The sequence below is a fragment of the Lissotriton helveticus genome, chromosome 8 (assembly GCF_964261635.1).
Source record: "Lissotriton helveticus chromosome 8, aLisHel1.1, whole genome shotgun sequence".
Classification (NCBI taxonomy): domain Eukaryota; kingdom Metazoa; phylum Chordata; class Amphibia; order Caudata; family Salamandridae; genus Lissotriton; species Lissotriton helveticus.
The window spans coordinates 1338526023-1338670201 of record NC_136069.1 but is presented as its reverse complement, the minus strand read 5'-3'; the positions used below and the strand labels follow the sequence as shown (position 1 = coordinate 1338670201).

At 45.1% G+C, this 144179-nt stretch overlaps 1 protein-coding gene, 1 long non-coding RNA gene and 1 pseudogene across 3 annotated transcripts; 2 read left to right on the top strand and 1 right to left on the bottom strand.

The window, feature by feature from the left end:
* Positions 1–27052: 27052 nt before the first annotated feature.
* SLC19A2 (solute carrier family 19 member 2) lies at positions 27053–102035 on the bottom strand. 2 transcript variants are annotated; one of them, XR_013599960.1, is made up of 7 exons: positions 101637–102035; positions 77388–77993; positions 71657–71888; positions 68641–68833; positions 56916–57057; positions 27964–29075; positions 27053–27757 (listed from the first exon to the last, which is right to left on the bottom strand). XR_013599960.1 is itself a non-coding variant. In XM_078658318.1 (6 exons), the coding sequence occupies exons 1-6, from the start codon at positions 101808–101810 to the stop codon at positions 28953–28955; spliced, it is 1470 nt and encodes a 489-aa protein (XP_078514444.1). In that variant the 5' UTR covers positions 101811–102035; the 3' UTR covers positions 27922–28952. The 2 variants fall into 2 exon arrangements, 1 of the variants encoding a protein (XP_078514444.1); XM_078658318.1 differs by lacking the exon at positions 27053–27757 and having other exon boundaries at positions 27922–29075.
* On the top strand, positions 100268–112695 carry LOC144773353 (uncharacterized). The gene is made up of 3 exons (XR_013599961.1): positions 100268–100442; positions 110356–110474; positions 112582–112695. It is a non-coding gene; the product is annotated as an uncharacterized LOC144773353 (long non-coding RNA).
* An 18075-nt stretch (positions 112696–130770) lies between these two features.
* Positions 130771–133896, top strand: LOC144773893 (purine nucleoside phosphorylase LACC1 pseudogene; annotated as a pseudogene).
* Positions 133897–144179: the final 10283 nt, after the last annotated feature.

The following is a 144179-nucleotide window of genomic DNA, read 5'->3' as shown; positions in this document are numbered from 1 at the left end:
CGCAGATGACTTCTGTGGCTTCTGAGTTGAATGGGGGAAGTCGGACTCTTTGAGTTCTCCCGGCGAGGAACGAGATGATCCATTCCAAGGCTTTTCCTTGTATGCCGATGTTTCTGAGACGCTGTATAAGGGTGCTGTGGCAGACTGTGTCGAAAGCGGCGGAGAGGTCGAGTAAAATGAGGGCTGCAGTTTCTCCGTTGTCCAGTAGTGTTCGGATGTCGTCTGTTGCTGCAATGAGGGCGGTTTTGGTGCTGTGTTTGGCTCGAAATCCGGATTGAGATGGATCGAGGGAGTTGTTGGATTCAAGGAAGGCGGCGAGTTGGCTGTTGACGGCTTTCTCAATGACTTTGGCGGGGAAAGGGAGGAGGGATATGGGCCGGTAGTTTTTAAGTTCAGAGGGGTCTGCTGTGGGTTTCTTCAGGAGGGCGCTGAGTTCGGCGTGTTTCCAGCTTTATGGAAAGGTGGCAGAGTTGAACGAGCAGTTGATGACATCACGAAGATGGGGTGCGATGATGGAGTCCGCTTTGTTGAAGATGTGGTGGGGGCAGGGGTCGGCTGGCGAGCCAGAATGGATTGAGTTCATTAGGCGGATGGTGTCTTCAGTGGTGATAGTGTTCCAGGCGCTAAGGTAGTTAGTAGGCGGAGTGGGATCTGAGGGGTGTGGAGAGGGATGATCGTTGGGAGTGTTCTCGAAGCTGTTGTGGATGTCGGCGATTTTGTTGTAGAAGAAGGAGGATAACGCGTCACAGAGGTCTTGGGAGGGGGTGATGTCGTTAGATGCTGCTGTGGGATTGGTGAATTCTTTGAAGATGTTGAAAAGTTCCTTGCTGTTGTGGGAGTTGTTGTCGAGACGATCCTTGAATGCTGATTTCTTGGCGGATCGAATCAGTTGGTGGTGGTTGCGATGGCTGCCTTGAGGGTGGCCCTGTTGTCGGTGGTTGGATTTTTTCTCCATGAATTCTCCAGGGTGCGGCATAGCTTCTTGGATTTTTTAAGGTCATCATTGAACCAGGAAGCCTTTTTGCTGGCTGATTTGATCTGGTGCTTTTTCAGGGGTGCTAATTCGTCAGCACTGTGGGTGATCCATTGCTTGAGATTGGTGGCTGCTTGGTTTGGGTTCAGTGAGGGGGTGGGAGGATTTTGGTTGAGTGATGCAATGAGTTGGTCGGAGGTGATTTTGTTCCAGTTTCTCCGAGGAATAGGTTGTGGGCGGTTGTTGTTCAGGGTGGTTTTGTAGCTGAAGTGAACACAGCTGTGGTCCGTCCAGTGGAGAGCTGTGGTGCGATCGAAGGAAATGTGCTTGCTGGAGGTGAAGATAGGGTCGAGCGTGTGTCCGGCTATATGGGTGGGGGTGTCAACAAGTTGTATGAGTCCGAGATTGGCCAGGTTGTCCAGGAGGGTGGAGGTGTTGCTGTCGTGTTTGTTTTCAAGGTGGTAGTTGAGGTCTCCTAAGAGAATGTAGTTCTCGGAGGCGAGGGCATGTGGGCTGACGAAGTCGGTGATGTCATCGCTGAATTGAGTGCGTGTTCCTGGAGACCTGTAAATGAGGGTGCCTCTAATTGTGGTCCTGGGGTCGGTGTGGATCTGAAAGTGGAGATGTTCGGCGGATGCAAGATTGTCGTCGGAGCTGGTTGTTATTTTGATGGTGTTCCTATGGATGATGGCGATGCCTCCTCCTGTTTGGTTGGAGCGGTCTTTGCGGATAATCTTGTAGACGTCCGGTATGGCTATGGCGATGTCGGGAGCTGATGATGTGTTCATCCATGTTTCTGTAAGGAAGGCGATGTCCGGTGATTCAGTGTCGAGTAGGTCCCAGAGTTCGATAGCGTGTTTGTGGACCGAGCGGGTGTTAAGCAGGAAGCACTTCAGGCGGTTAGAGTCGGAGCTGAGTATGGAGGGAGTGGATTTGGTGAGGGTTCTGACGCAGTTGAACTTGCAGGAGAGGCAGGTGAAAGGGCCGAGGGTACGTCCTGGGGAGGCTTCGCAGCATTGAGGTGTGCGTCCGGGGTTGAGGGCGAGGAGAGTTGCGGCGTCATAGGTAAGTCTGGGGTGTTGGGTGTTGCGGGTGCCAGGGGGTCTGGCGCTGGGCGCGGTCCAGGCGCGGACGGGCGTAGACGGGCTTACCTTTGGCGCACCTTCGGCGCGCATGGGGCGCGACCGCTGCGCGTGAACGCTGCGCGCAGCTGCATGTGACATAAGTGGATAGCGGAGGGGGAGGGGCGAGGGAGGGTCAGCTGGGAGGCGGGAGCGGGGCGGAGACCCGGGCCGGGGGTCACACAATAACAACAACAAAAAATAAAATGGCGGGCAGCCAGAAACGAGCTAGTATCCAGTGCGGAGTATATGGCAGTGGCACCTTTGAATTTACGGGCAGTCAAAATAACTTATAATAGCAGCGGGCTTACACAATTTAGCCACACGATGTCTGAGTACAAACAATTAATTAAGCAGTCAAGGTGGTCAAGAGCTGCAATGTGACCGTGTCTGAGATGAGAGGCAGGCAATTAAGGTATTCTAGCGCTACGATATTGTTATGAAATACAAACAGGCAATTAAGGCAGTCTAGCAAATACAAAGGAATTCTCGCGCTTTGATATCGTTATGAAAGACCCAACAGGCAATTAAGGCAGTCTAGCAAAGATGAAGGTATTCTCGCGCTATGATATCGCTATGAGAGACAGACAGGCAATTAAGGCAGTCTAGCAAATTTGAAGAGCAAATTGATTCCTCAAGCGCCGCAGCGATGTGCTACGATACCAGGCTGCAGGGCAGGCAGGGTGGGGAGCAGCGTGGGGGAGCGACCGCGTCTGTAGGATACAGGACGGTCACAGCGCTAATGCACGATATCTGCCACATGTAGCTACTCACCGACCCATGCAGCCACTTATATACAAAGTGAAACACTAATCCATATATTTAAATATTTAAACATTACTCACTAATATATGTATTCACTAAGATACACTTAATAAGCCAGTTAACCAATCATTTTTTTATAAAAAAAACATCCATTTAGACACTTATTTAAACATTTATTCTTCCATCAACTTTTACATATACATATATAACACACATTTATTTTTCAGAAAGACACACATTCACTGGATGGTGTCATCAATGATGTCATGAGTGATGTCACTGACCATGTCATGAGTGATGTAATATGTGACGTCATCAGCAGTGCATTGCACGCGCAAGTTATAGTGAGTCCAACTAACTATAACGTGGGAATTTCATTGGTTTTATGCGAGTAAAATTTCCAGCTAACTATAACTGGTGTCAAACCTATGGTTTTTTCAGTGAATATATATATATATATATATACACGCGCTAATGTTGCAAAGTGAACCAACTCCTACCCACTTCCCGGTCTGCCATCCTGACACCAAGTGTCCATCCTAATACTTGTAGACTATTGTCTCTATGCGTCCTTTCTTAATGTTGCAAAGTGAACCAACTCCTCCCCCCTCCCTCCACACACTTTCCGGTCTGCCATCCTGATACAAACTGTCCATCCTAATATATGTAGACTATTGTCTCTATGCACTCCTTGTATTCATTGCGCAGCAACCAAATCGATAGGGCCTTTTGGCCTTTCGATTAAAGACATGAGCGTATTTGAATCCAACGTTGTGTATATATAAACACGCGCTAATGTTGCAAAGTGAACCAACTCCTCCACCCACTTCCCGATCTGCCATCCTGACACCAACTGTCCATCCTAATATATGTAAACTATTGACTCTATGCGTCCTTTCTTAATGTTGCAAAGTGAACCAACTCCTCCCCACTCCCTCCACCCACTTCCCGGTCTGCCATCCTGACACCAACTGTCCATCCTTATATATGTAGAGTATTGTCTCTATGCGTCCATTGTAGTTGTTGCGCAGCAACCCAATCGATAGGGTCTGTTTGGCCTTTCAATTAAAATCCCGCGCGTATTGTACACGCACGTATTCAAACAAAACTTTGTGTCAAAATTTCAAAGCAATCGGTGAAGAAGTTTCAGAAATTTAAGATATTGAACAAACAAACATTGACATTTCTATGTGTCTGTTCGGGCTTTCGATTAAAAACACGAGCGTATTCGAATCCAACGTTGTGTATATAAAAACACACGCGTATTCGAATAAAACATTGTGTCAAAATTTCAAAGCAATCGGTGAAGAACTTTCAGAGATTTAAGATTTTGAACAAACGAACATTGACTTTATATGTGTCTGTTCGGGCTTTCAATTAAAAACACACGCATATTCGACATGCCATATTCGAATCCAATGTTGTGTATATAAAAACACACGTGTATTCGAATCCAACGTTGTGTCAAAATTTTAAAGCATGTTTGTTTGTTCAAAATAGTAAATCTCCGAAAGTGCTTCACCGCACTTTCGGAGATTTACTATTTTGAACAAACAAACATTTACATTTTTATTTATATAGCAGATGTAGCTGTCCCAAAGTGCTTGAAAATCATGAATTTTGGAGAAAGCCCTGGAAGAGGGGGGGGGGAAATCGGATTCACCATCACCCCTGTAGAATTGTATCTAGTGTTAAGCAAAACTGTCTAATTTTAACCAAATATTCTTTGGGGTACAAAAATAAATTTAAAAATGCTGGGAAAGATAGGTGTTCCTTAACATCCCACAATTATGTAGCGTTTATCCCCCTCAAAAAAACTCTGGAGACAAATAAAGCCCTAGCCCTAACACTTTGTTGTTGGGCTCCATGTCGAATCCCCCTCCCCTCCCCAATACAAAAAAATCAAATAAATTTTGGTTATGGACCTAGAAGTAGACAGTGTGTTCACGCTTTTCCCTTAAATACAGTGAGGTGGGAAGACACAGAAATACGTCTAAATATTCCAAGACAGGTAATTTCATACTCTATCTTGACTCTCTCAATATCTGCAGAAAGTTTTTTTAGGTGCTGTTTCTGTAATCTACGCAAGCAGATAGTAAAACACAGATCGGTCAGTGTGCAGGTATTGCTATGCCTCAGCCTGCTCAATAGAGTTGGTAGAAAGCTGAAAGACAGGAGGCTTCAATATATGCAACACTGGCTTTCACCCTCGGGTCTAAAGGTTACAACAGATGCACAGCAATTTCCAGGTAGGTTGGTAAAAGAAAGTACGTTTTGTGTATCCCCTTTCAAACCAAATACTCATCATCACCTGGATTGGATTGCATCTTTGTAAGTGCTTTGTGTTCCAACACCAACATCTTAAGCATTCTGGCAAAATGAAATATCCGAGTTTAATAGTACAAATCACTTATTTACAGAAATTGTTAGAGTGCATTATAAAAACATGGCTTACTCTTTCCTGAACTTACATGGATAGAAATGTGTGATACAGATAACATTTCAAAGCCTGCAGACAAAAACAACGTACTAAACGTTGTTAACGCTATTTCTAGTGGATACTTCAACAGCAGATTCCTCACCTTCTGAATAACCCCAGGTGCTAGAGTAGATCTGGAAACCTTTCCAGCAATTGCTCCCAAGACCTCACCCCACCTCTAGAAGTGTTAGTATTGATCATATGTAGGCGCCACCCCTGCACAATGTCAGTTTAAAACCAAGCATTCTGCACCCTCACACAGAGCATCAGTGATAGATTTTGCACACTGTCACCGTTCTCAATCCAAGTTGGGACCCGAGTAATACCTAGAAGGCCACTCAACAGAACAGGGAGGAAGGAGAATTGATGTTGTATCTGCTGTTGGATAGAGTATCTACCAGAAGGAGCGTGACCAAAGGTAAGTAGTTTGTTCTTGTGAACACTTCTAACTGCATATTCCACATCTTGTGAATAGACACCAAAGCATCATCTCCCAAAAGGGGTACTGTCTTGGGAGTGGACTTTACACCACTTTATATCAAAACGTGCTGCAGGACTGAGCAGCCAAAACGGCCATTACTGCGCACACGTGAGACAAGGCTGTAATCCATGAGGACATAGTGGACAGCCACCAGTTTAACCCGCATGGCAGATGTGCAGCACAGAATGCTCCGGTCAAGGCCTTAGTGGTAGCTTTAGCTCTAGTAGTATAAGCTTGAAAGCTCCCTTTTCAACAAGGCATATCAGATCTTTATGCTAATAATGATCCATCTGGGTAAGGTCGCTTTCTAACTGTACAAAATCAGGGACCCTCTGTCTGAATAACGGTTCCAAGGTCTGGTTCTGGGCTGCCTTTACCAGAGAACTCCACAAAAAGTTAGTCAAACACTAATTTCTCCTTAGTTCAACCAATTGTAAAAAAATAAGGGGTCTCTTGGGGTTCCAACCAGTGAAGTCTCTCCTTTTCCTTAGAACGAAGCGGTGTAGAGAAGAAAGCAGGGAGTATGATGGGCTGCCTGGCACAGAAAGGGCACATAGCTTTTGGAAGAAGGGATCCATAGCACCATCATGTCTGGAAAGAAGGTGGTATATGGTGGTTACGCTGACAGCCCCTGCAGTTCATGGCACAATGCATGAAAGCATTCGCAAACAGGAATTCAGCTTTAAGTGTCAATAACCTCAAAGAACAGCTTTGCATAGTCTTGAAAGCTGAGCATATACAGAAGGCAAGAATCAAATGAAGGTTCTACTGTGGCTTAACAAAGCAAGTGAGGGGGACATACATGCAGTCCATTTTAAAAGAAGCGTCACAACTGGTGACTTAAACAAAGAGGGCTAACCCGGCAAATGTAGAAAAGCACAACAGGGCATCAAATAACCTTTTAAAGTGCCCACAGCAAACCACTGGATTCCACATCACACTGTTTGTTGAAGTACCACATTGCGGATGTTTTGTCTCACAGGACTTAGACAGGACTGTCCTTGATGGATAGCTCCAAAAAGATTTAAGTGGTGAATCTACTCCAACAGACTATAGGTCTCTGATCTGCACTTCGTCCAGGTGCCTAGAGTTGGTGCATCCATTACCAGTGTCAACTCCAGATGGGGTAGGGAGAATGATTGCCACAAGTCAGATTGGACGCCTTAGTCTACCTCGGTAGGCTCAGTTCTTGTATGAGAAGCACCTCCAGGGTAGAAGACGAAGGCTCCAATGCAGAACCTTAGAATACACAAGGCCAGACGACTAGGAAGCCTCCGGACCCTACAAGCCAGCACTGAGTCTGAAACTCAGGATCATATCTGGAATGTCCACAATTTGCTGCGGGTGCTGAAAGGCCTTCCTGTGTCCAGTGTATCCAGAATGGCCCCTATAAAATAATAAAGGGAATCCTCTGCACTGGCCAAAGACGGGGTTTTGGATTGTTGATGGAAAACCACAGTGAAGGGAGGACTAAGATGGTCTTGCAGAGGTGGTCCACAATTAACTGTGACAAACGAATCTTCAACATCCAGTCGTTGAGGTCTGGGAATACTTGTATCAAAGCCTGCAACCTCCGCCATCACCTTTATAAATACCCTGGGGGCTGAGATGAGGGCGAAGGACAGGAGAGTGAACTGAGAGGATGTCTTCCTTACCACAAACCAGAGGAAATGCCTGTGTGACTGCAGGATAGGGAAAACAATGTACAAATACTAAAGGTCCAAGGACACCATCCAAATCCCAGGATCTAAAGTGTAGCGGACCCAGGTCAAAGTCAGTATCTTGAATGTGTCCCTCTGAAGGAAAGTGTTCAAGGAGTGAAGATCAGAAATCGGTCTGAAATCGGTCTGAGTCCACCATCCTTTTCAGGACACACGTGCCACCTGCTGACTCGCTCCTTCACTCTCCATTGCCCCATTGCCCAGCTTTGACTGCCCTCACTGGCAAGGATGAAGGCATATTCTGCTTAATTGGCAGTGATGGAAAGGGGATGTGACTGTATGATAGAGAGGACTTCCCTCCCCGCCCCCAACCCTACAGGCTTTAAACCATGCCACACCTGCTGTAATGTTCAGACCCACATGGCCTCTGTCTGTGGTGCCTGGGATCCAAACATGTTTTGAAGTCCTATGACAAATACTCCCTGATTTAGCTGAAGGCCTCAACAGTGGTTTGAAAACACAAGTTGCAGGCTGGTTCCCATTCTAAGTCCTGGCCGAGGTCCCTGTTCTTGGGTAAGTCTAAGACAATGCAAACAACAAATCTCAACATAGACGCAAGTAGTGCACATGGGAGTCCTCTCCTCATCGCTCCCACTCCAGGGAAATATCTTGCAGTTGTGGCTCTAAAGACCCAACTCTGCACCAGTCGTCCAGCCCAGACTCCATTCTGCAGCTGGAACTGAAGAAAAAAATGCTATGGTTCTCTCCCTCAACTTTATGCTTTAGTGGTGGCATGTATCTACAATGTTATGATACTTTAATGTGCCATGTATGTATTGTGCATTATCTCCACTGCTTTCTTGGGTTTTTGAGCTACTTTTTACAACGATGTAACATGTGCTTTTACTGCTACTAATCTTTTTTTCTATCCAGGCTACCTCTCTCCTCTATGGGGAGACTAACCAAAAGTCCTTACAAGACTACTTCTTCGCCTCAAAATTTTCTAGTTCATACTAGTTCACGATACCAGTGTTTATCAATGGAGGAGATGCCGGATACCCCATCTAAAGGTTCATCGACGTCCTCTATTGCACTGGCTCCCTCCACTACCAAAGGGTCCATTAAGAGGTTGAAGAAAGATCCTCCTTCTCCTCCTAAACAGTCTACTTCAGTTACTATGGACATCTGGTTAGAAGAAATCAGGGCTCTACACCGTTCTATTGAGGACACTAAATCAACACTTCAGTTGCTTTCGGATAAATGGTCAAATGTGGAAGAACGAGTCGCCATTCTGGAACAAAATGTTACTTCTCTTAACTCCTCCGCTTCCAAAGTAGACGCTTTGTGCACGCAGGTATCAGTTTTACACAAACAAGTTGAACATTTTGAAAATAGAAATAGGAGAAATAATCTCCGCATTTATGGTCTCCCTGAAGGAATGGAAGATCAGACCCAATTCCATTTTTTAAATCCTTCCTACCAAAGCTTCTTCAGTTACCGGAAGGTTCCACCTTGAACATCCAGAGAGCTCATCGCCTGGGTCCATTGTGTAACGTGATATAATCTTCCTCCACAAAAAAGCCAAGAGGAGTGATCCTATACTTCCTTGAATATATTTGTTGACAGTTCCATCTGCAGCTAGAGCCATGAACCGCATCACCTGGTTAGGAAACTCCATCTACTTTTCTCAAGACTACGCTAAATCAACTGCAGATCGTCGTAGGGAGTTTCTAACACTTCGGCCACAGTTACGTTCTTTGGGAGCACGATATGGTCCTTTCCATCCTTGCATTTTTAAAGTGACTTTCAACAACAAAACCACTACTTATGATGATCCCTTGAAATTGAAGAGCTTCTTGTACTCCCACAATGTCGACACAATGGATACTGCATCCTCATCGAGATCTAAATAGTTTCTTTTGGCTCTTCTCACGAGTCTGTTCATAGTTTTTCTTCTGTTTTATGACTTACTTGTAGTTTATTAAGAAGTATATTCTGTTAATTTGTTGTCTTCCTGGTTCTACCATACATTGTACTCTTTTTTTCTCTTCACAGGTTTTCTCCCACATGTTATAACCCTCCTCCTGTTTTGAATCTCGTTGATGCCGTTCTCCTGTTCCGTCTTCCTTCCCGAGTTCTGGACACGTCATTGTTCTGTGTGGCCTTCTACCCCTCCACCCCTCGTATGTCTTGGATGTTATGTAAGTCTACTACTGCATCTCTTTTTTTCCTCTTTTCTGTTCTCTTTTTTCTCCTCCTCTTTCTTCTCTTTTCCTTCCCTTTCTCTTCCTGTTCCCTATCTCATCACTTTCTCATCCTAATGCTTCTTTATCCTCTATTCTTTTTTCATGCTAAGACGATATCATGTCCTTCTCTCTTTCTTCTTTTCTCCTTTTCTTTCCATCTTCAGTCGTTTCAAATTACATACTGTTGGTTTGATGTTAAGCATGGTTTTTCTATTTCACGTATTTGTCTTAATTGGTCTTCAGCACTTACAGTTGTATGTAATGCCTTTAAAAATTGTATCATGGAATGTCAGAGGTTTGCACTCACCTATTAAGAGGCAACGAGTCCCAACGCACCTGGCTAAACTTGGTACTGATATTGCTTGTATACAGGAGTCGCATTTGTCAGCTGAGGAATCTGCAAAATTGAAGAGAGGTTGGGTGGGAGAGGTTTTCTTTTCCCTGGGCGATGGCAAGCGCAATGGAGTCCTTATTCTTTTTCGTAAGTCCATTTCGGCTAAAATAATAACGCAATGCATGGACCAAATGGGCAGATGGGTCTTTGTCAAGTTTGTAATAGACAATGTTCCACTTTCTCTTTTGAATATCTACGCACCTATAAAACAGGGTTGTTTCCTTCTGGACTTCCTTAGCTCAGCACATTACATAGTATTACGATGATAATTTTAGCCTTGCAGGGGATTGTATTGACCGCCCGGACTCGCTCCTGACCGGTTGCTCCCTCCTTGCTCCTCTCCCAGTACTGCTGCTGCTGTCTTCTTGGGGATCTCCGCACTGCTGATTTACATCACGGTATCGCCTGCATTCTGTAATCTAGAGGCATCGCCTGCATTTGACCAATTTGCGCTGTATTTCAAATCTCATAACTCACAGTGATTGTAGCGCCGCCCGCCCTGCTTTGCATGTGTTTGTAGCGTCGCCCGCCCTGCACTGCATTTAACTATATTTGCCCACCTGGCAGCAACGTGCATTATTGTATTGTATTAATTTGCGCTGTCCCAGACGACCTACTGCCCCTGCCTCGCCTCCCCTCTGACCTCCATCTTGTTTGCTGTTGTTGTTTTCCCTGCCCCTCCTCCCCGCTACCGCCTCCCAGCTGCTGACCCTCCCACCCACGTTCACAGAGCCTACCTCGTCCTCTCAGCCCCTGTGACCACCCGGACTCGCTCCTGACCGGTTGCTCCCTCCTTGCTCCTCTCCCAGTACTGCTGCTGCTGTCTTCTTGGGGATCTCCGCACTGCTGATTTACATCACGGTATCGCCTGCATTCTGTAATCTAGAGGTATCGCCTGCATTTGACCAATTTGCGCTGTATTTCAAATCTCATAACTCACAGTGATTGTAGCGCCGCCCGCCCTGCTTTGCATGTGTTTGTAGCGTCGCCCGCCCTGCACTGCATTTAACTATATTTGCCCACCTGGCAGCAACGTGCATTATTGTATTGTATTAATTTGCGCTGTCCCAGACGACCTACTGCCCCTGCCTCGCCTCCCCTCTGACCTCCATCTTGTTTGCTGTTGTTGTTTTCCCTGCCCCTCCTCCCCGCTACCGCCTCCCAGCTGCTGACCCTCCCACCCTCCGCCCCCTCCACCATCCATTTATGGCCAATGCCTCCACGCGCAGCGTCCACGCGCTACGGACACGCCGAAGGTGCGCCAAAGGTAAGCCCGTCTACGCCCGTCCGCGCCTGGACTGCGCCCAGCGCCAGACCCCCTGCCCCTCACGCCGCCCAGCCCCCCCGCATTACCTACGATGCCGCATCCCTCCTAGCCCTTAACTCCGGTCGCGCCCCGAACTGCGTCCAAGCCGCCCCTGGACACACCCATGGACCCTTCTCCTGCTACTCCTGCAAATTCTGCGGCACAGACAACATCACCACTACGACCACACCACAGACTCCCAACCCCAACCACCTACAATGCATCCTTCTCAACACCCGATCAGTCCACAGGCACGCCATTGACCTATGGAACCTACTAGACACCATCTCTCCAGACGTCGCCTTCCTTACGGAAACATGGATGAACGCTTCCTCCGCACCAGACATCACCATTGCCATCCCTGAAGACTATAAGATCACTCGAAAAGACCGTACCAGCCACACAGGAGGAGGAATCGCTATCGTCCATAAGAAATCAATCCGCATATCAACCAACTCTGACGCCAACCTCGCCAACTCCGAACACCTTCACTTCCAGATCCACATCGACCCCAAAACCACACTCCGAGGCACTCTCCTCTACAGGCCACCAGGACCTCGCGCAAAATTCAGTGAAGACATCACGGACTTCATCACCCCACACGCGCTCCCCTCCAAAGACTACATCCTTCTGGGAGACCTCAACTTTCACCTTGAAAAGAACAACGACCGCAACACCGCCACCCTTTTGGACAACCTCGCCAACCTCGGACTTAAACAACTTGTCACCACCTCCACCCACATCGCAGGTCACACACTTGACCCCATCTTCACTTACAGCAACCATGTGTCCTTCAGCCACACCACAGACCTCCTCTGGACTGACCACAGCTGCGTTCACTTCTCCTACAACAAACCAAAACCCAGCATCCACCTCCAACCCACCCTGCAAAGAAACTGGAACAAAATCACCACGGACCAAATCTCCGCTTCGCTCCTTCAAAACACCCCAGCCCTCTCCTCCAACACTAACGAAGCCGCCGCCAACCTCACCAGTTGGCTATCCAAAACCGCTGACACCCTAGCACCACTGAAAAAACGTCAAAACAAACCTGGCAGCAAGAAGGCCTCATGGTTCAACGATGATCTTAAGAAGTCCAAGAAACTCTGCCGCACCCTTGAAAAGACATGGAAAAAAGTCCCAGCCACCAGCACCAAGGACGCCTTCAAAAACGCCACCCGCATTCACCACCAACTAATCCGAAAAGCCAAGAAAACAGCATTCAAGGATCGACTTGACAACAACGCTCACAACAGCAAGGAACTTTTCAACATCGTCAAGGAATTTTCCAATCCCTCGGCCAACTCCAACGACATCACCCCCTCTCAAACCCTCTGCGACTCCCTAGCCTCATTTTTCCACAACAAGATTGCAGACATCCATAACAGCTTTGACAACCAACCCGGAAACCAACCCACCCTACCAATTGCTGATCACCCTCCCCCCGCGAACACCCTTAACGACTGGAACCCAATCTCCACTGAGGACACCATCCGCCTGATGAATTCCATCCACTCAGGATCCCCCACAGACCCATGTCCTCACCACATCTTCAACAAAGCAGACTCCGTCATAGCACCGCACCTCCGAGACGTCATCAACTGCTCCTTCAACTCCGCCACCTTCCCGGAAGACTGGAAACACGCTGAACTCACCGCCCTTCTGAAAAAACCCACAGCGGACCCCACCGAACTCAAAAATTACCGCCCCATCTCACTTCTTCCATTCCCGGCCAAAGTCATCGAGAAAGCTGTCAACAACCAGCTCGCCGCCTTCCTCGAAGCCAACAAATCCCTCGACCCCTCACAATCCGGATTCCGAGCAAAACACAGCACTGAGACCGCCCTCATCGCAGCTACAGACGACATTCGAACTCTACTGGATAATGGTGACACTGTCGCCCTCATCCTCCTTGACCTCTCTGCAGCATTCGACACAGTCTGCCACAAAACACTTTTACATCGCCTCAATAACATCGGAATCCAAGGAAAAGCACTTGAATGGATCACCTCGTTCCTCACCGGAAGAACCCAGAGAGTCCGTCTTCCACCATTCACGTCAGAGGCCTCTGAAGTCATCTGCGGCGTACCACAAGGATCCTCACTCAGCCCCACCCTCTTCAACGTATACATGAGCCCCCTTGCGGCCATCGCACGCCAACACAACCTCAACATCATCTCCTACGCGGATGACACGCAACTGATCCTTTCTCTCACCAATGACCCCAGCACCGCCAAAACTAACCTACACGAAGGAATGAAAGAAGTTGCCGAATGGATGAAACTAAGCCGCCTGAAACTGAATTCAGACAAAACAGAAGTCCTCATCCTAGGTACATCCCCATCTGCATGGGACGACTCCTGGTGGCCGGAAGCCCTCGGAAAAGCACCCATCCCGACAGACCATGCACGGAACCTAGGCGTCATTCTGGACTCTTCACTTTCAATGAACAGACAAGTCAGCGCCGTATCCTCTTCTTGCTTCAACATTCTTCGCATGCTCAAAAAAACATTTCGCTGGATCCCCTCCGACACAAGGAAAACAGTCACCCACGCTCTGGTCACGAGCCGACTGGACTATGGAAACACCCTCTACGCAGGTACTACCGCAAAACTCCAGACGAAACTCCAACGAATCCAAAACGCCTCAGCCAGAATCATATTAGACATCCCACGCAACGAACACATCTCTGGTCACCTTAAAGACCTCCACTGGCTACCCGTCAATAAGAGGATCACTTTCAGACTGCTTACCCACGCACACAAATCACTCTACGACATCGGTCCAGAATGCCTCAACTCACGACTATCCTTCTACACCCCCTCCCGCCAACTACGTTCTTCCAGCCAAGCCCTCGCCACTGTACCCCGCATCAACAAGACCACCATGGGAGGCAGATCCTTTTCATACCTGGCTGCTAGAACATGGAACTCACTCCCCGCTTACCTTCGCCTTACCCAGAACCACCTAGCATTCAGAAAGCAACTTAAAACTTGGATATTTGACAAGTAATCCTCCCCCCTTCCTAAGCGCCTTGAAACCCTCTGGGTATGTAGTGCGCTATACAAATTCTCTGACTTGACTTGACTATTGAGTTTTTTTATCCTTTTTTAGATAGGAACTCATCAAGTCCATTTATCCCCCACAAGTCTCAAACTTTTCACTCAAACAATTAAGCAATACAAACTCATTGATGCATGGAGACTTTGGATTCCTACCTTGAGGGAGTACTCATTCTATTCACCAACACATCATACTCAGTCACAGCTGGATTACTTTTTTATTTCCCATCACATCTCCCAGTCACTTATGACAGCGGATATTGGTTCCATCTTAGTGTCCGATCATGCTCCTGTCACTATACATTTAGATGTTTTACACAAACCCAAATTATCTAGGAAATGGCGTTTTAACAATAATTTGCTTTTGGACTCAGTTATTACATCATCCTTTACTTCCTTCTTTCACGAATATTTCACTCCTTAATCACTCAGACACCTTCCTTTTCCCTGTAGTTTGGGACGCATTTAAAGCATCAGCCAGAGATTTTATATTAACCTACGTCTCCCGTAAATGGAAAAAGGCACAACAAATTACTAATGACCTATTACCCAAAATTAAACAATTGGAACACTCATATTACTCTTCTAAGTCGAAAGAATGTTTGTCTGCTCTTATTAAGGCTAAATTTCAATTTAATAAAGACACCACCAACAATGCTTCAAATTACTTGTTAAAATCTAGTGCTAAATTTTACAGGGGTCAGAAAAAAGCGGGGAAATGACTAGCTAACTATTTAAAGGTTAAATAGAATAAACTTAACATAGATTCTGTTTTTGGCCAAGACCATTCATTGAGACTTAAAGATGAAGAAATTTTAAATTAATTCCTTCGATTTTATCAATCTCTCTACTCTTCTGAGTCTCTTTCCTCTGATCAATCCATTTCCCAATTTCTCTCCACGATTCGAAGCACCCCTACTGACTATCAAGATCTTTCATCGTTGGAGACTGATCTTACACAAAAAGAACTCCTTGCTGCCTTAAAGACCCTCAAAAATGACAAAGCCCCAGGCCCTGATGGTTTCACAGAAAAATTATTTACTCATTTTGCACATCTACTTATTCCTAAGTTACACACCCTTCTACTTGCCTTCCTACAATCAGGTGCATCTTCTGGTTCCTTTTCAGACACTCTAATATGTCTCATCCCAAAGGATGGTAAAGATCCGCAACACTGCAAAAATTATCGTCCCATATCTTTGGTCAATATTGATTACAAGATATTTTCAAAGGCTCTTGCCTTACGTTTGGAATTTCTGTTGCCTGATTTACTGGGGATGGAACTATCTGGTTTTGTAAAGAGTAGGCTGCTTACGGACAATACTCGGTTATTTTTTAATGTTCTTTCTAAGGCTTCTCTCACTCTTCTCATCCTTTGGCTGCTATAGCTCTGGATGCAGAGAAAGCTTTCGACAGAGTTGAATGGCCTTATCTTTTTCAAACATTGAAATGGTTTGGCTTTGCCCCAAAAATTTCCACCTTAATTTCTATTTTGTATTCCAATCCAAGAGCGGCTGTAGCGGCGAATGGTGGCATCTCATCATACGTCCCACTTGGTAGAGGTGTTCGACAGGGTTGTCCACTTTCTCCCTTCCTTTTTAACCTTGCTTTAGAACCCTTTTTGTTAAAGATTCGTCAGGATGATAACATTCATGGCTTTGATTTTAAACAAACCAGCGTCAAGATGGCGGCTTACGCTGATGATGTTCTGTTATTTTTGTCACAACCCCAATCATCTCTCCCCGCTTTCCTGTAGGAGGTAGATTCTTTTGCGTCCGTTTCTGGTTATAAGCTCAATAAGGATAAATGTGAAATTCTACCCCTGACGAATTATACTTTCAAGGCTGACTTTGCGATCTCAGGATTCACATGGAACCCCAATCATATTAAATACTTGGGTCTTCATTTTCACTCATCTATTTCGAGTACATTCGCTCGGTGTATGGAAGATTGCATACAGAGAATCTCTACCCTAACTGCGAAATGGCATCCTTTGTACTTGTCCTGGTGGGGCCGGTTAGATACCATCAAAATGATGCTTTCTCCTATAGTCCTCTATACGATCTCCAATATTCCCCTGTCCATTCCTTTGAAGTATTTTAAAAAGTTTAATTCCATTTTATCTGCCTTTTTGTGGGGGTCATAAGAAATCGGGCATTTCGAAATTGATTCGTCCAAAGACAGATGGTGGGGTGAATTTTCCTCTTTATCATAAATCGTTCCTATTAAATCAATCATCACGTTGGCTTTCTGAATCCTCCACGAGCTACCCTCTTTGGACTACGCTTGAGCAGTCATTTGTTTCTCCATTTTCCTTTCAGGAATATCTTTCATTCTCACGCAAACCACAGTCTATCTCTACACCCATACTCAAATACACTTCTAAAATCCTTCCACCTTCTTCTTTGACTTCTTTTCTTGATCATCCCATCTGGCATAATGTTTCTATTTTATTAAATAATAAACCTATCTTCTGGAAATCCTGGAGACAACGGGGTTTAATTTGGGTGCATCAATTGTATGATCATGACGTCTTCATTTCGTTTTCGCAGGCGGCCGCTTCCTTTGATTTTCGACCCAATTTTCACTCCAAATACTCAATTTTAGCGGATGCAATTCAATCTGCATACTTGCAGTACACAAATTCCCGACATAATACTTGCCCTGGGCCGGACCATTCAGTTGCACTTTGTTCCTTATTGCTTCATGGTACCAAGGCCTCTGCGATCTATAAACTTCTAAGTAGTCCTTCTGTCCCGAGAACCAAAACTAAAACAGAAGCATTGACTGAGGAAGATTTGTCAGTCTCATGGCCTGTGAATCTTTGCGATAGGATATGGCTTAAGGTGCGAAAATCGTCCAGAGCTGCAAATACCACTCAAACACTTTTCTTTATATACAACAGGCTCTTACTTTCTCCACTTGCTCTTAGTACACGGCATTTGGGCCTTTCAGATACATGTTGGACTTGCTCTTACCCACGTGCAGATTTATTTAACCTGCTTTTTGATTGTACCCATGTCCGCAAATTTTGGGATGAAGTGTGGGCCCAAATTAATTCTATTTTTTCTTCTAGTTTTCCTTTCTCCACTTCACATTTTTTTAGGTAGCTTATCTCCTATTTGGGAAGATTGTGACTCTAACAAAGATAATAGATGTACTATTAGCAGTGGCTTTCCAACAAATAACTAAAAATTAGAAGGACTTTACTAAACGCACAAGTTACTACTTGTGTAACGATATATCTGTAAGACATTAGTTAGTGATAGATTCCTTACCTTAGTATATCCCCAGGCGTCAGACTGGATCCGGAAATTTTTGCATAGCAGTACCCTTGCGCGTCGGTAGGCGTCGTCCGCGGCTCCGCGTCCGTCGTCGTGGGGGCCGTGATGACGTCGTCGGAGTACTTAGACGCCTCCTACGCGTGCTGACGTCAGTTGTTAGACACAGCTTTTCCGCGCCAGAAGCGCCGAGCCATGTTAAAAACCAACACTGGTGCCATTGAAACTAGGGCCCTGAAAGGGGATGACCTTAACCCTAGATATCGGTTCGCAGAACGGGGAGGATGGGTGGGTCGGTAAGGAATCTATCATTAACTAATGTCTCTTACAGATATATCGTTACACAAGTAGTAACTTGTGCATCTGAAAGAGACACGTTAGTGATAGATTCCTTACCTTAGAATAGATACTCCAGCAATACCAACCCCGGTGGTGGGTCTGCGAACCAATAATCACACCTGAAAGTCCTGGAGGACGGAACGGCCAAAGAAGCCATCCCTCCGAACTTGACTGTCCAGGCAGTAGTGTCTTGCAAACGTGTGCAGCGAGGCCCACGTAGCCGCCTGGCAAATGTCCTGCAAGGGCACTCCCCGGCCCAGGGCAGTTGTAGTCGCCATGGCCCGGGTGGAATGAGCCCGCAATCCAACAGGGGGCTCCTTTTTAGCCAAGGAGTAACATGCCTGGATACACAAGATGATCCACCGAGAGATGGTCCGCTTGTGCACCGCTTTTCCCTTCTTAGCGCCCACGTAACCAACAAAGAGTTGGTCATCCACCCGGAACTGGCGTGTGTGATCCAAGTAGAATGAAAGCGCACATTTTGGGTCCAGACGGTGGAGCCGCTCTTCCTCTTTAGAGGGATGTGGTGGCAGAAAGAAGGTGGGCAAGGTAATAAGACTGCCCGATATGGAAGGCCGTGACAACCTTGGGCAGGAAAGATGGCTTAGTACGTAACGCAACCTTGTCCGGATGGACAGAAAGGAAAGGGGGGTGTACATGAAAGAGCCTGGAGCTCACTCACTCTCCTGGCAGAGGTGATGGCAACCAGGAAAGCAGTCTTCAAAGTAAGAAGACGGAGAGGACAGTTGTGAAGTGGCTCAAAGAGGGCGCACATCAGAAACGTAGGTTCAAGTCCCACTGAGGCATCACAAACGGAACAGGAGGGAACATGTGTGTGATGCCCTTTAGAAAACGAGTTACAATAGGGGACTTGAACAAAGAAGGTTAATCAGGCAGCCTTAGGAAGGCGAAAGGGCAGAAAGGTAGCCCTTGATAGTGCCCAGAGCAGAGCCCTGCTGGGCAAGAGAAAGAAGGAAGAGAAGAACCTCAGAAAGAGGGGCAGCAAGAGGATCCACAGCCTTTGCTGTGCACCATGCCACAAATTTGTTCCACCTGTAGGCCTATATCGACTTTGTGGCGGGACGCCTGGCTGCCATAATGACATTACAGACTTCAGGAGGCAAGTCAAATGAACTGTCGCAGCTCAATCTCCAAGCATGGAGGTGGAGACTGGACAGGTTCGGGTGGAGGACCGTCCCCTGCTGCTGCGATAGAAGGTCCTCCTGAAGAGGCAGACGAACCGGGGGATCGACTGACATACTGAGTAGCTCTGGATACCAGTACCTTCGTGCCCAGTCCGGAGCCACAAGGATGACTTGGGCCCGGTCGCGCTTGATCTTCTTCAGCACTCTGGGCAGAAGTGGTATAGGCAGAAAGGCGTACAACAGACCGCAGCTCCACTTGCGACCAAAAGCGTCTCCGAGCGAGTGCCGCCTTGGAAATTCCAACGCGCAGAACTGATGACATTGCGCGTTCTCTTCGGTGGCGAATAGATCTAACCAAGGCTCTCCCCACTGCTGAAAGAGGCCTTGCGCCACGTCCAAGTTCAGACGCCATTCGTGATCCATCATGCACCGACGGCTGAGTTCGTCCGCCCTGGCGTTCAGAGAACCTGCCAGGTGTTGAACCACCAGGGTCACGCCCTGATGTTCCAGCCACTGCCAGAGGCGCAGAGCCTCCTGGCAAAGGGTCCGCGACCCCACCCCGCCCTGTTTGTTGCAGTACCACATGGCGGTGGTGTTGTCCGTGAACACCTGCACTACACTCCCCCGAACAGAGGGGAGGAATGCCTTCAGTGCTAGACAAATCGCCCGCAGCTCCAAAAGGTTGATATGGAGCCGGGACTCCGCCGGAGACCAGAGGCCTCTGATCTCCGCCTCTCCCATGTGGCCTCCCCAGCCCTGGAGGGACGCGTCCGTCACAACTACGTGCTATGTGGTTGGGGAAGGGGGAGGGATCTGACCCAATCGCGGTCCGTGAGCCACCACTGCAGCTGTCTCGCAGTGCCCTCCGAGATCAGGACATGGTCGGATAGGTTGCCCTGATCCTGGGCCCACTGAAACGTCAGGTCCCACTGCAGAGCCCGCATCCGCCACTGGGCGTGATGCACCAGAAGGATGCAGGAGGCCATCAGCCCCAGCGTCAACCTGACCGAGACTCGGGACAAAGGCTGAAAGAGTGGAATCAGAACCTGAATGTCCCGAACCCGCTGTTCGGGAGGATAAACCCGAAACTGCGCCGAGTCGAGAACCGCTCCGATGAAGAGGAGCTTCTGAGAAGGGCACAGGTGTGACTTCGGCACATTGATGGAAAACCCCAGCAGGTGCAGGAGGTTTGCCGTCTTCTGGAGGTGGCTGACGACTATTTGGGGCGAGCCCGCTTTCAACAACCAGTCGTCGAGGTAGGGGAAGACTGAAACCCCTAACCTGCGCAGATGAGCTGCGACCACCGCCGTCACCTTTGTGAACACCCGTGGGGCGCTGGTAAGGCCGAAGGGGAGCACGGTAAACTGAAAGTGCTCGTGGCCTACCGTGAACCGCAGGTAACGCCCGTGGGCCTGCAGGACGGGGATGTGGAAATAAGCGTCCTGCAAGTCCAACGCTACCATCCAGTCTCCGGGGTCCAGGGCAGCTAAGACCTGAGCCAGTGTCAGCATTTTGAACTTCTCCTTCCGGAGGAAGCAGTTGACGTTCCGTAGGTCCATGAGAGGGCGTAGGCCACCTTTGCCCTTCTTGGGTACCAGAAGGTAGTGGTAGTAGCAACCACACCCTACTTCTGGCCCAGGAACGCGCTTGATGGCCCCCTTGGCCAAGAGGGCCGTAACTTCCTCCTGCAGAAGTCGCAAATGATCCCCCGATACACGGTGGTTCTGCGGTGGCATGGCTGGAGGGGTCGCCTCGAAGGGGAGGAGTAGCCCCTTCGGACGATTTGCAGCACCCATCTGTCCGACGTGACAGTGCGCCAGTGGAGGAGGTGATGGCAAACCCTGCCCCCCACTGGCGACACCTGGGCCTGAAAGCACGGACTAGGAGGGTTTTGAGGCGGATGCTGCGGGGGAAGGTGTGGACTGTCCTCGCCGTTGTCCCCGACCGCCGCCACGGCGCTTTCCACGGCCGCCACCGCGTTGGGTATTACCCTGCGGCGCGTGGCTGGCAGCACGTGTGGGTACACCCCTTCCTTGGCCACGAAAGGGGCGAAAAGCAGCCGTTTGCTGGCGCGGGGCTGAGAGCCCCAAGGACTTGGCCATAGCCCTGGAGTCCTTAAAACGCTCAAGCGCATGGTCTGCCTTGTCGCCAAAAAGGCGACGGCCATCAAAAGGCATGTCCATGAGTGTATTCTGGACATCAGCCGAGAAGTTGGCGGATCTCAACCAGGCGTGGCGATGAATTGCCACCGTCGTTGCCATCGCTCTACCTAGTGAGTCGGTGGTATCCAGTCCACACCGGATAGAATAACGTGCCGCATCTCGGCCTTCCACAAGGGCTTGGCCGAGTTTAGCCCGTACCTCCAACGGGCATTCTGGCAGCACGTCCGCGACCGTATCCCACAGGGAGTGGGTGTAGCAGCCCAAGAGGCATGCGGTGTTGGAAGACCGCAGTCCCAGACTTAGGGAGGAGAATACCTTCTTGCCCTATTGCTCAAACCTCTTGGATTCCCGGTCAGGCGGAGCAGACGGGAATGCGGTCTGGGAATTGGAGGCCTGGATCACCAGGCTCTCAGGGGTGGGGTGGGTGGACAGGAAACAAGGGTCGCTCGGGGCAGGGCGGTGGCGTCTGGCCATGTTCCTATCTACAGGCGAACCTGTAGCGGTCTTGGACCAAGTGCCCACAAGAACGTCAGTCAAGGCCTCATTAAACGGCAGCAGAGGCTCAGCCGAGCTTGCGGTTTAAGGACCTCAGTGAGGAGGTTAGTCCTCACGGCCGTGACGGGAGTTCAAGGCCCAAGGCCTTGGCCGCCTGCGTCAGCACCACACTGTAGGTAGCCCCCTCCTCCGTAGCCACGGTAGATGGGGAGACAAAACCAGTGACTGGCGAAGTGTCCAGATCACTGGCATCCAAGTCCACCTGTCCCGTCCTCCTGGGACTGATACTCCCGTGTCAGAGGGTCCTCAGACCCCTCCCAATACTCCTCATCACCCATCTCCTGGTACTCAGGGGGATCAAATGATGGGGCCGGTTCATGGAAGACAAATTCCCCGAACGGCGCCGAAACCGGATTGAGGGAGGTATCGGGGAAGGCGCCGCCCGAAGACGGCGCTGTGGGTGACACCTGAGGGACCGGCGCCGGGGAGGTCGTTAAGTCCACCGGCGAACACCCGGATCCCGAACCGGATCCAGTGGGGGCCTGCGGCGCCGGGGCCGAAGCACCCAACGGCGTCGGGGTCGAAGCCCCCGACCCGCTAGGGCCCCCAGACGGGTCCGCTGGGCCCGAAGGCGCCGCGGAGCCCGTCAGGGGAGTGAGGGACCTCATGGCCATGAGGAACCGCTCGATCTCCTCCGGCGTCGCGCGCAGCCCAGGGACCGGAGGGTATGGGGCCGGATGCGACGCCTGCGACTCAGACGGAGCCGCGTGGGTGGTGCCACCTGAACCCCCGGCCGCGTCGTGGGGGAGTCGGAAGAGCGATGACGTCTCTTCGACTTCTTGTGCTTACCTGACGACTTCGACCCTGAGGAGTGACATTGACTCCCGGTGCTCCGATGGCTCCGCTCCCACGACCGGTCCCTCGACCTCCGTCCGGACCGGGACCTTTCCTGGCGCGGGGCCGACTGCCAGAATTCGAGTCGCTTGCGGGACCACTCCCGCCTAGCTTTCGAAGTCAGGGCCCGGCAGTCGGAACAGGTCTTGTCATCGTGGTCGACGCCGAGACAGTGAAATGAAATGAAAGAAGGTACTTATATAGCACATGACTGTGACCCTACGGGTATCCTGGCGCTTAGATTGCAGAAACCGTTGTAGCAGTGGAAGCTGTCAGAGATACAATCTAAGTTTCGCTCCTAGGGAATAGCCAAGATTTCAGATTCTTCCTAAAGCAGGTCAGTGATTCACTTTGTCTGAGATTCTGCGGCAGCTCATTCCATAATCGTGTAGCTACCACACTAAAGGCTCTGCCCCCATCCTAGATTTCTTGAATCTAGTAGCCGTGATCAAGTTAGCACTAGAGGATCGGAGTTTCCTCCTGGGATTGTACCAGGTGAACCTCTCTTGTAGAGGGGCGGGTCCCAGACAGTGTACCGCTTTGTAAACAATACAGAGAGATTTAAAGCAAATTCTCTCCTTAATGGGCAGCCAATGAAGCTCGCTCAAAGCCATGGCTGTAGAGGACCTGCGCTGTATATTAAGCACCAACTTTGCTGCCATGGACTGGACTCTTTGCAGCCCTTGCATAATATATTGCTGTGCACCTAGATATAGAGAGTTACAATAGTCCAGTCTGCTTAGAATTATACTCCTGACTACCAAGGAGCGACTTTCATTTGGGAGAAGCGGGAGAATCTTCCTTAGCATACGTAGCAGGGAGAGGCAGACTGATCGTTTTGTTGGCCTGTGATTCCATTTGGAGGTTTCCATCCACCCAAACACCCAGGTTGCGCACCGTTTTTGCAGGAAGCAGTGGTTCCTCCTCAGGGGTAAGCCTGAATTCTGTTGGTAGCGGACGTGACACTCTTGTGGCCGGACAGAACACCACCTCTGTTTTACCCCCATTGAATTGAAGAGTGTTTTTCCTAAGCCAACCAGCTGTCTGGTGCATGCACTCCTGAAAGGTGTCCATGGACACAGCTTGTTTCCCTTCCAGGGAGAACACCAGTTGAGTGTCATCTGCATAGTTGACTAGGTCAATTCCATAGGATTTAATAATGGGGAACAGGGGGCGCAGGTAGATATTAAAGAGGATGGGGCTGATCGCCGAGCCCTGTGGTACTCCGTGATGTACTATGGTTTTGTCAGAGGAAAAGGGCCTCATAGACACCGCCTGTTGTCGTCCTGACAAGTAGGATTGGAGCCACTGTAGGGCCCTACCTTTAACCCCAATACTCTTCAATCTTTCCACTAGCACTGTATGACTCACCGTATCAAATGCGGCTGACATGTCTAGTAATACCAGTATCGAGGAGTTCCCATTGTCAGCTCGCATTCGAAGATTGTCAATCACTAATGTCAAGGCGGTCTCAGTGCCGTGTCCTGGGCAGAAGCCAAATTGGTCCTTGTCCAATATCAGATTATCCTCCAAATAACGCGATAGGATCTTACTGACTGACTTTTCCAGTATTTTGATAGGATAGGGCAAGAGGGATATGGGTCTAAAATTCGATGGAGTTGTAGGGTCCAGAGAGGGTTTTTTTTTAGCAGAGGAGTCACCACTGCCTGCTTCCATACATCTGGCACCTCTCCTTCCTCCAGAGACTGACAACGGATCTGTCGCAGCCAGGGAAAGGTTTCCTGGCTAAATGACTTCCAGATTTTATGTGGAAGGGGGTCTAGGGGAGATCCCGAAGACACGCTTTGGGCAAGATGGTTAAAAGAGTCCTCCGTAGGAACGTCGAAGCATTCCAAGGAAGTATCTACATGGACCTCTTCATGCATCCTCCTGGCCGACTCATCCTGACTGCTATGATCTGTGGGCCGAAGTTCCCCCACAATTTTTAAAATGTTCTCTTCAAAATGAGAGGCAATCTCATCACAGAGTAGCTGCGATGCGACCACCTTGTTACTCATACAGGCTGGGCTAGAGAGATCCCTGAAGATATCAAAGAGTGCCTTTGTGCTGTTGGGTGCCAGCAAAATGGATTCGGCATAATAATTTGCTTTGGCTCTAGCAATAGACTCTTTGTATCGAGACTGTAAAAAAATCAGGTCTATTTTGTCTGTCTCAGAGTAGGCCCTCCTCCATTTCCTCTCTGCCTTTCTGCACGTTATGCATAGTAGTTTCAGCTCCTCATTATACCAGGGGGCCGACTTCCTTTTCCTATTCTTGAGGGGCTAACAGATCCAGAGTGTCTGTCACATAGGTGCAGAAGGTCTGATAGTTTTCTCCTACGGAGATGGTGGGATCGAAAAGGCTCTGTTTCGGAAGCAGCATAGAAGTGCCGCTTTTCACCAGTTTAGACCATTCTCTCCCCCTTAGGATAGTTTCCCTATGGATCTTACAATCTTCTGTTCCAGGGAGCATAATACCAAAATGGATAAGGGAGTGGTCCGTCCAGTTTTGAGGCAGTACCTCCACCACCCTCGTCTCATTTGGATTTGCAAACAGAAGCTCTAGAGCATGCCCTCTCAAATGGGTCGGCTGATGGACCAATTGATGTAGGTTAGAGTTCTCGCACGTGTGCTGTAAGTCCCTCAGATGGCTGTCAGGCTTATCACTATCCCACAGGTTAAAGTCCCCTAATACAACCATTCTAGAGTGGGTTAGACTCAAGTTGGTGATGGTGTCAAATAAGGCTTGATAGTGGGTGTCTGAGCCTGGGGGTCTATAGCAGACCACTCCTGTGAGTAGTCTACCTTTCACCTCTTGAAGTGGAAAGCCCAGCATTTCAACTCCTATAGCCGCATCTACATGTAGAGGTGCAAAATTCCACTTTTCCTTAAAGATTAGCCCAACCCCTCCTCCTCTACCAACAGCCCTTGGTTTGTGGAGTATTTTATATCCCTCAGGGCAGGCAAAACCCATTTCGACCGAGGAGTCTAAACTAGTCCAAGTTTCTGTTAGAAAGAGGACATCTAACTCCTTGATCTCTAGCAGATTAAACACCTCCTGATGATGCTTTATCAGGGATCTGCTATTGATCAACCCACAGTTCAGAGTCTCTCTGTCTATCCCTTTGGCATTAGAGGATATGCGATTGTCCTTCTCATCCCTCTCACCGATAGAGAATAGCTCTTTCCTGGAGTATATTATCCGGTTCTGGTGTGGATGACCTCAGGCAGCGTAACTGGCGCTAGGCGCGGCAGGAACGCAGACGAGCATTGCCTCTGGCGCGCCAGTGGAGACACTGACGGTGAGGGTCGGTGACCGACATTAGTCGGTCGCAGTCCTCACAGGGTTTAAAACCTGGCATCCCTATCGGCACCGTCCTGAGTCGAAGACTCGAAAAAGAAACGATCAAAAAGGATCAAAAAAGTTTAGTCAAAAAAGGACTACGGTACCACTTTTTCCGGATCTGCGCTGCTGGCGCGGAAAACTGATGCCAGCACGCGGAGTCCAAGTACTGCGACAACGTCATCACGGCACCCACGACGGACGCGGAGCCGCAGACGACGCCTACCGACGCGCAAGGGTACTGCTACGCAAAGATTTCCGGATCCAGTCTGACGCCTGGGGATATTCTAAGGTAAGGAATCTATCAATAACGTGTCTCTTTCAGATTGTCATATCAAGCATGGTGGTATGCTGTCTGCTACAATCACAGATTAGACACTACATTTGTTTATCCATTACATTTGGCATCAAAACGGTCGGACCTCTGGTCACCTGTTACGTTATTCATTGACATAAGTGCCAGGCGCTCTTTATCTCAGACTCCCCTGCAACAAGAAGTGGCTAAACCTCCGTGACTTCCTTCATGTTGATACTTTCTAGTTTTCATCTTACTTTGTTTTTTTTGTTGTTTTTTTAAATTATTTTTGACATCCTATACAATAAGCTATTCCCTTGTTATTACTGGTTTTTATAGCTTACAGTTTTATTCTCTTTGACTTCTAAGGTTAATTGCTTTGTTTCATGTTTTTCTATAATTATCAATTCCTAATTGTTTTACTGTATGTATCTTTACATTTTCATTACTGTTATATCTTATATATTATTTTGTTACTATGTATCACTAAACTTCTTTTGAACTGTAAAAGAGAATATGTGAAATTTTAGTGGTAAAATATTCAATCTATGCCAAAATTGACATTTAAAACATGAACATGTAAATTTCTGTTAAAAGACTTTACACAACCGTTAAAAATAAATAATTCAATATTTATTTTGATTAGCACAGTTACAATGCAAGTTTCAGACTAATTCATGAATACTTTCACAAATCAAGAATGTGTGTACAAAATCTCTCTGCAACAGAACAAAAATCTGTTAAATAGGTAATAAGGCTGGGTCTGCAGCACTTCAATGGAAAACAAAATGCAAATAAATATACAGCATTGGGAAAATAAAGCACACAGTGAAATACTCGTCATAACATTTCATTGAAAAAATTGTGTTGAGAAACGCTTAAGTCCATCAAGTTTTTTTCCTCTTAAGTATGCAAAACACCAAGAACATACATACCAACCACTGCTTGCAAGGCCACATGTTTTGAACTACTTTTGATTGAAACGTCATTTTGACTAGTAGCAGGTCAGCAGGTTCATAATAAACCGTATACACTTTGGGGCCAAAGCATTAATACTCCATCTACATCTAGAATAAACGCCTTTGGTGTGGCCAGCACACTGAAGGCTTATCCCAGATGCAGACAGTATGCAAAAAAACAACAAGAGCTCGGCGCTAACATATGAAAAGTGGCGACGGCAAAGTCAACCTGCCCAACTCCTGCTAATAGTGAAATGAACAACAGTAACAGTTTTAAAAAGTCATTGCAGTTCCTTCTAAAAGTCTTAGCAGAATATTCACAAATACAAAAACACGTTGTGCCATTACAGGGCCGGACTGGCTACCGGGCAGTTTGGAATGCTGCTGAGCTGGGGGCTGGTTTCGTTAATGGGGACCTGCGTGAGCTAAACGAAATTCGTTTTACTTTCAGTATTTTGAAGCACACGCAGGACTCCATGGACGAAATCAGTCCCCAGTGCAGTAAAATCTGGCAACAGCTCAGCAGCATTCCAAACTGCCCGGTAGCCAGTCCGGCCCTTGGCAGAAACCAAGCTTGCATGGCCTTCGATTCCATTCAGGACTCCATCTTTAGCCAAAGACTAGGCCATTCGGTTAAGATGGTTCCTGCTGTGTGCGTCTGTCAGCTCCGGCATTTCTGGTTGTAAAGCAGCTTTATTTTGTAGTTTCAATTAGTTTTAAATGGTGTCCGCCTCTCCCCGTTTGCTCCAGCTTCCATTCATCATCACCAATCGTCTGCTCCCTCTTTGCAGTCTGCTCATAACCTCGAGAACTCCATTCTAGTTATTCAGTTTGTGCCCTAAACATAGAAAATTCTGGTACATAGAAAAATCAGGCTTTAAATAGCACTTCTTGAGATAAAAGCAGGCTAGAATAAGGCGCTGGCCACGCGAGAAAAGGCAAAACATTCAATAGTTCAAGTAAAATATTGCTTTAAGCTAATGTTTCGGTACCTAGCTTAGAGATGCCGATGGCCATTTGCAAGTCTAGACCGTGCTCAAAGGCCTGCTGAAGGCCCCTTCAGAGAAGCATCATATACACATTAACTGTTGTATTACGAGAGAAGGGACTTCTTTCTCTGCCCTTAGTTGTTCACTAGTTGCAAACGTATACCAGTCACTTATTCCAGTTCAGCAGGAGATACATGAACTTACACAGGTGCCTTAATAACGCAACCACTTCTGAGGCACAGAACTAAAGGCGTGTTTCACAATCAGGAACCCTGTATTTAGCTCATTGCAGCCGGAGAAATAAATAGAACATATCCTTCATTAATCTGGGGTCTGCGTCCAGTCACTGGGCTCGAAACATTTACACATGCTCACAAAAGTTTGCTATACAGCAGCTTCGGGTGTTTTTCCTTAACACGTAGTGCTAGGGCGATGTTCTGAGCTGAACAAAAACACATTTTCATGTAATTTGGTACCAGTGCAGTGAAACATGTTTCTTAACTAAAACATGTATTTTCCGGAGACAGTTGCTGTGTATTATTTAGGCCACAAGGAGGCGTTGGTTAGGAGTCCTCAGCACTTCCTGCTGGTGGTGGCTTGCTCCTGTAGGTTTTCACAGCCCTGTAGGCTCCACTCACTAAAAATATCAGCGATATGGCTGCGAAGTATCCAGCGTAGATCTTGAACTGTAAGAAACAAAGAAAGTTGTGATTAAAATATGGTCTAATTTACCCTTCACCACTGATGTCACAAAATCTAAACCCTTTAAGCAGATTTCTTTACCTAAAGAAATGCTGAATTGCAGCCCACAGACACATGGCGAGTTGTGAACAAACTAAACGGGCAATAGCAGCCTCGGTTCACTTGACGTCACGCGGAAGAGCATTACAAACGAACTGATTTAAATCGGAAGGGCCCATCATATATGTTCAGATCCCCATCAGACATGTAGCGTGGGCCGGGAAGCGCAGCTGACCCGTGGAGGCCCACGGGGAAGCCCTCGCGGCAGTGAGTGAGAACCAGATCACGAGGCAAAGCCAGCAGAAACAAATGCCGCGCTGGGATTAGGCATGAATGTTGCCCAATGGATATCGGCGACTGCCAGGGATGGAGGCTAAAAGGGTGGACATGGGTCCCCTCCAAACCATTCTTTGTTTTGCACTGACCTCGCCGTCGATTTTGCAAATGAGTGCCATTCAGGTTCATTGTATGTAAAGTAGCATACAGGGCTGGACTGGCTACCGGGAAGTTTGGAATGCTGCTGAGCTGCTGCCTGATTTTACTGCACTGGGGACTGATTTCGTCCATGGAGTCCTGCGTGTGCTTCGAAATACTGAAAGCAAAACGAATTTCGTTTAGCTCACGCAGGTCCCCATTAACGAAACCAGCCTCCAGCTCAGCAGCATTCCAAACTGCCCGGTAGCCAGTCCGGCCCTGGTAGCATAATGTGGATAAAATATACACCGAAGAGAATGGGGGGGTCTAAGGTAAAGATTTTCTAAGACCGGCGCGGATATATTCCCCCCCAAATACAATTATAACAAATACAACAAAACTATCTGCGGATCTGGTAAAGTTCTAAAGACATGTATTACACTCAGACCTTCAAATGTTTTAAGGGGAGTCCTTAAAAAGGACGGAGTCCCATCACCCACCGAAGTGGCATGCTTCATAATCTGGGATTTCCTCTTGGTTGCAAAATCTAGTGCAGCCAAGGGCTACAACCCCCTCACTGTGATGGAGGAGCTCAGGGATGTTTTATGATGTTATTCAGTAATAGGATTTCCTAAAATCCATCATATGTGAAGAGTTTCAATTTTAAGAGTGATGGGCGCAGTGCACTAGTTTAGAAAGTGATGTCTGATCTAAAATTGACTATCAGGAGAAAAAATAAACTTTTATTGTTTATCTCCTGATTGCAAAATTAAAAACAGTGCAGATGCAGTTATGAAATATTGACTGCATTTGTGCTGGTCCTTTTTGACCCTTTTGGGCAATACAAGGGGCTGAAACATGTAGACCTTTCACATGGACTACAAGGTGCTATAGTTCAGTAACAATCTTGCCACCTCTCCTACTGAATAAAGTGTGTTTGGGAAGGAGAGCTAAGCAATTTTAACTCACTTCACTTTTGTTCACATTATTTCCGATCACTACTGCTAAAACGAGTTGGTCAACCTCCAGGTGGAGGAAAGTATACTATCAAAAGAGACCAATGATGATGCTTTCACATTCTAAGAGAAGCGGAGAAACAAGATATACCGCTCCACCACTCCTGTACGTGAATGAGGGTTTTTAAGTTGGTTACCACACCTGACCCTGGTATTACAGGTACAAGTGATCCATTCTCCCTTTGATTGTTTACCTTGGACAGGAAGCTCAATGGATCATTGTTTCTTTCTCCCTCTGGTGATTATATATACATTTCCTTCTGGCCAAAAAAAGATAAATTACGCTTTCGGATCTTTCTCTCTCTCTATCTCTTGATCTCGCTCTCTTTCTCGATCTCTCTCAAGACATGCCAGATATTCCGTGATCACTTACAGCCTTTACTTCGATGTCTGGCCTGTCCCGGTGTTTGCTTCTCAAACTTTGGTCACCCTAAGTTGGCATGAACATTGTGCTATGGCGGCGTGCTTGGGTGAGATCCACAGGCTTCTCTGGTGTCTTGTAAGCCTCTTTAGTGGATATGCCGTTCAGTTATTCCTTTTTGGCGAGAAGGCTGACTCAGTGTTCAAATGCTTTAAAGAAAAACAGACCACAGCAATAGGTAGAAAAGACAATTGGGTTGACTTTTCTGGCTAAAGCCTGTTACACATGAACCTCTGGTGCTGAGGCATGAAGGCTGGGTCGCCCAGAGCAAACCGAAGGTGCCTTCTGTATGGGTGAGTTACCAGCATTACAAGCAAGGCTTCAACCATGCTGCATTCAAAGAGCCTGTTAAGGCTTCACTGACTGAAGTTGAAGGCCCAAGTGGCAGAGCCCTTGCTATCAAAGTTAGAAGATTAGCCTGATTTTCTACCATTGCCCAAATCGAGAACCCAGCTCAGTCTCTAGAGTAGTATCAAGATCACTAGCATTTTGGAGGTCTAAATACAATGCATCATCAGTGTGGTGAGATGACAAAGAGCCTGCCTGCTCCTCTTAACCTCATCACGTGGGACATTCTTTAACTCTTGTATGTGATCCACGTTCATGCCAAAAAATGTCTTGAGGAATCAAAGATACTGCTTAAGTAGAAGTACTCCTGGAGAGTCCTCAACGACAACTGGCTGTGACTGACTATTCAGCATTGGGGTCAGATACAGAGCCAGCACCTCTGGATCCGTGGCCATCCACTGTTGGCATGCTCCAAACGGGCGTGGCCTCCAGCAAAGGAGTGGAGACACGGCCCAGTGTGGGTGAGGGACCAGGTGGAATTCCAATGGGTCAGTCATTGCTGGGGCAAGACCTGGAATCAGAAGTGCAACTAGGGGTCTCAGTAAATTCGTGGAGCCCAAAAGCACTACAGAAAAGCTGCAGCACTTCCTCCTGGACGGCCACCACCTGTTATGTTGTAGAGGATTGCCTGCGAAATTCAGGGCACGCGGTTCAAGCTGTGGAACCGGGTCAGAAATGAACGACTGGTGCAGAGTTGGGCCCTTATAGTGAAAACCGCAATCTCCCGGGAGTGGGCTCGATGAGAGAGCACTCCTATCTGGACTTCTTGTGTTTTTGTTGAGATGTGTGGTTTAACTTGGTCTTAGACTTATCCAAGGACGGGGAACTCAACCAGGACCTGGATTTGAACCTGGAATGAGAACCGCCCAGTGACTTCAGGGAGCATTTGTTGCAGGACTTTAAAATATGCTTTGATCTCAGACACCACAGACAGATGTCATAAGTGGGGAGACCTATCTTACACACTGCTGTGGAAAAAAGTTTCAGAAGTTGGCAAAGAACTGACAAAATCAAGTTGCAGAGTTCCAGATCTGTTTTGAAGGCCGTGGAAAGAAAGCAACTGCATCAGTGCACAGGGATGGTGCCTATCAGGTCTACAAGTCGTCACATCTGGAGGCGGGGCAAGGTTCCCGCTGTGTCCAATGGCAACACCTATCAGAGCATGGGAGCAATTAATGGAAGGTTTTGGGATCCTCCATAGCCCCAGCGGTTACTCAAAAGAGGAGGAATCTGCAGCTGTGTGTATCTATTAGAATCACGTACAATTCCAACTTGTCAACAAAATAAAACACCAACAGTAGGATACTTCACAACAGCTTTCGCAAAAAGTTAATACGCTATTTCTATAGCTTAAAACCCAAACTAGCATATTCATTATGGGAGTGCACTCTAAATGGCTTTGTACTGAAGTATTTCTATGTATTTCGAAAATAAATGAATTAATGAACATTATTAGCATAATAGGGAACATACAGAAATATAACCACTTGATGGTATCAAGAGAAAAAATGTGACAACGTTTCAGTGGTAAATATTCAGTCTACTTCAATAATTGGCATTTAAAACATGAAGATGTACATTTCTGTCAAAAAATGTAAAGGAAACGTTAAAAATATTTATGGCATTATTTATTTTTTTCCGCACAGTTACACTGCGGGATTCAGACATTCATAAACACTCTCACAAATCAAGAATGTGTGTACAGATTCTCTCTGCAATAGAATAAAAATCGGTCAAAGAAGTAATGATAAGGCTGAGTTTGCAGCAGCTGAAGCGAAAATGATTGAAAATACAAAGAAATCATGGGGGTTAAATAATGCACATCAAAACATTGTCTTGCAACTTCTTTTAAAAAGAAATTTAAAAATGTTAATAAATGTAAAATTATGTGTTACATCATAAGCACCATAGATATACACAACTGGCTGTAAAGCAAATTTTTTTTACCTATTCAGGGCTGAAACATCATATTGGCTCTAGCAGGTTAGCAGCAGTTACACAAGAAATTGTGTCCAGCACGTCCTTTAGGTCTCTCCCACTGCAAAACAGCTCCCTCAAAAATGTCGCCCCTTTCATGGATACTGCAGAGAATTGGCTTACCGGCAATGCCAAGTCCCACCATCCACACAGTAGGCACCCCAGTCCTTTCAATGTATGAGATCAAGCAGACAACACCCAGACCATCAGGGGCAGCATACTTCCTAGTCCCAACCCCCCCTCCCCCCATCCCCACCAGCACTCATCAAGCTGCTTTAGTTTGCCCTTAGTGGTATATGACCACCCTGTGGGAGGCAGGTTCATAGCTTTGCTCCATGGGTGGGAAAGGTTGATAACAGGCAGGTCGATCCTGCAGATCGTTTAACTGGACTCTGTGCTGCCACTCCTTATAGACCCACTGCACCACTCACCACCATCAGAGCATCTTTTTAGGGAGCACCTCTTCATCTTGCTCCAATAAGTTCCGTCTCTTTTAGTTAAAGGTGCCATAGAGTGTGTCCCGGCCCCAGATATCGGGTCTTGGTATTATTCCTGTTATTTCCTTACGCTGTAGAAGGACCGAGTCCTTAGTTCTATTTTAGATCTCCTCCCTCTGAAAGCCATTAGAAAGACAAATTCAAGTTGCTCCCGCTGGCCCAGATTCTGCTTGCCCTGGAACTAGGTGACTGGACGGTAGCTATGGCTCACCGTTGGATGTTGGTTCCAGTTTTCTCCGACCTCAATCACTGGCTGTTGAAGGCAGACTCGCCACTGCCAGTCACAGACCAGCTCCAGACGACAGCAAACATTGTTAAGATTCACTATCAACATGCCAAAGTCAGACCCGTGTCCTTTTCAGAAGCTCACTTTCATTGGAGTTATCCTCAATTCGATGCAGTTTTGCCCTTCCCTCCACCACAACAAGTCCAGGACATTTGATCTAGGATTCCGATGTTTAATTCTTGGTCATGGGTCTTGATGAGAGTGGCTCTGAGGGTTCTGGGCCTTTTGTCATCCTGCTTGACGACTAAGCAGGTGACATATGCTGGGCGTGCAGTGGAACCTGAAGTCTCAGTGGGCCCAACATCAGAGAAACCTGTCAGACTCCACCCATCTGTACTTCAACTTGTTGAAGTTGTGGGCCATTCTCCTGGTGTAGAACGTCCTCATACTGACATGTGGTACTGCATCAAGCATGACTATGTGGTGTCGTGGGTTCTATGCCAGGAAGTACTTTGCCTCTAGAGCTGGCTGGAGTGACAGAGCATCTCCCTGGCCATGAACCACCTGGTGGGATCTTTGAATGACAGGGCACATAAACTCCGCTGTTGTCACCTTGCGAATAATGAATGACGGTTACATTACGAGATGCCACAGGGTAGTTTCCTGCAATAGGAAGAACCCTGGCTAGATCTTTACACCACTACTGAGCACATGCAATATCAACACTTTTGCGTGCTGGAGTTTACAAGAAGTTTCTCTCTCAGAGATGCTTTCTGGGATAGATTGGAGCACAGGACTCCTGTACACTTTTCCGCCATGGTCTCTCCTGTCAGAGTTCTGAAGAAGATCAGGAACAACTTGACTCAAGTCATCCTAGTGGCTCCAGACGGGGTAAGGAGAGTGTGGTATCCGGAACGTCTGGGTAGGAGCATCTTCCCTCTGCTCAGGGTGCCTCTTCGGGAGGATTGCCTGACGCAGCAACAAGACAGGGTCCTGCACCCAAATGTTCTCAATATGCACGTCCAGAAGTGGAGATTTAGCAGCAGCACTAGACTACATTTGATCTTCCTCCGAAATTGTGGATGTCATCTTGTCTGCCAGGTGTCCCTCTAGTTAATCGGTCTGCACTGAGCATTGGGACAAATTTGTAGCCTGGTGTGGCACCGAAAACACTGATCCACTGTTGCAGGGTTTCTGTACTCACACAGAACTGTGCACAGAGGAGTGGAACCTCGGCAAATTAGGGTGTCCCAAAACTTACCTTAGCAACCAACTCACCCCTTACCGAGCTAGCTACAGTGTCTCATTGGACATATCAAACACCCAATGTTTAGACAAACCAGAACATGAACTTACAGTACCTCAGGGTACGTGGGACTCATGAACACTCTTTCGTTATATTATCATTACAAACCAGAACATGGAGTAAAGAAGACACATGTGCATTTGAAATGTTTATTTACTAATGCCGTCTTCTCAGGCGCAGTATCTTTGATAATACAAGTATACTTATTATCAGTAGCAAAATTATCAGCATAGTTACTAAGACATAAAAAGCGAATGGTGACAGCATGTTAACATGCTGTAATGAATAAGAGTTAACAACACTTATATCTCACCCTCCCTAACACATATATTATATTATTATCTAAGAAGGTCTCTTTGGGTTGTTTTAGGGCGGGCCCATACCTTAGTGTCCTAGCATGAAGGAATCACATCAGCATACACCAGCTCTCTCTGCATGTGCACCGCATCAAGTGTGTTAACAATTCTCGTGCAAAGCAATATCAATCCCGCCTCAAGCCCAAGTTGGCAAAGGCTGCACTTGTGTTATGACTATGAAGGCGTGGAGATCAGACCTCATAACAATTCCATATCGTGTTGCTCCTGAAACTTCAGCACTCTCCGTGCAGACATGTTTTATTAAACAAAGCAGATATCAGAGCAATAACATATTATTCTCACATTCACCACGGCAAACCACTAGGTTGAAAGCTAAGTCAACAATTAAGGGTCGTGTGCAGAAGGTGCAAGAAAGGAAAAATGGCGTTTAAATCTAAAATGTACCTATGCTAACTTAACACGAAATATGGATATATAGGAGCTATACAACACCCCCCCATGATCCGAGAACGGACTAAATAAGGTAACAGAAGTGCCATCACATGAGAGCAGAAATCATTTATAAACGAGCATGAATAAAAATTCAAAAAATAAAAACTAATGCTAAAAAATAGTCCACAAATATAATGTGGCTCAAGCCAATAGGCAAGCAAAAATAAAATGTCTTGACCAAAAGTCAATAAAATCAAGGAAATGCTATCAATCAGCATGCCAATTTGAGGCAGTGTCTATGATAAGACCGTATATGAAAAGTAAGCTGCAACAGCCTCCAGGAGGAAGTCACCGTCCTCATCCGAAAACAGTTCAGCCATCCAATTTAAAAGATGAAAGGAACATACGTGATCTGCCAGCACCGGATCCTCTATAACCATCAGAGGACAGCTCGGTGGGTTCTCAAGAAAACTTAGTTCCAAGAAATTTCGCGCTGCCGACAACACATCCCAGGGACCCATTAGTCCATGTGCCACCGCCAAGGCCATAATCCTTTCGTCAGAACAAACCAACTCGTGAGCAATGATAGGACTCATCAGTTGATCAAAATCGACGTCAGCAGATATCGGTCCGCAGAGACACAAATCAATGGCCCAAAGGAAATCACAGGTCAGGCAGCGAAATACAGGCTGGACACAGGTGAAATAGGAGAACCGAAAAGATAATCCAAAAGCCGTGCTTAGAGTCGCTAACGGCAGTGTGCCATAGTAATCAAGCATGCGGTTGCGAAACCGCGTCAGTAGTAGCCGTGCGTGGTCTTGCACAGGAAGGGCATCCATATTTAAAAAGGCAGAAAACCACCAATGCGCCAGCCGCTAATGCAAGCAAAAACGGAAACCCTCCAAACAAGGATGAAAAAATAGAATGGAAGAAAGCAGGGATGACTCCAAAAATCTTCTCAAAGGAAGTCACGAGACCACCGCTAATAACTTTAAAAAAATGTGCTAGGCCCGTCGTGGAGGACGCGTTAAAGATAGAACGGACCATGGCTCCGAAATGCAAGGGCAAATCAGTGTTTAAAAGAGCCTGAACCTCCGTGCGGGTGTTAGCAATGTGAAGCACGAAAGTTTCACGGGCCGAGCTCAAGGCCACCTCTTTCTGGGACAATAGAGCTCTTATTCTAGCCATGCCGCTGAATTCTGCTCCCAAGGTCGGTATCTGTGGCCAAATGGAAGACTCCCTATGTTCACGTGTGGGAGGATAAAGAACATTTCTGCAGCAAATAACTCGCTCACTAACTGTTACTATGAAAGCTATACCTTTAATTAAACCACAACAGTTTTCATTATTGAGCATTAAATAACTACCATTCTCTAACAATTTAAACGTGGGGATGATAGCAGGAACTGGCGTGCCCTGTAAAACGCAAGCCATATTCGGGCGGTCCTTGTTACATGAACCGTGCAACTGTATGTGTCTGCACATTAAAGAATGATCTGGAGTCTCAGTACACTCATCCCCTGTCAGATAAACCTCTTGATCATCCTTGAAACATCTGTATGTGTATGGGAGTGACCAGACCTCATGAAGAAAACCGCTACCTAAGGGTTCAAAACGACCTATTGGCACATATTTCATACAATTTGAAAACTTATATAAAGCAAAAGGCAGTGTTATCAAACCGTGGATAAGCCACGTAGCAGCAGTGGTCTCTGCCACAGAGAAAGGTAAAGATTCCAACCTTTCAATATGGAGCATTGAAAAGGAAGCATCACGCATTGAAAGCAAGCGTTGTTTGTCTGTCAAATTAAATGGAGCAAATAAAGAGGAAACGTTCATGTATCCCCAGGGAACTTTACCCATTTTTAGAGTCTGTAGTGTCCATGCAAACTGCATGATTGAACGTAATTGATTTTGACCATGGTATAATACAGACACTTCATCATGCACAATATCAACAACAGACGACACAATATTATCTAATGTGTAAATTCTAGAGGAAAGCACGTTAATGCTATTGTCAACCACTGCAAGCACTTTCTCAAGATTTGCCTGATCAATAGCCCTAAGGCGTGAAGCAGCCTCAATCTGTGAGAGTTTCCAAATTTCATTGTAAACACCATATAACCACCTTTTCGACCTGCCACTAGCTGGGCCCTTAATGAAATCATTCAAATCCACGTCTGCATTCAGTTTGGAAAGGTGATACTTAACCGCAGGTAAAGTTGAATGTTTCAGCCAAGCTTGACACAACTTGCCAACAGAGTAAGAGGTGACAGTATGACTCAAATCAAAACGGGGATCAGATCTAACAGTCTTAAACCCTTCAGTTATATTTAAAAATCTTTTTTGGCAAGAATCAGCACTACGGTGCCAAAGCAGCCAACCCTTGGGAGTCATACTGGAAATGTTAAAGGAGGAATTCAGAAGCAGAGCCTGTATATCTCTAATGGACAATTTAGTAAAATTACTCCAATTCTCATATTCCTCCAACTCCGGGAAAGACGGGGTGTTTAACCTTTTAGATGTAGCCAATCCAAAGCACGTGGTCTGGGAAATGGTTTCATTTAAAAACCACATATGATTTGGGATGAGACATGCACGGTGCAAAGCCTCAGTGCCTTGTACCTGCCAGGCCCTTGAGCCCCAAACTGATTTAAGGTCTATGGTATCCTTCCATAACTCATACCCTCCAGTAACTAATTGATCCAGGAAGGCCTTTGAATATAACAATTTTGTATTTGTAAGTCGAACCTTGGACAGTGGCTGTTTGTGAAATTTAAAATAAAAGGACTCCGGATTGGACTGATTAAAGTCAGTGAAATAAGTATACTTTTTAAGAAACGTTTCTGAACTCCCTTGTGTTGGTGCTGGGCAATGTTCCCACTGAGTAAAATTAACCGCATCCCTTCGGGAAGATGTCTTGTGTAAGAAGTGATTGCCATAATGTTGGTAACAGAACAATTCACCATAATTAGCAGATTCTAAATATAAATCCTCAGCATCAAAAGCAGCATAATATTTCAAATCAGAAAACAAACTTTCCACAGCATTAACATCCCAATCATCAGAACGAATGTTTTGTTTCACCACATCCCCCATATTAACTCTTAGTACATTAGGGACATTAACGACTTCCGTTGGACCATGAATCTGAAAACGAACTGCATCCCACGCGATTCCATCCAGAACAGGCCACGCTGTGATGTTAACCAAAGTCAAGTCTCTTTTTAATCTGTGTGTAGAATGTGAAGAGGAAAGTGGGGCCAAAGTTCCATTCAAATGAGTAATGCAAGTTCTCTCCTCGACATAGTGTCCATTCATAATCCGAAAAAAATAAAACACAAAACCAATTGACATAAAAAGGTAAACTGAAAAAAGGACCAGCCAAATGTATATCCAAGGAGGTATCAAAAAATGTTTTTTAAACAGGCAAGCATATAATGCAATTTTAGAGGGTTTTTTCGAGGCAAGGGAAGCAGAGTCAAATGAAAATCTGGATTCCGTGGCTAAACGAGCTTGCAGGTCAGGCATGGACAAATCAGTGGGGTATGTATAGTCTGTCTCATCAAGGTTAGTTCCTGGTAAATTATTCAATAATGGAGTGGAAACAGCAGGTAATTCGATGGCCACCTCAGGTTCATTATTATAAGCAGTGGGCATAATTGAATTTCTCACAATGGAAGGACAGGAAACAGCCGGTGTCATGCTAAGAAGAATCGGCCACTCTGTGTATCTTGACATTGTCAATAGAAATAAACCTGTTTTCCTTACGACCTGGAAGTGGTGGTAAAATGACTGTTCTTGTGCCCTTCACTCCAAGCACTGGGACCGGAGCTCGATAGGAGGGACCAAACTCTTTCTTGTTGTCGATCTTCTCTCGAACCAGTTCTCCAACTTGGGGTAGCCAGCCAACTACCGGGATCTGCAACGCATCATCCGATGTGGAGGGCAAATGTTCCTTTGCAAGAGTGTCCCTCGTCTTTTGTAGATTCTGTAAAACATTGCAATGTTCATCTGCGTCAAAGGAAGTGGCGCGAACCACCGAGTCTAGACCGTCAAGGTCAGGGACGAACATCTTGATGCCAAAGAGCATTTCGTATGGGGTCCGCCCACCCAGAGACCTTCTAGGGAGATTATTAAGAGCACGCTGCACGCCATAGAGGTGAGCCAGCCAATTTCTGCCAGTGCCTATAACTCGGGCTGTCAAAGATTGCTTTAAATCACGGTTCATTCGTTCAACTACACTATTACCCTCGGGTCTGTAGGGTGACGAAAACTTGACTTGGACCCCCATCGAAGTCATGGCATCCTTATACGCCTTAGAGGCGAAAGCCGGACCCTGATCCGAATGGAAGGTACCACAGGCAAAAATCCCTATAAAGATACGCAAATCTCTGATGACAGTCCGGGAATCAGCGCTGCGATGTGGCCATAACCACACAAAGCGTGTGCATGAGTCAACTGCTACTAAGATGTATTTATACGCAGTATCAGATGAAAATGGACCGCAGTGATCTAAATAAACACAGCCTAGTGGTTTATTAGAAATGTACAACTGAGTCTGAGGCGGACGCGTAGCAGTTGAAGGTTTAATCTGCTGGCATATGTCACAAAGAAGGACATAATCACGCGTCTGTTTGTACAGTCCCCGCCACCAGAAACGTTGTTGTAGTTGCATTACAGTGGCTGAGACGCCCGCATGCGCAGACGCCACACCTTCATGAGCCGCTGTAATCAAGTCTGTTCTGCGATCAGAGTTGGGAATCAGCCGTTCCCCAACATCAGGAATTGTCACAAAAGGAACCTTTTCGGGACTTAAGTGGTATTTATACTTCGAAGGGAATCCCGAAGGATGTTTACTTCCCTTCTCAGAGGCAGCAATCGCTGCCAAGATGTCGCTATCAATCTTGGTTGTCGACCTAGTAACTGCTGCAACTAAGTATGTAGATACTGCTGATTTCGCTGCTTCATCAGCAAGCGAGTTGCCAACAGCGTGAACTCCCACGCGCTGATGACCGAGAGTATGAATCACATAAACGAGTGGCAACATAGCCTTAAGCTCTGCCACTCGAACCCAGATCATTTTATGTTTTATTGTGCTACCCTTGGAATCATGAAAATCATTTTGAATCCAAAAGAACAAGTTTTCATTGTAAGACTGGACACAGTAGTAAGAATCACTTACAATTAGAGTAGTAACACTTGGATCTGCGTACTCCAAAGCTAGTAAGAGAGCACGAAGCTCTGCCAATTGTGCGGTGCAATCGCCCAGGGGCAACGTGTGTACCTCCCTGGAAATGAACTCATCATTCAACATAGCACCGACCACAATGGCGCATGCGGAAACGTAGGCATGTTTAGAGCCATGCGCAACCTGCGCCGACCCATCAGTGTAAATGATGCAATGGAAGTCCTCCAAAGGTCGCATCGCCAGAGGAGCAGGATGAACGAATTCATACTGCAAGTACTCCTGCGACCGTAAGGAAGCGTCAAAAATAAACATGACATCCGAGGATGACAATGACGCAGCCCACTGAATCCACCGAGGGTGCAAAGCTTTTGAATTTGGTACACTCGCTTTCGTGACTGCCTCCAAATGAGGACAGGGTGTTACCACTAGCATGCGTTTCCCCTGTGACAGAGCCCGTTCCTTTAGAATAGCCATCTGTACAGCAGTTAAAACCTTTTCTATGGTGGGAAACCGCATCTCAGCCGAGGTGTACAAGTGTGACTTGTAAGCAATAGGTACTGTGTCACCTTCATTAAAAGTGAGGTAAGTGAAACCCACCGTCCCAGGAATTATTCTTATGACCAGGTTGGTGTGGTTATCACGAGTCAGTAAATATTCAGAAGCGAGCAGATCAGCCTGCAAGGATTGCAAAATGGCTGAATGCTCAGGCAGCCAGCATGATTTTGAGAAAGTTGGTTGTATCAAAGCATACAAAGGCTTGATACGCTGGGCATATTCCGGAATGTAAGTTCTGCCGAAATTCAAAAAGCCCAGTAAGGATTGTAATTTTTTCAGAGTCGTTGGTGCGCGCAATTGTGCGCACTTCTCCAAGAAGTGAGGAGCCAAACCTCTACCTTCATTGTTGAGCTCATAGCCCAAAAACAACACTGTGTGTTCAGCAATGTGCGATTTTGCAAAGTTAAATTTGTAACCCATGTCTGCGAAGTTGCAAACAAGAGAATTTACTCGACACAGATGCTCCCAAATATCGTCGTCTGTGAGATATATGTCATCCACATACGAAAAAGCATCAGGGTCGAGTGCCTCCAGAATAGAGACAATTCGAGCGGTAAATACACCAGGACTATTCTTGTAGCCCATTGGAAGACGCCGGAATTGCTTTTGGACTCCAGCGCTTGTAAAACTGGTCCATTGGGAGCTAAAGCTGTCCAATCTGTGGGCATAAAAACCATTGGATATGTCAAGCGTTGTCTTGAAACGCTTACGCACGAGACTATCCACTAGGGCAGAGCCGTGGGTATTCTGAACTGCACAGTTACGGCAAAGCGAGTTTAAATGCCGGTAATCCAAAACTAAACGATATGATCCGTCAGGTTTATTCACAGTAAAAAGGGGATTATTCATCGGTGACACACACGTTTCAATAACTCCCTGATATTCCAATTGTTCAAGGATTTCCGCGACGGAAGATTTTGCTTCACGCCGAATGGGATATTGAGGTTGAGGCTGCGGCTGAGACCGCAATGGAATTTCGTGGCAAGGCGACAATTTATCCCAACCACATTGGTTACGGTACAGAGCCGGCGCGAGAGCCCGAGCCCATTCTTCTGCAAAATGCTGCGCATGCTCTTTCGAGACAGTGTTCGCGAAACTGGGTAGGATTACCTCCTCCCCTCGCGGCGCCGTGAGCACAAAAGGTGGGGGCCAGTCAGCCTCTGAAAGTAAAATATCATATGTAGAAGACAGATTCTCCCAAAATACACCTTTAACGGTACGCTGTATGTCACCTTCAATTAACAGGACAATTTCATATAGTCTTTCAGGGGGAGCAAGTCTCGTATCCGCTGTTTCTATCACAACGTAGACATCAGTCGCTGTCACCCTCAGTAGTGGACGCAGCGCCTCTCTGACTATGGTTATCTCCGCCGCGCTGTCCAGCAAGGTCAGAGCCCACGTCAGATTCCGAAGCCGCGTTCTCACTATCTGTGGCATATCGATGCGCTGTTAAGGCTGCGACTTTCTTTTTCGCAAACTGCGGACGCCTAGGCGTAGAATCCTCCTGCTTCACTGCGCCGTCCGTCTGGCGGGACTGGCCACGTCCTTGTTGGCCACCACGTCCACGTCCACCCCCTCCTCCTCCACCGGTCTTCGGGGCCGATGTGTCCTGAAAGGAACGAGGAGAGCGTTGATCAGAACCCTGAAAACGATCAGGCGATTTAATCATCGCGCGGTCGCGCAAATCATAAACTTTTTCGGGTGGCGCAGGAGCTTGTATTGCAGGAAAAGTACCCTGAGTCTGCGTTGTCTGCTTCCCCTGTGTCTGTTTTTTAGGCCAATTTTGTTTCTTGGACTTGGGCTGGGCATCTGTCACTGCAGATTGTCCCTGTGGTTGTTTTTTCTCCTTCACTGGAAAATATTTCAGACCCCTACTTGTGCGGCCAATCGTTTTATAAGCGGCCACCACAATTTTTGCTAACTGGCGGGGTTTGTCGGCATCGGGCAGAGCAGCCAAAGCATTCGACACCTGAAAGTTAACTGCATCTCCTTTAACATTGGAGAGAATGAGATCACTTACAATCTCAAAAGAACCACACAGGCGCATACCCAATTCAACCGCTGCCTCTGGACCGTGATCATTCTGAACACGTCTAACGATTTCAGGCAGGGCAGTCATAGACGGGGTGCCGAAGCACCTTGTATAAACTGCCGCAAATGTTTTTCCCCAGCTGTCACAGTCAGCAAGTTCAGGAGTAATATCCTTCGGTAGAGTAATCGTCAACATTCTATGTTTATCAGCAGGAGTAGAATTCGGAAAAACCGCCTCTAGTTGATCAAACTTCTCTGCTAGCCAGAATGGGAAGTCATCGTTGTCAACCGGACGCGCACCAAAAACCGAATTTACCATCACTGGATTGAGACGCATTCCGCCTCGTTCCAGGGGAGCGGCCGCACCCCCCTGGGGACCACCAGGAAGATGTCGACCGATGTATTGCACTAAAGCACGAATCACGGAAATGGAAACTACATGCAGCCCGCGAATTTCTGCCAGGGTGCAAGCCCCGTGATTCGGGTGCGGGGTAAAGCCACCCAACGCAGGCCAATTAGTACCTGGAATTGAGAGTGGGCCTAACCTCGCAGGGGACATAGAGTGGGGGAGGGCGCCATCAAACCAAACACGATGCTGCCAATGATCAATAGGTATTTCCAATGCCCTGTACGGCGTATATTCAGCCGGGACATCCGAGGCGGTGTAGGAGTGGAACAAACCAGAATTAGCGTCCACAGCCGGAAACGTAACCCAAGAGTAAAACAACTCGTAAGGAAACGCCGGATCTGCACATACCACGAAAATCACAGCCATCCCATCTACTGGGACTTGGTACGTCTGAAGATGGTTGCGTACCGCTACGCGACTATGCTGCGCAATAGCCACCGCTGCCGCCATTACAGAATTGGAAATAAGAAAACACAAAGAATACTTTGTAGCACAACTGGGTAGTAATTCAAAGAAACCGTTTAAGAAAGAATCAAGCTTGAATAAAGACCTATTTCAAAAAATAGGTAGGTTTCACCGACACCCCGTTTTCCGGAAACGGACGTGAAGGGGTTAAGGCATGAACGATAAACTACTCGAGTGTCATGATATAAGACCACCGAAACCGTTGGGCGCCATGTTGCAGGGTTTCTGTACTCACACAGAACTGTGCACAGAGGAGTGGAACCTCGGCAAATTAGGGTGTCCCAAAACTTACCTTAGCAACCAACTCACCCCTTACCGAGCTAGCTACAGTGTCTCATTGGACATATCAAACACCCAATGTTTAGACAAACCAGAACATGAACTTACAGTACCTCAGGGTACGTGGGACTCATGAACACTCTTTCGTTATATTATCATTACAAACCAGAACATGGAGTAAAGAAGACACATGTGCATTTGAAATGTTTATTTACTAATGCCGTCTTCTCAGGCGCAGTATCTTTGATAATACAAGTATACTTATTATCAGTAGCAAAATTATCAGCATAGTTACTAAGACATAAAAAGCGAATGGTGACAGCATGTTAACATGCTGTAATGAATAAGAGTTAACAACACTTATATCTCACCCTCCCTAACACATATATTATATTATTATCTAAGAAGGTCTCTTTGGGTTGTTTTAGGGCGGGCCCATACCTTAGTGTCCTAGCATGAAGGAATCACATCAGCATACACCAGCTCTCTCTGCATGTGCACCGCATCAAGTGTGTTAACAATTCTCGTGCAAAGCAATATCAATCCCGCCTCAAGCCCAAGTTGGCAAAGGCTGCACTTGTGTTATGACTATGAAGGCGTGGAGATCAGACCTCATAACAATTCCATATCGTGTTGCTCCTGAAACTTCAGCACTCTCCGTGCAGACATGTTTTATTAAACAAAGCAGATATCAGAGCAATAACATATTATTCTCACATTCACCACGGCAAACCACTAGGTTGAAAGCTAAGTCAACAATTAAGGGTCGTGTGCAGAAGGTGCAAGAAAGGAAAAATGGCGTTTAAATCTAAAATGTACCTATGCTAACTTAACACGAAATATGGATATATAGGAGCTATACAACACCACTACAAACCAAATTGTCAGATCTCTTATTTGCTTGGACTTCGACCAGGCAAGGACTTGGAACGGGCACCATTAAAGGTTGCTTATCGGCCTTCTTACATTTACCAGCCATCATTGTTCAAATCACCTGTTGTGTTGAGATTTTTAAAAGGTTTCGCTCATTTGTTTCCCCCAATCCCTTTCTGATGCCACCGAGCAGACCCCCCAGGATATCACAAGGTGTAAAACAAATTGCAAAATAATCACATTTGTAAAAATCCAGTGATGTTTACAAAGTGCCTGCAAAATTTGTGTTAAAAAAAAATGACCAAGGAGTTCACTATCTCTTTACTCTCTGCTGCCGCGGAGCCAGTGAAGGGAGGGTGAGCAACAGTTAGTAAGCAGCAGAAGTGCTAATTTCTTCTGTTGCCTGCCTTTGACATGTACAGAGCCCCCTTGTGTGCAATTAACCTGCAGAATGCTCTCACACATTTCGGTGTGCCCCCTGCAGACTCTGCAAGATGGATAGTCATCTGCATAAAGATCTGCTATGCTGTAGCCAAGAAACATCCTCAAGATGGATTGAAGGCCAAACTGTGTCGATCTTGGTGTGCGAGACTCGCGTCGCACCAAGGCTCCCTGCACTCGATTCCCTACCGGCGCAGCCGATTGAGGCGCTGACGCCGGGAGTCAGAGGGCTAGCCGCCATCTTAGTGGAAGGCATGGTAGCGGTCCAGCTCTTGGACGCCTCTCACCCTCCTCTTTTATGTATAAAAACAGATTGACTTCCCGTCTGCGCCCGTCCGCGCCTGGCCCGCGACCAGCGCCAGCCCCCATGTCGGTTGCTCCGACGTTAGACAGATTCGCTGGTCTAGAACTCAGCTCTTAGAGCTGAGACTAGGCACGTGTTTGCCAGCTACTCGTGGTTGCCCTCTCAGCCTTGAGGGACACTCTTTTAAATGCCCACACTGTGACCATATTCTAACTCCATGGTTGAAACGGTCCTTTCATCATCCGAATCAGGCCAAACGTCCTAGTCACCCTGTGACGCTGAAGGCGGGTCTGATTAATTGCCGCTCTCTTCCTCGCCACGCTAGCGAGATCTGGATGTCACTCTCTACCCATGCTTGGGATATCCTGTTTCTTACAGAGACTTGGATAAAAGAAACATCTAAACCGGGCATCCACCTAGCAACACCCTCAGGCTATCGACTGGTGGGAATAAATCGAGAAGGCGCTAAAACTGGTGGAGGTCTTGCTGTCATCCTAAGATCACATTTTAATATGACTATCAGGAAACTTACGAAACTTGGGCTTATTGAAGCCATGTATCTTACCATCTTAGATTCGGCTTCAGTAATTCTGGCTGGTATCTTAGTGTACAACCCCCCCAATGCTTTAGCCTCCGCATTAGCACTATTATTACACATGATAGCGGATCTTTCACTTAGACACACGCACTTCATAGTGCTAGGTGATTTTAACCTTCATGTTGAAAACTCCTTATGCACTCAGGCTACCCATTTATTAGAGACCTTGCAGGGCTTGACCTTGACTCAATTAGTTCAGGGCCCGACCCATATAGCGGGCCATACTCTTGATTTGATATTCACAAATCACCCTGGGATTACAATGCATCCCTCACTTCCCCTCACATGGTCAGATCATTACCTTCTCCCTTTTGATCTAACTTTTCCTTTATTACCCAGTCCTTTAGCACTTGGCAGGGAGCTTGGGAGAAAATGGCATAAAGTAACATGTGCCGCCTTGGATCCTCTCTTGGCCTATCAACTAGATCCTCTATCGAACGACCTTAATGAAAGTGTGGCTAAATTTAACTCCTCCCTTCTACTTGCCATTGATGCCATTGCCCCATTACAACCTATCACCTCCGCCAGATCCCGGCCATCTGCACCCTGGTTCTCCCCTGCTTTGCGTGAGGAAAAGAGCCGTTGTAAAAAGTTGGAACGCAAATGGCGGCAGACTTATGATTCTGAGTCTAAAACTATTTATAAGACAGCTCAAAAGAATTTCCAAAAATTAAAACGATCCACTATGAGAGATTTTTTTGCCCAACAAATTAAGAATGCAGATAATTCTACTAAAACCCTTTTTAATATTGTAAAGGACTTTGTTAATCCCCCAGCCATGGTGTTTCAGAGTACCCCCAGCCAGGTTTTATGCAATGGTTTATCGGACTACTTTCAGGATAAAATCATTAATATAACATCTTCATTCACTCCTGTTATGGCCCCCCCTATTTCTAGTGACCTTGATCTACAGAAAGAGTCACTGTCTTTCTTCAAAGAGCTTACTACCGAGACTGCATTGAGTCTGCTTGTCCAGTGCAAATCTGGGTCTCCTTTAGATCCTGTTCCTGCTAAGGTGATGGGCAATCTGGCTCCTCTATTGATCAGCCCACTCCTCTCTATTTGGAACACATCGTTATGCACTGGCCAATTTCCGACTGTATGGAAGCAGGCAATGCTAGTCCCAATTTTGAAGAAAGCAGATGCTGATCCTGCGCAATTTAGTAATTATCGTCCAATTTCTCCCCTTCCTAAACCGCCTAAAATCCTGGAAAAGGCGGTCCAGAAACAATTGGCTGATTATTTAGAAACCAACCAATTGTTACATGACTCGCAGTCTGGATTTAGAACTGGTTTCAGTACCGAGACCGCTCTTCTAGAGGTGTCGGAGACGATCCGCGAGTGTGTGGATAGGGGCGAGGAGGCCATGTTGGTCCTCCTCGACCTATCCGCCGCTTTCGATATGGTGTCTCACGAGATACTGTTGGATCGTCTGGGTCAGGCTGGAATTGGAGGCTCGGTATTGACTTGGATTAGATCCTTTCTCAAAGGACGGACTCAGAAGGTCTTTCTTAGACCTTTTGAATCGGAGGGTAAACCTCTACTTTGCGGCGTGCCTCAGGGCTCCGCTTTGAGCCCTTTGTTTTTCAATGTTTATCTTGCACCTTTGGCGAGGGTGGTGGAATCTTGGGGGGTCAGAGTGATCTCTTATGCTGATGATACTCAGCTAGTGTTTTCATTTAGAGATCACTCTGACATTAATTTTACCAATTTTCGCCATTGTTTCAGCAATATCTGCTCCTGGATGACCTCTAATCATCTTAGACTTAACACTGATAAGACGGAGGTGTTATTTTTTAATCCGAAAACCTCACTGCCTGCCATCCAGTGGTGGCCGACTGTGCTTAATCCTCCTCCTATCCCAGTCCAAACAGTTCGAAATTTGGGCTTTCAATTTGATAATGCACTATCCTGCAAATCACAAATTAATAAGGTCACGGCAGCTTGCTTCGGCAAACTGCGCATGATTAGAAAGATTTTCCCGTACCTCCCGCTGAATTCTCGCAGAACCATTATTCAGGCCCTGATCACTTCACACCTTGATTACGCCAACAGTCTTTAGGCAGGTGCCCCCTTGTACCAAATTGAACGCATGCAGATTGTACAAAATGCGGCGGCTAGATTGATTGGCAATATTCCTTACCGCCACTCGGTCGCATCCTATCGAAGGAAGCTACATTGGCTTCCCATTGCCCGTCGCATTCAGTTCAAGGTTCTGATCTTTGCTTTTCGGGCCCTCAATGGGTTGGGCCCGGGTTACTTGAGAAAGAGGCTCAAACTGTCCCAGTCGGTTAGATCTCTGAGGTCGAACAACTTGCGTCTCCTGGTTGTCCCTCGCTTTCGTCGTTCCAGAATTGGTGGCAGAGCGTTTGGCGTAAAGACCGCTAAGCTCTGGAACAGCCTTCCATTGGATCTTAGGTTTATTTGCTCTGAATCACTGTTCCGGAGCAAATTGAAAACCTGGTTGTTCACTATCCCTTAAGTGTCATTCTTCCTTTCTAGCCTGCAGTCTATAGCGCCGGGACACTCCCGATGGGGGTAGCCGTGCGCTTTACAAGCTTCAAATAATAATAATAATAATAATAATAATAATAATAATAATAAGGCCCGCTCCATCAGTGCTAAGGCTGCTTCCATTGCACAGGCACACAGAGTGGCCATCTTGGACATCTAGCCGGCCTGTCGTGGACATCAGTAAAAACATTCACAAATCATTATTGCCTTGACAGCCAGGTCCAAACAGAAGGGCATTTTGCCCACTCGGTCCTTCAGGACTTTTAGGCCTAAGCCATTACACAGAACCCATGACCTCGGAAGGTACTCCTTTGATATCCAGTCTAAAGTGAGGAATCTGTGTTCTCCCATTTCCCCGTTCTGTCGAATGGTCTCTCTTCCCCTCTAAAAAGGTCTCAATCTAGACATCTGCGCTCTAGGATTCTTGAATACTGTTGAGATGTGTCAGATGGCACAGACAGAGTCACTAAAGAAATGGATATCAGTGCACAAAGGGTGGCGCTTACATGCAGCCTCACTTTGTCACTTCCATAGCAGAACTAAGCCAATGCAGAGCCACACGTCACCACCTAGTGGCATACAGGAGCACCGCTGTTAAATTTTCCTGATCCAGTCAGGCACTTGTGGATATTTTAAAGGAGGAGAATCTGCTGGTATCAAGAGTATCAACCAGAAACCGCGTTAGCGAAGGTAAGTTACTTGTTTTTTTAACTGTACCTCTGTGGTGAGAACGCTATAAATGTTCTGTTCCACACCTATAACCGGTTGGGTGTTGTGAGCGGAGGTCGGTAGGAGAACTTGGCTCGCTTCAGGTTTGCAACATATATGAAGGATGCCTATTGTATTGTGGTTTACAAAAGGACTGGTGTGAGCATTGGGAGAGAGCAAGAAAATGAGGAGAAAGAAAATAGAGGAGAAAAGAGACAAAAAGGGATACATGCATTGCACAAGGTTGTTCTTTCCTTTGTGCTGGACTTTGAGATGTACATCCCACTTTAATAAACCATGTGTGCTTTTCTCCTCGAAACGTGTATGTGTGTCCCACCAATTTCCTTTGTCAATAGACCAGTTTTTGCATGAGCAAAACCTCTTGCTTCCTGGGTTATGGCCATCTCACCTGGCAAAATAGAACATCAGAGGCAAATCCACATCAAAACTGAGCTAGTGCAATGTGGACAATGGGCAGGATGATCAAATGTGTCAGGTAACGGTGAGTAAATACTCCGCTTTAATTGATGGGGGCCTCAGATTTTTGGATGTTAAAGACATCTGGGTAGGTCTAGCAGCATGCCTTGGTCTCAAAAGGTGTACAACTACAGCCCCCGTCAAAAACACTGGATTTACTTCTGGTCACTTGTATACCTAGGAGGCATACACCCAAATGAAGGATCAGAAGGCAAGGACCAAAAGAGTAAACTCCTGGGTTGCTATTTTCCCTCTGGGTGGGACGGTCTGGGAAGCCCAAAGAGGTGTCTTGCAGCTTGACCTGAAAGTGAAATAGGAGATGTAAGTGCATACCAGGAGAGTGACCTGATCCCACGGATGAAAGCACAAAGCCCAGGAGATTGGAGGAAATGTCACGAAGACAACTCAATGGAGTGCCTAGGAGTCACAAAGTCATCAAAAGCAAGCTGCACAAGAGAAGCAAAAAGGACAGGTGGCTCAAGGTCCTGCTCCAATGCCTTCAGGAATCAAGATGTGTGTGCCAGCATCGTCCCGGACATGTCCTGTGCCTCTACCTACTATTTCTACTCCCTAGAGGGAGCATGAGACAGTCTGAATTCACACTCCTAACATAGGACCTGGTGCCACAAGCTGGAAGAGATTGTGCTGATTCCAAAACATTTTAAGCCATCATTCTAGCTTTCACGAGTCAGTAGTTATTGCTGTTTGGAATCTTCTCTTCCTCCATTTTGAGTAAGGGCTAATGGGACCCCATAGCAAAAGATAACCAAAGTTCCTATGATTTGAAATGAACAGCTCCTGTCTAATAAGAGGTGGGTGCTCCAAACAGAAATGAACAAGTTCTGACCATTTGACCATCTATTTACAACAAGGGGTGGTGATGGACAGAGTCTCTGAATTAAGCAGAATACTCTCACCCAGTCAAGAGATCAGGGCTAGATCCAACACCGTTTTTTAGCTCATTGCACCATCCCAGTTTCTGTCCCTGGCCCAGTGCATCATGGGAACAGGACAGGGCAGACCAGACTACAAAAGCCAATTCTTACACTGGGAAGGAAACAAGCTTCCGGGGACCGGTTTCTGGCATTTCAGCCGTCTTCGGCCCGGCTTGCTTGAATCCTGATGGTGCAATGAGCAAGGGACTCACATCTGAGTATACCCTTCCACGCTTAGGGTGGACAAAAATATTTACAACAAGGGGTGGTGATGGACAGAGTCTCTGAATTAAGCAGAATACTCTCACCCAGTCAAGAGATCAGGGCTAGATCCAACACCGTTTTTTAGCTCATTGCACCATCCCAGTTTCAGAACCTGGCTGTATGCAAATTAGTCTGTCCCTGGCCCAGTGCATCATGGGAACAGGGCAGACCAGACTACAAAAGCCAATTCTTACACTGGGAAGGAAACAAGCTTCCGGGGACCGGTTTCTGGCATTTCAGCCGTCTTCGGCCCGGCTTGCTTGAATCCTGATGGTGCAATGAGCAAGGGACTCACATCTGAGTATACCCTTCCATGCTTAGGGTGGACAAAAATATTTACAACAAGGGGTGGTGATGGACAGAGTCTCTGAATTAAGCAGAATACTCTCACCCAGTCAAGAGATCAGGGCTAGATCCAACACCGTTTTTTAGCTCATTGCACCATCCCAGTTTCAGAACCTGGCTGTATGCAAATTAGTCTGTCCCTGGCCCAGTGCATCATGGGAACAGGGCAGACCAGACTACAAAAGCCAAATCTTATTGACCATCTAAACATCAGTGTAAGTTTCACTAAACTTCCCAAGTAATCAGTGTTTTATTACAACGATGGTGTATTACCAAATAGACAGGAGGAGTTCAGGCATTCATTAGTTATTGGAGAGCAATCAGGTACTGGTACCAGTATTAGGAGGTGGAGAGGAATAAGAGTTTAGGGCTGGGGCTTTTGTGTTGGCTGTCCAGTGAGAAAATTAAGTCTTTTGAAGTAAAACCACCCCAATGGACCACGCACACAACATCAACATCATACTCGAGTCTTAACTGACTATGAACCGCCAGATCAACGCTGTGTCCTCCACTTGCTTCAACACCCTCCACATACTTCGCAAGACCTTCAAATGGATCCCTGCTGATGCCAGGAAGACAGTCACCCATGCACTCATCACTAGACAACTGGACCATGGAAACGCCCTCTACTCCGGAATCAACAAAAAACTCCTCCACAAACTCCAGACCGTCCAATGCTGCAGCCAGACTTATCCTCGACTTTCCACGACATGACCACATCACCTCCGCGACCTTCACTTGCTCCCAGTCGAAAGAAGAATAACCTTCAAACTGCTCATGCAAGCCTAAAAACCCCTCCATAACACCGGACCCCAATAACTCGAACAACTCTCCTTCGATGCCCTCAAGAGAAACCTCCGCTCTGCCTACCTCATCCTAGCCACAGTCCCCTGCATCCACAGGACCAGAGCAGGTGGCAGTTCCTTCTCCTACCCGGCGGCCAAGTCCTGGCACAAACTCCCCCTCTGCATTCGACAAAGGCAGACACTGCACCAATTCAGAAAGGACTTCAAGACCTGGCTCTTCGAATGACCTACGGAGCTGCTCGCACGACCCCACTAACAGGGTATTCATAATGAGAAGGTCGTCATTGAGAGGGAAGCGCAATGAGAGAAGACAAGCTGCTAGGTTTCTTTTTAGTACAGGGGTTTTCTAGACCTGTTGCCCCCTGCTGTAGGGTGTCGAAGGAAAGGCAAACCCTTCTCAACCTACAGTGGGAAACCTGTCACAGCTTACCCCTTTAGCTTGGAGTGTCACGTGTTGCTACATAGACCTAAGACCCTTTACCCTATAAATTGTGAAGCTTATTACATGCAACAGTCATGTATTTTAGGTCTTTGTTTGTTACGATAATTTGCTTATTTGTACAGTCTGCCAGTGCTTTGTCATAACATTATATGCATATGAAACAGACCACTCCTGTTGTACCCTATACAAGTAAAATTCTCGTCACACTTTCTCATGTTTAAATTCTCATGAAGATCATGGAAAAGCAGAAATCTCTTCACACTTTATTTAGATTATGTGAGATATTACAAAAGGCAGTGCTATTCGGTTGACGAGCACAAGGTCACCTGAAACGGCTACATTTGGGGGATCTTAATTTATTTTTCTCCTTATTGATTAGTGTTATGGCGGTTGATCCATGCACCCCCCCAGAATTTGAGTTGACCCTCAAGATTTAGCTGTGCCAACGTGAGACATCACATTAGGAAGCTCTTGTGCTGCATTTTTAAATAGTCCTAAATTGACCCAGGGGCATTAGAATGCTTTACATGAGAACCAGATTACATTACACATTTTTTTAGGCACCGGGAGTTTCCGAGCACAGGATGTTGAGCAGAGGGCGGGACTCAAACCTGTGTCCCCATTTCCAAAGCCGCCGGCAGCAATTGCTGTTACGCCACATCGCCTCCCTGGATGATGATGACGCTGTGAGAGCTCAACTACGGCATGCAAAGTATTTCGCCTCTCTGACACTCCTATGGGCGTCTCCAATGCTACTTTCAATTCCAGATTCTTTACAGAAGTGCAAAATCCTAATGTATGCACTGGTTAATACAACTGAAAGCAAAAGAACAGAGTGCTGAATCAACGCCAGATTTTCGGGACTACTACCCTATTTCAATATTTTCCATTAAAGCTCAGTGTATGAATAGGTTTCTAACGGGAATTTCATTGAAAATGTGGGAAATATTCAGCGCTTCTGGACCCTCGGTGGACACCTTTTATATCACACATTTGTAGATAAATATATATATATTTTTAAAGCATCTATCAGTTGACTTAAAATGAAAAACTCTTTGGTCAAAAGTAGAGTACTTGAATTGCATTCGATTTACTTAATGCACTTCCTTCTCTCCAGTTAGCTGACCTCAACGAACTATATAACTTGAAAGTTTTCCAACCGTCACCTGGACGACCAGGTACTCTTTCGTGCCAATCCCTTTCCAGGGAGCACGGCAGGGTAAACTACAATCATCAAAAGGTGCTCATTCGCTGTTCCCTTGACTTAAATACGCGTTTAGTATATTCGCGGGTCATGTCAGGAGAGGATTTATTTGGGGTGTGGCCAACCTGTGGTGGCGGTGATGTCCGCTTTAGTTATTATGAGATTACACAGTGATTGCAGCAGCAAAACTCGTTATAATTGGTAGCCACATTTTGTATATTTGTAGGACTTCTTTTTTGGATTGGTTTAAAGACATGTGCGGTCTCGAACAGAAAACTACGAGGGATGGATGGCCCTTTTCATGAAAGACAAACATGCATAGAGAAAACCGGTTTTACAATCTTAGCCTGTTCCAACTTGGCTTATGTTTAGGACCTGGTTAGCTTTTATTTTGTATTTTGTAGAAAGTGAGTTGAGAGAGAAATAGTTGATGCAAAAATCTCAGAAGCTGAAACTCGAACCCTTCGATGTCTAGATTGCAGCCCCCTCTTCTAACAGCAGAGCTCCCACCCCATCAGTCTGAAAGCAGGGACTCAGTTTGCATTATTTCCTCGATCTCTCATGTGCAGGTTAGACGTTGAGGTCTGCCTTTCACGACAAGAAACTTCACTTCATTCGGCAACGAGTCCACAAAGTTGTCAGTGTTAACACCAAAGGGGACAAGAACAACTCAAACACCATCGCTCTCAGCAAGGAGAGAGAAACACTGATCAGACCAGGGCTTGAAAAGAGGGGGATCCAGCCGGATCCCTGATCTGGCATGTACTCCTGAGCTGTGTTCAGTTCCATGCCCCAGAGAAATTAGCTGTGTCCTGGTGCAATCTGCTATCACCGGGACACTATCAGGAGTTTCTACACTATGCTTTGTGTTCAGGGCAGCAACCTGCAGGGGTTCAGACTAGTCTCCGATTTTCAGTCCCTATAGGGCCCAATATAATGCCTGACTTAAAGGTCCATCAACAGTCCTTTTGTTTGAGTCTGATTCTGAGTCGGAACTCGCTGGAGAATAACACCTTCATGCCAGTGCCATCATGGAACACACACTCAGCTGGTCCCTTCACAAATGCTAAAGAGACAAACTAATTTAGGAGCCAAATTGTTGACTTTTGCAAGCCCTTAATGAAAGAGACATGCACAATGCATAAGAATGTCCAATGTATCAGTCTCTAAAAGAAACTACACTATTAGCCCTTTATATAGCACTTACAAAGTGCTAATTACAACCCACAGCTACCATTTTATCAACCTTACAATAATGAGAATGGGAAGAAAAACAGCAAAGTTCTAAAATGTTGCCTTGCAATTAGAATGCCACTCATTGATGCTGGTTTATAACTCACCGAGCTTATATTACAAGGACAGTAATTTGTGATCTGCAGGTAACGCAATAACCTCTGCAACAAAAGCAGTAAGCATCTGTGAGAAAGTACATATCTGTGACCTGCATGTTAAACACCGTGCTTTGATGCACCAGCATTAACCCTCTATGCTATTTTATGGTGAGTCAAATGTGTGGCTAGACTGCATATAGGTCTCTCCAGCAAATGCATTAACCACCTGAATTATCCTACTGCTATTATGCCCTGGGACTTGCTGTGCACAGAGATCTCAACAGCAGGTGTCTGAACCCTGTAAAGTATTTTAAAACGCACTTGATTTCGGACTAATGAAATAAGCTGGATCACATTTGTCCTTGTTGGCAATTTCTTTGAGGGAGTATCTTTAAAAATAATAAACGTATAAGATGACCGTTGGGTTCCGCCCCTCACGATTCGACTCATCAGGAAATCACCCCCATTTCAGCTGCCACTCTTATCCCCCAATTTATGGGAGCCAGGAGTAGTGTATTTCTATTTCCAGCACAGGATCCAACAACAATTTAAAAAACACACAGTCTTACTGGGCTACTCCGTTGCAGAGGAGGCATCGGAACTACTATTTAAATATTGGTCGAACTTTAAATTAAAATAAATAAATTAAAAGGTACCTGTGTAAATATGTCCAACCCAAGACCTCGCGAGTCCACAACAATCAATGTGATTATTGTCTGCAGAGCCAAGGCAATGAATGTGTTCACCCCAAACACAAGGGCGTACCTCTCCATGCTCAGACTTGCAGCAATTTGAAATCTACAGAAGAAAGAAATTAGTTTAGTTGATCCAACAAGCGGACTCAACGTCTTTCGACCAAATGAAACATACCACAAAGTAAATAAAGAAAAATGTACCTGTACAGAGATTTGCATTTTTAGAAAACCAGAAACCCTTTTCTGCTATGCGGCGATTAGCTGAACACGTTTTAAATTAAAACTATACAGACTTGAGAGGATTTAGGGCTTCGGTACTTTACTGTACAACTGAATTCTTAAATTCATCTGCTATATTTAACGTATAGGCTCAGAGGACTACCTCTTGGAAAGTTCATTTTACACCACTTCCTGTTTTCCCAGTTCTAGCGAGAAAAAAGTAAAACGCAGAAATATAAAACTGATCAAATCCAAAAAGAATGCTTTCCTATAATATTTTCATCATTTTTGCCTCAAACCAAGCAACCAAGGTAAATCTTGCTGGTTTAACAGACAAAATATAAGTATTTACGACCGAACACATCATTAACTGAATTGTGTTAGTGCTTGAATGACAGGACCTATTGTCCCAGCTCAGAGGTGCTCATTTTATTGATTAAAGTTGAAATAAAGGCTAGCTCAGTCCTAACGGATTCTCTTCTGTTACCTGCGCGATACATTCAGATCTTTACATTAAGTGCCCAGGTCCCAAAGTGATTTTACCTGCTTTGACCTCATCCCTCGTTCCACTGATCAACCACATGGAATTGTGGTTTGCGGCACATTATGTCACTGATGCAATCATAATGTTCTCTTATGATTTATATGCTATTCCTTCTGGTGGTACATAGCAGGTCAGATGTTTTGGTGCAATGTTTACAAATCAGAGGAGAAAGGTTTGTAGTCAACGCCCTTACTTCAGTTGAAGTGGCAATGGATAAAGGGAAAACTATTCATTTGTCTAGTGGTGGCACAACAGAGGGTGGCACAGCAAGAACGGGGACTGTAAAAAAAGAAAAAAAAAAAAATTATATTATATATATATATATATATATATATATATATTTTCACTGAAAAAACCATAGGTTATAGACCATATATAGTTAGGAATTAGCATTTACAAAACCTTGAAAATTCACTGAAAAAACCATAGGTTATAGACCATATATAGTTAGGAATTAGCATTCAAAAAACCTTATTTTACTCACACAAAACCATTGAAATTCCATATATAGTTAGTTGCACTAACTATATATCGCGCACCCACAATCCACTGCTGATCATGTCACATATTACATCATTCATGACATGGTCAGTGACATCACTGATGACATCTCAAATGACATCACTGATGACATCACTGATGACAACATCCATTGACTGTATGTTTCTGTAAAGTTAAAATATGTCTTACATATTGAAGAATGAGTGGATGTATAAGTGTCTGGATGAAGGATTTAGTAGGTGCGTGACTGACTGTATGAGTGAGTGATTAAATGTGTCTCACTGAATGCATGGGTTAGTGACTAAACTGTCTTAATTTGTGCATCATTATGTCTGTTGTGATGTAAACTGCTGCATGTGTTGATCATTAGCTATACGAGAGGCTATATGCGTTATTAATTGGTTGCCCAAGTATTTCTATGGGAGATTGAGTTTGAGTGGGGGTGGCTGGAAGGTGTGTGACTCTGTGCATAGATGTGTGAGCAGTTTATTCACTAGGTGTATGAGTTCAAGAGTGCATGTGGAAACAGCTACATGGGCAGTTGACTGTGTGCATGAGTGTATTGATGAGTGAATGGATATCTCAATGCTACATGTCATAGTAAGTACATATGTAAAACACAGTACATGTGAGAGTTGGCATATATAAATAACTGTGCATGAGAGCCACTGAATGAGTGAGTGGTTGTATCGATCATTGTGAACTTGTATCAGGGATTGTATAAGAGAGTAAATATGTGTTAGTATATGTTTCAATAAGTAAGGTGTGTATAACTGTATAGTTGAAGAAATGGAGGTGAGATTGTTTCTTTGCATGACTGACTGTGTGTGTGAGTAACTCCATGGATGAGTGGCAGTGTGTGAGTGTCTGTATACACTGAGTGTATCTAAGGTTATATTAGAGTCTGAAGAGGTTTATCGTATTAGCACAAGAATGATGTCAAATGAGACGTCATCAGTGATGTCATCAGTGATGTCATTTGAGATGTCATCAGTGATGTCATCAGTGATGTCACTGACCATGTCATGAATGATGTAATATGTGACATGATCAGCAGTGGATTGCGGGTGCGCGATATATAGTTAGTGCAATTAACTATATATGGAATTTCAATGGTTTTGTGTGAGTAAAATAAGGTTTTTTAAATGCTAATTCCTAACTATATATGGTCTATAACCTATGGTTTTTTCAGTGAATTTTCAAGGTTTTGTAAATGCTAATTCCTAACTATATATGGTCTATAACCTATGGTTTTTTCAGTGAATTTCAATGGTTTTTTAATAGCAAATATCGTAAGCTGTCGAATGTCAAGTACGTGGTAAGTAAAAACATTTTCGTGTTTATGCACACTGATCTGCTTTGAATGCTGCCCCCCACCCCTCATTTCTATTAGGAGTACTCTCTCTTTGCAGATAGTGAAGGGTAGTTAACGCAGGCCTTTGCCCCCGTTGTAATCCGTCGTGCCTGCTTCTCTCTCCATTTGATTGATTGTTCTCTTTGGTTCATTCTCTATTTACAAACAAGCACAGAGTCGCAATACTCTGTTTAGTCTTTGCAGATAGCGAAAAATCGTGTAAAAAAACAAAAGGAATCGAGCAAAATCAGTAGGCCACTAATGGGATCTCTTTTTGACCTCCCTAAAATAGAAACATTAGGAACAACCTGTTGATAATACCAATGTGTATGTACATAAGCGGCGTTCATTTGTGTTCACAGTACCCCTTGTTGATTGTTTGAATCGACCATTGAATTGTTCGAAGTTGGTTCTCTTAAGAATCTTCTCTGCCTGCAAACGAGGAAGAATAGGAATATTCTCTCTCCCTTTGCAGATAGTGAAGGGTAGGTAACGCAAACCTTCAACACGTCGTGCCTATTTCGTTCCTCATTGATTGATTGTTTCCCCAAACATTGACTGTTTGGGAATTGGTTCTTTTTGGAGGTATTCCCTGTTTGCAAATATACGTAGGAAAATCTTTGCAAATAGTGAAAGGGTACGTAATGCGGACCTTTCTCCCCCGTTGTAATCCGTCATGCCTATCTACTCCCCACTGATTGATGCACCTGTTTCACCCGGACCATTTACTAGAGATACGTCATCTGGCCCGACCAGAGAGCACCCCTAGTGAAAAGGACATATGCAATAATAACGAAGTGATCACTGTATCCTGTTAACAGAAACTTTAGCATGAAACAACCTGGAAAGAAAAGAATAGGAAAACGAAAATCAGTAGGCCACTGATGAACATGAACTTTTATTAAACAACGAACAAAGAAACGATAACATAACGTAATGATAAAACCTATTAATGTCCTAGAAACAAGAAAACGTTAGAAATATGCCAGTGGTGAGAGACCAGAAAAACAGTAAGAGAAACCAAATCACCCCTCGCTGTCCCACCGCCTGCCACGCCCAAAAAATCGATAGACTAGGGAAAATGCAAGTCAGTAGAACATCCGCCCCCACTCTGGAAACTTCCAAGGTGGGGCAGGGTTGCGGCTACGCCCAGCCGGGAGCAGCCCATATAAGGCGGGTCCTGCTGCCACGCCTCGGCCAGGAGATCCTAACGTAGGGTGTAGCCGGAGGAGAGGCCGAGGCCAGCGGGACCCGGCCAGGGGATTGCCTTTACAACGCTGAAGAGTTGCAGGGGGGGGGAATGTCTCCTCGACCCTCCCCTCTCTCTCCCAGTCCGGCCGCGGTGACCCTTGAGAGTTTCAGGTAGTCCCGCCACATGCTCTTCCGGTCCGGCCACCAACGGTCGGGGGGCCGAGGCCGACGGGATCCGGCTGCAGCCGATAAACCAAGGAACCCGTTCATGGGGCCAGAGCCAGGGGCGTCCGGCCGACATCCACCGGAAGCCCGGCCCAAAGACGGACGGGACACTTCTTCTTTCTTGAATAATGGCTTTGACAACACTGGGGGGGATGTCTTGCACATGCATCCGACCCCCCCCGTCCTCATCGCCACCGGCCATAACAAATGTCAAGCGGGGCACCGTGGGGTGCACTGGGAGGGAGAGACGATGCGAACAGGCCTCTCCCGCCTCCTCAGGTGAAGGCTTCCCAGCTGCACCCTCAGCGCTCCAGGCGCCCCTAAAAGGGTTCGCCCACTGTGGCGATGCTGCAACGTCTCGCCCGGCAGGGTGGAGCCCGTCCGCTCATGTGACCCCGCGATCGCCGGTAGCTGCCGAACTCTCAAAATGGCGATCGACCTGGCAAGAGCGGGCCCAGCATGAAGAAATGGCCCGGTCACTGGTTGACTCACCGTAGTCCTCCACGACCTTGAAGATTCTACAGGAGCCGCGGGAGTCTCCGACCCCCGATGGGGAATGACTGCCATGATCGCCCGTGGAGTGACGAAACTGTATCCGCGGGACGTCGGCGCTCCCATGCTGGCGCCAGCCTCACTTTCAATTACTAGAATCCTGCAGACCTCAGTTCCGGTGAAAGCACAGTGTGACCCGGTAGGAAAAATTGTTGCACCCCCTCCCCTTTTGAAGTGATAGTTCAAACCACCGATCCTTTCCTTTGCCCTTTTAACGGAACTTTGGACTGCCTCCCCCTCTTTTACATTTTCTAGAGAAAACAAAACATTAACCACTACATTACCATAGCAGTTGACACCAGAACTGTTTTCAAATTGAAAACCAACAACATCTTCAACAGAATCCTTTTTGTTTCTGCTGTGACCCTGCTACAGCACAGGCATTGTCCCCAGCAGTAATTCTGCAATGCCGGTAAGAATAGCTGTGGTGCCTACTGGACTCACTCACCCCCGCGGCGCCCCACGCCGTTATTTGCTGGGCGGCAACTTACTAGACATCACCTTCGTGCCATCTAGATTTCAGCGCGTTCTGCTGCCTTGGAACTATTCGCACAACAGACTGCTACTGACGACCCACCCCCAGGCAACATCTTCTGAATTTTCATAATTTGAAAGAACTAGTAACATGTCCTCATCAGGAATTCAAAAGAAATTGCCACGGTCTCTTCGTTGTTTAAATGTTTTTACTGTTTTTGTTTTGTTGTATATATTTATATGTTATTAAAGTTTTATATTCCTACTACTTTGTTGGAGTGCTATATATTTTTAATGTGACACATAATTGTAAAAACTTTGATGTACAAAGAGTCATTCCTAGAATCTTCCGCTTCAGGCTCGGTCCCCTCCCCAATCACAATACAGGATGGTTTTCAGATAGTAGGAACACGTGTGGTGTGACGGATCTCATCGGGTGTGGGCCTTGATCTACTATAACTCCTTTGAAGAGGGGTGATTCTTTACAGCTGGAGCCATAAACTACATCTGCAGGGCTAGCTGATAGCCTGGACAATCGGACACAGAGGAAGAGGAGTGTCAGAGGGTGCGGTAGTGAATAGGGCGAAAGGGAGGTGTCGGGCGGGCACAGAGTGTGATTCTCAGGGAAGAGCAGCGCAGATGGAAGGAGGTTTATTGCCCATGCATAAGACAGAGAGCGGGGGTGACCAGTGCCTGGGGAAGATGCTTGCGAGGGTGGGGAGCCATGCTACGAATCGACAGCGTGCAGAGAGTGGGTCTGGTCAAGGCATCTAAAATGGCTGCCGTGCACGACAAAAGTGTGGCATTTCAAAAAAGGCAAGATGGCGCAAACAATGTTTTTCAACACTTCCTCATTTCCTTCGAATCGAACGTTAACAGACGTTGGTGCATATTACCAAAGTTAAGCGATATTTATCGCTAACGATGCTTACCAACGAATTTTTTACCGCTAAGCATCGTCAGAAATTATCGAAGATAAACCTTGCTATTATCAAGGTTTATCGCAAATGCGATAAAAAACGGCCGCAATGCATGAATATCGCTAAAAAGTCCGCGATATTCATGCATTACCGAGCTAATGCTCTTAGCCATGTTATCCACCTCCCATTGGATAACATGGCTAAGAACTGCTCAGGGCAGGTGTTACTTTTTGGAGATATTCGCGCTTAGCGCGAATATCTCCAAAAGTTGGTAATAGGAGATATATATCTTGCATGTTGTAATGCAAATTATTGTGGTATATGGAACTCATACCATAATCTCTCAGGAAAGCAGAAACTGATCCTTTTGGGACCGCCTGAGAAGGCCTAGGGGGTGAGGGGTACTCTACTTTGCCCCCTTTTCACGTTCCGAACTATTTTATTTTACTCTCTTCTGTAATTACACAAAATAGCAGCGATAAGATGCATCAGAGACACACAGTGAGAGAAAGGAGGCCGGAGATGAAGAAGAGATGTCAAATACACATTGGAGATAATATAGTGGGAGAAGGGAAGTAAATATGAGTAAACTTACCATGTAACATAAAAATGTTGCACTCTATACTATAAGTCTCATTTTATACTACAATCACTTTGCTACAACCTCAAATTAAAAATAAAAATGAATAATGTCTCAAACAATTTTTGATTTCTAAATATAAATTTATTCTTCAGAATTTTCTAAATTTGAAAGAACTAGTAACATGTCCTCATCAGCAATTTCCTCTTCAATCATCTCATCTGGAATCTCCTCATTAAAAGTCTGCAATGATGATTCTTGTAACTCTATGGTCTCCAAACATTCGATAAATTCGCCATCAACAGATTGATCAAAAAAATCATTCAAGTCATCTTCTCCTTGTGACAATATTTCATTATTGGTGCTGTCAATTTCAATCAATGTAGTGGAATCATTCAAGTCATCTCCTCCTTGTGACAATATTTCATTATTGGTGCTGTCAATTTCAATCAATGTAGTGGAATCATTCAAGTCATCTCCTCGTGACAATATTTCATTATTGGTGCTCTCAATTTCAATCAATGTAGTGGAATCATTCAAGTCATCTCCTCCTTGTGACAATATTTCATTATTGGTGCTGTCAATTTCAATCAATCTAATGAAATCATACAAGTCATCTCCTCCTTGTGACAATATTTCATTATTGGTGCTCTCAATTTCAATCAATGTAGTGGAATCATTCAAGTCATCTCCTCCTTGTGACAATATTTCATTATTGGTGCTCTCAATTTCAATCAATGTAGTGGACAATGCAAAAGAAATTGCCACGGTCTCTTCATTGTGAGCCATTTTATTTTGAAATTGCTTGCTGTAAATTGCAGAAAAAAATTATCACTTTCATTTATCGTTTTTAGTAATACATAATATAAAACTAACTTTATCAAGTATTTAGTATAACAGAAGGACTGCAAATAAATAACAGAAAACATTTTTCAAATTATCTTCAAGTGTACAACATAGTTCCCCTTACAAATTAACAACTCACCTTTTTAAAAGTAGGAGAAGTGTTAGTACTGTGTAAATCAAACACCAGAAATTCACCACCAAAAATTCCTCACAAATGTACCTCAGACAGTAGTATCACAAAATGGCTGTGGTTTCCTCTCATTTGAGATATATACATAACCAATTAACTTTCATCACACACAAATACAAAACCAAAGTAACATTTTAATTGGTTCTAAATTTCAACACTTTCAAATGTGTTTTCCCCATGCAATTTCCCATAGGACATTTACATACGTCTACAGCCTGAATGGCTGAACGGAATTACACCAAACTTGGCAAAATGGTACATCAAACCTAAGAGGTCAGGAAGGATCTACTATGCCCCCTTATGGTCATTTGCCCCTTCGCTTTGGCCTCCTCTTGTCTCTCGATCCTACCGAGAGACAAGATGGCGGCCGCTACTGACTGTTTGTAATGTTGACAGACGCCGGAGAACCAATCAGCTTCGCAAAGCTCCGTACCGGAGAACCAATCAGCTTCGCAAAGCTCCGTAACGCGAAAAGTACGCGAAGCGGAGCGCTGTTACAGATATATATCTTTTTTTGAACGTTAATTTCTCAAAATCCACTGGAGCACATATATTGAGACCTAGCAAAGGCACATCGGGCTACCAGTCCCTAATATTTTGCCAAGTTTCGTGCAAATCCATTCAGCCGTTCGATTATTGACATTTAGATACGTCTACAGCCTGAATGGCTGAACGGAATTACACCAAACTTGGCAAAATGGTACATCAAACCTAAGAGGTCAGGGAGGATCTACTATGCCCCCTTATGGTCATTTGCCCCTTCGCTTTGGCCTCCTCTTGTCTCTCGATCCTACCGAGAGACAAGATGGCGGCCGCTACGGACTGTTTGGAATGTTTACAGACGCCGGAGAACCAATCAGCTTCGCTTCACAAAGCTCCGTTGCGCGAAAAGTACGCGAACTGGAGCGCTGCCCGGTCCGCTGTTACAGATATATATCTTTTTTTAAACGTTAATTTCTCAAAATCCACTGTAGCACATATATTGAGACCTACAAAAGGCACATCGGGCTACCAGTCCCTACAATTTTGCCAAGTTTCGTGCAAATCCATTCAGCCGTTCGGGCTAAAAGTGAGACCAACCGCCCTATGGAAAACTCAATGTTAAAAACACGTTTTGGGACCCCCCTTTTTTCTCGACCCCCCCTGGACGAACCCCCCCCCAATTTTCAGGGGCTGCTCAGAAACAAAATGTGCCATTTTCCTGAAAATTTCAGCCAATTCCGTCCACAAACGCCAAAGTTATTAGACATAGAATTTTCAAAAATCCCATAGAGAAAAAATCCTAACTATATATACCTACTGGCTACCGCCAGTAGGTAATATATATATATCGGCACACTTCTTTTGTTGAAAAGAATAGAAGACCACAATGGGGGGGTACCAGGGAGCAGCCTTTATTCTCGATACATCAGGCAAATGCATTTCGGCCGCGAGGCCTTTCTCAATGCCCACAGATGCTGAAATGAGCACGACTCCTCCCCCTGGACTGCTATGAATGTCCGGCTCAGTCTTGATTGGATGTTTCCCAATTCCTCCCACTCCAGCCGGAGTGGGTTGCCCAACGTGCAGTCATCACCATATCACCGGACTACACGTCCCAGAAAGCAAAGTTCCAGTGAAGGGATCCGTAGGTTAGAGAAAACATCCCATATAAACGTGTGACTGGCAGGTAAGTCCAGGAGTAGATCGTGCCTCCATTCCAATGTCTTACTGAGTTGATTGTGCTCCCTCGAGTCCCCAAGCCGCAGCTACCTTAAAACACCCAGGTTTCGTTTCTGCACAGGTCCGACTGACAGTGCATTCGATCCACAGAGAGGCGGAATTGCCTCTACATCGCTTCTCTTCCTTCTGGGGTCACCGGGTGCACACCGGAAAATCTACTACCGCAGAAGAAATCACGCACCAGCTGGAGCTGCCGATGCCAATGGTTCCGGCGTAACTTGCGCTGCGAGGGACTTCTAAACCGTGTCACTGGCACAACACGGTGAATTGGTATCGGCACACTTCTTTTGTTGAAAAGAATAGAAGACCACAATGGGGGGGTACCAGGGAGCAGCCTTTATTCTCGATACATCAGGCAAATGCATTTCGGCCGCGAGGCCTTTCTCAATGCCCACAGATGCTGAAATGAGCACGACTCATATATATATATATATATATATATATATATATATATATTCACAAACTCCGTGATTTCTTTAAGGCAGCCCACTGGTAACGCCTGCCCCAAACAACACAGACCTGAACTCCAGTGCAGTTTTATTTGTTCAAATGCGTGCTAGTCGCCATAACGTTTCGGCTCTACACGAGCCTTGTTCACATGGCAACGTGAAAATTTAAAACACACCTTTTTAAAGTGACCCTTCCCTTGCACGTGATGCTAATAGGTCTGCATAGACATAGAAAATAGATTCGGAATCCAACAATAATAAACATGTCGAACTTCACAAACATATCCAATGTGAAATGACTATCGATATTCACTTGTGCATATTGATCACATTGTCACAGAAAATACATTTCATTGATGCTCATTCACAATTTTGTAATTTATGTATTTTCAGTTTGCACTTAATCGGTTTATAAATAAACCGGATCACTTAAAGCGATACCGCCATACAATTCATCAGTGATATTCAAATACCTCCTGCTCAACATCGTATCACTTTAAAAATTAATACCAAAACATTTGGGAAATCCCAGTGTATTTATGATTTGGCAAGTTCAAATTTATCGCCTATGTGTAACCTTCACCAATCTGTTTATCAGCAATCAGCTAGGGCATTTACTGACATCCTGTGTAATGCACACATTGTTGGATATATATTCCAATCACATCGAATCATCATGTTTACCAGTTTGGACCAATTCAAAATTGCGGGATGAATCCCTCAGTCTCCTGTCCAGTCATACAGTACCAATTTAGGCTGCAAAAACTTACAGCTGTGCAAAGATGGTGCAAAAAAGTGCTATGTGCATACAGAGTGTAACACTCCTAAGTGAAATTTAAATTAAAATAATAACGAGTAAGCAGCAGTCATCATATCAGTGGTTTGCCTAATGAGTGGACTGAGCCCAATCTCACTCATAAACTTCTTAAAACAACCTACTGTTAGCCTATTAACCAATATTTTCATATACAACAGTATTTTGAAAAAAGTGCCATGTCGGAAATAGAGGAATAAAGTGCGTCAGTGCCTAAATTTCATATGGGGCATACTATGTATGAGAAACCACCTCCCTCATAAAATCACAGAATTCAGTTTGAGAGGCCTGGAGGTATGATGAAAAAATGTGTTAAAACACTAAGATAATAAATAGTACATAAGTAGTTAAAACAAGGACTAAAAATGATTTAAAATCATTGAAAATTCATTAGAAAACCATTCTCAAATATGTACAGGTAATTACAGTGTCCATTAGACCTAGAGTGTTATTAAATATTAGTGGCTAACCAAGGCTAGTGTGCAGCCCTTCAGTAACATTCAACCCGCCCGGGTGCTTAGAGTCTAGGTGGAGGATATACTTAGTTTCTAATCTTCGAAGCATAGCTTCTCTGTCACCTCCCCGTCTACTCGCTGTAACCGCATCAATAACATAAAATGTTAACTCTTTGTTGTTACTCTGGTGTACATCCTTGAAATGACGGGCCACCGGGTAGGTGTTATCATGATTCGTTATTGCCCTTAGGTGCTGTAGGATGCGCTTATGCACCGCCAACTTTGTACTTCCTACATACCTAAGGGCACAGGGACATTGGAGCACATACATGGCGTACTCTGTTTTACAGGTTAAAACCTTATCTATTCTGTGTTCCCTGTCACTAAAGCCATCTCTGTAAGTTTTGGTATTTACACCATGTGTACACGATTTGCACACTTTGCACTTGAAGAATCAACTGTTTTCCATCACTTCGGGGTTTGTATTAATGAGGCGATCCCTCATGGAGGAGATATATATATATATATATATATATATATATATACATATATACACATACATATATATATACATATACATATACACACTTTTTTTTTTTATGTGAGCAACACACACACATACAAAGAAAGGAGAAGTACTAAATACTTACGTTGCTATTGTGATGAGAAGCATATAAATGCTTCTGAAAACAACATAACACGCGTAGCACACCCAAATGTTGCGAACGGTGTCCATGACGTACACGGCTGCAGCGATGATAAATGCGAACACTGCCAATGCCAGCTCTCCCCAGGTTGACCAGGTTAGTTTGATGTAGCCCACAGCAAATACAGCAACAGCTCCTAAAAATAACAAAGAAGAAAACAATGGTAAAACATTATTAGCGCTCATTCCAAATATCACACTGTAGTTACTTGGATCACCGAATGATGACAATTTAAATTACTTTTATTGTTGTCCAGTAGAGAATGTGGTAGGCAAGCTTCTCTTCCCCACATGGTTATGCATCTTCACGAGAAACTACCTTATTTGTCCAGGAGTGAGCATGGGCACAGGGTGTACTCTATGAGGAATGTAGTAGTCACAGATGTAATATGCCCCCCCACCCTTTAAGGTTATTGTAGCATGGATTAGCAAAATTGATGTGCCACAAGAAATGGCAATGCTTTTTGCTTCAATTTTGTAGCACCGTCTTGTATTAAAATATATTAGTTTAGAATAGTTTTCAGCCCCAAAAATAACCCCTTCAGCAGAGAGACGTGCATATATATATATTTTTTTACTTTCACAGGTGCCGGTGTTTAGGCTGACCTAAAGCCCACTCTCAGCAGTGGTATTAGTCTCAATAGGTCTTTCAACAACAGACAGATGAAGTAGTCTGTAGAAAAGACCTGAAGCGTGCAGGCTTTTTTTGCAGGTTCGGACTTTTATTTTTAGTAAATTTAAAAATCCGAGGGGGCTTTATATCATTTATCTGACAAAGGCACAGATACATGCTGCTCAGCCAGCATCACTGCTTTAGAAAAAGTTACAAAATGTCGGTTTGCTGAGTACAGCGAAATGAAATTCTTTGGTAAGGCCCAAATACAGAAACACAGCCATTTGGGCTTGTACTTTCCTCTGGTGGAGTACCAACTTGTTACTCTCAAGTTCAGCAACTGTAATCAACGCCTCCAAGAACATTAGGATTCACCTCCAGGAAATGAGTGGAACTGAAGAACATGCATGAGATTTGATAACCTGCGGGGACACAGCCAAGCTTGTGCCAGAGCGAAAGCAGAGCTGGTGCCCTCTCTGGTGGACCTTCAGCACCAGAGGCGTTTCCCTCTTGAATCCAGCATGAAGCTACATACCTTGCCCCCTGCCAATTCAACAGTCGTACTACTTGCCTCTCTTGCCTAGCAAAATTGTTGATTGGTGGGTGTCTTATTGTTGGAAAGAAGGGACAATGGCATTCGGCGTGCATAGGGCTCAGTTTACATTTGCATGCATGCTTCCAAAGCCATAGGGTTTATGTCTAGCCTTTACAAGGAATAGTCTGTCATGGTGATAAAATAAAAGGTCAAGGTGAACACAAGGAGTGGAAGCTGTTCCTCTGGGGTTGGTGTCCCCCACCAGCTATTGAGTGGTGGAGGGATTGGTCTGGGGGTTTAAGAAAGGAGGAAGGGGGATCCCGCTTTTGCGGAACTAGGGTCCTCACACACCCAGCAAGCTAGGTGTCATGCTTCATCATATGGACCTGCTCCTCGTGGAGCCGGCTTCCACTCCTTGTGTTCACCTTGATTCAGACGGGCACGGTACCTGGACCTCTTTAAAAAGCCCACGCATCTCCCCTTTGTTGAGAGATAAAATAAAGATCGGCAGGTGCCATGAAACACAACCACAAAGTTGCATGTATGGTATTGTGATTCCCGTGAGCGCGACAGCAGCTCAGTGTCAGGCCTGGGTTCCAAAATGGATAAGGATCATGAAGTTGCAACAGCTTGGGATGACGTGAATACAGCCGAGGCTCAGTATTAGAAGAGCACCATGAACCTACAATAGAAGGCAGCATATAGGTACACTGCCAACATATTGATAGTGGGGTGCAGTCATTTAATGTGCATCACAGGTGTTTTGAATAGAGTCAGGTGTGATCAGCGGTTCGGGTGCACATTCTGAGAAGGGAAAATGTAACCTTTCTCCATAAAAGAGAATGTAGGATTTGTAGTTGGCAATGCTGCAGCACAAGGGGGTGAATGGTGGAACTGAAAACGTATCAGCAGGTATCACACGTAGTAACAGTTGTACACGGACGGCAAAAGAAACAGTGCCGGGTCACTAGAAAGGCACAGAAAAAAAACTATTCAAATCTAAGGAATCCTTTTAACTTCCCATGTACTAAATGGGACAAGCAGAAATTCCCCCTCATTTTTGCTCTGAACCGTAATCTTATTTAGCTCTTAGCATTCACATAAAAAAAGACTTTTTCTGATCCCACTACAACAATAAAAAAAACCTTGAAAATGATGCATTTCTCAAGTGAGTGCGAGTGAGCAGCAATCCAATATTGGCCACAATGACTCCTTTTTATGAGGAGTTTCACATTCTGCGGTGTAAAACCCATTGGTTTAGCAATTGTGTTTCACAACTGAGTTACACAGGAACACGACCGAGCATTTCTTATGCAGAAGCGTGTATGGTCAGTTCAGAAGGAAACCTATCACTGCGCAACATTACTGTCAGCCCAACTAGCTATTTTGAGACCATTACATTGAGCAGCACACTTACTCTAACCAGCGATAAGTTGCATCCCATAAAGTAAATACATAAAAAAAGCAATAAAAAAAATCTTATTTTAAATATTCGTTTAAAAAAAGGGGGAAAATACATCAGCGCAGGGAACAATTACCTTTCTGTAACATTTCTACTCGCATTGCTGGCTCACACATTTTTAAACCAGTTATTGCTGGACAATGAATTTCTGCTCATTTAGAGGTTGAATAACACCCGAATATTAATTTTGGAAACACACACCCCCTCAGCAATTCCCATTTACAGGCCTGTATTCGAACAGATACATAACACAGAGCACAGGAAACAGAATGAATGAGTTAACAAACAAAGTGAAACGTGGAAGCGACCGACTGGTTGGTCACCACCGTTTCCACACACCCACATCTTACCCAAGAGTGTTGAAACCGCCTCCACGCTGCCGTTGTAGATTTCGGAGTTCTGAGATGGCATCACCATTTCCCACAGGCCCTGGGCATAGTTCACCACCTGGTTGTAGCCACAGGTAGAAAGCGCCCACCACACTGACCAGCAGAGCAGTGGGCGCGAGGAGTAGCACTGCAGGAAATCGCGCCATAAGAGCTTCAGCACTTTCACCATGTCCGTTGTGAATCCTGGTGCCTTCTGCAAAGAAAATGCACAGGTGTCGGTAAAAAATAAGTACTTTCTGCTCTCTCACTGCATCAGCCCTCCCTGACTTCCTCAGGCTTCACTTTTCAAATCGTGATCGTGCAGTTTACTAATGTGAGGAGGACTTAAAATCTAACGTGCAGCCGAATAATACAAGGATTACTCTTCATACAAGGATTACCAAAGCCAAATTCACACATTTACTCCCCCTTTTCAAAAAGAACATTAATTGTCGTAAAAGTGAATGCATATATAGATTACCAAAGCCAAATTCACACATTTACTCCCCCTTTTCAAAAAGAACATTAATTGTCGTAAAAGTGAATGCATATATAATGTTCATCCACATATACTTCATAATCTTACCACAAAATACATAAGCAAGGCCTACATATTCGAACAACATGTGTACGCCAAGTTAGACACATCAAAAATGCTTACTTGGGTGTTTCATTCTTTTGACTTGTGGCACGTCTTCAATGGCACTTTCAGTCCTGTGTCTGGTATGCCCGCTGCCCCGTTTTGGATTTTTCAAACTATTGTATTACTTTAGTTCACGTTTCTAGGCCTTTTACCCTCATCTCTTAGAAAACAGGCATAGTCTGCCTCCTGTACCACAAACCTGACAAATCTCCCATTTGTACAGAAAGACTGTTGGTCCAGAAGCACACTGAGAAGGAATGTATTGCTCTCACCCACAACTCCAATGAGTGCCGTGCTTCCCCACATTCATTCCACCGGGTACTTCACCTTGCAACATGGTACATTTCTTCCCCCACGTGCTACTTTTTATGACAGGATACAACACATGCCCAACTGTGCATAGCACACGGTATTCCCCATACCATACACAAACTCTAGCACAGTATTTCCCTCCCCCCTACACACAAACACTGGTGCAAATCCATTTTGGGCAATAGGAAAATAAATTAAACAAAGTCAAGTAAGTTGCTGTGCAGGTGTATGGGGTCCTTGCACTGGCTAAGATTCAGGAGTTCAAAAGTAGGCCTGGAAACCGTACTCCAAGCAAACATTTTCACATGAACAAATTTATATGTGTAGATTTGCTCATGTACATATACACTTTCCTTAAGCCCCCCCTTTTTTTAATCACCCTGGAAAACGTTTTCCTCCGGCCCTTGTTAGTACATTTCCAACTTTTTCCTGTGTTGGGAGTAGACTGGAGAGCAATATCCTTAAGCGTGCAAGTTATGTTATGGGAGATTTATAGAGCGAGCGTACACCAACATGTCTCTTGGCGCTGTTTGGGGCGGTGCACAGCATTCTTCTAACCCTTTAACTACCACTTCCCGTCTACTTCCAGCCCCCGTCTCTAGATCTGCAGAAACATGGCAGAACCACAGCTAGGCTAGAATCCAAGCCCCGATATAAAATGTTTATATAACAAAACAGGAGTGCCAATACTGATATCAATGCTTTAAATAAACCAATATCCATCCAAATCAAGAAAAGAAATTCAAGAATGGGAATTGCTAATCAATAGCTTTTTATTCACAATATGTGCCACTCATGGACCTTTCTTTCTTTCTATCTTTTCTCATTTACCACAGATACTACAGTAGGCCCTGAAGAGAATCCCCAACGACTTCAGTGGGATTCGAAACGCGTAGGCCTTACCACAATTGGTCTGCGTGAGCATCTGGGCATCTAAGTAGTTGAACCTGGAGCTCTATCCCTTACATTACCTCGCAACATTAATTTATAATGACTGTCTATTAGTTTGTCAGAGATATAGGAATGTACTATGAAAAAAAAGTTTATTTTATTGCTATTGGAAAATATTTGTAGACCGTGGCATTTTTCAGCTTTTTCTCTTTTTTCCTTTGTTCTTTACCTTGCTTACATGTTGTACTATAATAATTTTTTCCCCTATGATTGTGTGAATGTGATATGGTTGTTGGTGATATGCGTGTAATTTGCTTGAATGGTTGGAAGTTTAGTTAATGTTTCATTGTCCCACGTGTTTTTTTATACAGATCTTTTTTGTACTATGAATTAAATCTTGAAATATATTCTTCAAAAATTTCCTGTGAATAAAAAGCTATTGATTAGCAATTTCCATTCTTGAATTTCTTTTCTTGATTTAGATGGATATTGGTTTATTTAAAGCATTGATATCAGTATTGGCACTCCTGTTTTGTTATATAAATTTTCGGCTCAGCCTTACTGATTAGAGCCAGCCCCCAGTTGTTTCTTGCCGATATAAAATGAGCCCCGATATAATATCAGCCCCAGCATAATCAGCGACGCTATCGTCAAAGCGATGAGATCAATGCGGACCTAATCGGTCACCTCACTGCATGGCACTAAAATCAACAAGTGCGTTTTTTAATAGGACAAGTAGATTTCGAAGCATCTTGTCCACTGAACAAGCAGACGCACACCCTGGACCACATTGCCTATGCTGCCAGGAGAACCAGGACTTTGGGCCTCTCACACTGATGATTAACACCCAACATATGATGGATGGCTTGCAGTTTTGTAGTTGGTGGGTGCTTTTATTAAGTTTTTATCCGATTGAGGGACGTTACTTTTGCACACATGCTGAAGCCAAACACACAATGTAATATCCCCGTGCAGAAGAGTTTATAGTTTAATGATATTGCTCCATCAACAGTCACAGGAGTTCTACAATTTTAGGACGTCCATGGTTGGCAGATCTGGTACACAGTATGGGGTCCCTCCAGTTCCTAAAGGCGAGGGTACCCCTTTTGAACAAGACCATTCAGCCGGCTTACATTTTCAAGAACAGGGGTTAATCCCACGTACACTTGCCACGATTAAGGCAAACTGAGTGCAGTCAAGAATGTCTTTGTTCACATCCAACAAACAGATTAAAAATGCTAAACCCAAGAGGAATGTCTGGCTCAAGCAGTGGGAATTCCATCCTTAATTAGAAACTGAACTATGATATGATGTTTTGCTGCCTGTTAACTGCCACAGTTCTATCCGTTGCTGTTGTGAATGAAATCTTGAAAGCAGAAAGAGGCAGATTTTAAGCATGCACCTGAACTCACAGTAACAAACTGGTACTAAAAATAAAAACTACCACATTTTTGTAAAGATTGAGTTACTCTGGATTGACCTAGAAGTCCACAGAAGTTTTCAGAATTAGTTATGTTACATTTCAAGTGGTTAAAAAAAACAAAAACCATAGAATGTATATATATTTGACCGTCGGGCAACTTCATAATAATAATCCAACCACCAATGCCAGTGTAACAAAGGATGCTGAAGTTTGGGTTTAACAGGCTGACGCCACAAGCAACCCTTTGCTATCCACAGCACCTACATAACCGTGCTCCTTTATAAGCAGCAGCCAGTTCTTCCGAACTTCTGGAATTTTCAGCGCAAGGACAAACATACAACCAACAGACAAAGGGATAAACAGCTGGTCATACCAAACGGTGCAGTTTCTGGAGAATCAGTTAGAGTTCGAAGTTTTAACTACAAAGCGTTAACCAGGGGAAAACATGCAGCGGCTGAGAAGGAAGAATTAAAAAAGTAATTTCTGGAAGAGAGGTGAAAATAAGGATGCAGGAGAATATATTCATGTAAAACAAGGGCCAGTACATTTTCTGGAACTTTAGACTGGGCCCAGACTAAAAGTTCGAGGACTAGTCGGCCCTCAATGAATGTTGACCCCAGAAAGGCTACCTCCCAAATATGGACTGCAGACTGATTTTTTAAGACCTCCACATAAGTCCCTAACAAATGGAAGACTGAAGTCTAATGCTTAGATGTGAAAGACTCGTTCAGGAGCGTAAAATGAAGCTAATGGTTTGTGTTTATGATGGTTGTCAAAAACGTCATTTATGTGTCACTGTATGTACATGTGAATATGTCAATCTGTGTATTGTCTCCAGGTAGGAGTAACGAGAGTACCAGTCAGTTAGCTTGTCCTTTTGCTAGTAATAAAACATCATTTTGTAATAGAAACAATTTTGACCAGTGTTTGGTGTTTTCACTGTTATGTTATAAAATGTTATACAGCGCACAGCTGCCCCAGCGAAGAGGTGTCTCGGTGCTGACTGCAGTGAAACAGGGGCCCTGGTGAGAACTAGAGCCTACGCAAAGGAAAGAGGTGTGTTGATTGCCTTCCGGAATGCTAGGTAGTTGCTTAAGCTGCGGGTCTGTAAAGGAAGAGAGTTCCAAAGTTTTGCCGCCATGGTGCAAAAAGAGCATCCCCAGTGCGCATCCTCCTTAACCGGGGGACCACCACCAGGTGTTGCCCCAGAGAGCGGAGTTGGCGGGTGGGTACATAGAGCAAAAGCAGGTTGGCCAAGATCCCTAGGGAGGCAGATTTCAGAATCTTAAAGGCCATGCAGAGAGCTTTAAACTCTATCTGCCTGGCCACCGGCAACCAGTGAAGACGGTGAATGGCATCCGCCGCAGAACACACTCTAGGGAGACCGAGAAAGGTCCAAGCAGCCGAATTTTGGCTCTCTGTAGTCTCAAAATTTCTGCCTAATTAGTCCCCAGATAGAGCGAGCTGGCATAATCCAGTCCCGACAAAATTAAGGCCTGGATGATGACTTGCCAGGTAGACGGGTCAAAAAAACCCAGTAAAGGTTTGAGCCCCCGCAGTAGCCCACAACATATCTCTGCCACCTTTTTAGTTTGGACTTGAAAACTAGGGGCAGAGTTTATCCACGCCCCTAGATTTTTTACCACCTGCTTGGGCGGGCGCTGCCGAGGGTTGCAGGCCGCCAATGCTTACTGTGATAGATGAGTGGCTTCATAATCAGTCCCCACACTATACCATTTTGTCCTTGTTCTAGTTCTCTTTGCCCATGAATAGTGGGGTCATTTGGGCTAATCCCCATTTTGTTACTGAAAGGGGTGTAAGGGCAGACTGAATGCAACAGCCAAGGATGTCCAAGCGGAGGTAAGGGAAAGGTGTCAGAAGCAGTGAAACTAAGAGTAGGAATATGAGGCCCAAGTCAACCCCTTCGGAGTACTTTTATAGTTTTCTTGCAAGGTGAAACTCCTTACAGTGTGTTTAACTAAGGCACACATAGCAAGGAGACTAAACCAGAGCGGCACCAATGGCGTAGCACAGGTGTTGTAGGCACTAGTACAGGCAAGGAAGCTGTTGTCTCTCCCCGTAGGTAGTAGTGGTGCAATAGTCAGGGTTCAATGGGTCCCTCAGACTCCTGGGCCCTGGTGCCACTGCACCTGCTGCATCATTGATAGGTATGTTACTAGGATGTACTACAGATCTGGAGACATTAAACACAAAACAGTAGTCTATATACAGTTCAAAAGGATATATTTGTGTACAGTGAATAACGCTGCAACATTCTCAAATGTTAAGTCTAGTCTGACAAAGGCAGGTATTTATGTACTGATATTGGAAACTCAAGCCTTGGATGAACTTTCCCTGCTTAGGGACCGGAGAGAAGTATTCCGTTCCACATATTCGTATTTAACAACATGTTTTTGGTATTTCTGTACCATATCAGCACCTACCTGTTCACCACGGAGTTGTGCTTCGCTGTTAAGTGGAATCTTTGACTCGGTCTCTTCCCGCTTGCGGAGAGTTTGGGTTTTGGCAATATCCTCAATCTCTTCGTCACTACCCTCCACACCCCTTGTCGCTTTGTTGATAAGGTCACTGGATGGCTGATGAAAGAAGAGGCTCTTCTGCGGCATTGGCAGAAACCAGGCGGTGGCAAAGGCCACCGAAACACAAGTTAGAGATATGACATTCAAGCTGAAGAATGACCATCCCGCCACGGACACCAGCAGTTGGCCGGTGACAGACCCCACAGTGAAGCCCGCCAGGGTAGCAGTCCGGCAGTAGCTGGTGACCTTCTGGTACATGTCGTGATCCACAACACTATAGATGTAGGAATAGTAGGCAACCTCTGTAGCCGTGGTGACACCGTAGAAAAACTCCAGGAACTGAATCGCCAGCACCCCTTTGGCATACAGAAGCATGAACCAGGTGACTATGAAGCTCAGCCCTTGCAGAACAATGACAGGCTTATAGCGGAGGTAGTCTGTGGCTAAGAATACTGGAAACAGCAGCACTAGATAGGAGTATGTCCACACAGGGTAGATCTCATTGAAAACCTGCACAGGGAAAGAACACAAAAGCACACAAATAAGCACATTTAAATACATGCATACAATCAATCCAATTAACAGAGAGTTAGGTATGTACCAATGGCTACATACAGGTCTTCATTCTATAAGAATATATGGAAGTAATACCCGATATGCAGGACAGAGCTATAATTCACCTTCCATGCTTGTACTTTGGAGGAACAGGTATGGTTTTCAATGGCCGGAGGCATCAGACATAAGAATATCTGTCATACCTAAAAGCATTGCTTCCATTTTATTGCACCCAGTTTTTAATAATGTATACCAACTTTTCTTCAAATAATTTGGACGACAACTGGGGTTACATATTGCAGACATTTAATGTTTTTAATGTTCTATTTTTTCCGCTTCTCTGACATAAAACCTATTTTAATGGACCTGGAGGTCTTGGTATGGCACGGTGTTATAGAGCCATACCACAAAGTTCACTGCTTAAAACCTATATAAACAAAAAAAAGGTAACTAGTGACCAAAAATAACGTTTTTCAGTAGTCCACGTGAAAGAAGCTGGTGGAATCAGTCCAGGTTAGGTGTCAACACGAAAACCCCATTACAATTGGCATATGGCACATGCAGGACCAGGGTGTGACAAACAGAATTTCTGTAAATTCACAAGCTACAATATCAGAAATATGGCCACCAGGAATCCACACTTTTATTTTGTCATCAATGCATAATGTTAGCATTCTAGTTGGTTATTAGAACGGAAAAAAAGACTGCTGTGTTAAGTCCATCTTTCACTTAACATTTCAGATTTTAGTTTTGAAAGGGTTGGTTTTGGTGAATATACAGAAAACGCAATAATTTCACCTTTGCCAACAGTTATCCATAATTGTGAAGGAAAGTTTTGTGAGGTTGAGAGTTTTTACATCTTTACTCGAACCATGAGGGGAGTAATTGTATTTGACAGTCACCCGTTCTCTTAGGCGCTGTAGAAAATCTGCAGGCCTGGAACCTTTCAAAGCCAGTGGTCAGAGCCCTGATTGTAGATTCATCATGTTTTTAATTTTTCATGTGCTGTGAAGAAATCAAAATTACTCCATAGACCCAAGCGTGCTAATGCAATGTTTACAAGTGTTTTTTGGTGCTGCTTTAAGTAATCATTTTGTTTACTTAGAGATTACTAGTGTTGTCAGAACTATAATCTGCAGTCTTTGATAGTATTATGTCGATAGGGAGCAGTTAGTCACTTATCTGTTTAGTGGCCTCCTGCTGAAGGGCAAACATCAAGGGCTGAGGTCGGTCGGCTGGGCTCCCTGGGAGACCTTGGTTGGTCTTTAGCAATAAGGGTTGTTCGAGAGGTCAGTCATGTAGCAGTGAGAGACTACCCAGGGCCGGAAGTCAAGAAATAGATAAACAGTGTGGTATCCTGCTGCTCAGCCAGAATGACTGCCGGATGGAATGTTAATGTTTGGAATGTGTGGGTGTGTGAATCAGTTGGATGAAGTCTGTCTTCGGCTGTCTTCCACTCCTTCACTGTTATCTGTACTTATTTCTTCATTTCACTTTTTCAATTTCTTTCTAACACCCTGTACTTTCCTGTTTGCCTGGCCAGCATACATGATCTTAGTACTTGGTTTCCTCTTTAGTCTGTTGTATGGGTTTGTATTTATGTTTTTGTGGAAGGGAAGATGGTGTAATAGTCGCTTGTACTTGTCTTTTCTCTCACTTCCTATCCACTTTACTTACTCTGCTTGCCCTTTCCATATTTAATTTTCACGCCTACTTTCAGTGTACAATTCACTATATTTCATTCTCTTATTTTCTTGCCTCTTCTTGATGCCTTTTAAAACTTCCTTCCTTTGAGTTGTAAGGGGGGAGATATGTGGTATCCTGCTGCTCAGCCAGAATGACTGCCTGATGGAATGTTAGTGGTTGGAATGTGTGCGTGCGTGAATCAGTTGGATGAAGGGCTGAGCAGCAGGGAAGCTGCTCCTGGAGGGGCTCCTACTTAGACTCTGACTTTACCTCACTGTATCTAATTCACCACCTCAATAAATCTATGTGGTAAACTACCTGGCTTGGAGCGTCCTTTCTTCAATACTACAAACAGTATGAACACCTTGGAAAAAGACTGAGACAGCATCCTCCTGGCTCCCCATCTGTTCAGTACCTGGAGCTCAGGGACTCCAGGTGTCGCAGATGGAGAAACCTCGAGTTTCTCGTACATGAGATGAAGCGTTCCTGGACTAGCAAACTACAAAAAAATTGTATTTTTGATTGGGGGGGTAGGGGGGGGGGTGTGTGGAGTGAAGTGTTAGGGGTGAGTTTTATATAGCGGGAACCCGGCCGAAGGTATAAGAGCGCTTTACTTACATGAGCACCAGTTGCATTACAGACAGACAAATTCATTTTTAGGCACGGGGAGATTACGTGGTTTGCCCAGAATCACAGGGTGCTCGAGCCTCCCGCAGTCTCGAACTCGGTTCCTCAGCTTCAAAGTCGGCCACTCTAAAGTTTAAATATATGGGGAGAAACTCTGCACAATACTTTTATTGAACCGGTGCTAAGGAGAACCTTATAAGTAATAAGGAAGGATAATCACAAACTCAAAGAAACCCTGGAAGCCGACAGAGAAGAAACTGGGACCCGAGCAGCAGTCATGAGCTGCAGCACAAGTTCATTAAGAAGCTCACTGGAGGAATCAGAGATACACATTTTTTTTATTAAAAACAGTTTTTATAGATTTTTAATCATCAGGAATATAACAGACGCTGCATCAGGAGAGCAAAATAAAATTCTTGCAGCAGTTAGTTGAAACTAAAGCAGTTTTGCTGTGCTATGCTGTGCTTTTCTAGTGTGATGTGTTAGGTTGTGGTGTAGTGCTACACTGAGTTGAGGCGAGTCATAATGCTCTAGTTTAGGGTGTGTTATGGTCCTGCAGTGCCTTAAATGTGTTATGTTCTCTTATACTTTATTGGGCTATTCTGTTTTATGTCAGGTTGTGTTATGTTGTATAGTACTGTAAGGGAGAGGTGTGGCGCCGCGGCCAGGGCAACTGACGCTGGAATCTGGGGATCACGGTTCGATCCCCGGCTCCGGCGGCAGGTTAGCCCAGCACCATGTGACTCTGGGCAATAGCTCGCTTAATCTTCCCGACGGCCCCCAGCGCCTAGAGACCCTTACGGGTGATTGTGCGCTTTACAAATGTGGACTTTACTTTTTTTTACTGTGTTATGTTATTTCATGCTGGGCTTTAAGGTGACATTTAGGAAGTGTTAGGTTGTTTCATGCTACATTATGCTACAGTGTTTATGCTGCGTTAAGATACAGTGTGTTTATCTCTTTCCGTGCAGCATTATACTGCGTTATGTTATGGCACGTCATACTGTTCTGTGTTACAGTACAATATGTTTCATGTTGTACAATTGTGTGTAATGTTAGGGTGTGTTATGATGCGTCAAGCTGTGTTATGTTATACGTGTAATTTGAGTCGTTTCCAAATAGCATACGTTAGTGTGTGTTATGCAGTGCTCTTCTGTGTTATGTAAGGGTGTGTTCCTTTGCTCCAAGCTCTACTAAGCTTTGCATGTTAGGGTGTGGTATGCTGCACTATGTAATGCAGTGCTATGATTTGATGTGTTGGGGTCTGCTCTGGGCAGCTGTGCTGCGTTGTATTATGGTTGTCTATTTTGTGTCGGCTGTGCAATAACATGACAAGGTGTGTTATTTTGTGTCATGCAATTGCATTTTACGGAAGGTTGTGCTGTACTATGTTCTATTATGTCAGCCAACACATAAAAGAACAAACAGTGAGTCACATTTCAAGCTACACATCATGTTGCATCGAAAGTCTAACAAAGGGACTTCTTGATGCCCTGTCACCAAAACCTGATTGAAACGCAAATGGGACATTGTAACCAGCCTAGACATGCCATAGGCTTGATGGACAGCTCATCCCAGCAATGGCAGAGCGTGAAAACCACATGAAAGCCACTGGCTGAAGGGGGGCTTCAAAGCCAGCTCTTGCAATTAGCTTCTGTCTGTAAATGACATGAGGTATTGATATGCAGCGGACTACAGCCACAGCCTAAAAATATGACTTTCCAGCCACTAATTTATAAACTCACCCCAACAACTGTACACACTGTACATTACTAAACAGGCGAACATTCATTCTCCAAAACACCTCAAATTACATGGGTTTGCAAAGCGGATGCAGAATCTAAGAGTTCGCCAAGAGAGAAGTTTAGGAAGAACCTGCAACGGTTGCAAAAGGTCATAAGAAAAAAAAAAGTCACATGAAACACAGAAGCCTAATTTCAACAGCAGTAGATGTAAACAGCACCCAAGATGGGACAGTCAGAAGCATGTGTGCTACGTGCAGATTATCATGTGCCTAGAGTTTGATGTTAACCATCATTCAGCATTGTGTCCCTGAAAATGTGGATATTTACCAAACTCAAAGCCATTATAATTACACAATGCTGCAGCATTTTCCGCATAGTTATGGATTTACAAGTTATGGGGTGTGCGACAGTCACATAATTTGCTTTTGCACAAGGACAACAATTCTGCAAACTTTATTCTAAATTGCACGAAATGCAGGACTGTCCGTGCTATAATTTAGCACAAAAAACAAGTGCTGTAAACAATAGGGTGTACAGTAAATATTTATTGTATTAAAATCAATCAATTACTGTTAGACTTGACATCTTTTGGAGTGTTTCCCCTGTCTTTTTGCTTTCTGATCACCAGGTTTTGACTCTTTTTTTGCTAGTTTAGTGTCTGTGCACCTTTTCACTGCTGTTCAGTGTTAAAGTGTAAGTGCCCCAGTTGTAAAATTGTGTTATGGACTGGTGTTTCCAGGACTGGCACATTGGATTTACTGGTAAGTCCCTAGTAAAGTGCAACAAGTGTGCCAGGGCCTGTAAATCCAATGCCACTGGTGGGCTCGCAGCACGGGTTGTGCCACCCACGGAAGTAGCCAGTAAAAAGGTTACTCAGGCCCACCACTGCACTTGCCAGGCCCTAAACCTTCCCTTTTCTACATGTTAGTCACCCCTAAAGTAGTCCCAAGGTATCCCTGTGAGCAGGGTGCAGTGTATGTGAAAGGTAGGATATGCCCTGGTGTGTGTGTGGCATGTCCGGATAGTGAAATACTGCCAATTTCATTTTTCACGATTGCAAGGCTACCTGCTCCCATAGCAGAGAATGGGAAGTTTGTTAATAACAGCTTATAAACATAACTGGCCCTGGGAACTAGGTAGAAAAATAAAGTTTAGTATGCCTGAACTCAGAATCTAAAGATGCATCTTTTAGTGAAGGTGATTTTTACATTCTGCGTTTGAAAATACCACTTTTAGAGAGTAACGGCCAGATTCATCAATGTCCCGTTTTGCGAGTCCTTAATAGCGATTATTAAGGAATCGCTATTAAAGACTCGCAAAACGGGATTCATGTAGAAATCGCTAAAAAAAATGCGATTCCTACAGCTTCCTTATTTGCGATTAGCAAATTGCTAATCGCAAATAAGGAATAACTCCCCATTCATTCCTATGGGCCTAAAGGCCCATAGGAATGAATGGGGAGGTAGTCCTTATTTGCGATTAGCAAATTGCTAATCGCAAATAAGGATGCAATTTCAAGGGTGCCAGGGGTGTCCAAAGGACACCCTGTAGCACCCCTGAAATGTCAATGTAGACTGATGTTGCGCACACACATGTCCAAAGGACATGTGTGTGTAACATACAACTTGGGAAAACAAACTAAAGTGCATTTTTTTAAGTTTCCGCTATTTACCACGAAGTCAGACTTCGCGGTAAATAGCGGCAAAAAATAGCGAATTCGCAATTTTTAAAAGGTGCATGAATAGCATTTAAGGAATCTCTAATTGAGATTCTTTAAATGCGATCGCAATTTGAGAAATCGCAATTATTTGCGATTTTTCAAATTGCGAGTTCATGAACCATTGATGAATTCCAAATGCCATTTTTGCGGGCGCAAACGGCCGATCTTTGCAGTTCGCACCGTTTGCGCTCGCAAAAATGCTTGATGAATCTACCTGTAAGTATTTTTTTGATCAGCCATCCAGTAGGCCTCTGCTAGGTTTGCGGATTGACTGGATTTTGGATGACAGGGGCTGGGGAAGAGCCGTGGCTCCAGATAGTCTTGGTGGGTCAGGAAAGGGCTGAATAGACATGGGCTGCATTGAGAGTATGGGGGAGGAGATTTCCTTTCACCTGAATGGCCTGGTCTGCCTCTGACAATGCCGTCTCCACCTCCTGCAGGAAGCTACACCAGAGAGGGCAGAACTGGTTCTGGCTGGCCACAGACACTCTCTGCCTGAGAGGACAAAGGATTTTGGGCTATAAAAAGTTGGGAACAAACCCCTGAATTTCAGAACTTTTCTGGACCAAGAAGAAGAGCTGGAGAAGCTGTGAGGAGGAACTACCACTTTTCTGAGTGCTTTGCTGTGCTCAGCAGAAATAGGCTCCATTTTACCGCGTGCACACTAACCCCAGCCATACTTCTAATTCTCACTTAGTGCACACAAGGCTAAGCCTACACCACGAGGATGAGTGCAAATGCAACTGATTTTCGTCCCTCGGTCTCCATTGTATGGGCAGGGTCAACCACCAGTGCTAAAGCAAAACTGCAGATAACATCTTCGCTTTCAAGAACAGAGGAGATGCAGCAAAGGAGAGTGTGTGAGTGGGGTGTGTGTTGGGGGGGGAGGGGTAGGGGGTTATACACTAGACAAGCACTGGCATAGCCAATAAGTCGGATTTAGGAGTCCTAACCGAAATTGAAAAACGTCTGCTGCAACGATAAAACACAAAACAATGCTTTTTGTCTACAATGCATCTCTGAGCTAACGACTGTAATGTGTGAAGATTTAGTGTACTTTTGAGATGAAAAGAGCCCTTCATGCATTGCAAGGCAAGCACTCTAAATGAGCCAGAAAAAAACAGCCAACAGCATGCGGAGAGAGAGAAAAGCACTCCTACGGGGAATTTCAGAGCCCAATCCGTGTATATTTCAAAGAATATATAAAAATAGGTCACAGACAGCTGCACAATCAAGCCAGATGTATAAACACTTGATATGTTTGCAGATAAAAGAACAGATGACATGTTGTTCAATTACACACACCTGTGCCCTTTGGTAACACGGGAGACGCCGCTGCAGTTGAGAGTTCCTGCCGCTGCCTGGGGGAACTCTGCCGACCTGCTGAACCTTCTCCTGGGCTGTGCTCGTCCTCGAGCAGGGAGAGAGCCTTACCTGCCATCCTTAGTCCCCCCAGTCGCCACAACTTGGAAACACCTGCGGCCACAGAGCGGGGGGACTACACCTCCCATAAGGCATATCGGGAGCTGACCGGCCGCACACACCCACCTACGCGCCAGGAGGCGCACAAAAGACCAGCGCTCTCGCAACGGAGCGGGAGACGCTGCTTCAATTACACACACCTGTGCCTTTGGTAACACGGGAGACGCCGCTGCAGTTGAGAGTTCCTGCCGCTGCCTGGGGGAACTCTGCCGACCTGCTGAACCTTCTCCTGGGCTGTGCTCTTCCTCGAGCAGGGAGAGAGCCTTACCTGCCATCCTTAGTCCCCCCCGCCGCCGCAACTTGGAAACACCTGTGGCCGCAGAGCGGGGGGGGACTACACCTCCCATAAGGCATAGCGGGAGCTGACCGGCCGCACACGCCCACCTACGCGCCAGGAGGCGCACAACAGACCAGCACTCTCTACGCGTCGCGGGACGCGTGCGGGCAGCGCCGGGCTAAGCCCGGGCAAAGGACGGGCCGTCTGTGGCCGTCCGTGGCAGATCGTGGCTGGGCTGGGCCCTGTCCCTTGGTTCCAGTATACAAACGCAGGATTGACTTGGATGTACGCTGGGCACTTAAGGTACATTTGTTTGTTGTGCATTATCCTGTGAAATATGGGCAAGAACACTCCTATGACTACGCGTTCCACCTCAAGACGGAAACAATTTACCACCACCCCTTTGCCAACCCTAACAGCAATAGACAGGATGTTACAGAAGACTATAGGGGTAGTCGTCACTGCTATTGAGAGAACTGAAAGACGGCTCTCGCTGCCTCCTAATATGTGTTTACCTTCTCTAACTACTAACACCTCTGTAACACTGGCAAATATCTCAGACTCAATGCTCATGGATTCCTTTGCAGCGTTCCCTAGGCCCGCAGGTACCCATTGTACCCCTCAAATACCATGTACATCTTCGCTAACCCCCCCTCGGCTACTAGGTTGTCATCAACACCTTCATTACAACCACCCCTTACATCGGTGGAGTCCTCTATTATAAATTACGATGTTATTAATTTAGAGGGCTCGGGAGCCTCTTTATTGACGAATTCCAACATATTGGTTGAACTGCGCGATGAGAACCCCCCTCAAAGAGAGAGGGGCCAGAAAAGTATTCAGGGAAAAACTAATCCTACTAAAAAGCCAACCAGGGGAGTGGGTAAAGATAGACTTAAACAGCAAAAATTAGCCTTTGCCGCTCAGGGACAACATGGGGAAGTGAGCAAGTGTTATCCAACTATGTCTAAGATTAATAGTGGCACTGATAGTGCCATGGTTGATCCGGAAACTCAACCACCTAACCCCGTAGGTTTTATGATTTATTTCGAGCAGATGCTGAGATCCTTAATCTTACCACTGCTGGAAAGAACAAAAACTCTTACAAATAAAATAGAGTCCCTAGAAAAATTGGTTCTGGGCAATTTGGACATGCTGAAACAGCTCAATATGAGGGATTTGGACGGGGACGTAGCAGCCTCTGCTGAAAACCCTACCATAGCTAGCACTGTCCCTAAACCTCCCCAAAAAACATCTAACACAGCAAAAGAAGGGGGAAAGCGTCCAAGAGAGCAACTTCTAGCCCTAGATAATAGAGCGCAGGCATCTAATAAAGTCCCCAATAAAACGGTGGAAAGGGAGGTTCTAACAGATAAAACAGGGTTAAACCCTGCAAGAGGCTCACCAAAAAAAGAGTATGGACATCCTGAGGGTTAGACATCCACGCATAGACTTACCACCTGAGTCAATGCTTTACACTGTGGTACTGACGGGCGTCCCGGAACTACAGAATAATATAGAGGAATCCTTTGCAATTTTAAAAAATACGGTGGTACACTGGCTAAATACACACAGACCGCTTCCAGGACATCTACGAGCAAAAATCATAAATGTTCGTAGAGTGGCCTGGATTGGACATACATATAACGATCCACCTGGGGACCGTATAATTATAAATTTCAGAGATAGACGTATTGTCAGACACATCTGTGGGTGGAATCCACTCGGAGGGATTGCTGGGATTCAAACCCGGGATCGGTCTTACTTTTACCCATCAATGAACTGTAGGGTATTTAGATCAAACCCCTATCGGCAAGTAGATTGGGATAGACAGGCCACCACGTTTAATGTCCCAACATTTAATCAGTTTGATGTTTTACAAGGGATGGAGGACATTGACTGACTCCCTGATATTATAACCACTCAAAAATCTGGACCATCCATAAACCCAATCAATATAGGTCCTGTTTCTGACATGAGTGAATTAATTGCGATAGAGAGTAAGGATAAAGAAGGATCCACAGATCCCATAAGAAAAGAGCATCCCCCTAGTATGTCTAGTTTATCTAGAAAAAGATCTCGAGAGATTATATTGGAACCTGCGGACACCCCGGGTACGTTAGCCAGTTTAAAGTAGAAGGACACATTGGCACTGGTGAGCTGGAATATAGCTGGTCTAAGGTCTAAGCTGGGAAACGAAAACTGGATTAATCTTGTGAATTCTCAGGATGTTATGTGTTTACAAGAAACCTGGTCTATAGAACCAGATCATGTTAACGGCTTTAGGACCTATTTTTCCCCAGCAATTCGTTCACCCCATGGAAGGGCAAAAGGGGGATTATGCACATATGTATCAAACATGTTGTCATATACTTAAATTGATGTTGTTTTTAATGATGTTTTATCATATTCTCCATATTTCCAATGATCCTGAATTTTCCTTGGTTTTAGTAAATTTTTATAATAATGTCCAGTTGGAGGAAATGGATAACACTTTTAAACGATTAGGAAGGCATATAAAAGCCATGTTGACCCGTAGTTCTAGAGATGTCGGTATAGTTTGGGCAGGAGATTTTAACTGCTCCCTATGTGCAAGAGCAGAAAAAGGCACCTGTGGTGTTGTGCTTGACAAAGATACTTTTTTGTCCCACTTTGAACATTCCAAGTGTGGAGATCATATACATTAAATCATGTTCGGATCCGATATGGGGTTTGTAAATAGATTGGTCACCCCAGAATGTCCATTTGTCCCCACTTTTTGTGGTAGAGGGGCTACAACAATGATTGATTATATAATCATGACTGTGAGACATGGAGGAATGATACAGTCTTGTAGTACTCTTGATAATTCATTGAGCGACCATTATCCTCTTAGAATTGTACTGCAAAGTACTTATAGTACTTTATGTCTGTTAGGTACTCCTGACGTACAATTGGATAACATCACCTTGTCCAGGAAAAATGGCTATTCCTTAAAATGGTCAAACATAGTCCCTGAGGACTTTCTCAAAAAACTAGTGAAGAGCACGTGGCCACAGTTTGAGGCATGTACTGATGTAAATATTGAGGATGGCGCTGTTGTAAATAATTTCTTATTAATCGTCACACAAATTAAAAAACTTCTCTGGGTTGAAACTAAAGGCCCCATAAAACCCCGAGTAAGCTGGTTCAATGGAGTGTGTACGAAAGCATATTCAAATCTAAAACATGCATTACACGAGCCAGACAAAGATAGGACGTTAATTAAGGAATGCAGATATATTTATAAACAGGCGCTAAGAAAGAGGAAAGATACTATAAAACATGCAACTTGGGATGCTCTGTGTGCGACCTCGTTAAGTCGAGACTCAGCAGCATTCTGGATAGTTGTAAACTCCCCCTTCTCTAATTATAATAGTACTCCCACAATAGAGGTAGCAATATCCGCACCGGAGTGGGTGAAGCATTTCGGAGATTTATATTCTGCTGAATGCTCGCTAGGAGATCGTTCACTTTCTGTAACCCCTAATATTGAAGAACCTAACTTAAACAATACCCAGGCACATGATGATTTCTCTATAGAAGAAGTCAGCGCTAGTATCAAGGCAAGTTCGGGGGCAAAGCACCAGGCCCTGTCGGGGTCCCGGTAGATCTAAATAAAAATGATATTGATTTATGGGCCACGATCCTGGCTAGAGTTTTTAATTTTACTTTTCAGTATGGTCCCCTGCAATTGTGGCGTGAGTCACTGATAGTTCCAATATTTAAAAAAGGGACAGACTTAGCTGTCAATGTTATCGTCCTATTTCACTTCTTGACAGCACCATCACTTTGGAAGGGTCATTTTAAACAGGCTTCAAATATGGGCGGATGAAAACAATATAATCAGTGATTTACAATACGGGTTCCGTAAAGGGCTTAGTACAATTGACCAGTGTTGGAACTTACACATTTTAATAGAGAAATATATAAAGGCCAAAGAGGGTCGAATATTTTTTACTTTTATAGATTTAACATCTGCTTTCGACGGTGTCTCTTACAATAAACTTTGGATGGTTCTGAGCAATATGGGGGTAAACATATCAGTTATAAACTTCCTAAGGGAATTGTATCAGGACGCATCTGCGAGAATTAGATTTGGAAAAAACTGTGAATGCACTGATTCTTTTGGTATAGGCAGGGGCGTACGACAAGGCTGCGTGCTAGCCCTACTCCTCTTCACACTCTATATAAATGACGTGGAGAAAACTCTTTTAAAGGAATGTAGGGATTTGCCTATGGTAGGAGATAGACCAGTGCCCGCATTATTGTACGCCGATGATGCTGTCCTGATGGCTCGAACCCCATTGGCCATGCAAGCCCTGGTTACCTCCTCTGCAGATTTTATGAATGGATTAAACTTAAAGATAAATTGCTCAAAAACTTTTACTATGATTTGCGGTGGTGGCACAAATAAAAAGAGGAAAGCAGTTTTTATTGGTACAACCCCAGTTGATTTTACTCCAACTTTCTCCTACTTAGGAGTTTTGTTTGATCACACTGGCAACTGGAACATTACAATTAAGACAAGAAAACTGCTGTATTGTAAAGCAATAATGGCGTTAAAAAAAACTTTAGCCATAAAATTGGAAGGAAGCCTATAGGGGAAATGCTAACTGTATATAAGGCCACTTGTTTAGCAATAGTGATCTATGGCGCGGGCTTGTGGAGGCATGCCAATGTGACATGTCTACAGGTGGGAGAAAATCTTTTTATGAAGTACCTTCTGGGTGTCACGAGAAGTGTATCCACGTACTCTTGCCACACAGAACTTGGGGAACCATATCTAGTAGATATTTTAAGAACTGCCCCAATACTGTTATGGCATAGAGTTTGGACAACTGACGAATGTGGTCTAAATCGTATGATTTTGAAAAATGTGTTAGGCCTAGAAGAGAAGAATAAAATTTGTTGGTTGACATACGTGAAGAAATTTTTCGAGGATCTGAGAACCACATATTATTTTAATGACCCAACCTCTTTAAGTAATATCTCAAGGAAAGCTCTGAAAGAAAAGTGTATGGGATACTTACATGAACGCAGAGCGCAAACAGAAATGAAAAAGAAAAACTGTATTGGCACATGCACAAACTGTTATTTCTAATAAAATGCAGCCATACGTCAAACTTCAGATGAGCGATTACGAGAGGTTTTTATTAACTCGTTTTAGGTTTAATTTATTGTTTCGGTTATTTAGTTTCCCAGACACGAATGATAGGTCAAAACACCTGATCTCATGTCCCTGTGACAACCTGTCAGAGCAATCAGACATGCACATTCTTTTCTTTTGTAAATTTTATATTAAGCCTTGAAGAAAATTGGTCATCCCCCTATTGAAGATTATGGATGTAAATCGCTGTCGCCCTGCCTTTCTAGCTGTACAGAAACTGGACAATATTTTAACTGTTTTATTTATTTCCTCGTTTTTTTTAAATTTTAAATTACGAAAAACGATGATATTCTGAATTACAATGTATTGTTCGTGAAATTATGCTGAATTGTTCCTGGAATTATGTAGAAATATTTTTGGTATTATGACAGTGTTTATGTATTTACAATGGTGTTTATAATGAATTTACTAATTGAATGTGATTTTATATGTACTTTTATGGTTATCCTGCTTTAATAACCGAATAAAGAATTTGAATGAATGAATGGCATGTTGTTACGTCTAACCGCTTGCGGTTTTAGCAGACAAAGAAAAGTATAGGATTTGACAAGATGTCACAACTTGGTCAAGTTGAAAAGCTGGGATTAGACTGGAACCAAGATTCCTGGAACCAGGGGGGGGCGTGGCCAACAGCATGGCCGACTAGACGCGCTTTGCCGGAGCTCCGGCCGGGCCGCGTAGAAATCCGACATCCCATATCCCCCGCGATCCACTAACGGCACCAAACGGAAGGAACAGCAATCTGGCACCTGAAAGAAGTGCCACAGTAGCGGTGGCGTGCTGATTCTACCAGGGAACCGTGCGGGACTACTGCCCCAGCGAACCCTCAGCGGCCAAGATGGCGACCGCGGCGCTCTGCTGATCGCCGCGATCCTGGAGATCCGCCTGTGACCCTGCGGTGCCGAGCCCAGCTGACGGGGGCTCCGCGACCCGACTGGCCGCCGAGAGGAACCGGACTATCGCTGCCAGAGGGACGGAGGTGGGTCGAGGCGATCGCGGACGGCCGGCCGCCTTTACCAAGATGGCGGCCGGCGGTGTCCGGAACAGACAGTGACGGAGGAGCCCCCCCCGTGCCAAGGTGGGACCGGGAGTCCCCGGAGAGGCAGTACGGAGCTGCGGAGGTGAGGCCGGGGCGGAGGAGGCGGGGGCCGAGCCCACAAACCGCGGGAAGCAGGGACAAGCTCGCCTACAGCCCCCGCCTTTACCAACATGGCGGCTGAGCTGAGGAGATACACGGAGGATCGGACACCGGCGAGGGTGGCATAGCAGAGGGCCAAGACCTGCTGGGAGCGCGGAGACCAGGGCCTACACGAGTGTGAGCCTCATTTACCAGCTTGGGGCATAGACTGCCGAGCAGCGTGGGGGCGATCCGGCATTCCATAGCCTCGCCTGCAGAATACTACTACGCCCACCACAGCACATTGCAACACCTGGAGGGGCTCAGGGCGGAGGCGAAAGGGGTGCCTGGGAGGCCGCAAACTGGGCACAGCGGACGGAGGGGCCCAGAGCTGATACCACCGACTGCAGCACACGGCTGGGCTCCTCGGCGCCGCAGACACGGGTGGCTTGCAGAGGGAGTCCCTGGCCTACGGACTGAGCAACCATGGGGAAGGGGAACCCGGTGCCCAAAACCACGAAACAGGGCCCCATGGACAGCTTTGCGGCACCGCGACATGCGGCGGAACAGCAGTCCATGCAGCCCGGCACGGGAAATGACACGGCCATGTTGATGGAGGCCATCCAGGCGTCCAGGACGAACATACAGCCATCACGGACAGCCCTGGAGATAAAAATTGGAGAGGTAGGGTCCGAGGTGACGCTGCTGCGGCAGGATTTCCGAAACCTGACGGAAAGGGTAACGGCGACGGAATCCAGATTGACCGACAATGAGGAATCGATCACAACACTCAAGAAGGACATGGCGGATCTACAGGCCTCGCACCGACAACTGCAGTGGAAGGTGGACGACGCCGAAAATAGGTCAAGGTGCAACAACATTCGCTTTGTAGGCTTTAGAGAAGGAATTGAGGGAAGGAACATGTCCGCCTTCCTCCTCGCCTGGTTGAAAACCACCTTCCCGACAGTGCAGTTCTCCTCGTGCTTCATCATTGAGAGGGCGCACAGGGCCCTTCTGGCCAAACCACCGGAGGGAGCAAGACCGAGACCAGTTATAGCGCGCTTCTTGAACTTTGCTGACAGAGACTTGATCCTACGAGAAGCCAGGAAAATGGGGGAGATCCGCTTGAAGAATGCTACCATTATGATCTTTCCGGACTACAGTCAGGAAGTCTCAAAACAGCGCTGCTCGTTTGACTCGGTAAAGGCAAAGCTGAGGTCCTTGCACATTGCATACATGCTCCTCTTCCCCGCCAAACTCAAGGTAATCTACAAAGACAAATCCATCTTCTTTACACACCCGGAGGACGCGTGGCAATGGCTCGAGGAACGCCCTATCCTGAATAGCAGAGAGGCAGCAGGTCAAGCAGCGCTGGACAGGTCGATACGGGAAAGGCCGCGCTGGGAGGTGCCGAAACCACAGCGGCGGAAAACGCGGAGGTCGCAGCAGAAGACACCGGCAACACCGTACAGGACTCGAGGCGCGGAGGACAGGAGAGGAGGCAGATCGGCATCCCCGGGCAGGGCCTCTGGGGCGGGCTCTAGGTTCAGTTGCCTGAGGAATGGTATCCGTTCGGAAGGAGAAGACATAGAGGAATCGGAGGACCGCACGTCCGGAGAAGAGGAGGAAGAAACAATGGGTGATTCGATACACCCGCTGGTCAAAGAAATTCAGCACTTGGAACAGGACTCCTCAGGGCAGGGGCCGACCATGGACACGCAAGACTCACATTCGTGAACACTGGTGTACGGGGATCGGGGACGATAGCGGCTCGGCGAAACGGAGCACGCAAGTTGACACACCCCCTACTGTTATTTGAGTTTTTAGTACTGGTTACTGTTTAGTGTGGGGAGGGATGTGTGGGAGGGCGACAGGCCTTCTCCCGTGGATAGTTTGGTCCCAGGTTGGGATGCAACTGGAAGGGGAGGGTGGTGGGGGAGTTGGTTCCAATATTACCTCATGTTGGAGTTTCAGAGGGTTGCGGGGGGGAGGGGGGAGTCCGTTGAGAAACAGCAGCGACATGCCATCCCACACTTGATGCCATCCCTACTCAGAGGTCCCCCACGGGGAGGACGCTGTGACGCACAATGGCAGGTACATTAGATACTCCACACGTGGGTGGCGCAGGGGTCACGGTGCTAACATGGAATGTAAACGGCCTGGGGTCAAAAATTAAGAGAAGTTTGGTTAATGCTTACCTCAAACGACTGGCACCTGACATCATCCTCCTCCAGGAAACACACCTTAGAGGAAATCAATGCGCATTTATAGCACGAGGACGATATGCTGTCCTGGCTCATGCAGGATACACAATGGACTCCAGGGGAGTTGCGATTCTCATAAAAAAACGACGCCATTCACGGTTACACGCACTTGGCTGGACCCACAGGGCACATATGCGGGAGTTCAGGGCATGTGGAAGAGACATAGGTACACGATACTGTCAGTTTATGCCCCACCTAAGTTACAGACACGCACACTGAAGGCAGTCACGACCATACTACTGGACACGGCCGACACGACACAAGTAGTGGGGGGGGGACTTTAACGATGTTATGTGCACTTCACAGGATAGATCAGGGTCACCTCACACAGTAGGGTCCACTACAGCCCTAGCGCGGCAAATGAATACCATCGGCCTCACTGATGTTTGGAGATGGCTCCATCCTACGCACGAGGCATATTCGTTTTACTCGGGGGCCCACAAAGTCTTCTCTAGATTAGATTATATCTTCGTATCCAGGCAGGAGGTCTCAGCGGGAGATTTAGCAGAGTACAAAGCGAGAGGGATCTCAGATCACTCCCCGCTATATGTACAGCTGGGGCGAGAGAAAGGAGAGAGACAGGCCGAATGGCGACTAGCGGCATGGGACATCCAAACGCCGGAAATACTCAGGGGTATGCGAGCGGATGTACGGGTCTATATGGCCAAAAATGAGGGATCAGTTGATTCCGGAGTTACCCTTTGGGAAGCAATGAAACCAGTCCTGAGAGACCGCATTCAGAGTAGGCATGGGGACACTAGGCGGAAACGACAGGACAAGATAGCGAGTGAAGAGGTGAACGTCTTGGATTTAGAAGCAGAATACCACCGACAGAAGGGAGAGGCGCTCCTCAGGAAACTGCTAGACACACAGAGACAATACAGGGAACTAGTCACTGACGAGGCACGCACTCAGGCACTGGCAATACTACACCGATTATATGATGTAGGTGACAAGTCCGGCAAACTTTTAGCTTGGTTGAGCAGGAAAGAAAGAGCGGCAAGGTGGGTGGATCAGATCACGTTAGCAGGGAACAGACAGGTGAACACGGATGAGGCCGTAGCGGACGCCTTTGCGACCTATTATGAGGACTTCTATAGGGCCAGGGACCTGGGGGATAGAGAGGACGCCCGACGCTACATGTGGGATATGGAGGTGCCGACTCTGTCCATGGAGGCCAGTGTAGCCCTGGAGGCGGACTTGACACTAGAGGAAATATCGGAAGCCGTAACAGCGCTGAAACCGGGGAAAACTCCGGGGCCCAATGGTTTCCCGGCGGAATTCTTTAAACGGACTGCGGATTTGTTGCAGCGACACATGAAGGCTTTATTCACAGACTCATACCAGGCAGGGAGTCTCCCGCCGGATCTAGCCTTGGCCACTATCGTCCCAATCCACAAAGAAGGAAAGCCCAGGGACGATTGTTCCTCCTACCGCCCAATTTCCCTCCTAAATATAGAGACGAAAATTCTGGCCACTGTCCTAGCTAGGCGTCTAAGACAGGCCATTACAGACCTGGTACATATGGACGGGTCCGGCTTCCTTCCGGACAGGGCGACCAAATTAAACCTACGCCGCACCCATAATTGGCTACAGGAGGTCCGTGAGAGAAGTGAACCCCACTGGTTCCTCTCCCTGGATGCGGAGAAGGCCTTCGACACAGTCCACTGGCCTTTCCTGATGGAGACCCTCCACCGGTTTGGGTTTGGACCCAAGTACTTGAAATGGGTTCAGCTCCTATATTCAGACCCGAGGGCGCGAGTGCGGGTTAATGGAAGGTTGTCCCGTGAATTTCCAATTGGAAGGGGAACACGCCAGGGCTGCCCACTGTCCCCCCTTCGCTTTACCCTTACAATTGAAATCTTAGCGATACGGATTAGGCAGAATCAGGAAATCAGGGGCTTTATGTGGGGAGACTCGGACGCAACACAGGAGAAAATATCCCTGTATGCCGACGACGTACTATTGTTCGTGACGGACCCAGACAAGACAATCCCAGAACTGTTCAGGGAGCTAGGCGACTTTGGGGCGAGGGCGGGCCACACGATAAACTGGCACAAATCGGTCCTCTACGATCCACAAGGCAATGAGCGGAGGGAGTGCCTGCCAGAGCTCCTCATCCACACTAAGGACGGCTTTCAATACCTAGGAATATTTATAACGCTAGATAGGGAACGTTCTTTCACTAACAACTTAGCCCGAATAATGGTAGAAGCAACGACAGAGATGGACAGGTGGAGACAGCTCCCACTCACCTTACTGGGTCGTGCCGCACTGTATAAAATGGTCCTATTACCTAAGTTTCTCTATGCACTTCAGAACGAATATTATCCTCTGCCGGCTAAGACCCTGAACAGAATCCATGCTGACCTGCGTGCCTTCCTGTGGCTGGGGAAGCAGCCAAGAGTGGCTCTTTCCACACTACAGCGACACCAATACAGTGGGGGGATTTCGCTTCCCAACCTAGAGGCGTACTATTGGGCGGAGCACCTCGCCCCGATTAACGAGTGGCTACATGCGGTAGCCAATCACCCTATCTATGCACTAGAGAGGTCTAAATGGTCAAACAAGACTATACTGCACTACCTCTATGGAGAGACGGTGGGACAGCAGTTCCTACCTGCCACCAGGATTACGTTAGCGGCGTGGCATAGAGCGACAAAAAGAATGGGCTGGGACAAGAGGCCCACTCGACAGACGCCACTATGGTGCTGCAAGTGGCTAGGGGATCTTAATAAGCTGAAGGGCTTTAGACGGTAGGACGACATCGGCATTTCCACAGTGGGAGACGTGATAGCAAGGGGGGAATTGAAAACCTTTCAGGCGCTTCAGGATGAATTTGGCCTGCTCAACACCCAGTACTACAAATACGTTCAACTGCAACACGCATGGAGGGCACAAAATACCGCACTTACAGACATCCCAGAATACGCGCCATTAGAGGGTAGATTGCTACAGGAACAGATACAGGGAGGGGCAATATCCCTAAAATATAAAACTCTGACCAACAATATACTAGGGGACCTACAGGTTCTACGAGACACATGGGAGGAAGACGTGGGAGGCATGGAGGATCTGGATTGGGCGCTCGCCCTTATGCACCCTCGCGAGGTGGCGATTAAGTCAAGACTCCGTCTAATACAATTTAAGGTACTCCACAGAGCCTACTTTCACAGGGTGCGACTTTTTAAAATGGGTAGGATAACTGACACAGCATGCCTTAGATGTCATCAGCAAAATGGCGATTTTTTACATACACTCTGGGGCTGCGAAGTCATTCAAGAATACTGGGAAGGTGTGTTCCTGGAATTGGAGGAGGTACTGGGGGTGGACATACCGCGCGACCCTAGATTGGCACTGCTGGGCATTATAACAGAAGTGGACCTAACCCGCCCCTTGGTTATCTTTCTGGTATTGGCTTTAGTGGTGGCGAAAAGGGACATCGCAAGACACTGGGGGGCGTCCGAAAGGCCAGATTTGGAGGAATGGAAGAGAGGGCTGGATCTGTACATGGCGGGGGAGAGAGTGACTTACAAAGCCAGGGGTTGCCCCAAAAAATTTCGGAGAGTATGGGCTAAGTGGAGACAGTACCATGGACTAGACTGAGACATTGCAGACTAGCAACCGGAGGTCAAGGAGACCCCGGGCGAGACAGTGTGCAGGTTTGGGATCCAGGCTCAATATATGTATACTTTAATGCTCAGATCATGTATATGAGATAGACGGGTGCTCCATAGCGGAGGAGGGATGGGACCAGGAGGGGGAGGGAGGTAGTGGGGGGGTTGGTGGGCTGCTGTTTAGGGGACTATTTTGGTTAATTATGTTTTCCTTATGTTGCTAGTTCAAAAGCAAAGTGTTCTAATGATGGGTATGGCATCCAGTAACAAAAGAAAAGTTGCGTGACTGACGGCCAGGGCGGAATGTTGACGCTCTACCGTGTGCTAATTTTTCCATCTGTGATACTTCTGATGCAACAATAAAAAGAAATTTATTAAAAAAAAAAAAAGATTCCTGGAACCAGATTTAGCTGGACTACTCCTATACGTCATTTTAGCCTTGGTGGTCATTATTTTCAGAGTTTGTGTAATAATTCAGGGAGATTTAAAACGACTGCTAAAATCACAGGGGTAATTACCTATAATGGATACTCTTTGGCTTGAAACAGAATTGTACCACATCTTTTTTTGGGTGTTACTGTTACTAAGTAAATCTGGATACTTTTTGCATTAAATCAAAAAAGGTTTGAAATACCAAAAAATCCTAAATGAAGCTCTAACGCAGCGAAGCTTCAAGGCACTGATAGCAGATGTCATCATTACTCAACCAAGTGGTTCTCCGTTATTGTCCTCTGAAAACTGAAGGGCAGAGCTGGCCTCGCTGCTAATAATAACTGTGCTTTTCGGATTACAGAGAGATAGCAGCAATGGGTGTGCAACCCTCTGAACAACGTTAACTAACAAGAAAAGACATTTACTTCCTTCAATGAAAGAACCAACTTTAAACAAATAGTGAGAGACTTCCCAACTAGCAGCGACGCTGAAACCACTGCAGGAGTCACTCGGTCGGCCTCTGCCTCACTAAATTCATAACTTTCAAATGATGGCTGTGCCCCCAGGCCTACCTTACTATTTTTTTTTAACTAATCCATCAAATTAGGAGTTTTATCAGATGGCAAGTGCCAGTTTAAAAAATATCTCACATAATGCATGTGAATTACTCCGTTTGACCTACTGTGACCTGTGAAAAAGACTGAAGAATTGAATTCAAACAAGCTACAGGCACACTTATCAACCCATTGGGCTGTGTAGCAATTATCAATCAATCACATATGTCATGGGAAGAATTCGGAAGGTTTTGTGGAAAGTCTTAAATTATGACCAATGAGGTCTGAAATATTCCAGAACGTTGAAAATCTCACTTTCTTAACTCCCATCTGCTACCACGGCCTAAGCCATGTTAATATTAACATGTATGCAGTCCAGGTTTCATAGTGATTTTCGGTGTCTAAAGTGCGCTATTCTAACCAAAACACCTTTTCTTTCAACTTCCCCTATGAGAGGCTGAATCAGTCTCCTTTGTTTTCTGACCGCAAAACGTGGCACTGGAGCTATCTGTCCACCTGAAGGCCGTGTGTCACACGAGGCGCTATAGAGTCCAGGTACTTCAGCTAGTACAAGACGGGCAAAGTGACATCCGAGTCAGCATCGGCCAACTCCGGTATTCCTCGGGTGACATCGGATGCACACCCTTCAATAAATACATTCCATAACTAGGGCTCCACGCATATACAAATAAAGTGAGATCTTCCCAAATAGCAACACTGCGTTTGCGGTCTAATGCAATCCAAAACAGACTAGTGAAATGCTGCCTGACAAGTTCTGTGGACTAGTAAACACAAACTTTAAGGTTGAACCCTGCGACGCCCTGCTGAGCGTCAAGGTGAATGGGATGTTCAAAAGGCAAACATGAACGAGCACAACGTGACCCGCAGCTCAGGAACAGCTGAAAAACGCTCTCCTTAAACTCAAACTGCCTTTTGATTTAATGTTAATCTGACAGACACCGGGACGCCCAAGTACACGGAACGACAGCCTATTATACTTGAATACTGGTCCAGAGCATATCTACTGCTGCCATTATAAACATATACTCAGCAACAATGGTCCACTGGCAAGCTGTATGAATGGACTGTGGTTAACACAGGACAGAACCAGGGCACTGAGTCCCGCCACAATCTGTCTGTGCCAAGCCGGCACCTGCCATCCCACCTAGTAGCTTCGACAACCAAATAATGGGGGAGGATTCGGCATCTCATCCTTACAAGCCTGGGTTAATATAGGCTTTCCTCGACGGTGAACAAACTTCCGGGAGGGCACTCCTCAGCGAAACTCCAGGACGCGCCTCTCCCCGCTGCAGGCTGACTCACCCACGGGGTGTCCCAGCAACAAGACGCAGACAAACTCTGTGTATGTGAACAACATGTTACTGTCCCAGCCATGGGGTGAGTCAGCTTGGCGCGCGCCGGGAGCTCTTTCTAGATGTGCCAGCTGTGCATGACTTACACAGCTCATGCTTTCTGTGGCAACTTCTTGGTTCAGCTAATGCCATGGAGGTACAGGACATTTTACTGAAAGCCGACTCTGGAACTCCCACTGGGCCAGGGGTAGTCAAACTGCGAACTGAGCGACAACAGGTATTACTGGCATTGACGGTGAACCTCAGCGCAGAGCTGATAAAATACGTGGACCAGCGAGCAAAACTGAACAGGGCAAGTCTCAGTGAGGGACAACAAAATCAGGTAGGTGGAATGGGTGAATATATTTAAGCTAACAGTGGTTATTCTGTACTCAATCCCATCCATGATGTTTTTTCGCTGCTATATCACTACAGACAGGGCCAACCACGTGCATGTCGGTCTGGGCCTGGCCAGTGCTTGAAATGGAAACATAGAAGTGCAGGTACTCTGTAGCAGAGTGCCTGCTTGTTTCTGAGAAGTGTCATGGTACTCTTCAATTAAAAGTATTAATTCGCTCTCGAGAAGTGCTGGTACTCCCCTCCTCAAAATAAAAAAGTGCCGGTACTCGGACCGGGGCAGTACCGGCCGATTTAAAGCACTGGGCCTGGCACCAAAACAGACAGACCACGGCGAACTGCCAGACCATGTCCCTTCTGCACAAATACACATCCAATCACTGACAAGTGTCAGCCTTTCATGGGCGGGCCTCGTCGGTGCCGCGCATTTCGACCCAGGCACTGTGAGCTATGGGAGTTACAATGTGGGTATCCGCTTCCATGTGGAGAAGACATGGATATGATTGGTGCAATCAATACTTAACAAGACCTATGCAGATCAACAACACGTTGCTGGCTGCTGCAACCCAATGAGCTTAACAGCAGGCAGCCTTTCAATCGCGTTTGGAGAATTTGTTAAAATGTTTTTCAGAAAGAAAGGCTTTATACGTTGAAATTCTAATTAACCATGATACAGCGCTGATGACCGCATTGCCTTGTGGTTCTTAACAGGAGGTAGGAAAGTACTATAGAAATACATACTACTGTCTCCACTCCGCCTTGCCTGTCGTTATTATTTCTTCTGGAGAGTTTAAGCGTGCGCCTAGGGCGCTTGTTGTCTTTTTTTCTATAATTGGCAGTATTCACCTTATAAATACTAGTTGACCAAGTCACGATTTGAATGAGTACACCGATTTTTAAATTTCTCCCAGAACATTTCCCACATGCTTTGAATATGTACACCGATTTTTAGATGTCCCTCTGGACATTTCCCCACTAGAGTGAAGTCTTAAAGCAGTGCACTTCTGGGATAACCGGTTTATCCAAAAAGCAGTTCATGCTGACCTTGCTCAATAAGTTGCTGAGTTTCCGGGCATCTTATCTTGCCCTATATTTTCCCCACATGGGAGTCTCATAGAGAAGGTATTTTGGCCACTAGAACCATGATGCCGAGACACAAAGGAGAGGCTTCCGCACTCACCTGGCGCTCCGTGAGGTTCTTGTCCGGCCCCAGCAGGTACGGGGTGAGGAAAGGTTCGGACGGGCGCAGGTTGCAGAAGAAGCCATAGAGGCAGAGGAGGGCGGTGGGCAGCGTCCAGCCCGGGCCGGACAGCAGCCGGGCTCTGCGCGCGTAAACGGCGCTTTCCAAATCCATCGCACAGCCTTCAGGGTCGGGTGCACCACTCAAACTACCGAACTGCAAGGTCAGAGCAGCCGAAGCCACTACCGGAGGCGGGACGAGGGAGCGGAGAGAAGCACGAGACGGGCATCAGGTTCCACTCAAAGGAGCATGCAAGGACTCCGATTGCGTCACCAAGCCATGGCCCGCCTTCCCTGTCCATCACCCGCTCTGGAAGGCTAGGATAGGTGCAACGGTTTGTGCTGCAAGAGCGTCAGGCACATGCCTCCTCGAACAAAACCCCGCCTCTTTCAGGGTCGCACGCCGTCACGTGACTAGTCCCTTGCACTGGCAGGTTTGGTTGGAAAAGTGACGTTAACTAATCACGCAAAGAGACCCCACGGGGGCGCGTCTCCGAGAGCCACGCGGTTGGCCGAGAATGCGAAACGTCACAGCCTGTGCGAGAGCTGGTGTTTTTTTTATTTTATTTTATTTTATTTAATGCATTTTTATAAAGCGCGGACTTTACCCAAAGGTGTCAGAGCACTGTACAATAGAAGCAGTTACGTTACATGAGAGAACTGTTGCAGGAACAAAACAAACACAAATAGCAGGCCATAGAATCGGAGCGATGCAGGCAAAAGGCACACAATCCCAAGCACAGCATGAACAGACTGTACAAGCAAAAATAAGAATAAATAAGACAAATTATACAATGACTAAAGAACTTCCTGGCGAACAATAGCAGGACATAGAATCAAAACAACACAGGCAAAAGGAACACAATATCAAATACAGCAAGCACAGGATGTACAAACAAAATACAAATATTTGTGACAACTTTACAATGACTAAAGAACTTCCTGGTGACGTCTGAGAAGGAGGGAATTAGATCTGAAAGTGTCTTTGGAATAACAGAGATTTGAGGTCCGCTTTGAAGATCTGGATGGAGGTGATGGCACGGAGCGAAGGAGGAAGCGAGTTCCAGATTCTCACCGCATTACCTGAGAACGATTGTGCCAACAATTTTCCCCTTTTGAAGGAGGGGGGTTCAAGAAGGAACTTTTCCGCATTCCGAGAAGGTCTTGAGACTCCAGACAGTTTGAGTTTATTCGCCAGATAGCGAGGGGAGGAAGAGTGCAAAGCTTTGTGGGTGATGCACGCTGTTTTGTAGATAGCTCTAGCCTCGATGGGAAGCCATCGGAGAGAAGACAGGATAGGAGTGATGTGGTCACTATGTTTGGACCCTGTAATGAAGCGAGCTGCTGAATGGAGGATGGATTTGAGGGGGGAGAGGTGAGATTTAGGAAGGCCAGACAGAAGAGAATTACAATAATCCAGTCTAGAGAGAACTAGCGACTGGACCAAGGTTTTCAGGTCATTCTCCGGGAAGAACCGACAAATCCCCCATAAAAGGCGCAGTTGATAACGTGCGCTCTTGGCCATGGAGTTGATGTGTGAGATTAGGTTGAGTCTTTTGTCAAGTATGACACCTAAGGATTTAGCGCAGGCCACAATGATGGGTTTACTGTTGAGTAGATTCGATTGATCCATCCAGGATTGAACAGGAGGCAGGGAGAGAGAGCTAGATAAGAGGAGGAATTCCGTTTTGGAGGGATTGAGAATGAGTTGGTGAACTAACATCCAGTTGTGAATAGTATTGAGAGTAGAGCTGAGTAGTGAGAGATCATCAGAGGAAGACACCTTGAGGCAGATTTGGGTGTCATCCGCATAGAGATGGTAGAGGATTCCAGATTTGCTTAGAAGGTTCCCTAATGGTTCCAGATAGAGATTGAACAGAGTGGGAGCAAGGATAGAACCTTGAGGGACACCTTGACCAACCACCAGTGGAGACGAGAGACTGTTTGCAATCTTGATTATTTGGGATCTGTACGAGAGGAAAGAGGCAAACCATTTGAGTACTGTGCCTTCCACGCCCATTCTCTGTTGAAGAATGTTAAGGAGGGTGTTGTGATTAACAGTGTCAAATGCTGCAGAGAGGTCAAGAAGAATCAGAAGGCACAATTCCCCAGAGTCGAGAATATGCAGCGCATCATCGATCACTTGCAGCAGGGTTGTTTCCGTGCTGCAGTTTTGAATAAAGCCAGACTGGAACATGTCAAGGAGATTATTGTCCATAATGTGTTGGGAGAGTTGTTTTGCAACACATTTTTCTGTGATCTTTGAAAGAAAAGGGAGATTGGTGATGGGGCTGAAGTTATTGAGGTCATTTGCATCTGCAGAGTTTTTTTTAGAAGGGGGTAACCTGTCCTGTTTTGAGGACAAGTGGGAGGGATCCTTGACTGAGGAAGAGATTGACTAGCCTGGTCCAGTAGGAGAGAGTGTTAGAATAGAAATCAATGTCGATGCCACTGGGAATGGGGTCGGAGGAATGGTTGGAGGTTTTGGTTTCGCGGATGCATTTGAGGAGATCAACCTCTGAGATGGCGGCAAAGTTCTGCCAAGTGACTACGAATTTTCGCTTCTCGATGGGGGTGGGGTGGTTAACCTGTTCCACCAGCGATTTTACCTTTTGATCGAAGAATATAGCAAACTCAGTTGCTTTCTTAGAAGCATCCTCAGGCTCGATGGTATGGGGAGAACAAGTAGCGTTTTTGATGAGGTCGAAAAGTTTTTTGGGTCTGTATTTAGCTGAATCGAGGAGGGTTCTGAAATGTGATGCTTTTTCCTGGAAGATGTGCTTGTGGTATATGGATCTTGCTGAACGTAAAAGAGAGAGGTTGGGGGTGGATGGAGATGGTCTCCAGTGCTTCTCCAAGATTCTAAGGTTTTTCCTTTCGTCATAGAGAGCTTTGTTGAACCAAGGAGCTGATGGGGTGGGTCTTTTTCTTTTGCTTTGGAGTGGAGCAACCTTGTCGATTTCAACTGCAAGGATTGAGAGGCAAAGGGGAGTGAGATCGTTGACATCCGTATTGGGGTCTAGACTAGGAAGAGACTGCATAGCAGAATCACGTAAAGAGTCAAGATCAATGTTTTTTGTGTTGCGGAACCACGTAGAGGCTGTTTTGGGTTGGCCGAGAGTTAAAATGTGAGAGAGGTGAAAACAGAAGGGAATGAGGAAATGGTCAGACCAGTCAACACGGATGGGTGAAGCAGTGGTAATCTGGTCTGATTTGGAAATCACAAGGTCCAGAATTGAGCCCTTGGCATGTGTAATTTCCGAGCAGTGTTGTGCAAGATCGTTAGCTGAGAGAAAGGTTGCAAGCTTGTTGGCAGCGGAGTCTTCCACAGATTTCCAGTGGAGATTGAAATCGCCTACGAAGATCTGCTTGTCGCTCTGTGAATATTGGTCACTAATGAAGTCGATGAATTCCTCCATGAAGGAAGAGCAATTACCAGGCGGGTGGTAGATGGTATGGAACCTGAAGGGTGTGCCATGATGAACTTGGAATTCTAGGGAGAGGCATTCAAAGGTGCGAAAGAGGGTGGTGGGCAAGGCTTTGATTTGGAGGGTGTTTCTGAAGATGATCGCAATACCTCCTCCGATCTTGCCTGGTCTGTCATTTCTGAGAATAGAGTAGTCAGTAGGTAACAAAAGATCAAATGAAGTGTGAGAGGAGTTATTAAACCAGGTCTCAGTGAGAAAGAGCATGTCGAGGTTGTGGTGGGTGATGGTGTTGGAGATTTCCAGTTTGTGTTTGGTTGCAGATCTGCAGTTATGAAGCATACAGTGTAGCTCTGACGCAACTGTTTTGGTGATGTGAGAGTCTGGACTGATGAGGGGGATAGGGATTAGATTCTTGAATGAAGGTGCCCCTTGAGGGGGAGGCTGGTAAGTTCTGACGGAAGAGATGGTCTGAATGGCAAATTGAGTAGAGTTGTTAGGAGAGCTCTGCCCTCCGCCGCTGCCCATCTATTTACCTCTTGGTTCCAAACCCCAACCTGTGGTCCCATAGCTGATTTCCATGTTATTGTGATTCGCCTTTTGGCCAGGGCCAAAGACAGATCGATAAATCGACTTCCCACCTTGCGTCTGGGTGGTCTGGGATATAGCCCCAGGAGACAGACCCCGCTGAGTGGGCTAGTGTACGACCCAGTGTGTCGTTGATTTTAGAAATCACTGCATCCCAGAACCTTTGCACAATCGCACAGCTCCATGTCTTATGGAGGAAGTCCGTGTCTAGGTGTTTACATCTTGGGCATTCTCTGGGTTCCCCTCCAAATGCAGCCTGTATGCGGTGTGGAGTCCTATATGTCATATGGACATAATTAAACTGTAAGTATTTTAGGCGGGTATAGAGAGAGATCTTCTTGGGCGATTCCAAAACATGGCACCATTCTGCATCAGTAAATGGTTTATTAAGGGATCTCTCCCATTTCCCCCGGAGGTCGCGCATCGGGGACAAGGATGCTTTTAGGAGCGATGCATAGAACCATTTTATTTATTTATTTATTTACTTATTTATAAAGTTTTATATTTGATGTCCGGCTGTACCCAGTGTTATTAAAGAGTGGATAAGCACCTGCGTAGTCAGCTCCTCTCTTCCCACACCCCACAGCCACTCAAATGTTCTCAACAGCATTTCGTACATAGGAAACTGGCCAGCAGGGAGTCCATAACTCTCCGCCAGATCTGTGAAGGGGAGTAGCCAGTGGTCTTGAAAACAGTCCCGGTCATATCAATCCCTGCCCCGGTCCAGGCAATCAACTGCTCCACCCCCAAGATCGCCTGAGGTTCTCCGTAAGGTAGCCTGATCAGTGGTAACACCGGTGTGTACATCAGACCCACTGGCAGCCTAACCATACACCTTCTCCAGCATTGTAAGGCCGTAACTTGTAAGACCGATGTGTAGGACACTTTTGTGGCCGGGTTCAGCAGTTTAGCTAGTAATAGTCGCGGGTGTTGTCCTGGCTCCACTAGGTATGTCCCCTCCTGATTCACCCCCTCTAACCATTGCGCTACCCACTGAAGTTGCACAGCCAGCTGGTAAAATTCGAACTCTGGTACCCCCACTCCTCCTTCTCTCACAGGACGCTGCAAAGTCCGCAACGCAACCCTGCACCTCCTGTCTGCCCCTACATATTTCTGATTCTTATGGAAATAATTCTAGATGTTCTCTATTCGTTTCCTTCAACTGAAACTATCTCAACAGAAAATTCACTTCTTAAAGTACTAACACTTCTTCCAAAAGCATCTTTGATTTATAAACATCTTTCAGCCCCAAATCCTGATCGAGATAGAGCTCAGCTAGCAAGCTGATTTGCGTTTGGAGCATCGATTTTTGGAACAAAATCTTGGCATGAGCATTTAAAGTTTTTAGCTCTGCATTTCGTACTCACTCTACTTTTTTATATCATAGATTATATTATACACCTGTATCTATGCTAATTGTTTCCACACAAATAATATGATGTGCTGGTCATGTAGTTATCCTTATGCAGACTTAATACATCTACTCTTTATCTCACTCTCTATTAACTCTTTTTCTCAATCCTTTTAAATTTCCATTGCCCTATGTTTTAGCTTAATACTTTTGCTAGGAAGTTTATCAGATACATTGGGGTTAAGTTTTAGTGAAAATTGTTTACTTGACCTTCTGCTAGCGCCAGGCATTCAACAAATCACAATTAACTGGAAATGTCCATCTAAATTTTCAGTTAAGGCTTGGTGGTATAATGTTAGTTACTATCACAGATTGGATATTGCTATTGCTTCTTCATGTAAACCATTTGTAAATAGAGATTTATATTGATTGCCATTAACTAACTATTTAAATATGATTGCAAAAATACAAGGATTCCGTAAACGTTCTGAAAATGTTAAGCCTCTGTAAATTATTAATTTCTCTGCTCTTTTCTATAATATCTTTTACTATTATATTTGTTTTTAGGTATTTAAAAATTTCCATTTGTCTCTAGTACTAAGGGGCCAATTCCGATCTCGGTCGGAAGGGCCCCGAATCGGGTTCGGCATTAGTGGATCCGATTCGGAGGCAGAATTTCCTTCCGAGTCGTACACGGGTTCGGGCGTCGAAGTACGATGCGAACAAGCGCGAAAACTCCGTCCGAATCGTTTCGGGTCCGAACCGCTCCGTACGACTCGGTCACAAGCAAACCGTGGCATGCAATGGAGACATTTCACGACCGAACTAGTACGATGCTCGATTCAGGCCTCCGGATCGAGTCGGAGCGTCCGGCTCGCAATTGCTCCCAGAGTTGGACTTCGGGGGTCTGTGTCGGACCCCCTGTTACCCGCAGCCGTACGACTCGGACACAGGGGGAGACCCATGGGTCTCCCCAACACAGGCATGTACCGTGCGGATGGCACCGACGCGTACCCACTGTAGGGGGCGCACTTGTTCGTGACGTACCCATTCAGTCAATGGGAGCCCATGTGCGCGTCGTATGACTGGCTCCCATTGACTTCTATGGGAGTCCGACCAAACCGAGTCCGACAGCAAACGGGTGCTTCCTACTCGCACGGTCGGACTGCAGGGGTCCAGATCGGTCGGAAAACACCCCGGATCCGGCTCAGTCGGAGTGCTTTCAGACCCAGATCGGAATCGTCACCTATGTAATGATACTCGATCTTCAGTTTTAAGATTTATATTTTGTTTCTTTTACTCCCATACCCCCTCGCCCGATGATATTGGTAAAATTGTAAACAGCTTTCTCCTCTGCTTCACGGTCTATATTCTCCCTAATCTCATATTCGACATGTTATGACTATTGCTTACTCTTTGTCGTTTTTATTATTAATAAAGCTTATTAAACATAAAAAGGCATTAATATGGCACGTTATCACATTGCACTGAGAAGTACATATTAAAAGTGATAGTTTTGTAAAACTGGTAGTCTCAACTCACATTTCTTAAAGTGCTTTCATGAGCTATAATGAAGAAAAAAGAGTTTAGGATAAATAAAGTATTGCTTTAGATAACACAATTGAATTGGGAAAGCTGCAATTTACCCAGGTTTTCTGGTTCCACCTTGTACCAATTGTAGCATCCTCTCAGCAGGACACCCACCAATGACTATGCCAAACACAGAGCTTAGTAATACACATCTTTATTTGTCTGTGTGTAACTGCGAACTCAACATTCTAAAGCAGCCTTCACTGCAATACACTCTATTCATTACGTCATAGCTCTATGGAGTTCATCAGGAGCCAAAAGTGTTCCGTCATCGTTAAGTCTCAAAACACTACATCGCCCCCTCTGATAAATGAAAACTTGTCACTTTTCCAAAAAGATACACACATATGTCTGACCGTGTTGTGTGAATTTGAGATTGGCCAACTAGGCCTCGACAAATCTACTCACCCACTCGCTGTGGTGAGTCATATTTTATCAGGGCAAATTATATTTAGCGCCTACTCGCCCCTTCTGGCAAGCTGACAAACAGGTGGACTGTTCCCTCACAAAGTGAAGGAGCATTAAAGATGCCTTTAAACTTTGTTTTTATCTTGTCATATGAATTATGTGTTTAGAGGCAGAGTTCAAAAGTCAAATACTTTTCTTTCTCTGACTGCAAAGTTCGAGGGATTTTGCAAAGTGAACTGTCTGACAAAAAGTGTGAAATGAAAGGCTGTAGGATGTCATGTTTTATTCTTAAAAACATTTAGGTAGCTAAAAGTGAACTATACAAACATTTAAAATACATTTCAGAAGTTATGAAAGTCCCTGTTTTGTAATCCTGTATGATGAAAAACATATTTTAATCAATGAAAACAAATTAGAACACTTTACTTGATGATATGCAAATGATAAATATGTTAGCCGAAACCCAGTTTCCACAGATTATTAGTAAAACTGCATGTTAATGGGAACTTTTTTGGCCATTTCAATGGAAAATGTGCTGTCTGTAAATAACAGTGCACTACCACCTCATGCTTTGCAAGATATTTATTAAAAGTGAATTTTTAAACATGAACTGAGAAACATTCTTGCCCTGATGGCAATGCTGTTAGTGAACTAAAAGGTAAGTCAGGGGTCATGTGTACCGGGGAAACAGCGTTTACATCGCATGCAGTACAACACATGCGATTACAACGCGGTTGTTACAACGACAGCGCTGTTACAATGCTAACCATTACAACGCAATTGTTTCTACGACTTGCTGTAGGGACGCTTTAAACTAAGGAATAGTATAATTTACTATTTCAACACCTTCCCTACTGTTGCGCACGCTGGAGTTAGAATAGTAAATTATACTATTCCTAAGTCCAGCGCGCCCCAACAGCAAGTCATAGAAACAACTTGCGATGTAATGGTATGCGTTGTAGCAACGCGGTCGTTATAATGTTGTACCGCATGCGATGTAACATCGCATATTCTGTGTACCCTCTATATGGGCTAGATTCTTGTTATGTATGGACCGAATGTTTAGTCTATCAAATCAACCCAAATCGTTTTAGTTGTATAGCAGGAATGCTGAACTCACACATTGGAAGGTGCTCTCGTATGTGATAAAAAAGAAAAAGGTGGCTCTGCAAAATAAAATATTTGCATAGGATGACAAAATGCAACCAGTTTATGTGCAAATTACAATACAGTTGGTTTGAGTAGATTGTTCACGTTACTAAACCTGCAGGTCTGGTAACATTTTATTATTTTTTTAGGTCTTCCATAATCATGATCTAAGATCTGCTGGGATGGTGAAAAGGCGGCAGCAGTAAATGGTGTTTCAGAGCACTCTGTCTCCTCTCTGGAAGATAATGTTTTTTGCATGTCGTCTTCGGTCAGTATATGTTTTCATCCTTTGTTTCTGACCGAAGTCCCTCGTATAAATAGCATTCTAATCTCTTTCTGTCTGATTGGTCCACTGGGGTATCTTGGTTGTCATTGCTTTGCCAAACATCAATGTTGCCGGACTTTCACTGGCCATCGAGTGAGGTGTTGACGATTAGCTTGCAAAGTAGATTTTAGCACAGTTTGTAAATTGAGCTTTATCAAGTGTATCTTACTGCACCGCTTTCTTTAGGGTACTCATAAACCTCTCAACCAGTCTGTGGGCCTGCGGCCAAAGAGGAATGCTCTTTTGATGGTTTTTACTCAGATGCTCTAAAAGTCTTTGAACTCGAGACCATTAAATGGTAGGCCATTGTCAGATTTCAGTATGGCTGGAACACCTCTTTTTGCAAAGATGCCATCCAGTCTCTCAATAACTCATTAGTGAGTGGTGGATGAGAGATCCTCAATTAATGAAAATCATGAGTATTCGTCCAGTCACAATCAGGTGATGTCCATTGTCGAGTGGACCGAAAAAAAATCAGTGGCTATTCTCTCCCAGGCATGCTTTGGCAGTTCTGATATGTTTAAGGTGTGTGGAGTAACTTTTGTAGTTAGGCAGTTGCATAGATGACAGGCCTTTAATTCCTTCTCAACACACCCGTTGAGATATGGAAACCAGACTCGGTCTCGGAGAGCTCGTTTCATGGCAACAATTATATCTTTTAACTTTAGGCTGTGATGATCTGGTCTAACAAAATGAATGGTATGTTTTTATTTTACAAAGAAGTTGATATAAAGTTCAGCTGACTTGGATGGAGTTCCATGACCTTGAATGGGCACTCTCGAAAAGTAGTCAGCCGGGTTCTGATTTTTTCCTGGATGATGCACATTGTTATAATTGTACTCTTGTAGTCGTAGTCCCCAGCGTTCAGTGCGAGCAGGCAACTTTGCCTTTGGATTGCCAAATAGTGTTAGTAAAGCGCCGGGAAACTCTGTGGAATAGCCGTGCGCATTACAAGTGCCCAGTAACATAACATAACATTACATGGTCTCTCATCTGCGTAAAAGGCTTTCCATACAGGAATACATGGAAGTGTTCACATGCCCACACCATGGTTAAACTTTATTTCTCAAGTTGTGAATATGCACGTTCGGTTGGAACAAACTCCTTCTTGCATATGCCACAATATGCCTTCGAGCACTCCGGTTTCCACTGTGCAATGCAAGGATAGTACCTAACCCGATTGGGCTAGCATCAACAACAACCTCTGTATGAAGTTTCAGATTGAAATAAGCCATTTCAGTAGCATTCTCAATGGCTTGATTGACTTTTTAAAAACTATTCTCACATTCATGTGACCACTGAAATAAAGCATTCTTTTTCATCAACTCTCTCAATGGAGCACTTACAGTAGCAAAGTCTATTATATATATCTGGAATAGTAGCTGGCCATGCCAAGAAATGAACACACCATGGAAGCATCTTGTGGGGCTTCAGGATTTGACAGCGCTTGTACTTTAGCAGAACCTGGTGTCATACCCCCATCAGAAAAGATATGGCAAAAGAACTTTAGCTTTGTCCAATGGAACTCACATTTGTCTGCATTCAAAGTCAACCCTGCTTCAGCAAGTAAACAACATACTTGTGAAAGAGCTTTATCATGTTCTTTTTTGGTAGCTATGAAAAACAATATGTCAATGCTGTAATGGAATGCATATGTGAGAGAAGGTATGATATTTCAAAGTATGTCATGAAACGGTTCTGCAGCAGATGACACACCAAAACGTAGTATTTTGCATCAAAACCGACCAACATGTGTAGAAAAGGTTGTAATGTACTTCCAATCTTCTTCGAGTTCAAACTGATGATCAATAAATCAAGGCGAGAGAAGACCTTTGCCTATTTAGTTGAGTTATCATGTCAGCAATGTATGGACCTGCATGTCGTTCTCGTTCAATTGCCTTGTTTGCCTGATGCATGGCAAGTCATATGTTTACCACTCCTTCACTGTTATTTTTGGGCACTACCAGGATGGGAGAAACCCATGGCGTTGGACCAGTTGAACTCTCACTGATATCATGCTTAAGTAACAATTCAAGTTATTTTTCAACAGCATGCTGTAAATAAAAGCAATTCACCTTTGTCTCTGAGCAGCTGGACCCGGGCACTACTCCTTGGGTGCTGTGCCCAGTGCTGCGGTATGAAGATTCTCTTTAATTTCTTCTGGTAAGTAAACAAATGTTTCTTGCATCTAGTTCGCATTGCTTCAGATGTTTCTATATACTTGGTTACACCTGGTTGACAGTGGCGGCTGATGACATTTGAAAGTGGCGGGGCGTAAAAGGTTCGGGAGGTGTGTCCTGTAGCGAGCGAGTTTGGAAGGTTCTCCCCCAGGAGAAATTTAAAACAAAGAGTGGGCTAAGGGTGCATTTTCAAGCAAATTTAAGAAAGCAAGAAGATTTATAAAGCAATTGTGAAAGTGACGGGACCCGACCCACTTAAAGACTAAGTTAGTTTACACTTTTTCTGTACTATAAGCCGCATACACTGTTATAGGAAAGTCTCTCACATCACTTTTGTACTGTCCAATCCTAATACCTGGAAAATTGCACAAATGGATGGATGGATGAATGGCTACTCGGCCACATGAGTTCTCAGGAAGAAAAAATGCAAGGGGAAAGGGCCTGCTCCCACCTCATTTCACCCCAAGAACAGCGCTAAGCGCCCACAGGTTAGTGATTTGGAACAAGTCTGATACAATACCTGGATTCGGAAGTTACAGCTCAATAAATATCTATAAAAAACAGTATACTTTTATTCACACAGATATCTAAGGCACTCTATAAAAAGTGTCCCCTTCAAGATAAGTGTATTCTTCTGTAAATGCGATAACTGATATAAAATAAAACAGTTGCCCTGCCTCTGACCAATACCTGCAGGGAAATGGAATCCCAGGCATGCATTATATAAGTAGAACAGGTCACTGGGTCAGGAATATAGGACAGGGAACATACAGGCGATATTTGATGTTTTTAAAGTGGAAGTGATTGTGTACATTATTTTATAGCTAATAGACACTGTTTTATGAACACTACACATGTGCCTATTGCTATATAAAACACCCCAACTTGGGAACTGTAAAGGCCCATTAATAGTGCCTCTTTAGATGCTACTTTCAGAGCTCGCTATGGAAGCACCTCAAGGGGCCTTCCAAACCAGACATGTACAAGTCATATAGTGTGCACACGGGCCCTGGCCGTACAATTAACTCCATCTCGTTTCACAATTCTTCGAGTATCACCCATAAACTAGCCCCCCTCTTCACAACCCACTACAGACATCTTTTGTATTTAATGTTACTGCTTGCAGTGGACCTATTTAAAGCTGTAAAGAAAAAGGTAGGATTATGTGATCTGGGAGAAAAAGGGGAACATTGAAATATATATGAACATGCACCTCCCACTCGACCAGCTCTAACTATACATTGATAAAATAATCTCTGTTGGGCTGTCCCAATGCTTGGAAATATCAAAAACAATCTGCAAGAGATACATCTATTCACATTTTGTTTATTGTTTTCTCTCATCAATTATTTCTCTCTTCTTTTTTAATAATACGTTTATTTTTGTAAATGGTAATAAAAGTCACCATAATTTTCTCTGTGTCCATATGTACAAAACAAATCATAAATAATGCAACATCGATACGATACTATTAAATGTGCAAATTTGACATAACTTGTGCAAAAAAATACAAATACATACAATATAACAATGTTAAATGTGTCCCAATACCATAATCACAAATACTAACCTCACATCCAGTCATAACATACCAAACATTCTCATATACACATCACATCACATTAATTATTTTCCAACTTAAAAATGGCTTTCAACAGAAAAAACTCATGGTGAGAATTCTACTTTAGTATCCATGGTATTGCCGCCAGCTGGAAAAAGAACAGGCCGACACATGTTTCAGTGGATACCTATCATTCAATCCACCTTCTTCAGGACTGCTTGCTTTCTTCAAGTTAATGCAGCGGAGGTTGATTGGGGAATCAATTAGTGTATATATATGGGTGGCTTCCTTTATTCAAAAGCAGGCCCATATATACTTCAGATGTGTCCCATTGGTCATAGGGTGTCCATCTGTTTCTGTTTTCTTTGACTTCTTTCGTATTATCTAGCGTCACAGTAGTTATATGGGTAAATTGTGCAGCTATGCGTAATCAATGTCTGTCTTTAGCTGTTAATTTTACGCCCCTCTGAATAACGCATGACGCTGCCCAGACTCCCGACCGCGGACTCGCTATGTAAAGACAGAGACAGAGATGTAAATCTGTCTCACAGGCTTTACATTCACAGCTCAAATCAAAGGAGGCGATATTTATCAACAAACATATGACGTGTGTGCCTGACAATATCTCAACCACAGAGTACACAGGAGGCACATAACAGGTTCCAGTAAGAGACAGATGCTACTTAACTATGCACAACATTTCTCTGGCCTCTATATATCAAGACTCAGATGGCCATAACCCCACTCAAAGTCTCAAAGATGTGTGTCCTATTCGTACCACTGTGCACCAGCATAATGCACCGCCTGTTAGTAACATCAAGGGCCAGTTACGTCTCATCCCAGCTCCCTCAATGCATGTAGCACATGCATTTAGTAAGATTTTTTAGCCGATTAAAAGACATCGCTTTTCTGTGGCTAGAAATTGACTTCTGCTTGCCATGCAATCTATACAGTGTTTTACATAAGGCTGGGTCTAAACTAGGGTGGCATGGTGAGCAAAAGAACAATGGAGTTAACCCAGATTTCTTGAGTGAAGCGGAATATTTATTTTGTTCCGCCTTTCGTCTATCATTTGTGTTTCTTTTGCTTTCTCGTCCTAAGTGCACCGAGCATGCCCAGAGGTGGGTCCCGGTCTCACGCTGCTACTGAGGGCAGGGTCAAGACTGATTTACATATTGCTGGGTCTAAATTGGGGTGGCATGGTGAGCACAAGAATGATTGATTTAACACAGATTTCTTGACTGGGCACAATGTTTAATTTGTTCTGCATTTCGTCCATCATTTGTGTGTCTTTTGCTTTCTCGTCCTAAGTGCGCGGGGTATGTCCAGACCTATGTCCCGGGTTCACTTTGCCACTGGATCTAAGCTAGCCTTACTGATGAGGGTTAATACTCCGAAACTGGTCCCAGGATGTTTTCTTCTGGTCCACGGAGAACCTGGCATGACAGTTTGGACTGGACTGTTCCCATGAGGAGCAGGGTCAAGACTGCTTTGCATATGGCTGGGTCTAACTGGGGTGGCATGGTGAGCAAAAGAACAATTGATTTAACACTGCTCTCCTGATTGGGGGTGAATGTCTGATTTGTTCTTCATTCCGTCCATCATTTGTGTGTCTTTTGAGAGCACATGAATATACAGCACACACATATATAGTTGGCTTGTGTTTATCTGATTATAACACATTGTTTTTCTGTGGTCAGAAATTGTCAGTTGCAGACCTCTATACAGTGTTTTAGTTGAGAAGACTTGCTTCTCAATAGCCAGTGGTTCTTAACATTGTGAAGAGCAATATGCTAATATAATTACTCTAATATCCAATCAGTTTAATGACAATTATAGCTAGATACATATCCACTGCTATTAGTAGTATGCATTGTACTAAAGACATGCTTTATGCACCCATCCTACCATACACCTATCTATCCATTCAGCCTTCCATTAAGAATCTAGCCACTGTTCCATTAGGGATCCAACCATGAATCCACCTCTTCCAGCATCCTGTCCATCCATCCTGCCACCAAGACTATATGTTTGACCACCCATTTACTCATCAATTCATGTCATCTCTCCATTCACCAAGTTATCATCCATCCAAAATCCCATTTGTTCTTCTCTGCATCTATCCATCCATCCCTTCCTTCCAGCATCCGTCTAGTCGCCCCACAACTTCATCCATCCATAACCCACATATCCATTCATTCACCCATCAGCACATTTGCTCATTCATCCATCTACCCATCCATCCATCCTCCTCAAACACATTCAGCCACTCACCCATCCATCCACATCACTAGTCATCCATCCATACAAACATACCTGCATGCATTCATTTACAACCCCTTCCATCCAACCGCCATCAACCCACCCATCCAACCACCCTTCATCTATCGATTAATCTAGTATTCAGTAAATGTATCCATCATTTACTTACCTGCCTACAAGACAAGCAAATTTGCCTACCCATTCATCGAACCATCCATTTGCACAATTATCCTGATATTAAATGCAAGTTTGGATGGTAAAAAAGTTAAGTGAGAAACTTTCCTATAACAGTCTATGTGACTAGTAGTACAGAAAAAGTGTAAACTAACTTAGGGCTTTAAGTGGGCAGGGTCCCGTCACTTTTACAACTGCTTTTTTAAACTTGCTTTCTCAAATTTGCTTGAAAATGCACTATTTATTTCCCCATTCTTTTTTCACCCGAACCCATCTTACGACGGTCGAGCCCTCTCGCTACACTTGCTCGCCACAAGGCACTCATACCGAAACATTTACGCACTTTCAAATATCATCAGCCACCACTGCGATTGCATTGTAATTTTTACACCAGATTGATCTCTGCTTGGCAGCACTTGTAATTTTCAACTGCTTCACAGCAGCAGCTGTAACTGTGCTTTGTCTCTACATGCATTAAACAGTGATTCCGTTCTTCGATGTCTGCACACATGGCATGCACGAGCAGTTTGCTTGGACCACCCCAAACTCTGTTAATCTTCATTTTACTTATCCCCTACCTCGTCACCATTGGCAGCATCTTACCAGATGGGATACCCGCCAGTGACTACGCCACACACAGAACTTAGTAAAATATGCCTTTATTTGTCTGTGAGTAACTGCAAACTCAGCATTCTAAAGCAGCGTTCACTGCAATACACTCTATTCATTACGTCATAGCTCTGCGGAGTTCATCATTGTTAATTCGCAAGACACCACACAAATCAGCCAGGAAAAGGGTTGCTATTTGTCTTTCCGTATATGAAGGTTTTGTTTTGACCTCTTTGTTCATCTTCTGCAGTTTTTAATTACAGCGTGAACTCGTCCCAAAGGATGAGTACTTTAAATGAGCACAAGTTATATTACACACGGTCACATGCATTGTTTAAAGGCACAGGGAAATTAAGTGAAGTGCCCAGAACCACAGGATTGTGAGCCAACACCAAGACTCAAACCGGGTTCCCCAGTTCCAAAGTCGGTATCTCTGACAGTAATGCCACATCCTGGGTAGAGGGCGGCAAGCAAAAGCTGCATGAAAGCTCCGCTTGTGATGGGCTTGAGGTTCTAACAGGACCTTCATCTGAACAAACCCCAGGCTTCAGGTGCGAGCTTCCAGTAGCTCGCCCGCCTCTAAGCAGCACCATCATCTCCCATTTAACTACCAATTAGCGCAATCCTACTCAAGTAGCGCAACCAAAATTTGACTCCCTCATTACCTCCATATCTACACACAGCACAACCACCTCGCTGGTGACTTTCGACACAGACCTGAAAGCCATTTTGCTCTATTGATATAAGACATTGCAATCAACTCTTGGCAAAGACCTCTGCACTACCTCAAACATTTTACTGCTGTATACACACAACTCTTATTCATTTTGTTTTTCTGTAATCTGCCTTTTTGTAATTCTTGACTTTTGTAATTCTTTTTGGTAATATTTGTTAAATTTAAAGCATCTGTAACTTTTTGTGTAACACAATATTTATATTGTAAAGTGCTCTAACACCTTTGGGTAATGTTCACGTTATATAACCGTCTCAAGTGTTCACAAAAGTGATGGCCACAGGTCGCCTCCCATCTTCAAAGGGTGGAAATAGCAATTTTTCCCTACCTCGATAACTGGCTATTGAAGGCAGGCTCGCTACCGTCAGTCATAGATCACTTCCAGATGACAGCAAACCTCCTAACATAGTTGGACTTCTTGAACATTGAGCTGAAGTCACATCTGACTCCTTTGCAGAGACTTCTTTTTAGAGCTGGTCTGAACACAGTGCTGGTCAGGCCCTTTCCTCTGTCACAATGAGTCCAAGACATTCAGGCTATAAATCTGAAGTTTCAAACTCGGGCCTGGATGTTGGTGTGAGCAGCTCTGATATTTCTTGACCTGTGACCTCAAACATGCTGCTTGTCCACTTCACCAGGTAACATGCAGTCTCTGCAGTTGGATCTGAAGTCACAGTGGGCCCAGCACCAAGGGAACCTGGTGGACATAATCCAGGTTTTGGAGAAGACTGCAAAAGATCTACAGTGATGGCTGCTCCCCTTTCATCACCCGGAGCTGACAGTGGTGATGGATGCATCACTGCTGAATTGGGGAGGTCATCTGCGTGAGGTGCAGATTAGAGGGTTCTGGTCTCAGGCAGAAACCTAGCTCCACATACATTGTTTTGAGCTGTGGGCCATTTGCCTGACATTGAAGGCCTTCCTACCCCCATCAAGGGAAGGCTGATGCAGGTTCTCAGGGACTACATCACTGCCATGTGGTACTGCAACAAGGAGGGTGGATGGGATCCTGGGGCCTGTGTGAGCAGGCTCTAATCCTCTGGTATTGGCTTGTGTGTCAGGGGATTTCTTTGATAGTGAACCATGTGTCCATGTGTCAGGACCTTTTAATGCAAGGGCAGACGAACTCAGCTGGCAATGCATGGTGGATCACAAATGGCAGTTACATCTGGAGGTGGCATGGGTCATCTTCCGACATTGGGGAGATGACATCAGTGTGAACCCTGGCTGAATCTTTTCATCATTGTGGAGAACGTGCAGTGTCATAGCTTCTGGGTGTATGAGAGTTCTCTCTAGTAGATGCATTCAGGGTGGAGTGGAGCTTGGGACTCCTATATGCCTTCCCACTACTGCCTCTCCTGCTCAAGTTCTGAAGATCAGAAACGTCTGGGCCAAGTCTTCCTGGTGGCTCTGCACTGATGAAGTACATTGTGGTACCCAGAACTTCTGTGCATGACCATCTGTCTTCTAATCAGGCTACCACTTTGGGAAGATCTTCCATTGCAACAGCAGGGCAGGGTTCTGCTGCTGAACCTGTGCAATCTATATCACCATGCATGGAGATTAAGTGGTGGCAATTGACTGCATTTGATCTACCACCTGAGATTGTGGATTTCATCCTTTCTCCCAGGTGCCAATCCATGAAGTCTCTTTATGCCGTGCACTGGAACAAGTTTGTGGCCTTATGTGAAGAACACAAAACAGACCCTTTGAAACCCAAAATATTGGATTTTTGTTTGTTTTATTTTGGTCCAGTAAGATCTTGCAGTGGGCACTATTGAAGGGTATTTGTTGGCACTTGTGGACTACATCACCTTTTTTTCCAGAAAAACTAATGTTTAGGACCAGGGAGGCCTTTCTGCTAAAACTCATGACTCATTTTCACTTTGACCAATCTATCACTCTCCCAACATTCTTTGCTCTGCCTCTAAAAGAGGAGGAAAGACTCCAATGACTGGATCCCAAAAAGAAATTAACGAAAGGTAAGATGAACCAGGAAAGGACTTTGTCAAGGTAGATAGTCATTTATATTAAAATCTACTACACATTGGCCAAGAACCAGCCTCCAGATTGACTGATAAATGATTCAACCAGGGCCAAAGCTGATACCACTTCATTGGCATGCCAAGTGCCTTGCCCTTGACATATGTCAGGCCATGACAAGTGCCTTGACAGCCAGGTCCGACGGTAAGGGAATTTCACCCATTCTGTCATGCAGGATGTTTTGGTCAGAACCCATTCCACAGATCCTCCACCTGGGAGGTATTGCTTTGGTATATATTCCAAATGTGAGGAATTGGTAGTTAGAAGTATTCATCAGAAGACCAAGGGGCAAATTTACAATGAAAAGGTGCAGCACGGTGCCGCAAGCAATTTTGCTGTGCCAAGCTGGGTCATTGAAAACAACGCAAGGATGTGCTGTATTTACGAGAATGCAGCACACCCTTGTGTGGTCCCCTTTATTACAGACCAATAAACTCCATGAACTGGTTTATAAGAGATGACTCATCACAGATAAGAATCCATTGTATGTGATCAAGTTAATATATTTTTTAAGTTTGATGTGACAATATTCCCACAACTGGTATTCGAACTTGGGCTCTTCTTTTATTTGCTCTCCCCTTGTAAGGACCTTAGTAAATATTTGTTAAAAAATGCGTTTTAATCACATGCATTGTAGCGCATGCGATGTAACATCGCATCTTCAGTGTACCCTCTAAATGGGCTAGATTCTTGTTATGTATGGACCGAATGTTTAATCTATTAAATGAAACCAGTTAGTCTTAGTTGTATAGCTGGAATGCTGAACTCAAATATTGGAAGGTGCTCTTGTATGTGATAATGAAGAAGATGGCTCTGTAATATAAAATATTTGCATAGGATGACATAATGACACCAGTTTATGGGTAAATTACAATACAGTTGAGTCGAGTATATTGTTCACGTTACTGAAACTGCAGGTCTAGTAAAATATTTATTATTTTTTTAGATCTTCCATCATCATGATCTAAGATCTGCTGGGATGGCAAAAAGGCGGCAGCAGTCAATGGTGTTTCAGAGCACTCTATCTTCTCTCTAGAAAATGATGTTTTTTGCATGTCGTCTTCGGCCAGCATATGTTTTCATCCTTTGTTTCTGACCCAAGTCCCTCGTATAAACAGCATTCTAATCTCTTTCTGTCTGATTGGTCCACTGGGGTATCTTTGTTGTCATTGCTTTGTCAAACATCAATGTTGCCTGACTTTCACTGGAGGTTGAGTGAGGGGTTGACGATAAGCTCGCAAAGTAGAGTTTAGCACAGTTTGTAATTTGAGCTTTTTCAAGTGTATCACACTGCACCATTTTTTTTTTAATTTTTCAAAACTTTTATTGTGAAATTAAAATCAGACACATTACACTGTGCAACATAGCAGATCAAACTGTCACATTAAAAAATCCAGTCAAGCATTCGGACACAAGTAGACTACATCTCGCAACAGGCAGGTATATGTTAAGGTTGAAATCGCAGCTCCACTACACAGGGGACCCTCCCCTCATGGGGGGTCACATCTACAGCAATAACATCAGTGGGGAGTGACGGAAGGCGGGGGAGCCAGCCATTAGGGAGGAGGCAGTCACTGACCAGCGCCGGTGGCCGCTGCGGGCGCAAGGCCAGCGGGGAGCGCGGGAGAGGCAGCACCACTGGGGTGGGAACGGGAATGTAGATAGGTCACAAGAGTCAACAGGTCGGGACTTGACGGGTAGTAAATCTCAGAACTCCGACAGCAGAGTCTGACACCGAGAGGCATCCTCCAGCCAGCTCTCAGCTTTAGGAGCAGGTCTACGACCCCAACACATGGCCACCCTACGCCTAGCCAGGACCAGCAGCATCGCAATCAGGCGTCTGGAAGCATCAGGACAGAATTTAACGAAACCAAAGAGGCACAGGGGAGGGTCAGGGTGCACTTTGGTGCTAATAATGTCAGAAATAGTGGAGCAAACCACCCTTCAGAATTCTGAGACCTTGGGGCACAACCGCGCTAGGTGTGCGAAGTCCACGGCAGGGGCAGCGCAATGCATGCAAGTGTCCCTTGGAATGAGCCCGAGCCTGTGGAGCTGAGCAGGGGTGCGATATAACCTGTGCAGATACTTTAAATGTATCAGACTGAGCCGGTAATTGGGTGATAGCTTCTTCGTCTGGTTACAGCAGTATAGCCAGTCAGCCTGCGCAATGTCCATACCTAGATCAGCGCCCCACACCTCACGCGCCTGATCCGAAGAAATAGAGGTGGACGTCAGTGTAAAAGCGTACAGTTACTAATTTGTGCGGGGACGTGGATGTGTACATGAAATCCAGAGCCAGCATGGTGGGTGGGGGCTGAGGGAATGTAGAGTGTAGATTCAGGCAAATAGCACGCAGCTGGTAGAATAAAAGCGTGTCCACCGGGCCCGAGGAGTCAGGGATTGGTGTAGAGGAGCTTGATCTTGCGGATTAACATCTCGCTGAAGCCCATGCGTGGCAATAGGTAGAATAAAAAGGGCCACTCAAGAGTGTCGAACCCCTTTGTAGCGTCCAGCAGAGCAGCCACCGCTGGGAGAATAAGATTAATTTGATGCAAAACCGAAAAAATTGTGCGGAGGTTGTGCGAGGTAGCCCTACTGGGAATAAAACCGGATTGGCCAGGAAGGGCAATGAGGGGCATGAGTAACAGAAGACAGGAGGCTATCAGTTTGGTGAAAATTTTGTTATCAATGTTGAGTAGGGGGAGGGGCACTGGGAATCACGACGGTCCGCAGGTTTGCCGGGTTTGAGAAGCAGTGCGATCAATACCTCATGGAGCGACACCAGGAAGAGGCAAGAATCGAATGATTCATTATACATTGCCGCCAAGTGTGGTTCTAGAAGATCGGCATACACTTTGTAAAATGAGGCTGGAAAGCCATCCAGGCCAGGGGCCTTATCCCCGGGTAAGCTACCGATGGCAGCAAGTATTTCCTCCCTAGAGAACGGTTCATCTAGAAATTTCCGGTGATAGGCCTCTAGCCAGACCAGCTCAATAGGTTCAAAGTATTGATCAAAGGCCTCCCGCGGCGGAGGAGTGCCGGCAGCATATAGCTGTGAAAAAAAGTCCAAGAAACAGGACTTGATTTTCTCCGGGGAGGTAGTCCTACACAAACCACTGTCACTATAGGAAGCAGCTCGTGGTGAGCGAAGGAGATTGGCGAGATACGTCCCGGGCAGTCGCCCTCACCGAAACGACGAGCCCGACGAGCCCGACCCTCCCTATCCAAGAAGGACAGCTCGCGATCCGCCTCCTCAGAGAACTCTGTGTGTTTTTGACGAAGGTCCTTTCAGCCACTTTGACGAATTAAAGCCAGCGTCTCAGGACAGGGGTGTAAATGTAAATGTAAATTGATACTTGTATAGCGCACTACTCACCCGCAAGGGTCTCAAGGCGCTTGTACGAATACCGCTGTGGAACCCATCCTGGCTTTCCCTGTGAGGTGTCCACTCCTGGGCACCCCCAAGGTGGAGGCCAGGCATCCTTAGCGTTGTGGGGGCCGTTCTGGAGATTAAGCAAGCTATTGCCCAGAGTTGCAGAGTGGGACTCCATGATTGGAATAGGCACCGAGGCGGCGAATTGAACCCTGGTCCCGGGCTAGACCTCTGCATCAGGGTCTGCCGCTCTAACCATTGAGCCATTGAGCCAAAGATATGGAAGCCTGAGAGGCTTCCAGATCTTTAATTTCCGCTTCAAGCTTAGCCAGAGTGTTGCGGATGGAGCAGAGGTCACCAGCCTGTTTGGAAATACATTCACCACGAATGACGGACTTAAACCCCTCCCATAGAACCGAAGCAGAGTCCATGGAACCCTTGTTTAAGTCAAAATAATTTAGTTATAGCTGTTTGAATGTCCGCACAAAAGACAGCGTCCCGGAGAGCGTTTGGGGGGAGACGCCAGGTAAATGGACATTGCGGGAGTGGGGAAGACGGAGGCGGATCTGGACCGGCGCATGGTCTGAGAAGGTACGCGTTATGTGTGCTGCGTCGGTGAGCCAGGTCAGGGCATCTAGGGAGGTTAGCCCTAAATCTATGCGCGATCAACAGCCCCTCGCATGTCTTCCCTGGACCGGAATCAAGCATCCTAGGACCGGTTTCTGGCTATCAGCCGTCATCAGCCAGGATACCTTGACTCCAGTGGCGTAGTGAGCACGGGACCCACATCTGGGCATACCCTTCCCACATAGGGCGAACAGCAAAACACACAAGAAGATGGACAGGATGTTGCACAATGGCAAAACATTCACCCCCAGTCACAGATCTGGTTTTAATCTATTGTTATTTTGCTAACCACGCCACCCTAGTTCAGACATGGCCATATGCAAATCAGTCTTGACCCTGTGCCTCATGGGAACAGTCCAGCCCGAACTGCCAAGCCATGTCTTCCCTGGACCGGAATCAAGCATCCTAGGACCGGTTTCTGGCTATCAGCCGTCATCAGGCAGGATAGCTTGTCTCCAGTGGTGTAGTGAGCACAGGACCCACGTCTGGGCATACCCTTCCCACAAGCTGTCCTGGCTGATGAGGGCTGAAAGCCCGAAACCAGTCCTAGGATGCTTGTTTCCAGTCCAGGGAGGTCCTGGCTTGGCAGTTCGGCTGGACTGTTCCCATGGGGCACAGGGTCAAGACTGATTTCCATAGGACTGGGTTCAAACTGGAAGGGCATGGTGAGCAAAAAAAACAATGGGTTTAGGCCCAGATCTCTGTACTGGGGTGAATGTATGACATTGTTCTGCATTCTGTCCATCAATTGTTGTTTTTGCATTTGTTACCCTGAGTGCGACGGGTATGCTCAGACGTGAGTCCCGTGCTCTCCATGCCACTGGAATCAAGCTATCCTGGCTGATGAGGGCTGAAATCCCGAAACCGGTCCTAGGATGCTTGTTTCCAGTCCAGGGAGGACCTGGCTTGGCAGTTCGGGCTAGACTGTTCCCATAGGGCACAGGGTCAATACTGATTTGCATATGGCTGGCTTCAAACTGGAATGCCATGGTGAGCCAAAAAAAGATTGATTTAGGCCCACATCTCTGTACTGGGGTGAATGTATGACATTGTTCTGCATTCTGTCCATCAATTGTTGTTTTTGTATTTGTCACCCTGAATGGGACGGGTATGCTCAGACGTGAGTCCTGTGCTCTCCATGCCACTGGAATCAAGCTATCCTGGCTCATGAGGGCTGAAAGCTCGAAACCGGTCCTAGGATGCTTGTTTCCAGTCCAGGGAGGACCTGGCTTGGCAGATCGGGCTGGACTGTTCCCGTGGGGCACAGGGTCAAGACTGATTTGCATATGGCTGGGTTCAAACTGGAATGCATGGTGTTAAAAAACCAATGGGTTTAGGCCCAGATCTCTGTACTGGGGTGAATGTATGACATTGTTCTGCATCCTGTCCATCAATTGTTGTGTTTGCATTTGTCGCCTTGAGTGGGACGGGTATACTCAGACGTGAGTCCCGTGCTCTCCACGCCACTGGAATCAAGCTATCCTGGCTGATGAGGGCTGAAATCCCGAAACCGGTCCTAGGATGCTTGTTTCCAGTCCAGGGAGGACCTGGCTTGGCAGTTCGGGCTGGATTGTTCCCATGGGGCACAGGGTCAAGACTGATTTGCATATGGCTGGGTTCAAACTGGAATGGCATGGTGTTAAAAAAACGATGGGTTTGGGCCCAGATCTCTGTACTGGGGTAAATGTATGACATTGTTCTGCATTCTGTCCATCAATTGTTGTTTTTGCATTTGTCACCTTGAGTGGGACGGGTATGCTCAGACGTGAGTCCCATGCTCTTCATACCACTGGAATCAACCTATTCTGGATGATGAGGGCTGAAAGCCCGAAACCGGTCCAAGGATGCTTGTTCCAGTCCAGGGAGGACCTGGCTTGGCAGTTCGGGCTGGACTGGTCCCATGGGGCACAGGGTCAGGACTGATTTGCATATGGCTGGGTACAAGCTGGAATGGCATGGTGAGCAACAAAACGATGGATTTAGGCCCAGATCTCTGTACTGGGGTGAATGTATGACATTGTTCTGCATTCTGTCTATCAATTGTTGTTTTTGCATTTGTCACCCTGAATGCGACGGGTATGCTCAGACGTGAGTCCCGTGCTCTCCATGCCACTGGAATCAAGCTATCCTGGCTGATGAGGGCTGAAAGCCCGAAACCGGTCCTAGGATGCTTGTTTCCAGTCCAGGGAGGACCTGGCTTGGCAGTTCAGGCTAGACTGTTCCAATGGGGCACAGGGCCACGACTGATTTGCATATGGCTGGGTTCAAACTGGAATGGCATGGTGAGCAAAAAAACTATGGATTTAGGTTCAGATCTCTGTAGTGTAGTTCCTATGTTCCCAATAGGCTCTGCGCATTGGAATAAAATATCCTATAGATTTGACGTACGACTTAGGTCAACTAGGTCTCTATTGAATATACTAAACTTAATTGTGAGTGCCAGCTAGCTCAGAGGTCACTAGAAACTTTCTCGAATTCACAAGAAGGGATTCGTTTCTGACAACCGCATAAACATGGCACCTTTTTTTCTCCAAGGATAAAAACGTATCTTCAGAGTCATGAAAACAATAGATAAGTATTTCACTCAGTCAATCGTGCATGCTTCGTTTCTACAGAGTTGCAGAGAAATAGTGAGACGGGCGTTTTCAATAAAAAGGTTTATTGAACAGTCTTCTTTCTCATGCAAGAGAACTGAACTGCTACAATCGTTAAGCAGGCTGCAAAGTATAATACGTACAGCGAGAATAGTATTATGAAATAATACTGTAAGAGCATTGTATGGTTTCTAAGCCATCTAAAAATAAATACATAAATACACAGGCTAAAATACTCAACTGGTGCTTCTAAAATACGCCTACACTGCGTACACCTTCATTTTTTTTAAACAAACATTAGATTATTACCACTTTTCTCATTCTAGCGAAATATGGTATGTTGCAATAAGTAAAAGTGCGAGCAACGTACTTATACTCACCAGGTTTCACGGGCCAGCTCCAAACTTCTGTCTGCACTTAAGTTTATTCTTTTCTGGAAGACAGCCGAGTGCTCCAAACCAGCAACATACTTAAAACCAGGATGATGGTGTATAATATTTCTTGTAGATCTGATGTGAGCACAACAGAAGAGCGATTGCATGTCTCGCAGTATGCACTGAACGTTTACTGTCACAGAGTTGTTTTGGTGTGTTTGGAGGAGGTACTTCATTCTAGACGAAAGAGGGGCATATTACCAAGGATTAGCGATATTTATCGCTAACGAGGCTTAGTAACACATTTTTTAACACTAAGCATCACCGGAAATGATCACAGAGATAACTTGCTATTAGCAAGGTTTATCTCAGAAGTGATAAAAATCCTCGCGCTAACTGCCAAATGAGAGATTATCGCTGGAAAACCAACAATAATCTCTCGAAGTTTGGCGTTAGCTTGATAATAGGGGCTCACAAACTTAGCCATGATATTCACCTTCCATAGGATATCATGGCTAAGTCAGGAAAATACCAGGTGTAAAAAAAGCAGCGCTAACTGCGGTTAGCGCTGCTTTTTTTTATCACTAACAGGGTTAGCGAAATCCTTGATAATAGGAGAAATGTCGCTCAACAACATTTCTCCTATTATTTTTCTCAGGAACGCCCCCTTTGCATCTCATTAGAGATGCAAGGGGAAGCATAGAGAGAAAGGGTCCTAACATGCGAATTTGCGTGTTAGCACCCTGTTGCTGATAGGGAGATAATTTTATCTCCGCTTTCTTGGCTTTTAAAGCCAAAAAAGCGGAGATAAATCCCTTGATAATATGCCCCCTAGTCTTTTTAAAGGGGCCATCCAGTGAAAGGTGTCATCCTGGCAGCAAGAGACCTTTTTGTGGATGTTGGATCGGGGAATAAAAACAGTTTTCCACCCGCTGGTTGGCCCATGTGTGTTAAGTGGCACTGAAGTGGAGTACATTGTTTTACCATAGGTCAGACCGGTAGAAACAACAAATAGGGTTGTGGTTTCTATTATAAGCTTGTTAGCCATATGGCTTCCCCCCCCCCCCAGTTTTATATAACGTGAACTCTACCCAAAGGTATTGGAGCCTTTTACGTGAGCACCACTTAGATTACACATTAATTTTATTTGTAGGCACGCGTTGTTTAAGTGAATTGCCCAAAATCACAAGATATTGATCCCACGCTGGGACTCAAACCTGGTTCCCCAGTTCCAAAGTCAAAAGCTCTGCCCTTACACATTGAAGTGATTTGCAGAGAGTAGTGCACAACCCTGGAGCCCATGTTTATAGGTTAATAGTTAGTAGATCAGTGAATTTTTCTTTCCTTTGTGTATTAGTTGGGTTAGATTTGTGCTTTTGATTTTTGTGTGTTCAGTAGAGTTTAGAGTAGAGATAGAGTGAAAGGAATGGATTTAAAAGGGAATTAGTAAGTTTTTTTGTTGTTGTAAGTAGTGGTCATGTGCCTTTTTGTTGGGTGACAAGGCTAAATAAGCATTTGCAATGCAATAGGTCTTGCATTTGCCAGAATTTGAGCTATTGGCATTGTAAATGACAATGGTTTTTTTTAAATCTGTTTTGATAATTAACACATAAATAAAAGGCTTTCTCATTTACAATGGCAATGGCTGAAACTCTTGTAAATGCGAGACTTATTTCATTTCAAAGAAGCGGCCGCCATTGTCCCGGGCTGCTTGGAAAGTGAAAGCGCACAAGGCTCGCTGAATGTTGCAGGAAAGCATGTGGTGCCTGCAGTAGGATAAACCATTAAAGAAAACAGTGCTTACAGTCTAAATAGGATATACTATGTAACAGCAGAAGTAAAAGGGCCAGTGCTCATGGGAGGTTACAAATGAAGACAAGGCGGTACTAAGGAGGGTCTAGCAAGCCTATTAATGAATCAGAAGCCAGCATTTACAAAGGACAATGACACAAGCCAATGAAAAATATGGGTGGAGAGTGGGCTGAGAGTCAACTCCATATTCGAATACAGCATGCCTCGCAGAGCAACGCATGTGCTTCCCAGGCTCGACCTAAAAAAGGGGGGACTGTTTGAGAAGGACGTTTGGGGGTTCATAGTAGTCAGAAAGGTTTTGGTTGAGTCCGAGAGAGAAAGAGAGTGGGGCAAAGGTTCAAAGGAATTTTATTTTGATATATATAAAAAACTGAAAAGAACTTATAGATACACATATGTACATAATACTTGGTAAGGTTTATTGACTGGAGAAAGCCCATCTATTTAGATACCCACACGTGCACAGAAGTAGTAATATTTACATGGTCTGATGTGCACAGTTATCTAGTGGTGAAGTACGCACATTTTTTCATTGCCTTTCTTAGAGTTTTAGTTGCAGTTATAAACTCTTCTGTATATACACACGTATACGTACATAGAAGCAGCAATTATGCCATTGTCTGATATGCACGTCTTTTGTGATGTAATGTAAATTTTCTTCTTATATGAATGTATCAGCTTAGAACAGGAAGCATAGTTCAATGTACCATAACATTTATAACAGCAAATTCATCTCTGTACTGTGAGACCCATAGTTGGACATGCCTGAGTGTACTTTTGTTTTCACACTGTTGTGAGGTGAGTATAGTTGTCATGTGGGGACATTCCAGTTTGGCTGCTTGAACAGAGAAAGATTTTTCACCCATATTTATTTTTTGTATGTGGCAAAATTGTGTTGGGGAGCCATTCTTGAGCATAGGTTCCTTTTTTCTATGTGTTTGTTTATTTTCTTCTTGACGAAGAGTGGTCCTTTGTCATCTGTTCCTTTGCGTCTGGTACAAAGCAGCTTGAAAGTAGATCTTCTGGCAGCTGGTAGCCATTGTCGGGCCCTCAAGGCATGGGAAATGTGTTCTTGTGGTTTTACATGTAGGTAGGATCTGAATTCTCTGTACTTTTCTCATAAATGACAGACGTGAGCTGTGAAACAGCATTAGCATAATCCAGTTTAGATAGGACAAATGAGATGGTGATTCGAACCTGGTGAGGAATCCTAGGTGCAGGAAGATGTGTCACAGCCTTTTAATTGAGAGAAAGCTTGATTTGGCTACCTTGTGCATTCAGTGATAGCTTGGGGTCCATGGTAATTCCGAGGTTTCTTAGGTGTATTGGTGGTGGTCCTAAATCATCAGGCCAGGCGCAGAGAGGGTCTTAGGTTTTACAGGCACCATGGGCTAGTATTCAGTTTTAGAAGCATTCAATTTGAGGTGGCTCCATGTCATCCATTGACCACTGGCCCAGAGACGATTGATGATTTCTGATGTTAAAATGTCCCTTGGGTTTTCCAGCTTCAGAAGTATCTGCGTATCATCTACGAAGCAATAGCAGGGGAATCCTTCAGGTCAATAGGCTTGATTACGGGCTTGTTAGATAAAAAAATCGCAGGCCTGCATTATTGAGTATACCTTTCCCAAAAGGCAACCATTTGGGCATAGTCATAAAATTAGAAATATGTACAAATTTAGAGTTGACAAACCAATATACCACAAACATTGTTAGTGCAGGGTTTACCAATGGGGGTAATGAGGACCAAAACTCTTGCATATTATGGTAATCAGGCAGATTCAGTCATGATTTTTGCACAGAAAGGACAACCACTCACTACAAAGCAAACACAAGCAAATAGTGGTATTTTAATATTGTAGAAATCACATCTGTATTCACTTACCTTCTAGAAAACATGTACAACGTGAAGGGATATAAACTGCATGTGAAGCAATGGGTTCTGCCCATCAAAATCCACATGGAATTTGTGCTTTTTGATCACCTCTTATTTGACCTTTTTACTGTGGGTGAGCCTCACAGCAGGTAACTCACCCACGGTAAACAAAAGGTAAATCAATTGCGCATGTTCACTGTCAGTGTCCTCCTTCTAAGATAAACCGCTGCAACGCACCAAGGGTAAGGGGCTCTTGGCTGATTACATGTGAACATATGCCTGTGCATACGTGTGAGGGCAGCATATGTGAGACTCCTGTCATGTGCCGCCAGATACCTGCACACAGGTAGCCTGTGCAGAAGGGACTCTGCATGAATAGATTTTGACCTGGGGTAGGCCTTATAATGTTAGTGTACACTCATAGGGAAAGTCAGCGTGGTTTACCGTGTTATCTGCAGTGACACTTCATTATACGCCTATGGGGAAGACTGCCATAGAGTGCAGTGTGACTTCTCTTTGGCCCACAAAGACCAGCCATGTATCAAAATGGGGTGGAGCATGTCCATCACAGCCATATCTGAGAGTTCCAAGGAGATATCTGTACAACATATGGGTCATCAAGGATTATCATATTTCTCTGGCTCAGTTTAGGATCAGAGCCCAGGCCTTTTGTCACCCTGCTCTATCCAGTTAATTACATTTCTCTTCAGCAGCAGAAACAAAGGCCTCCCCACACAAAGGGAGCAATTAACAGTGCTTCACACAGATCCAGTGGAGGCAAGGGATGTGGAGGAAGGATCTGCATCCATCAAGCTTCCAGGGACTGAGAAGAAGTATTGAGCTGGTCACCAAGTCAAGTGTCGCAGCCACACTGTGGGAAACATCCTTTACAATGCAACTTTTACCACGCAGTGCCTTTACGATGCAACTTTTACAACGCAAACCATTACAACGCATTGCGCTGGGGGGCGCTCTAGGATAGGGAATAAGTTTAATTTACTGTCCAACACCTTCCCTAGTGCCCACAGGGACTGGAGTTGGAATAGTAAATTAAACTATTCACTATCCAGCGCCCCAAAGCACTATGCGTCGTAATGGTATTCGTTGTAAATACCTCGTTCTAAAGGCATGCGATGTAAAAGTATGCGTTGTAACGTCATACATCCCCACACTGTACACTGTTAAACAGAACATTGAGGAGACGAACTCGAGCGTTATAAAACTCATATTACCATTGCATAGAAAAGCTGTGATGTAGGTGTACATCGATTGTCTTTTTACTGAAGTGTACCAAGTTGGACATGAGATCTTAGGTGTGGACAGCAGCGGTGCAGATGGTCAGCACCTTGCTGGGCTGAGTGATGATTCAAATATTCTCACTTGCCAGCAACTGGATCTCATTAACAGCGACATCTGTATGCACATGGGGAGTTTGCCGGCAAATGGCGAGTTTACCATTCTGAAATCCCCCTTAATCCCAGATAAAATATTCATGCATGGTTTCAGCACTAGAACCGGTGGAATTTCGTACCTTCCCAATCTGACTTCCTTAAACTAATACAGCAGCGGCAAGCGAAGGGATCTGAAAGCAGTGACTGCAGAAAACCTGCGTTGTTTAGCAAAGGCCGTGGGATTTAATCCAGAAACGTTTCACCCTGTGAAGGCTGTTCATGCCAGTGATGTGTGGATCATGGGCAAGACTGAACCTGACAGCTGTGATGGTGTTGTGAGGATAAACCATACATTCACACACTGTTAGCATGGGCTTATTAGAAGTTTAAACGCCATTTTTTACTTTCGTGCTCTGCTTTGCACACATCACGCATTTGCGATATTGTTTAGAGAAAGCTGAGTATTTTGCTTACATGCGAATAAACTTATATTGCTGCATTACTAAGCCACTTTTGCTAGTTTAGTCTGTACAATGTGTGTCGAGACCGGCAAGGTTATCTTGAACAGTGTGGCTGTTGTTCGGACTGATCAGAGCACGTCCTAGCCATAACATATATGCAGCTGTGGCCACCTCTGAGTTTGGCGCGTTTAATAATGCACTGCGTAGGCATGATCACACACACTTGGAGAACATTCGTATGCTGAGAGCTCGTGCAGAACTTGATGTGATCCACTTCTGCTAAAGCCAAGAGGTATGGGGCCGCCTACATATGCCTAAGAAACCTTCTACTAGTTATAAAATAACCTATTAGCTAGGGAGGGTGAAATCTAGGTGTATATTCAACCTGTTTCCATTTAGCATTATAACATGCTTTCTCCCTTTGTATTTTATGGAATAGTAACTATGCTGACAATATTGATTCTGATAATATGTCTTCTTGTATTTGCTAAGGTGCTGCGCTTTAGATCACGGCATTAGAAATAAACATTTCAAACTTGCTTGTGTCTCATTTACTCCCAGTTTTGGACTGATATGAGGGTGTAACGAAAGAGTGTTCTTGTTTTCCACATCACCTGAGGTATGCTAAGTTTCATGTTCTGGGTTGACTAATCATTGGGGTTTTTGCTATAGGACTAAGAACCAATGAGTCACTGATGCTAGTCTGGTAGGGGATCATGGGTACTGAGGTGAGTTTTGGCACACCCTAATTCACTGAGGTCCTAAGTCTCTACGCACAGTTTGGTGTAGGAACAGAATGCCTGCTACAATGGGACAATAACAAATCAGAGAGGTGTCACTTTAGCAGCGCCAGGTGCCGATTGCACACCTTTGCTTTTTTCCGATCCAGTAAAAAAAGTATATGGTGTTGCGCAATCAAGGTAGAAAGGCACACTTCTTGGAGTTGCAATGGCAACAGTAAATTCAATGGTGAACGAATTTGGGTGCAGTATGAAGGACATACTTGCTGCTCTGGGCCCATCTGTTGGCCCATGCTGCTTAACTTTGCCCAAAGAAGAAGCCAGGGCATTCCATGCAATTGACCCAAATTGTGTACGTCTTTTTGAGTCACCAGCACCTTATGTCGACATACGACAGCAACGAGAATTCTTCTGGACCGTGGCGGAATTCCAGCCGAGAATATTCAAGATGATCTCACACTCTGTACCTCATGCAACCCTGATTAGTTTTTTTCAAGAATCCGCGATGGTCTAGATTTTGGAACTCAGATTGGCTTCATATCAGTACAAAATTAAATCTAATCCTCAGCCTTCTAGGCCTCTATCTGTAAATGGTAACCCTGCCCTATCACTGGTCCTCACGGTCAGTTCTGAGTTATATCAAGTACCATGAGCAACTGTGACCAGTCTGTTCTTGACCAGACAAGAGCACATTTGCACTTTACTCAGTTGACACGGTTGTGGAGTCATTGAACATACCTTAATTACACTATTGCATAAAATAAAAAGGTTTTGTTTGTGAAAAGAAAAAAATTAGGAAACACTCTAACTTTGCTTTCCTTCGTTATTACACTAGTTGTGGCAGCCTTGGCTCTACTTTGTGTAAGTCAGTAGCTGGTTTAATCATTGATAAAACAAGCGAAGGGTCACTGGCTGCTGCTTACTTTGTATATTCTGTTATATCCAAACAGGATTCATGTGACATAATGAAGAACCTGTCGGGGTGGAGCTGATAACCAATTTATAAAGCCAGAGTGCAGAAGCCCATATTTATTGGTATCACTCACCTATATTTTTTATGATTGCTCTTCAATTAATTAATACAGAGCTGGATTGAGCCTTGATTGAGACTTCGTGTTTTTGCAGCCATACCAATTTAAATAGCTTCAAAGTGTTCCTTTTATATTGCTTTTTATATGTATTCATCTTTCAATGAGAACCACAAACATTTAAAAATAATCATAAGTGTTTCAGTAGTCCGCAATATAAAAGTCTTTATGTCAGCTAGCAAGGCATATTTGTAAATTGTGCTTGAAATATTAACTAAATTAAATTTTAACTGTTTATAAAGATTTTCACCTGTTTTTGAGTTGTTAACGATCTCAGGTATTGTACTTTGAAATGTTGGTTACTGTAACAAGCAAATGTTAAATCGGCAAAAAAATAAACCGTTAATTAGAAGTCTGCCAATAATGTCTATAGTACGTATGTGATAGATTGAAGTTTGGGTCGCGGACTCCCCCTCGGCCATCAGCTACCTAGCTGGACTTTAAGCAGACTTTCCTTAGTCTCTCCATCGTACCCCCCTCCCACCCCTACACCCCTCCCCCTTCTCCCTCTATGCTTCTTTCTTTTCGTCTTCTTTAATGTATTTCTGTGGAGACTTAGCTATTTGGCTGATGCCCGGTGGAGCTACCTGATAGCTATTGAGGAGTTGGGCAATGGACTTCACCTCTCTGCCCTCACCTACCCAGCCGGTCCTTGGACAGACGTTCCCTTCGTCTCTCCGACGTATCTCCCCCTACTCCTTTTCCCAAACCCCTTACCTTTTGTCACTCCATGAACCTCGTCCTCCATGCTACTTAATTGTTTTCATTGGTATATTATGTAATTTGTAACAGATGTAATTTTTACAACTTTGTGGAACCTTATGTAAAGCGCTCTGATACCTTCGGGTCTAGCCAGCGCTATATAAAACTCTTTAAATAAAATAAAATAAATTGGGGCCAACACAGTGCATGAGCCGTTACTGGTCCAAGCAAAGTATCAACATCTGTTGGCATGACTGATGGGAGCGTCCGACAGGTGTCTAGCATGCATTCTTCTCCGCATAGCAGGCATCGCAAAACAGGTAAGATGCAATCTTGCCAAATTGATCTGAATGATAGAAACCATGTGGTATTCAATTCTCTTAAACAAGTTAATCCCAAAATTTGGACGATGAGCTCACGACACTTCATCGGCAGAAGAGTGTTCTCCACGGTGAACTGGGTGTCGCTTGTGGATTAACTTGACATATCACAGCAACAGGAGCAAAAATAGTATCCCTACAGCGAGTCCCAAAATGAGAGGCAATCCGCCAAACACAGAGAGCACGAAGTTTGGAAATATTCCTAGGACTTCTTCACAAGGTGCTAACAGTCCCGAAAAAATTGTCTTAAATACATGTACAATACCACTCTTATCAGACATGTTTAAGATATGACCTAACATTTCTGAGAAATGTATAGGGCAATTTGTTGTTAAAAGGGCATGTATCTCTGCAGAAGTCCTTGCAACTTGCAGATCATACGTCTCTTTGGCCGAGGTCAATGGTACAGTTTTTTTGCAAAAGAATGGCTTTCATTCTGCCTAAAGTATCAATCCGTATAGAAGAGATGTTCAGTGAAGGCCAAAGTGGCTACTCCCGGTCTGTCTTGTTTTTTTTTAAATTTTTTAATTTTTTTAATATATTTTTATTGAAGAAAGGCAGGAGGAAACGGTACATAAATCAGGTGTCATATTTAAAGTACATTACAACATTTGGCAGGTAAATAAGGAAATGCAGAGCAAGCGGTACATGGAAGTAAAAAGAAAAATACCAACAGGATGTAATATAGGAACAGGAGAGACAATATGGACGATCAGTTCGATAAGCTAAAATCTGCAAAACCCTTCCACCCACGACTAAGGATAGTTAGAACCAGAGTAGACACCAAGATGAATGAGGAGCACAATCCAGGATATACGACACACCTCCCGCAAAGAAGGAAAGGAAAGAAAAAAGGCCATAGAACTAAACAAAGACAAAATAACAAAACCCCCCCGAACTCCCCACCCTGCACTCCTGCAATGGCTACAGCCTTACCCCACTAGCAGCGTGCCTGTCGCCCCAGAACTTGCCCTAAAAGAAGGGAGAAAGAAAGTGGAGGAGGAGAAAACAAACAGGCCCCCGGTCTCCCTTACCCCCCGCCAGAAGCAAACCCGCCCCGATTATAAACAGAACAATATTAAGTAATGATTACAACAGTCGGGGGAGTTTAAAAGAATCACCAGACTCCCACATCAGTATAATCTACAAATCCCGCGTCAAATGAACCCCTTTCGTCAAACCCAGATAATCAAGTCAACCTTGGCCACGTCGGCTTTTCGTACGAACCCTCTCTGCTCGGACCGCCATATCAATAAGAAAAGTGAAATGTTCGATAAAGTCAAAGTCAATTTGGCCAGAAAGAAGCCGCGACATCCATAATCGAAGCCCACAAGTCAAACGGAAACAACCGTCCACCAACGATAAGTCCCAGGAAAGAGGTTGCACCAGCAGAGAGGAAAAGGACGATGAATCGCTCCAATAGTCTCTGAAAAACTTGGTAAGGCGTAAAGGAAGATCGCTGTCCATTTCGAGCGGTGTCGGCATTGAACGTACTGAACTCATGGTAGTCACTGGCTTACTAGCCGTTGCGTGGGGACGGTCAAAAAACTCCATATCTGGCAGTGGCACGGGGCCCTCAATCACAGGCATAACCTGCTCCGTAGGTAACACAACTTGTTGGAGACATATCGAAGGGCCGGCATCCGGTGTCAAACTGATAGAGTCGGCTGTTTCAATCATTTTCTGGATGATGGCGGTGACCCTCGAGTGGAGCGCTCCAATGGCGGCCATTACGGTCAGCAACGACGGCGTAGTCTCCACTCGTTCCATCCCCTCTGGCAAATCTGCTGAGCAGGTCTTGAACCCCGGAGGTCGACTACTCCGGGGTAACAGGCACAGGTAGGGCCGAAGGAGATAGTGGGCACTCTCAGTTTCGCAGTATCGACACCGTCGCCTCCGGCGAGAGCCCGAGCCCGTCGACCCAGGGCGGGCAGCAAAGTCTCCGGGCTACGGACCCCCGACCACGGCAACCAGTGTAACACGCCGCTGTGACCTCGGATTCCACCGACCATCAAATCGCCATTCAAACCAGTCAGATATACTCCCCTTCGGGGGACCGGACACGGCCCAAGTCTCGCGGCCGATGTTGTTCACTTCCAGCCCGGATGGATTCAAAATTGAGGCCCCGGCTTTCGCACTGGGTTAGGCCGAGAATTAAACACGGCGTATCTTCATCATCCGAAAAGATGGAAATCTCGGGATTGCACCTCCAGACTCAGTAACTCTTCAGCTAGACGGGAGTCCGGTGCAGAATCAGGATAAATGTCAGGATTGACGAGCTGCTGGCGGAGGTCGGCGGAGCCGGGAGCTTAAGCTGCCATCTTGGTTGCGAGCGTAGCTCCTCCCCCCCTGTCTTGATTTTTGGAAACAATACTTGCATACAGCAAGTGACCCTGGCTGACACAGTTACTGGATAGGGTAAACCTGGCAACATGCCACAGCAGCTGTGATTATTCAACATGAGGTAACTTCCATTAGCTGGCCAAAAATTGGATCAATCTCCGTGGCTGGTGAACCTTGCAGGTGGCAGGATAAGTTGTTAGAGGAACCATCACAGGCCCCGTGTAAATTAATACCCTGACAAAGGAGAGAACCGCTTAGTGCGTTTTCACAATTTTTACCACTATGAAACACTTCTTTCCCCCTACTCCAACATGTGTGTGTCTGTATGGTAATTCCCTGGATGTCTTGATGTATTCTTTACCCAACCTTTCATATATGCCTGCTAGTATATGTTTTAAGTAATACTGAAAATGGAAAATTGTAACAGGCAGAGTGATTGTTCCATGTATGATTCCTTCTGGGGCTGGTCTTTCAGCGACAGTTAATGGCAATCTTTCCAGCTTTTCAATGCTCAGCACAGTATAGTCTGCTCCCCTCTGTGCCAGTTTGATCTGTTTATCAGTGAGATTAAATTCTGAAAACAGTGACGTTGTGTTGATTAGACGCCAACAGCACATAGCCTGAATGTAGGTTTTGTAACGACCAGCCTAATTGCATGATAGAACGTAATTACGACTGACCATGTTGCATCATGACCAAGTCCTGTTCCATGATGTCTATGGCAGAGGATACTATGCTGTCCAAAGAATAAATCCTGGACGACAGAGTCGTTAACCCATTGTCAACTACAGAGAGAGATTTCTCTAAGTTAATACGATCAATTTCTCGTATTCTGCGGTCTCTGCTTGTGTAATCTTCCATGCTTCATTATACATGGCATAGATACCGGTGTATATAAAACGTTTATGACGCGGTGTCAGGACGCCGTTTGTGCTGAAACTTTGGAAACGGGCACCATATCACAGGCGCTCTGTGTTCTTTGCCACAAACTTTCGGGTCAAAACTGGACCAGCGGCGGTAGAACAACTTGCTCGACTTCCTTACTTCGGAGGTCTCTTTCGTGGGACCCAAGGCTTTATGCACCGCGGGACTTATTTTAGAATCTCTGTTGAAGAGCACACGAGGCCAATATACCCAACATTACTTCTGACTTGGCGCTGACACTAGGTTATTCCTTTTGGTCCGACGAATTTAACCGCCACTTCCGACTTAATCTCACATGACCGCCTTTGATTCCAGTTGGTCTCACATAAAGAACTCGCCCTGACGAAGTTCCTAAAAGGCAAGAGGAACGAAACGCGTTGGCTGTGCCTATGTTTCATGAACACTTTTTTGAATAAGGAAGAAGACACTTTAAACTACTACTTCTATTGACTTTATTCGAGTGCACCTTCCATTTTGTTCTTTGCATTTCATTAATCTGCACATCCTACGACAGCAGGTGTGGGAAGAGATTGCACCATCCTAATTTGAGAACTAAACGATGTGTAGTGCTTGACCTGGTCTGCTGCCTTGGTCCTTTGGTTTCATCATATGCTGTCCAAAGAATATATCCGGGACGACAGAGTCGTTAACCCATTGTCAACTACAGAGAGAGATTTTTCTAAGTTAATACGATCAATTTCTCGTATTTGTTCTGCGGTCTCTGCTTGCGTAATCTTCCATGCTTCATTATACATGGCATAGATACCGGTGTATATAAAATGTTTATGACGCGGTGTTCTTGGTCTTAGGAAGATTTTCCTAAGATCAGCGCCATCTTTAAGTAAAGATAAGTGTTGTTTAACATCCCTAAGTGTAGATCTTTGTACCCATTCAAGGCAGAGTTTCCCTACACTGTATGTTGTTACTATTTCTGGATGCTATCTCTGAACATATCTTGGATCTGGCCTAGTGAATTTGAACCCCCGTGTTTTATTCAGGAATCTATTTTGACAGGTTTTTGTGTCTGTGGGCCAGATTAACCATTTTTTCCAATCTGGATCTGTTCTGTTGTGATACGAAATAGAATGTACATCGACCACCCTCTCTGAAGTGTTACCGCTATCAGGTGTAGGTGTAGGTATGGACGGTTTGGTTAAATCTTTTATCTGGGCTAACCCAAGACAAGATGTTTGTTGGACAGTGTCATTCAAAAACATTATTTGCTCTGGGATGATGCAGGCTCTAAATAAAGCTTCTATCCCCTGCACTTGCCAAACTTTTGTGCCCCAGACAGTTTTCGTCTCAATGTTGCCTTTCCAAAAGCCAAAACCTAATGTAGACAGCTGAGCATAAAAGGCCGCAGAATAAATTTGCTTGGTATTTGTCAACATACTTTTCATTCCTGTCTTTCAACATTTTTAAAGTAAAAAGATTCTGGATTCGAAGCATTAAAACCTGAAAAGTATGGAAATTTGCCATAAAATGTTTTTGAGCTACCCTTTGGTGGCGAAGGACAATGTTCCCATTGGTTATACATCAATACATTTCTAGGGTATGCAGATGTGTGCAAGAAATGATGACCATAGTGATTATAACAATACATTTGTTCATAATCTGATGAACCTTCTAAGTGTTCATGGTTTGTAAATACAACAGACATTTCTAAGTCTGACATCATCTTATTAATAGTCTTGAAGTCCCAATCATCAGAAAAGGTACTAGATAAAACAAAGTAATTCAAGGAAATCTTGAACTGGTGTAGAATCTTCAGCAGCTCCGACGGGCCAAAAATGTCATAATCAGTTCTGTCCCAAGCTATACCCCCTGGTATAGGAACGGCTGTGATGTTCACTGATGATAAGTCTCTGTGTTCACGATGAGATGATTTGTGTGGCTTGAGGAGTAAGTTGATGTTCTTACTTGCTGTGTCCTTTTTAACATATCTTCCATTTATCAGCATTCCCAAAGATATTACAAGAGTCAACCAAAGCAGGTGATGAAAAAGGTCTGTTGCTTGTTCTTTTTGCTGGCGTTGTTTCAGGTTCGCTGGGATCCTCTGGAAACGTATCAAAGTTAATGAAATAGCCAGAGGCAGTTCTGTCAATTGTTGGGATTGCATCAGGATTCGTTGAAATCGCTGGAACCACTTGATCACTTGTTACATTTGTATAGTCAGATGCTATTTCATTGTAAACAGGCGTTTCGTGATGAACTGTTATTTGGGTTTCAAGAGGTACAAGTTCCATAGCTTTGTTGCTTAGTCCTTCATTTCGCACTGCAGATTCTTCAAAAGTGATGAGTCTCTCAGTTTGAACCTCTTGGATAGTAGCCAGATTAGGGTGTTTGCTACATCGGCAGAGTCCACTTGGCCTACTGCTTATGATCGGCCACATGATGTGGTTTAACCAAGTCGATTGACACAAACCTGTTCTCCTTTTTTCCAGCAAGGGGCGGCAGAAACACTGTTCTTGATCTGTGGATTGCTAGGACAGGTACTGGTTGTCTGTAAGAAGGCCCAAATTCCTTCTTGTCCGCGATCTTTTCTCTGACTAGATCCCCAATGTTTGGAATCCAGACAGGCCTTGCTGGGACGGTTGGTTTCTCTTCCATGTTTGTTGGCTTTAGGAGTACGTTACTTTGTTTTTTCCTTATTTCATTTAAGTCCTGCAAAACAGCCAAACGATCTTTGATATCAAAGGGTTTTTGTTCTACCACTGAAGTCTGACAATCGAGGTCCAATATTATCATTCTAGTTCCAAAAAGGACTTCATATGGAGGGATACCCCCTAGAGAACTTCTTGGCAGATTATTAAGACTACGTTGGACACTTATTAGATGTTTGACCCACCAGTCACCTGAGACCAATACCCTAGCTGTTATAGATTGCTTTATATCCCGGTTTCTTCTCTCCACTACCGAATTTCCCTCAGGATGGAATGGACTAGAGTACCGCAATGCAACGCCCAGATTGGCCATGGCCTCCTTGTAAGCTCGAGAGCTAAACGCAGGACCCTGGTCAGAATGTAGCGTGCCGACTGTGTATGGGCAGATAAAGACTCGCAAATCTTTTATAACAGTTCGAGCGTCAGCCGAGCGCTGAGGCCACATCCAAATGAATCTTGAACACGAATCCACTGCGACCATGATATCTTTATAGTTGCCATCCCTTTGTAAGGGACCGCAGTGGTCCAGGTAAAGGCAAGGTAATGGCTTATCTGATATTAACAGGGGCGTCTGCGCAGGACATTTCACAGTAGATACTTTCATCTTTTGGCAGATTTCACATTCCAAAACATAGTTTCGGGTCTGTTTTCTGATGCGTGGCCACCAGTATCTCTGTTTTCATAATGATACTGTGGCGGAAACACCTGCGTGTGCAGAGGCAAGCCCTTCATGTGCTGCTAAAATTAGTCCTAATCTATGTTCCAGGTTTGGAATTACTCTATCCCCCACTCCAGGGATTCGAGCAAATGGAACATTATTCGCATCAGTTATATATGAGTATTTGAGTGGAAAGCCTTTTGGTAATGTTTTACCACTGTCTTTGCTTGAAGCATTGACAGCTTGCATTATTTCTCCGTCTATTTTCATTTTTGAACGAGTGATTGTAGCTACGGAAGCCGTTTGCACAGCTGCCTTCGCGGCTTCATCAGCCAATGAATTCCCTGCAACGTGAACGCCATCATGTTGATGACTCAGTATATGAATCACGTGAGTGTTTTGTAGTCCTTGTCGTAACTGAACTACGTGTTCCCAAAGCAACTTATGCTTGATTTTGCCACCTTTTGCATCTTTGAAACCGTTTTGAATCCAGTTCTGCAAGTACTCATTGTAAGATTGAACACAGTAATACGAATCGCACACTATGAGTGTGGGGAATTCGCGATCAGTATTTTCAAGTGCCATCTGAATGCTTGTAGTTTAGCTCGCTGAGCTGTACAATCTCCTAGAGATTGAGTTTTAGTGTAATTTGCCATCTCGCCAGTCACATTTAACGATCGCGCACGCAGCACTATAAGCTTGTTTTCCCTCCGTAGCGGGTTGTGCTGATCGGTCAGTATAAATTATACATTCATATTTTTCTAGAGGCAGAATTTCAGTAGGCAGAGGACATTCGTGTTCATATTGTAGAACTTCTTGTGTTTTCAGATATGGGTCGAAAACGTATTCAACGTATGTTGCAGCAAGATAATTAACCCATTGTATACATCTTGGATGTAATGCTTTAGCATTTGGAATGCATGCTTTTGTCACTGCCTCTAAGGCAGGTACAGGTGTAACTACCATAAGGCGCTTACCCTGTGCTAGGGCTCTCTCTTTTGCTACTGCAGTTTGAGTTTTTTCTGTAGAAGTGAATTTCATTTCTGCTTGTGTGTACAAGTGTGATTTGTGAGCTATTGGTACTTTTTCTCCTTCGTTAAAGGTTAAGTACGTAAATCCACATTGTCCTGGAATGATTCGGATCACTAAGTTGCGTACGTTTATGTGTGTTTGTAAATGTTTAGTTGCTAACATGTCTATTTGGACTGAACGCTAAATGTCAGTGTGTTTTTGTGTCCAATTAACTGTTTTGAAATCAGGTTTGATTAATTCGTAGAGAGGTTTAACCCTTTCTGCGTAATTTAGAATGTACCTTCTTCCGTAGTTCAGGAAGCTTACAATCGACTACGTTTTTCTGTGTTTTTAGAGGTTGGAGCAGCGCACATTTTTCTAAAACGTTGGCTGCCAGGCTTTTGCCTTCACTTGATAACTCATAGCCCAGAAAAAGGACATTGAGGTGGGCAATTCTTGATTTCTTAAAATTGAATTTGTACCCTTCAGAGGCGAAGCCCAATATAATGGTGTTCACCCTGTTCAAGTGTCTGTCCAAGTCATCGTCTGTTAGATAGATATCATCTATATGTGATAGAGCTTCGTCATCATACGTTTGTAGTAACTCTGTTACTCTAGCTGAAAAGAACCCAGGACTATTCTTGAATCCATGAGGGAGACGACAGAAGTGATCCTGTGTCCCCATAATTGAGAAAGCGGTCAAGTACCGGCTTTCATGTGCAATGTTTTGACAAAAGAAACCGTTAGGAATATCTAAAGTGGTTTTGTACTTTTTACGCACAATGTTATTCATTAATGCTGCACTATGTGCATTTTGTACTGCAAAAGTTTTGCAACAAGAGTTTAAATGTCTGTAATCCAAAACTAGACGATATGTATAGTCTGGTTTTCAGACAGGAAACAAAGGATTATTTATGGACTTGGTGCATGTCTCAATCACTCCTTGGTATTCAAGTTGATCTAATATCTCCCTGACCTGTTTTTTAGCTTCTTGCTTCACTTGGTACCACCTTTATGCAGTGGGTTGAGCTTTCAACTGGATTTTATGGTGAGGAGAATCCTCATCCCA

Coding starts and splice junctions, on each gene's coding strand:
- SLC19A2 (XM_078658318.1), bottom strand. CDS start 101,810: ATGGATTTGGAAAGCGCCGTTTACGCGCGCAGAGCCCGGCTGCTGTCC. Junction 68,834..71,656: donor GGCGGTTTCAACACTCTTGG/GTAAGATGTGGG, acceptor TGTTATTTTTAG/GAGCTGTTGCTGTATTTGCT. Junction 57,058..68,640: donor CTTCTCATCACAATAGCAAC/GTAAGTATTTAG, acceptor TTTCTTCTGTAG/ATTTCAAATTGCTGCAAGTC.